This window comes from Brachypodium distachyon, chromosome 4 (genome assembly GCF_000005505.3).
Source record: "Brachypodium distachyon strain Bd21 chromosome 4, Brachypodium_distachyon_v3.0, whole genome shotgun sequence".
NCBI classification, from domain to species: domain Eukaryota; kingdom Viridiplantae; phylum Streptophyta; class Magnoliopsida; order Poales; family Poaceae; genus Brachypodium; species Brachypodium distachyon.
The window spans coordinates 26320499-26442867 of record NC_016134.3 but is presented as its reverse complement, the minus strand read 5'-3'; the positions used below and the strand labels follow the sequence as shown (position 1 = coordinate 26442867).

At 45.3% G+C, this 122369-nt stretch overlaps 12 protein-coding genes, 5 long non-coding RNA genes and 2 pseudogenes across 45 annotated transcripts; 10 read left to right on the top strand and 9 right to left on the bottom strand.

Moving 5' to 3' along the window:
- Positions 1-12124: 12124 nt before the first annotated feature.
- Positions 12125-16908, bottom strand: LOC100839447. Of its 7 annotated transcripts, none has more exons than XR_002960164.1 (8): positions 16755-16908; positions 16363-16446; positions 15207-15718; positions 14014-14574; positions 13821-13921; positions 13107-13214; positions 12807-12965; positions 12125-12548 (listed from the first exon to the last, which is right to left on the bottom strand). It is a non-coding gene; the product is annotated as an uncharacterized LOC100839447 (long non-coding RNA). The 7 variants fall into 7 exon arrangements; XR_002960160.1 differs by having other exon boundaries at positions 14014-15336; positions 15552-15718; XR_002960162.1 differs by having other exon boundaries at positions 14014-15336; positions 15590-15718.
- A 397-nt stretch (positions 16909-17305) lies between these two features.
- LOC104584600 lies at positions 17306-20800 on the top strand. 16 transcript variants are annotated; one of them, XR_002960158.1, is made up of 6 exons: positions 17306-17782; positions 18146-18218; positions 19061-19180; positions 19430-20352; positions 20469-20588; positions 20716-20800. It is a non-coding gene; the product is annotated as an uncharacterized LOC104584600 (long non-coding RNA). The 16 variants fall into 16 exon arrangements; XR_002960157.1 differs by having other exon boundaries at positions 19055-19180; XR_002960159.1 differs by having other exon boundaries at positions 18960-19180.
- Positions 20801-22453: 1653 nt separating this feature from the next.
- LOC100838522 (probable ubiquitin-like-specific protease 2B) lies at positions 22454-29033 on the bottom strand. Of its 5 annotated transcripts, XM_010239538.3 has the most exons (10): positions 28805-29032; positions 26282-26442; positions 25375-25456; positions 24068-24257; positions 23820-23987; positions 23602-23736; positions 23351-23432; positions 23151-23249; positions 22971-23038; positions 22478-22896 (listed from the first exon to the last, which is right to left on the bottom strand). In XM_010239538.3, exons 3-10 carry the CDS (start codon positions 25400-25402, stop codon positions 22869-22871), a joined length of 798 nt encoding a protein of 265 aa, XP_010237840.1. In that variant the 5' UTR covers positions 25403-25456; positions 26282-26442; positions 28805-29032; the 3' UTR covers positions 22478-22868. The 5 variants fall into 5 exon arrangements, 4 of the variants coding, with proteins under 4 accessions (XP_010237840.1, XP_010237842.1, XP_010237839.1 ...); XR_732400.3 differs by lacking the exons at positions 25375-25456; positions 26282-26442 and having other exon boundaries at positions 22454-22697; positions 22788-22896; XM_010239540.3 differs by lacking the exon at positions 25375-25456 and having other exon boundaries at positions 28805-29031.
- An 826-nt stretch (positions 29034-29859) lies between these two features.
- On the bottom strand, positions 29860-38343 carry LOC100838227 (probable ubiquitin-like-specific protease 2A). 3 transcript variants are annotated; one of them, XM_010239532.3, is made up of 8 exons: positions 38083-38343; positions 36079-36265; positions 35820-35987; positions 35606-35740; positions 30894-30975; positions 30689-30814; positions 30538-30605; positions 29860-30461 (listed from the first exon to the last, which is right to left on the bottom strand). In XM_010239532.3, the coding sequence occupies exons 1-8, from the start codon at positions 38138-38140 to the stop codon at positions 30434-30436; spliced, it is 852 nt and encodes a 283-aa protein (XP_010237834.1). In that variant the 5' UTR covers positions 38141-38343; the 3' UTR covers positions 29860-30433. The 3 variants fall into 3 exon arrangements, with proteins under 3 accessions (XP_010237834.1, XP_024310573.1, XP_010237837.1); XM_024454805.1 differs by lacking the exon at positions 35820-35987 and having other exon boundaries at positions 35606-35769; positions 36048-36265; positions 38083-38342; XM_010239535.3 differs by lacking the exon at positions 35820-35987 and having other exon boundaries at positions 38083-38340.
- Positions 38344-40163: 1820 nt separating this feature from the next.
- LOC100839141 (water stress-inducible protein Rab21) lies at positions 40164-41017 on the top strand. Its single transcript, XM_010239530.3, has 2 exons — positions 40164-40455; positions 40568-41017. Exons 1-2 carry the CDS (start codon positions 40270-40272, stop codon positions 40811-40813), a joined length of 432 nt encoding a protein of 143 aa, XP_010237832.1. The 5' UTR covers positions 40164-40269; the 3' UTR covers positions 40814-41017.
- Positions 41018-41923: 906 nt separating this feature from the next.
- Positions 41924-42699, top strand: LOC100828623 (water stress-inducible protein Rab21). Its single transcript, XM_003576121.4, has 2 exons — positions 41924-42140; positions 42252-42699. The coding sequence occupies exons 1-2, from the start codon at positions 42027-42029 to the stop codon at positions 42498-42500; spliced, it is 363 nt and encodes a 120-aa protein (XP_003576169.2). The 5' UTR covers positions 41924-42026; the 3' UTR covers positions 42501-42699.
- Positions 42700-47022: 4323 nt separating this feature from the next.
- Positions 47023-47943, top strand: LOC100838834 (dirigent protein 1). Its single transcript, XM_003577663.4, has one exon. It carries the CDS (start codon positions 47111-47113, stop codon positions 47687-47689), a length of 579 nt encoding a protein of 192 aa, XP_003577711.1. The 5' UTR covers positions 47023-47110; the 3' UTR covers positions 47690-47943.
- Positions 47944-51309: 3366 nt separating this feature from the next.
- On the top strand, positions 51310-56472 carry LOC100828319 (probable inactive tRNA-specific adenosine deaminase-like protein 3). Its single transcript, XM_014902058.2, is given in 12 exon segments — positions 51310-51631; positions 51931-52009; positions 52094-52145; positions 52809-52882; positions 53572-53646; positions 53649-53692; positions 54127-54197; positions 54575-54591; positions 54594-54655; positions 55037-55489; positions 55634-55743; positions 55827-56472. Coding segments are annotated over 11 exon segments (1224 nt in total). The 5' UTR covers positions 51310-51631; positions 51931-51957; the 3' UTR covers positions 56041-56472.
- A 1833-nt stretch (positions 56473-58305) lies between these two features.
- Positions 58306-59919, top strand: LOC100828017 (annotated as a pseudogene).
- A 104-nt stretch (positions 59920-60023) lies between these two features.
- On the bottom strand, positions 60024-65639 carry LOC100827706 (annotated as a pseudogene).
- A 12892-nt stretch (positions 65640-78531) lies between these two features.
- LOC112268667 lies at positions 78532-79737 on the bottom strand. The gene is made up of 2 exons (XM_024454590.1): positions 79480-79737; positions 78532-79380 (listed from the first exon to the last, which is right to left on the bottom strand). Exons 1-2 carry the CDS (start codon positions 79717-79719, stop codon positions 78532-78534), a joined length of 1089 nt encoding a protein of 362 aa, XP_024310358.1. The 5' UTR covers positions 79720-79737.
- Positions 79738-84989: 5252 nt separating this feature from the next.
- LOC100837616 (dirigent protein 21) lies at positions 84990-85859 on the top strand. The gene has a single exon (XM_003577659.4). The coding sequence runs from the start codon at positions 85081-85083 to the stop codon at positions 85630-85632; it is 552 nt and encodes a 183-aa protein (XP_003577707.2). The 5' UTR covers positions 84990-85080; the 3' UTR covers positions 85633-85859.
- A 936-nt stretch (positions 85860-86795) lies between these two features.
- LOC104584597 lies at positions 86796-92242 on the top strand. Of its 2 annotated transcripts, none has more exons than XR_002960292.1 (2): positions 86796-91026; positions 92035-92242. It is a non-coding gene; the product is annotated as an uncharacterized LOC104584597 (long non-coding RNA). The 2 variants fall into 2 exon arrangements; XR_002960291.1 differs by having other exon boundaries at positions 91773-92242.
- Positions 92243-93251: 1009 nt separating this feature from the next.
- On the top strand, positions 93252-94241 carry LOC100827406 (dirigent protein 21). Its single transcript, XM_003576118.4, has one exon. The coding sequence runs from the start codon at positions 93403-93405 to the stop codon at positions 93952-93954; it is 552 nt and encodes a 183-aa protein (XP_003576166.1). The 5' UTR covers positions 93252-93402; the 3' UTR covers positions 93955-94241.
- A 1016-nt stretch (positions 94242-95257) lies between these two features.
- Positions 95258-96552, bottom strand: LOC112268809. The gene is made up of 2 exons (XR_002960293.1): positions 95883-96552; positions 95258-95787 (listed from the first exon to the last, which is right to left on the bottom strand). It is a non-coding gene; the product is annotated as an uncharacterized LOC112268809 (long non-coding RNA).
- A 3650-nt stretch (positions 96553-100202) lies between these two features.
- LOC106866764 lies at positions 100203-101957 on the bottom strand. The gene is made up of 3 exons (XR_001407647.2): positions 101822-101957; positions 101538-101690; positions 100203-100829 (listed from the first exon to the last, which is right to left on the bottom strand). It is a non-coding gene; the product is annotated as an uncharacterized LOC106866764 (long non-coding RNA).
- A 1424-nt stretch (positions 101958-103381) lies between these two features.
- On the top strand, positions 103382-110073 carry LOC100836807 (pyruvate kinase 1, cytosolic). The gene is made up of 16 exons (XM_003577656.4): positions 103382-103617; positions 104053-104149; positions 104267-104364; positions 105818-105973; positions 106260-106337; positions 106415-106546; positions 107272-107352; positions 107944-108012; positions 108104-108193; positions 108508-108652; positions 108731-108819; positions 108899-108994; positions 109074-109141; positions 109232-109331; positions 109425-109481; positions 109607-110073. Exons 1-16 carry the CDS (start codon positions 103546-103548, stop codon positions 109766-109768), a joined length of 1590 nt encoding a protein of 529 aa, XP_003577704.1. The 5' UTR covers positions 103382-103545; the 3' UTR covers positions 109769-110073.
- Positions 109954-111155, bottom strand: LOC100837315 (NAD(P)H-quinone oxidoreductase subunit T, chloroplastic). The gene is made up of 2 exons (XM_003577658.4): positions 110673-111155; positions 109954-110570 (listed from the first exon to the last, which is right to left on the bottom strand). The coding sequence occupies exons 1-2, from the start codon at positions 110978-110980 to the stop codon at positions 110150-110152; spliced, it is 729 nt and encodes a 242-aa protein (XP_003577706.1). The 5' UTR covers positions 110981-111155; the 3' UTR covers positions 109954-110149.
- A 3923-nt stretch (positions 111156-115078) lies between these two features.
- LOC104585027 (NAC domain-containing protein 76) lies at positions 115079-115789 on the bottom strand. Its single transcript, XM_010240922.1, has 2 exons — positions 115688-115789; positions 115079-115516 (listed from the first exon to the last, which is right to left on the bottom strand). The coding sequence occupies exons 1-2, from the start codon at positions 115787-115789 to the stop codon at positions 115079-115081; spliced, it is 540 nt and encodes a 179-aa protein (XP_010239224.1).
- Positions 115790-122369: the final 6580 nt, after the last annotated feature.

Here is a 122369-nt window from a genome sequence, read left to right as displayed (position 1 = left end):
TACAGTAAACCATCATGTCTTTGCACAATGGCACCCATGTACCTGTTGAATAATTCAGTGCAATGCTAGTGTAGAAGTTGTTTTTCGTCAGACATAAGCAGGCTAGCTGCAGTAGTTTCAGTTAGCCATTTTGTTTCAGTCAAATTAGACTTGGTCTAAATTAGTTGCTTTGGATACTCGAGGGGATGGACTCGATCTGTTTAAGTCAGCTAACTTGTAGGGGTGATGGATCTGAGCGGTAGTGGGATGGCACTGCCCTGTAAGCTCGGGTGTTGATCCTATTTTCCAGCTTTTTCAGTTGTAAGCAGAGAGCATAAATAGAGAAGGAGAGAAAACAGAAAAAGTGGAAAGTTTTGCACGCAACGCAAACCACCTGTGTTCTTGTTCGATTTGCTCTGTCTAGATCCTTCCAGAACTTCAGTTGGTATCAGAGCCTTAGGGCAGACCAATGGCGAACACTCCACCCACTGTCCAGCACACCGGCAACACCCGACCGGCCTCGCGCGATTCAGTGACCCCTCCTCCGGCTGCACAGCGACGGCGCTCGCAGAGTCGGGGACGGAGCAGGGCACGGCGCGGAGGAGGAGAGGTTGTAGTGCAGCGGGAGGTGGTGCGCGAGATGAGCGGTGTTGGCGGCGGTGCAGGCCTCGTCTTCCCAATGCTGAAGCGGGGGGAATACACCACCCGGGCGCTGGTGATGGAAGTGAACATGCAGGCCGCCTCGCTCTGGGACGCGATTGAGAACGACGGCGTCTCCCGGCGCGAGGACAAGCAGGCGCTCGCAGCGCTGCTCCGCTCCATGCCGCCGGAGATGCACCCGATGCTGATCGGGAAGGGGAGCGCCAAGAAAGCATGGGAGGCCATCCGCGTCCAGCACCAGGGCACCAATCGAGTGCGCGACACTCGCGTGCGACGGCTCAGAACTGAGTTCGAGTCGATCATATTCAAGCCCGGTGAGCGGATCGATGACTTCGGCATGCGCATCTCCAATCTGGCGTCGATGCTACGCTCCCTCGGCGACGCCTGCGACAACGAGAAGGTAGTACGCAAGTTCTTGTCCGTTGTTCCAGGCCGTTTCGTCCAGATTGCGTTCTCGATGGAGACAATGATGGACCCGGCCTCCCTCACTGTTGAGGAGGTCGTGGGCCACCTACGCGCTGTCGAGGAACGACTTGACGGCGAGCCGGGCGGCACGAACGCCGCCGGCCACCTGCTGCTGACGGAGGAGCAGTGGGAGGTGCGCAAGAGGAGGCCTAGCGGCTATAATACCGCTGGCAACGGCGGTGGGCGTGACCGCAGTCAGGGCTCTGGAGCGCGGAAGACCGATCCACCTCCGAAGAAGAGCACGTCACCATCCGTCGGCAGCACAGATCCTGATCGCGACAAATGTCGCTACTGCGGCAAGAAGGGACACTGGGCGCGGGAATGCAGGAAGAAGCAGCGCGACAAGGCGGCGGTGGCGGCCCACCTCACGCAGCATGAGGACGACGAGGAGCCCGTCCTTCACATGGCCACTGTCGTGGAGATTGTCCATGCCACGGCAGCCGGGCCTGTCGTGCCTGGTCCAGTGGTGGCCGCCTCGATGCTGACGGGGGAGCGCATATTCCTCAACGAGGAGCACGCACGCACTGTGCTCCGACGAGCGCCCGACGACGTCGACTCCGCCTGGTACCTCGACACGGGGGCCTCGAACCACATGACTGGTGACGAGGCTATCTTCGCTGAGCTGGATCGCGCCGTGTCAGGCAAGGTGCGGTTCGGGGACGGCTCCGTCGTCAACATCTGCGGGCGCGGCACTGTCCTGTTTGTCTTCAACGGCGAGCGGCACCACGAGCTCGCCAACGTCTACTGGATACCGAAGCTGAAGTCCAACATCGTCAGCATCGACCAGCTGGCCGAGCTCGACTTCCCCACCCACGTCGAGCACGGTTTCATGACGGTGCGGGACCAGGACAAACTGCTGATCGCCAAGGTCCCACACACCAAGAACAGGCTGTACATAGCACACCTGAAAGTTGTGCAGCCTGTGTGCCTGGCGGCGCACACCGACGACGAGGCCTGGCGGTGGCACTCGCGCTTCGTACACTAGAGCTTCAACAGCCTCCGGAAGATGTCCAGGACTGGCATGGTGCGCGGGCTCCCTGTGGTTGACCATGTCGAGCAGCTATGCGAGGCCTGCATCGCTGGCAAGCACCGGCGTGCTCCGTTCCCGGCGGCGGCGAAGTTTCGAGCCACGACGCCCCTCGAGCTCATGCACGGAGACGTGTGCGGGCCAATCTCGCCACCGACGCATGGAGGGAAGAAGTACTTTCTCCTTCTCGTCGACGATTTCAGCCGCTTCATGTGGATGAATCTGCTCAAGTCCAAGGACGAGGCAGCAGCGGTAATCCGTCGTTTCCAGGCAGAAGCGGAAAAGGAGTCTCGGCAGCCGCTCCGAGTGCTTCGCACGGACCGCGGCGGCGAGTTCACTGCGCTGGACTTCGCTGAGTGGTGCGCCGAGCGCGGGGTCCAGCGGCACCTCACTGCCCCATATTCTCCTCAACAGAATGGGGTAGTGGAGAGGAGAAACCAGACAATCGTCGGCGCCACGAGGAGCATGCTCAAGGTCATGTCCGTGCCGGCCGAGTTCTGGGGAGAGGCTGCCATGACTGCAGTGTTCGTGCTGAACAGGTCCCTGACAAGAAGCCTTGATGGCATGACTCCATTCGAGGGCTGGTACGGCCGCAAGCCAAATGTACACTTCCTGCGTGTATTTGGTTGCAGGGCCTACGTGAAGGAGACGAAGCCAGGGCTCAAGAAACTCGACGACCGCTCACGCCCGATGGTGATGATCGGCTACGAGCACGGAAGCAAGGCTTATCGCCTGTATGATCCAGCAAAGAAGAAGCTCGTCGTCTCCAGGGACGTCATCTTCGACGAGGGCGCAAGCTGGGACTGGGGGGAGCACGGCGGTGGCGCGTCCACGTTCACAGTCGAGAACTGGACCATGCCGATGCCGACATCGAGTGTGCCTGCCGTGTCGTCGTCTCCAGCTCCAACTCCTCCGTCTCGGGCCACGTCCATCACCGATGGGCCTTCAAGCCCAGTCAAGCCCATGACTGCGAGCAAGGCCCAGCCCATCCGCTTCGTGTCTCCACCGGCCGAGCAAGACGAGGATAACCTCGACGCTGGTGTTGACCCAGCCGGCATCCACCGCTACCGCCGCGTGCTGGATCTCGTTGATTCTGATGCAGGGAATCCAGGACCGACGGAGTGCCTCTTCCTCACCCCCACCGGCGAGCCGTCGACGCTCGCTGAAGCTCAAGGCAATGAGGACTGGAGGCTGGCCATGGTTGATGAGTTGGCCTCGATTGAGGAAAACTCTACCTAGTCGCTGGCGGATCTCCCCACTGGTCACAAACCTATCGGGCTAAAGTGGATCTACAAGCTGAAGAAGGACGCTGATGGGAACATCCTCAAGCACAAGGCCAGGCTCGTCGCGAAGGGCTACGTCCAGCGGCCGGGGATTGACTTCGACGAGGTCTTTGCCCCTGTTGCGCGTCTGGACTCCGTCAGGCTTCTGCTCGCCGTCGCCGCTCAATTCCAGTGGCAGGTTCACCACATGGATGTGAAGACGGCATTCCTGAACGGCGAGCGGGGCGAGTCCTGAACGGCGAGCTGGGCGAGGAGGTGTACGTGAGCCAGCCACCGGGCTCCATCGACGGGAAGAACAACAGAAAGGTGCTGCGCTTGCATAAGGCGCTGTACGGACTCCGCCAGGCCCCACGCGCCTGGAACATCAAGCTCGACGCCGTTGTGGTGTCACTTGGCTTCGAACGGAGCGCATCCGAGCACGCGGTGTACACCCGCGGCAAGGACAAGTCGCGGCTGCTGCTAGGAGTCTACGTTGACGACCTCATCATCACCGGTGCGTGCACCACCGCCATCTCCGATTTCAAGAAGCAGATGTGCGATAGGTTCAAGATGAGTGACCTTGGCCTTCTCACTCTGTACTTGGGGATCGAGGTGTCGCAGAAGCCTGGCTACATCACTCTCAAGCAGAGTGCCTTCGCCGCCAAGCTCCTCGAGAAGGTAGGCATGGCAGAGTGCAATGAAGCTCACGTTCCAATGGAGCTGAGGCTAAAGCTGTCAAAACAAAGCCCCAATCCGCCGGTCGACATCACTCTCTACCGCAGCATCGTCGGCAGTCTCCGCTACCTGATGCACACCAGGCCTGACATCAGCTTCGCCGTTGGCATGGTCAGCCCATTCATGGAGGCGCCCACGACTGAGCACATGAGTGCCGTGAAGCACCTGCTCCGCTACGTCGCTGGGACAATCGACAACGGCTGCTCCTACACCTCGACCACTGGTGATGCTCACCTGGTCGGGTACAGCGACGCTGACATGGCAGGCGACGTCGATGACAGGAAGAGCACCTCTGGCACGCTGTTCTTCTACGGGAATTGCCCAATCTCGTGGCAGTGCCAGAAGCAGAAGGTCGTCTCGCTGTCCTCCTGCGAGTCAGAGTACATCGCCGCAGCCACCGCGGCATGCCAAGGAGTCTGGCTTGGGCGCCTGCTCGGCGACCTCCTGGGGAGTGATCCCCTCGTCGCCAAGCTGCTCGTGGACAACAAGTCGGCGATTCAACTATGCAAGAACCCTGTCTTCCACGACAAGAGCAAGCATATCGGGGTGCGTTACCACTTCATCAGAAGCTGCATCGACAAAGGTACTGTCTCTGTTGAGTACATCGGCACTATCGATCAGCTCGCAGACATCTTCACCAAGGCACTTGGACGCGTCAGGTTCCAACTGCTTCGTGAGAAGATCAAGGTCGTCAAGGTTCAGTAAGCGCACTGCATCTGTCTTAGGGGGAGATTGTTGAATAATTCAGTGCAGTGCTAGTGTAGAAGTTGTTTTTCGTCGGACATAAGCAGGCTAGCTGCAGTAGTTTCAGTTAGCCATTTTGTTTCAGTCAAATTAGACTTGGTCTAGATTAGTTGCCTTGGATACTCGAGGGGATGGACTCGATCTGTTTAAGTCAGCTAACTTGTAGGGGTGATGGATCTGAGCGGTAGTGGGATGGCACTGCCCTGTAAGCTCGGGTGTTGATCCTATTTTCCAGCTTTTTCAGTTGTAAGCAGAGAGCATAAATAGAGAAGGAGAGAAAACAGAAAACGTGAAAAGTTTTGCACGCAACGCAAACCACCTGTGTTCTTGTTCGATTTGCTCTGTCTAGATCCTTCCAGAACCTCAGTACCATCACTCGATCATCAAACCACATGAGATTAAGAATATATATTTGCAAAAAAAATTTGTTTCTGAGTTTAGGAATCGTCATCCTTGAAAAAAATGTTGCATTTATGGGGAAGGGATTGGGCAATAAAATAGATTTTAAAAGTATGAACATCACGGTTAACCTATTAGTCATTATCTTTGCAACAGTTACTTTAGAGCCAATATATATCACGCACCTACAATCTAGGTCAATAATTCGTTCATTGAGAGATAAGCCAAAATTGCGTTCATGAATGGTGAAGTAACTAAAGTACGATTGTTAAAAATGAAAAGACAATGCATATACATGCATGCTGGTTATAATTAATTAAGTTACACTCTTCTGGTAAAAAAATTAAGTTACACTCTATAAGCCAATCCAAAATATCGGGCAATGGGTGAAATACGAATGAACGTTTGATGCACGAATGAAATTCTTATGGGATGTGATAAATTATAGTGGTTGAAGAAATAAAAGAGAGACTTTAACTCAAAAGGATAATACAAACATTATAGTTTATCCATAAAGCTCTCCCATTCGCGCACAGAAAAAAACAAGAAATTAGTGAATTAACATTTTTTTCCTCCTAGTCAAGTTTTCCACAAGAAAGTTTTCAGTGTACTTAACTTCTATGTATACATGTGATGACATGTGCGAAACGACACCAAACCTCGCACACAAATGTTACCTTTGCGAGCACCAAATAGTAAATCAAGCCGTGTGAACATGTAATCGTTGTTGCTCTCAGAAATTAGCGACCATATCCAAAATTGACTGCCCCCATAATTAGAACAAGCGAATGGTGCGATGCATTGGAGATACATACCTACTCAAAAGAGAACATGCATATGTGGCCTGAATCGCTTTATTTATTTTTCTAATACTAATCCTAAAGGTCAAGCTATTTTCCAGATGCACAGTATGGCAATTGGTCCCTAATTAATATCATAAAATCACACGGAACAATCATCCTAGAAATTATGACCATTTCCATGAAGCAACCATGTAATTCCACCCAACAAGGAGCAGTTAATTTTTCTATTTCCAAAAAAGCTAGATCCTTTGTTGGGTGGAATTACATGTTTGCTTCATTGTTTTTGGCTGGAATCTCTAATACAGCCAAATAACCATTATTAGTTGACAAGGAGTAACTAATAATCTAAGCTTTCCCTCAAAAACTAATAATCTAAGCTGAAGAAAAACACGCAGTAAAAGCTCTAATAAGCAGCCAAATCAACTGAATTGCACCAGCACACCACTTAACCATGCGTATCAACAAAATGACCATTAGAATTCGAACAAAATTAACATAAAAAAATCATCTGAGATAACAATGAACACCGAACATGTTATCATTTTTTCTATTTCCGAAAAGCTAGATCCTTGTTGGGTGGAATTACATGTTTGCTTCATTGTTTTTGCCTGCAATCTCTAATAACCAGCCAAATAACCATTATTAGTTAGCAGGGAGTAACTAATAATCTAAGCTGAAGAAAAAACGCAGTAAAAGCTCAAATAACAAGCCAAATCAACTGCATTGCACCACCACACCACTTAACCATGCGTATCACCATCAGAATATCAGATCCGGCTATGTATGTTGAAGAAACCTCACGTGAGCACACGCCAACAACAAGCAGATCTGGTCAGAAGCTAAACAATCGTGAAGGGGAAGGGGGTAAGCTAGATCCAGTGCTCACTGTCGTTGTCATCATCGTCGCTGCTGACGAGATCGATGAATGCCACCTCGAGATCATGGCTGCGGCGGGGCTGCATGGTGGCGTCTGGATACTCCATCAGTGCTTGCTGGAGACTGGAATGGGGAGTTTTCTGGGTTTTTCTGATGGAATTCGAGGTAGGATTTCTATTTGGGCAATAGGATTGGAAGGGAGGACGCCACCGGCCTGATGCGTCTTTGTTCTTCTGGTGTTTTCTTTTTGGGGCAGGAATTAATTGGCTTTTGTTTCTATGTGGGGAAGCGTTTTATTTCGGGTTTGATTCTCCCGCTTGGTTTTGAACGGCCGTGGCAGGGTTGATTGTCTCCTTAAAAAAAGAACAATTTCAAATATTAAAGAACTTCGATTAAACATATAAATAATCTTTTGCAAAATTTGGAGGAAAATGATTACTTTTGCGCCCTATGCCAAACAAAGAAATTTACAGGGGAGTCAGCTATAAAAGACAATAAAAAATGAAGAATCAAATAGAAAATACGTTTTCAGAGTTTAAGCACATTTAATTAATACTACGGATGTGTATATTGGTAGAAGCAGACTCGCTTCACATCCTCATTTTCTCAAAAAGATATTTATTGCATTGCTAAGTTTTTGTGAACTTTATTTCGTCCTAGACCTTACCTATGACGGTCTGCGTTTGATTTGAGGATTGTTTTTTCAGCATTGGGGATGGGAAAAATGAATAAATAAACTACAAACTTCTCTTGCTCGTTGGGATTGGCCCTGCCTCGATCCCTGATTGAGCCAATGGCGATAACTTACCATCGTTGATGGGTCTTATATGCTAAGGGGCCATCAACAATGACCACCCATCAGTTTAGCGCCTCACGGAGGTGTCACAGATAGTCATCACTGACAGAGCAAATTTGTCTGCAAAAAATTGAAACCGGCATATATGCAAAACACCACACCCACATCTCCCTTCGGCATGATGGGAGATACCATATTCATTGACCCAGCGTGATGGCAGGGCCCACATATCATAAGTACTAATTACTAGACAGTGAAAAATCTGAAAAACATTAAGGATGGGAATGGAGAAGGAGCCGATCCTCAGACGTGCAGCACGACAAGATGTCACGCCTGCCAGCTCTCTCTTATATATAGTTGATATACCAGTGGAGGTTCTCCTAAGCAAACTGCCACCGGTACATCAGTTGCGGTTTGCACTTAACCGAGGCCATGAGAGCGGCGGAGCCTCACCCTCTAGTGGCTGCTCAGTTATGGAGAACCGTGCTCGTGGGTGCCACCAATAGAATGTACCCTCCAGTGGCGGTTACGGTTATAGAAACCGCCATTGAAGGGTGGTACGGGACAGGCCCAGGGCAGCTCGGCTACCCTCTAGTGGTGGCTTTCCTTTTGACCAGGGCTAACCTCCGCTGGTGGGTGGTGTCCAGTGGACCCTCCAGTGGCGGTTTTGATGGACCACCACTGAAGAGTGATCACATCAGGGGATTCTCATCTCTAGTAGCCCTGCCTAATGAAAGTGAAGTTAGAATGTTATTTTTTTTTACTTTGGGATCATGTTGGTCATTAGGTATGGCTCACAATTGCAATGCTTCCTCGAATCTATTCCCGATTGCGGTGCACCTTACTCAAGCTAGAGCATGATTGTTTCTCATGGAACGTCCATAGGAATGGCCAATCCATAGGAACATCACTAGGTTCCCATAGTCAATAGAACCTTCTGGAGTTTTAAAAAAGAACCCCCAAAAGTTAAAACTTTACTTTACGTGATGTGTTATTCTCACAAAGGGTAACCTGGTTAGGTGAAACTAGCAGAGGTATCAAAGAATGTTAATTGTTTCCGTCAACAAGATGAAACAATCATGTTTCTTTTCTACAATTGGCAAGTTGCTCGATCTTATTTGTGGTCTATGGTCGAGGTGTCTTCTAACTTGTCTCCTCTCCATAGTACTAGTATTCGCCATATGCTTGGGAATTAGCTAGCTGGGCATGGACGCGATGTTTAGAATGCTTATTATGGTTGGGGTGGCACCACTTTGTTGCTTGTTTTGTGTCAATAGATAGTCATACCATAGTACAACTATATTGGGCAAAGTGGGCCTGACCTAGCTGGTTACATATCCTGGGTTCCTGGAGGAAACCTTATAGATTACTTGGAAATGAGTCAACACGAATCCTACTCGTTCACGAACTGGAAACCCAACACGTCACGGAGTTCTACTCGAAGACAAGGGCATAACTATAAAGTGGCGATTCTACCGGCACCTCTATGTTGCGGTGCCGGCAGAAGTTGGCACATGGTGGTGGGCCGGCCCACCTTATTATTGTATTTTGTTATGGTCAATGGTATATGGTATTGGTAAGTGATATGTGAATATTTTCGTTGGTATATGGTATCTGTCAATGCTATATGGTATCGGTCAATGGTATCAGTCAATGGTATATGGTATCAGTCCACCTTGTTCTAGACTGATCCCTGGCTTGTGGATGGTAGCCACCATTCTTTTGCACCTATCTTATTTGGTGAAATTTCCCACCGGGCTGCTAGCATCACTGTGGCGGCTGCTCTTCATAATTAAGGATGGTTGAGGTTGACGGGCCCTGAAATTTCCTATGGGGCACTGGTCGAGCTCCTTGCTGTTTGCACTTTGCTTCATGGCATCGTTCTTAGTGAGGTGGAAGATGCCTTCAGATGGAAGTGGAGCAGCTCTGGTAAGTATACCGCTGCTTCGGCTTATGCTTCCTTCTTCGATGCCCAAGTGAGAAGACCCGGTGCTTCTCAGGTTTGGGATTCTCGGGCACTAAGCAAGTGCAAGTTTTTCATGTGGCTAACCATCCGAAATCAATGTTGGACATCAGACCGACTTGGCAGACGTGGCTTACCGCATCCCGACCGATGCCCTTTTTGGGACCAAGACCAACAAACTTTGGATCACCTACTCCTTGGATGTGTATTCGCCAGACAGGTTTGGGCATCTTGCTTGATGTTGTGGGGTAAACTTTGCTGGCTTCCTTCACCAAATGATTCGCTTGTGGAATGGTGGACGCGACTTGAGGTGGAAAACAAGAAGGAGCGGAAGAACCTCAACACTAGTGTTACGCTCGTTTGTTGGTGCCTTTGGAAGGATAGGAATTCGATGGTCTTCGACAATGTGTCTCCTAGCATAGTTCAAGTCCTTCAAACAATTAGACGGGAAGGACGTGCTTGGGCTAAGGTGGCGTTGTTTAAAGGACATAACTTTTGTATCGATAGTTTAGTGGGTCCGGAGTGGGTCGTAATTGAGTAGTTGCTTCTTTGTTGCCTACGGGCTTGTAACCGCGTCGCGGTAACTTCTTCTTCAATATAGAATACACCTACTTGGGTGTATTCTAGAAAGAAAAAAAAGTCCTACCGTTAACAAAATGAAATCTTTGCGGATGATGCCATCATCTTTATGAGGCCGGGTGGACAGTGAGCTACTCGCTTGTGTTGCTTTGCTGTAAGACTTTTGAGAGGCATCGGGCTTGCGCATTAATTTCCAAAAGACGTCGGCACATCTTATTCGATGTTCGGAGGACCATGCTCATTTGGTGAATCATATTTTTGCCTGCTAGGTGAAACCTTTTCCGTGCACTTATCTGGGCCTGCCTTTGGGCTTGCGCAAGCCGCCTGTGGCCCAACTTCAGTTCTTGGTGGACAAAGTTGCTTCTAAACTTCAATCTTGGTCTGCTCTGATGCTCTCCTCGGGTGGTCGATTGACGTTAGTGCGCTCTACCCTTTTTGCTATACCGGTTTACTCAATGATTTCGTTGGATCTTCCCATGAAACTATTCTTGGCATTGAGAAGATTTGTAGAGGTTTTCTATGGAAGGGGAGAAAGGATGTCCGAGGTGGGCACTCTTTGGTGGCCTGGCATGATGTTTGCGCTCCGTTGGAGGTTGGTGGGCTGGGTCTTCCAAATCTCAAGCTTTTAAATTTGGCACTTCAGGCCCGTTGGGGCTGGTTACAGAAGACTGACCACTCTCGCCCATGGGCCGAATTCGCCATCAACATTCCTGACACCTCGAGGGATATCTGTAAGGCGGCCATTGGTGTTCATATAGGAAATGGGAAGTCCACCTTGTTCTAGACTGATCCCTGGCTTGTGGATGGTGGCCACCATTCTTTTGCACCTATCTTATTTGGTGAAATTTCCCACCGGGCTGCTAGCGTCACTGTGGCGGTTGCTCTTCATAATTAAGGATGGTTGAGGTTGATGGGCCATGAAATTTCCTATGGGGCGCTGGCCGAGCTCCTTGCTTTTTGCACTTTGCTTCATGGCATCGTTCTTAGTGAGGTGGAAGATGCCTTCAGATGAAAGGGGAGCAGCTCTGGTGAGTATACTGCTGCTTTGGCTTACGCTTCCTTCTTCCATGCCCAAGTGAGAAGACCTGGTGCTTCTCAGGTTTGGGATTCTCGAGCACCGAGCAAGTGCAAGTTTTTCATGTGGCTAGCCTTCCGAAATCGATGTTGGACATCGGACCGACTTGGTAGACGTGGCTTACCACATCCCGACCGATGCCCTTTTTGCGATCAAGACCAGCAAACTTTGGATCACCTACTCCTTGGCTGTGTATTCGCCAGACAGGTTTGTGCGTCTTGCTTGATGTTCTGCGGTAAACTTTGCTGGCTTCCTTTGCCAAATGATTCGCTTGTGGAATGGTGGACTCGACTTGAGGTGGAAAACAAAGAGAGGAAGAACCTCAACACGTGTTACACTCATTTGTTGGTGCTTTTGGAAGCATAGGAATTCGGTGGTCTTCGACAATGTGTCTCTTAGCATAGTTCAAGTCCTGAAGGACGTGCTTAGGTTAAGGTGGTGTTGTTTAAAGGACATAACTTTTGAATCGATAGTTTAGTGGGTCCGGAGTGGGTCATAAGTGATTAGTTACTTGTTTGTTGCCTAGGCTTGTAACCGTGTCGCGGTAACTTATTCAATATATAATACACCTAGAAAAAAAATGAAAACCCCGGTTGACCTTGACCCTATTTTCAACATATTATTGTGCCTTTCTTCCAACTAGTGAGCATGTGCGCACGTCTCGACGTCTGGACAATACGTGACAACTTGAATTCTACTCTCTTTTTTATTGTACGCGTGCACAATAGAAACATAAGCTAAAATCTTAGAAAACATATGACTATCCAAAGCAAGATGAATTGCCTTCTTTTCTTCACAGGCTTCAGGAATATATATAGAGAGAGAAAGTATCTTATGAAAACCCACTTTAGATGAAAACATGCAAACCAACGTTTGATCAGAGATGTTCGGTCCAGATCTTTCTCTCCTCCACCATCTAGTAATGTTATGTTTACAAAAAGCACCCTGTTCTTCCTTTCTCTCCCGTTCTGCCAGACCCAACGCCAAATGTTCAGGCAGCTACTCCATCCTCCATGAGCTAGGGTTATTGTGGCGGCGTGCTGCGGAGCTCCGGCAAAGAAGAGGCACGGTCGTGAGATCTGGTCCAGAGGCTCGCCATGTCCCTAGGGAAGTTCTCCCTTTTGGCTCACATTAATGAGCAGAGCATAATCACAGACGCAAGTATACCTGCCGGCTCACATTATTCTGCTCAGAAAAAATTGCAGGCTCACCAAATAAACCAAAGAAAGTAACTATCCAATCAGGAGGTTTTGAAATTAGGGAGAACATAATGAACTACATGATCACGGAGGCACACAAGCATTTAAATTTCCAGGTAATCAAATGCCTAAATAATGACCTGAAGTACCAAATCTCCACTCACATGTGGAACTCAAGGTGATACTACACTACATAATAAAAACCAGACGGTAAACTATTTACTTATATTTACTTTGTTCTCACCTGCACCAAAGTTTGTCAAGCATTTATGTATGACATGATTCCCATGAAGGTCATTGACAAGATGCATGAAGCCTGGTTGTATTGCCGAAATAATAAGCACTATCCGCTTCCTAATCTTAAGTCTTAATAGTCTCTATCAATTTTTGTACTGCCCTTGTCCTGAAATAAATCACAACAAACAAATTATCACCAATCATTTGCAAGCAATTAATTAGCAAATTACTGAAAAAAATGGGTTGTATTGCAATGCAAGCAATTAAAGCTCGCCAATGCTAATAAGCAAATGCTAAATATGCTTACTGATTATGTTAAAATTCTTTGTAGTTGTCCACTGCATGCTGAAGCTACAGGTAGTACTTGTGTTGCAGCACATCCTGAATCCTCTTTTTCCAGGTTAAAGAAACCTAGCTGTATTTGTAGAGAAACAACTCAGATTCATCAAATCATCAATTCAAAGTTACTCTAAAGAACTCTTTTGTACATTAGGAAATCAATATACAATTAAGAATGCGAGGTAGTGGGCGAAAAGATTCAGTAAGTCAACACTATGGTCTGTCAGAATTCAAGTAGAAAATAATGGTCATGGACAGCTTAATCACATCAAGCAACCATGGGGCAAGGCAAATGATAGAGCAAAAGCAAGAACGGGAAAGGATAGTCAGTATTGATTCCAAACGTACCAAGATCTTGCCTTAGAACTGAAGCATGAAAACATGTATATACATAAAACAGAAATTAGTGCAGCCACAAGTACCCATGGAACTCTCATCTCAAGTAGATATTTTTGAATGCACAGAAAAATAAATGTTCACATGCAAACTAAAATAATTTGTTACCCTGACCATGGCTGCATCTCATCTCATGCTAACTGTTATGGGTGTGATACACGAACAACCTTTATGCAGTGCTGAGGCAAAAAGAACTTAAATAACATGAAAAACATACAAAAGATAAAAGTGCATAATGCAGACCAGGAGGCTAGGATGCTTCAAAATTGAAAATTCTAATATTTACCTTTATCCATATTTAGTTCCAGTTGGGCCCAATGTTTCACATTTTGTTAAACATCCACAATTCCAGGTACCTGCATACATCTCTCTTACTACAATAGATGGCTGCAAAATACAGAAAAGAAGAGAAAAGCAAAAGGATTAGTATTCTAAAGTGCAGATTGTGTTAAGCATATGAACGCAATTTTAGTTCTCACCAAATAGACTCGGATGTGGCAAAGGATGGTGAAGGTGCACAACTCTATGGCCTGCTGCAGTGCCACATCCGTCTCCTTGAGAATCGCACAAATCAGCACAACAAAATAAGCTGACAAGTGGGACTGTCCTTCAAATAAAATAAGTTGTTATCTACCACTTCTTGCTTTTTCATAAACCTGGAAGTGATATATTACCAAAGGAAAAAACACTGATTAGTTTCTAAAGCAGTGGTGAGAGGAGCATCATCAGAAAACAACTTGGAAGTTGCTCAAAGTAGTATGCAGCCAATGACCCACTGAAATGAAAGCCAACAATTGATTAGCCTACACACAGATTACAAAAATGGTGGCTTGTAGTTTGATGCTGTTTTGATTTGAAGTAGTGGCCGAGGACACGACATGATTTTCAGCAGTCTAAGAATGAAGAAAATGAAAGCAAATCAAGAAAAAGTGATGACAGGAGAGCAGCTTCAATTGATGTGGCAAAAAAACCAGACAAATGCACGCAAGATCTGGAGAACACCAATCCCTTTGACCCCGGACCCAGAGTCTTTGACCTCCCTGTTTCCATTCACATTCAGCATTACAAAGCAGATATCATGCATGTTCTCATCATACAAAAGCTATGACAGACTGATTACTTACAGTTAACCATAGTTAATTCAAATATTACTTGGCTCCCAGAAAGAATCAATCAGTGTATACACGAAATAATTTTACCAATCTGGATTTTCCCAAAGGAAGTACTAAAGTTGTCTTTTTAGAGTTAATTCCATTATACCCAAGCAGTATTTGCAATCCTAGTCCAACATGTACACATGTCTTAGGTTTGAAATGAGGACATCTGCTGCCATAATAAAGTTAAGAGTTAACACTGCCCAATTCCAAGGAACAATATATATTAGCATTGTGCGTTCCAAATCAGTAGACTGAGCAAGATTTATACAGTTAAAATTTTAAATAAAATACCTAGATCTCATACTGTACAAAATGGTAGATTGGTAGACACACCTACATAAACTTCTGCATTTTCTGTGTTGTTGGAGAATATATATATCTCTAATGCCAATTTCCAAATTAATTTCATTTTCACCAAAACTATCTGATGTTTGCATTACTGTTATAGCAAAGAAAATTCCAAAAGTAATTGAGCGATGAACCGAATTAGCCATAATAGCTGTCCAACGACATACGTTCTGGCAGAAGTTCTAGTGCAGTCAGAGTTGCACATATGTTCAGATTTCAGAGTGCGATGCTTTTGCCATATGTTGCTTATTCTTGTAGAGTTTATCTTTCTTTGGCATATCTATCCCAAATAAGTGCCTGAAAATGCATATGTTAGTCAAATAATCCATGGGCGGTAGCAAATAATATCATGGAGACATTGTATTCAAGAAAAAATAACTAAGCTACCTTTACTGGTTTGACCATTTATTTGTTGAAGTTTTGATTTTACATTATCATATATGTTTCTGGGAAGTGTAAATCCAAAGTTAAGTGGTATCATAGCATGAGTATTTCCTGTATCATATCATGACCTGTAAATGTAATGAACACTTCAAAGGTCTCTGAACACCTGAAAGCTCTCTGAATATTTTGACAACAGCCACTGATGGAACAAGGCAAAGGTAGGTTTGGTGCTGGTTGCTCCTCTCTGAAGAAACTACGGATGGATCAGCTTATGCGTGCTCATTTAATCAAAATCCTGCAAGAAAATAGAGAACTGATGACCAGGTGAAATTTGATCCAAATATTTAACCCCATGGGGGGAACGTCAGAGGAAAACAGAACAGCCAAGTGATTTAATGTAAGAACATATAATCTTTCATTCAAGGCCTCTATCCAAATATAACATCAACCTTCAAAGGCATTAGTAAACGCGAGACAAAACCAGATCATTTCCCCTGATTGTGTAGAAAGCAAAAATCACAACAAAAGAGACATACATTTCAGAAGAATTGATTGCGACCTATTGTCATCTACGGCATCTCTTTCAGAAATAAATTTAGTGATTGATTCTTTCATGTGGCTTCTACACACCACAAGTTGGAGAAAAAATTGATCATCGTTGGAAAAAATTACCAGGTACTTTTAGTGCCTTTGGCTATTAAAGTGGCACAGTAATTATATGCAGTATCAACAACAGTAAGCGTGTTTATTTTCGTTGGCCTCACGCCATCTAGCCAGAATATGATCTCTATTACGTGCATAATATTCTCTGTTCCTCTGCTTCTTTAATTCCTTAGCTTGGTCTTAGTCACATGCACCAATATTGCAGGTGAAAAATAGTAGCGTTCATTACACTAAATAATATGAGGCATTTAGTAGGTGCCGGTGGCTGTTACTTACCCAAGTCTTGGCCGTTGCTTATATCTTGGAATGGGGTGGGAGGCCCATTGCGTTTGCGAGATGACATGTTAATAGATTTGTTCTCTGTCATGTCACAGGCACATGGAAACTTTACTGTTAACATTAATACACGCATGGTCTCATTCAGAAAAAGATTAGTTGTAGGCATCCAACAAGTCTCGACTCAAGAACGCAAAACATGCAAGTAGATTAAGAATTAAGAATTATACATTATACACATGGTAAAGAAATCTAATTTTCCACCCTTGAGAAGCATTTTAACAAACACACGATGTGCTAACTGTTCAACGTCTGAAACTCAGCTACTGAATCTGAACCAGAATTTGCGAAAAGGGCAAAAAAAGAGAAAGAGGAGTGGCAGTGTCAATCACCTGATTCCACGCAAAAAATTCGGTCGGCCGATGAAGGTAGGACTGGGCGGCGGCGGCAGCCCGCGAGGCGCGGGGCGGGAGGAGACGTCGGCGGCGGCGCGAGGCGGCGAGGCGGCGCGAGGCGGCGAGGCGGCGCGAGGCGGCGAGGCGGCGTGAGGGCGGCGGCAGCAGCCCTCGAGGCGCGGGGCGGGAGGAGGCGCGGGGCGGGAGGAGGCGCGGGGCGGGAGGAGACGTCGGCGGCGGCGCGGGGCGGAAGGAAACGTGGGCGGTGGCGCCAGGCGGTGAGGCGGCGTGAAGGCGGCGGCGGCAGGCGGGCGGGCGGGCGACGTCAGGGCGTGCGGGCGGTGTGAGGTCTGCGGAGGTGGAAAAAAAGGAAAGACGGGGGAGGAAAGGCACAGATCGATGGACGAAGAGGTACGTGGGATCGGGAGTTCGGAAGGCAGAGCAGCCGGACGTTAATCTTTAATATCTTTGCTATTTCATAATTCTTGCTTACGTCAGTCCATCGTACGTCAAACTCGAGCAAATTACAATCGCTGCCACCGCGTCCTCGCCTCACTTCCCTGCCCCAGAAGAAAAAAAAACCTTGCCCCGATCCAAACCCCTCCTTCCCCGCGGCGCCCTCCCATCTCACCCGCAACCGCCGCCATCCCCATCTCCGTCCATCCCGACCGACGGCGGGCATCCTCCCCCATCAGCCCTTATCGCACCGCCCTCCCATCTTCCCCGCAACCGCCGCCGCCTGTATGGCTGTACCGCTCGTACCAGGAGCCTCGTCGCCGGCATCCTCGCCGGTCTTCTCCTCGTGCCGCCCTACTTCCCACCTTCCCGGATCCAGGAGCTCGTCGCCGGCATCCTCACCCTCCCCTCCGTCCACCTCCTCCTCCTCCCCGATCTCCCCCAGGTCCGCCTCCCCTAGATTTGCTGCCCCCTCCCTGCATCCCTCCGGTCACGGCAGGATCTGTAGACGAGGTCGCCACCCTGCTGTCTAGGAGAGCGCCGCCGATCCGATCAGAGCTCGAGCACTGGTTCTCTCTATTTTTGCCATTGTCTCCATGTGTTTTTGCCACTGTTTTGGTCATTTTTCTACTTCGTATGTAAAAATGAGATGATGAAGGATTCCAGTGTTTATTGTTTGCTTCCTAAAAATTATATGGTGAATTTTGCTCATGCTATCTATCTGCAAACAATGTGCATTTTTGTTTCCTTAAAGTGTACACAGTGTTTATATATGATTTTGTTGATCATATTACCAATCTGATATTTGGCTCTGTTATAGACCCATCATATGTAAGTTAACAAAGCATTTGGTCAAGTAAGTTGACTTCTCATATGTGATCTCATCTTCGGACTGTACAGCCTGAAATTCTAATACAACGGCATCCATGCAGCGAAGATGGATATGTGAAATCAGTGGCCGAGTTAATTGAGAAGGAGATATCAATTTTTACAAATTCTGAAGAGGTTTGTGCATTCCTTTCTCCCTCCTTTTGTTTCGCTTTTACTATTTTCTGTTTATCAAATGACTTTCTATTCGATTTTTGGTAAAGTAGAAGGTAACAGCTGTTACAGATGTAACATGATCTTAGTGTTAGGCATCTTGTGACATATCTCTTTTCAAAAAAATTGCAATGTGGCAACTTTGGGAAATCATTTATTCATTACGGTTTTATTGGATTTTGCAAGATCTGTGCTGCCTGTGTGTGTACATTCATCTGGCTTGAAGGTTCAGGTTATTAGGTTTCCTATCAGGCATCCAGCCACAAGACTTAGCATTGTCTTTCCATTTGAAATTTCTACATGACTTAAGAAACCTTGCATGATATACTACTTTCTGCGTGTGTTGTAGATGGGAGAATTGACTCTTTTTAAGAGAAATGGTTCCAGTTTTGCCTTGACTCAGTACATTAATCATGGCACAAGACTTATTTACATGGCAGACAATATGCATCTACTTCCATCTTGAATATGAAAAAGATAATGTTGTTCTGGTGATACCTCAATACCTCAAAAGAACACGCGCCATCAAGTGAAATTCTCTGGAGCTTGCTTCAAGGTTTCATGTGATATTCAACGATGCATATTTGCACCGGATGCATCAAGCTCTTGTGCCTTAGCTTATTTTACAGTCTATTTTCCTGAAAAGCAAATCTCTTGTGTTGATATACCAAGCCAGTAAATATTTTGTGCCTTTTCTGGCAGCAGATAGCGCTCATCCAACTCAAGTGAGAAGGATTGTCTATACTATATGCCTAGAGATAACACTGTATTTCCTCCAAGACTATGATGGTTTGTTCCAGCTGTAGGGTTGAAGTATTCTTGATCACTGACGTGGTCTGCTGAAGTATTATAGAGAAAAAGGAGACCTCTAATATGATTTGTTGAGCCATGAGTTTTATTGAACGCGACTAATAGAAGAATTGGAGGTTTGTTCAGCTGGCCAGAGCAGAAAAACATAATTAGTCTTCTAAAACAACAATGTGGATGAAGTACATGTGTATTAGCCTCCTGATCATTTCTTTTATTTGTTCATTGCATCAAGGATAGTTTTGTTTTCTGTAGTCATACAACTGTGTTTTCGTTGTATTTTTGTATGAATCATCCTTGCTCATTTTGTAGTATTATTTTTCATTAGAGAAGGTTTTGAGTTTTCTCTTCTATTTCATTTCCTGTAGCAATGCATGTAGTGCTGGCGGAAGGAGATGGGACTGAGTCAATATAAAAGGAAGAAAGGAAGATGTTATGAAGTAGAATGACAATGAAGTGAATCGATGTTGGAGAAAGAGAGGGAATAGAGTGCTATTGTGAACCAAACTGTAAGGATGTCGCGAGTCTTCTGGTGTATATTTTAGATGGAGCATTCACTCAAGTTCAGAAATTCAGGTTTGTGTAAACAATCTTGCACTTATGCTTCTCCAAAGAGAAAATCAAGCAAACCAATATCAAATGAGAGATAAATTTGTCAATCTCTTGATACATTTATATGGCTCGTCGCTTTACAGTTTTCATTTTGTACAAATTATACAGCTAAAGAAACCTGCAGATGATCTTGTCTTTCTTTCTCTCTGAAGCCTAAAGATGATCTTGTCTGTACAGTTTTCTTTCTCTCTGAATGTGTTTTTTTCAATATGAACTCGCCAATCAGTTATTCTTATTGTACTGTTTTATTGCAGATGATTATGATGTAAAAAAAGTGCCGTTGTTCTTGCAGGTTACATGCCTTAATGAGCTTATTGTAATTACCAATTAGTATTTAACCTTTTAGTTTATTGGATGAAAATCTAAAAAATTAAACAGAGAATCACTAATCTGCCTTTCAGAATCTTAAATAAACAGTTCTAGGAGCTAGGAAGAAATCTTCAGTCAGTTGTTATCTTTTCTTCTAGGTCTAGATTTGAACTATACATCCAATTCATCTTTTGTTCTTTTCTTGGATGCTGGCGTGCAAATCTCATTGTAATAATACATAAACCCCCGGCCCTCCTGATTAATCATGTTAATTAGTGTGTTGCTAATAATTTCTGCTGTATTCAGACATCCCTCAGGTCCAATCACCTTTTGCAAAACAAATTGGTTCAGCTCAAAATCAGCATAGAAGGTACTAGACTTATGTGCGAGCTTTTCATTTTCAGTAATTTTGTCATTAGCAAGCATATAGTTTTGCTCTTTTGGGTATGAAGCTGAACTCCTGTACCTTTGCTTTGTGCTTTGCAGATGCAAACCGATCTGACTGCTGTCACTTCTGTAGTTGATTGCTTAAAAAGACTATACGTGGAGAAACTGAAGCCTTTAGAGGTTGCATACCCGTTTACCAATTTTGCTTCCCCATCACTGGTAAATTCACACCTCAGTTTCCTTTTTACTTCCGTATGACAATGTTCTCAATTACATATTCTTTCATCCTGCTCGTGTTCTTGTGTCAGTACTTACATGGCATTCTGTTAATTCTGCCATTTTCCAGACAAACAGCAACTTCGGTGCAAAACCAATGGTTATGCTCTTTGGTCAATATTATACAGGGAAACAACTTTGATTAAGCACCTGTTGAAAACGAGCTACCCAGTTTTCGGCTTTATCTAATACAGAATACCTGAGTTTCAATGTTAGGCACACCATCCATTTCAATGGTAAGATATGCAAGGATGGCTTATTGTACTCACTAATGGGGTAGCATGCGGCCTTCATATACGGACCAATAACACTAGAGTGCTATGTCCAGCTTTATCAGATTTATAACATGAATTATTTTGTGAAGCTATCCTAATATGTGAGATTTTGATAATTGTTGTTACATTTTAGTAATAGTGTTCCATGCACCAAATGAAAAACTTTGAATTAGAAAGACTGATTGTGCGATGTTCAGAAAATGCACTCAAAATCCAGATGTTTCAAAGGTTAGCTATTATATGATCACAAATGTTTAGTATTCAGTTCATTTCTTCTGCTATCAAATTGTCTCAAAAGTCTGTAAGCATTTCATTAATGAGACCATCATGCACTCAAAATCCAGTGTTTTTTCGAAAAGGAGAGAATCCCTCGGCCTCCGCGTCATCATATTACTTAAGAATCCAACCATCGTAACATACACAAAAGATTGTAGTCCAAAATGAAAAAAAAAATGTCTTGTGATGACAATTTGTATTCTGTGGCGAGGGAGTGTCGTGGATTCGGACGTGTGGAGAAGCCGATGTGTGAGGAAAAAGAAAGGAGAAATGAAAAGGCAGGGCATATCATTTTATTTTCTTGTACCGTTGCTTGGGAAGAGGTAGTGGGGAACAAGTGGCTACACATAATGTGTTGGTTGCATAAAAGGAAGGCGAGGATCAGAATAGCTTATGCTCCTTCTTAACAACATGAAGTACGAAGTTGTTTTGTTGCGTGTTGAATTAAGTTGGGAATGCACAGGCATTTGGTACAAGTTGAAGCGATGTGAAGCTTTTTTTTTCTCCACTGAAAAGTAGGACCAATTTTTTCGCATTTAGAGCCTAGGTCTGATCGAACATACAATATATTTTAGGTGCCTGTTATAATTAGTTATAAGATAAACATGAAATGTATTGTGAGTGTTGGAAGATAAACATGACATGTCAACCGAATAGGATTGAAAGGGAGAAAAGAAAGAAGAAGAATAGGTCTTGCTTTTATGAGATTGATTTTATCTTTTGTATTCATATTTTATTTTTCGTAGCAACGCACGAGCTCTTAACTAGTTATTCGCTAAAGGCAAACAGGGAAAAAATCCGCAGGGTAAACGGTAGTTGTTAGAGCGGATAAGTAGACCTAATTATTTGTTAATTGTGAGGTGGGAAAGATCCGTGTGCATTTTATGGGGAGATCTAAAAATGAATGTGTTAGTGCCTTTAGCTAAAAACAATTGATTTTGTCTTGTCAAAGTAAAATACTCGGGGCAATCTACTCATACCAAGCGGACAGAGATATTGTAACTCGTCTATTTTTCTGCGGTCGTAACAGCAGAACCCACAAACAACCATGCTCTACGAGGAATAGTTGTTGCTCGTGTCACTGAGCTGAATCCGGAGCGTCAGATGGCCAAAGAAAGGTACGCACTGGCCGTTCATTGCGCTGAGTAGTGTCTCTTCTCTTTTTCTCCGTAAATCCCATCCCAGCCGTGTCCTGGTATTACTGTTGTCGATATTTATGTAAAATATGGATGTATCGAAACGTCTAGATACATCTAATTAGTTCAGAACCACGATAGGGTATATAGCTCAGGTTAACTGAATAATTGGGTACTGCCGTACTGGCATCTCACACAGCATGAAACATCTCACACAGCATACGGGTAATCTCAGGATTCGTACCATCTCAATTCTCAATGCACACATAGAATTTATGGTATTAATAATCTCAATACGTACTAGGTTCTGATCACTGTCCCAGAAGCTCTCCATTTGAACAATTACTCAATTAGCCATTTTCGTCCTGATTGTTAGCATAAAATTCATCGAAGTTAGCCACCAGTGAAAATGAACCTCGGGATTCACATGTACATAGGTAACGGTATGATGGTACCTAAGATCATATGAGAAGGTGAAATGATTTGGTAATAACTAATAAGCAGTATACTTGGTGCAATCTGGCAATCCAGCAGCCCTACTCTGCCATTTTTGCATTCCTACTCCTGTGCGAGCATAAAAAAAGACAATAAGACCACAGTTTGACATATACGAAATAAAGACAAAGGGGAGAACATACGCTTGGAACGAACGGATGTCCTTGTGGAATTTCTCTAGTTCCTCTGGATTGAACATGACATCCTTAGACTAAATCATGCAGACAAGAAAATTTGTAAAAAAAAAAACTTGTGAGGTACAAAGAGGAAAATATGTAACAGTATTTATGAAATGAGTATAGAGGAAGAAAAGTGAGGTGCACCAGCTGGCTGAAGTCTTCTCCCAACTTTTCATTTTGAAGAAAACAGTAGATAAAGAAAAGAACATATATGCCACATTCCTCCCCAGTTTGCTGTGGCACCTGTGAAGTTATTTAAGTGCCAATTTATCATGATGAGAAATTCAAATCAGAAGAATCAAAGTAGAGTGAAAAATAGACTTCAAACATGTCAAATATTATACCTCAGGAAACTCAAGATGGACTTTTTTTATGAACAGCTCATTGTCTTCCCGCTCTTCAGTTTTCAAAATATCAGCAATGAAACTAGCATAGCATCAAAAAATCAAATAAAACTAAGCTATGATAAGCATAATACAAGTCGCCAATTATGTGCTATCGGAAGTGCAGAAATATAAGACCAAAGTAATTTATCCGAACAGATCTTTTTGATGATTATTTATAGGCTTATAAAAGGACAAATAAAGGATCAGACCTTCTGATTGTTGACTGCAACTCTGTTCGATTTGTCGTTTTAAGTGAATCCAGCAGAAGCATTCGTGGTTTTTTCTTAGTATCCGAGTAGCTCGTCTCACCGAAATTGCATAAGACAAGGAGGTTCCAGTGTCCCCTATGGTCAAGAAAGTGCAAATTTGATACTATATTGGACAAGCAAATAAGATATTTCACAAGTTAATATGGAGAATAACCTACCAACAGACAATAGGGACAAAAACATATTGTCTTGCAAATATCTTCTTAGCCTTTATCCACTTAAGGACATTTGATTTCTTATCCCCCCTGTTGTACATGTTAAACCACAGTGAATCGAAGTATGCATATGCACTCTTCTTATCTTCATCTATTCGCTTCCACAGATCCCTGTGCACAAAGTTAGAGCAGCAAACAATAAGAAAACCAGTATTCAAAAAGAAGAAAAGAAAGACAAAGGCAGGACATACTCCATGTACAATTCAAAAATTTCAGTGTCCAACTTGTCTTGGTTGGTTTTGTCCCTCTTGCTAATTGCAATGCGCTTTGAACTTCTTTTTGGAGGGAGGTTACCATCAAACGAGGGTAATACATTTTGGGAGCTCCCCGATGTGTTCATGGTTGCTCTTCTGCTCGCTCGAGAGGGCTTGTTTTTGCACTCTACATATGGAAAGAAACAACATAAGAACTGAAGATACACACATAACTTTTAGACAAAATTCATGTCACAAAGTTCTTAGTAAATTGACAGTCTTTTTTAGAACTAGAACAATGGATTCCTAAAATCAAGTATCATACAAGGAAATGATTCATTCTAGAGCCAAAGATACCAGTTCTCAAACAAGCACAAGAAAAGATTGGAGCTTCTTCCAAACGACATATAAGCTACGGGATAAGCCTAGATCTTAGTTATGCATGCTAAAAGTGTGCCCAGAAAACTTCTTGCATTAACATTTGCTTTGCATGTCGCCAGTAAATCCACAATCAGCCAAGTTGCATTTAAAGTATTTTCCCTACTATTATTTTCTACTCAGCTTAGGACACCATCTTCAAAATCACATTAGGGGTGAGCTAAAATAAAATAAGATACAGAACTAAGCATGTAGCATAATTAGTAGTCAGTAGTCACATTAATTGAGCATAAGAATGAGCAGTAGAAATCTTTAAGTTTATATGGTCCAGGTTTGCTCTGTTCAAAGAATATGTCATAGTTCTGGTTCATGAATGGTGAACAAAAACTACTGATCCAGAGAGATAATAAAATCTACGTTGGATAAGCATACATGTAAGTTATGTTACACTCTACAAATTAACCAGAAAACAAAAAAGGGTAAGCTAATGAATAATAAAATGATCTGCTTCCCATCGCAAACTAACATTATAGTCCTCTTAGTCAAATTGCATAAGCAAGTTTGTTTGTCATAGCAACTAGTCTGTTTTTTCAATTTGGTCGCTTTTTTAGATATAATAAACTATGTAAGAAACATAGGCTGCACGTACATTGTGTGCAGAGGCTGGGGCTAATAAACTTTCATTTTCTAAAAACAATCTTCACAGTTACAACATCCTATGCCGCAGCGCACCACACCAGCCTACTCCCTCCGTCCCATATTAAGTGACTTTCTATTGCATGTATATCTAGACGCTTTTTAGGCATAGATACATCCATATTTGGATAAATTTGAGTCGCTTAATATGGGACGGAGGGAGTAGAATTTATCCCCAACACACTAGGCTATGATTCCTATAAACCAACACAAAAACAACATATCTTTACCTGCAGAAACAAGCATATCTTTTAGCATAATATATGTGCCAGTAAATTTATAATTTTAGCCCCATTGCCAGAATGTGTCAAACTGTCAAAAAAAAAGTGCAATTGTCATGAAGTATTAAACCCTTAAATTTGCAATGAGCCACGAGTTCTGATGGTCTACAATCCTCCAGCTCAAAGTCTAGGTCATAGTTCAGCCTAAAATTCTGAACATCGCAATCAAAAAGAAACTCATCAATTAGGGAACCAAAGGTCATTCTACTTCTCACATATAACTAGCAAACTTTTAGAAATTGCCAAGATATCATAGAGAAATAGGAATGGTGATTTTCTATATGGCGATAAGTAATAGATCATGCAACCACTTAGTGTTTAAATGGTACAAGACCTTGTTTGAACCTCTGTGTGTCATAAAATTACTACACAAGTAGACAGGTTAATGTATACATGATATATTTTAACTACCAGCGACATGTGCATTAAACAACACAGACTTTGCCCAGTACGCTGCTATCTGTGCAAATACGGGATAGAAAAAACGGCCCCTTAAACATGTAGTTGATCAATATTATTCATATAAAAACGAACCAACATTGTTTTTAGATAAAGGAGAAGATCTCCCCTGGACCCTACATCAATGAACAAATCGGCTTACAGTGGAAAACAAAATGACAAACAGATCATCGAAATGTGGCCCATAAGGCTATAAGTAATGAGAAAATTATAGCCAAAATACCTATGACCCTACCAAGGACCGAAGCAGGGTGCAACCAATGAAGACTAGGGTATTCACCTTGGAGAGGTTATTGCCATGTTCCAAGACAACCATCAAGAAGAAAATAACACTTCCCTCAAAAAAAGAAGAAAATGACACAGGAAACCAACGAAATGGTGTATTGAAACCACATACCTAATAAGAAGCCACTGCATACACATATGAAGCTTGAGTGGCCTTGATTTAGATCCAGATACTAATCCTAAATATCATTGATTTATAGCAATCACGTCGCACGTACGGTTATCAAGAGTTCTGAGACACCAATGATCCTAAAATCCCTGGCCATTACCAAGCTGACAAAGATGCAACCATGTAAGGGAGCTACACCAAAACGAGCATAAAATCTATTATAAGTAAAAGAACAATACAGAGTTTGGTTCCATTTGAGGCACCATGTTAATCCACATCACCTGAATTATTTTGATCGTTGGATCTGCATTTATGGCTCTCACATAAATACAGATATATCTTCTTATTACTTTTAGAAACGGTTGGATTTCTATAGGTCGTGCTTTTTTTGGCAATCCGACCAACATTAGAAGAAATGTCGGTTAATTGTGGTATTTTGAGTACGTATATGTCTGCTACTTGAATGGCTTCATGAGCTTCTGCCAGAGGATGGTGTCTTGCAATCGTTTTTGCAAAATAAGTTCCTCGGTCAGAAAGACGTTATCACTAGTTAAAAGTCAGCCCATGAATTATCGGTAGAAAAAATACATATTGTTTTGAAAATATTTTATTGTCTTTACGCTGAAGACCATCTGATTTATTCTTATCATTCCCGATGATGTAGATGTAAAACCACAACGAATCAAAGTACTCATAGTTGATCTTTTTGTCCAGATCTATTGACGTCCAAACATCCCTCGGTCAGAAGATGTTATCAGTAGCTAAAAGTCAACCCATGAATTCACATTTTTGGAAGGGTCTTATGTGGGTCAAGGAGATTTTACTCCAATTTGGGGAGTTTCAGATTAGTAAGGGCAAAACAGTTTGTTTTGGAGAGAACAAGTGGTGTGGGGATATGGCGTTATGTTATAAATTGCCACGGTTATTTTATATTGTGCAGAATAAACATGTAACAGTGGCCTCAGCTCTAGGTGCTACCCTCGGAAACACAGATGCTCCAAAAACTGCACGTATCGGGGGTTGGATACCTCCGGATACCCGAAAATATGTATCGGATACGTATCGGAACGATTTTCTATTTTAAAAAAAGAAAATTAATTCGGATACTTATGGGATACCTCCATGACACGGTAGGATACAGAAATATCTAATGACGTAATGCCTAATCCCACTTCGACCCTAGATCAATCCAATCTTTTCTCATCCTGACCTACCGACCTGGGTACCGGGCACCGCCGCATTCCCTGCTGCTGCACCACCGTCGGCCACCCTGCTGCCACCCTGGTCCCCTGCTGCTACGCTGTCGAATGCGGGCAGTGGTGCTGGAGCCTGGAGGAGCACATGGAGTCCGGATGTTGAATGCTACTGAGTTGTGATTTCTATTTGTCATGGCAACTAGTTGGAGAAGAGAGAGGGCTTTCGTGTAAAAAATCACTAATCTTTATATATTCTTAATTTTATTATATATATACAAACGTATGCCCGTATCAGGGTTTTTGAAAAATTGCCGTATAGCAGTGTCCGTATCACCGTATCCGTGCATCCTAGACGCAGCCCCATGTTGAATTTCCCCGAATTTTGCTTGGCCATCATCTTTAGGCTTGGAATGAAATTATTGATGATAGCAACGCTTCAACTGTTCCTGAGCTGTACTGTTTTCGATGGACCCTCCCTCTCTCGTTGAATTTTATGATTTACGCTTATGGATACCCGGATTTGATTTAGATAAAAAATGCTTTGGCCTTTAAAGCTTCCGCTCAAAATTAAGGTATTTCTTTGGTTTCTTTGTCGATAAGTCATCCTGACAAAAGACAATTTGGTCAATCGTAGATGGCAAGGTGACACTTGATGCACTTTCTGCTTTGAACAGGAGAGTATTCAAAATCTTTTTTAGAGTGTCCGATGGCAAGAGTCATGTGGACAGCAGTCCACTTAGCATTCATCTTTTTGGTGATAGGTTGCGGCCGGTGGACAAGACTCTGTGTTACCTCATTTTAGTAGGTGTTGCGGCTGTTTTTTGGTCTACTCCGTATTTGATTATGCCGCAATGGCATTGTTTTTGGTAATTCAGTAGTTACTATTTAACTCAATTATAGAGCACAAAAAATTTCAGCAGATTTCAGGAAACTTACTTTCTCGGTTAACATAATACTAAATATAGAACTATATATTGTACTACCTTAAAAAATGAGATCAGAAGCAGGCACCCCTGTACGGTCCACGGGTGACGGGCCACGGCTAATCAACTAAAAAAAGAAGTTTCGGGGCACCAATAAGCCCAGAAAGCTTCTCCATTTTTTTTTTACGAAATTGAACAAGGAGCAAAAATCTAACTCAAACTGAACAGTGAGTAGCCCCTCTCTAGCCTACCAACAACCGCAGCAGCACTAACTATCAGAACTACCGGGTACCAAGAAACCAACACAGAATCACCAGGGACACAATCCCGCCGCACAAGGAGATCAAGAATCATAAGAACGCGCGTAATCTCAGAGGAAGAGGAAAAGATTGGGGTCGCACGCTCACCGTCACCTTCGTCGCTGTCGAGGTCAACCAGCACCTGGCTGCGGCTGCGGCGGGCCATGGCGGCGAGCTCCCCGGGATGGCCAGCGCTTCAGAGGGATGGATCGAAGGGGTTGGGCGCGATACCTAAGCGACGGCAAGCTCACATTTGGGAAGTGGAGGAGTCGAGTGGAAAGGACGTACGGGTCTTTTGCTGCTTGGTTCCTGGCTTCTTTTTCTGGAGTGTGAAAACGCATTTGCTCTCGTGTGCTGTAATAAAAGACATTATTTTCTGATGCTACTACCGTATATGATAGATCTGAAGTTCCCTCCGGTTCATAATACAACTACAGGCATTTCACGTACTCCACTATGTTTCCCGTGTTTGGTCCTTCACAGTAGTTTATCGTAAATGACGTGAGCAGTTATTGGTCTGTGCGGAAGTCTAGCCAAGAAAACGATGAGGTATATTTGAAAATAAATAGAAAAAAAATTAATGAGTTATATAAGGAATTAGGAAAAATGCTTAAATCTCAATCGGCGTATCAGAAACCGTCGGACTAATATCTTTATCTATGCACCATACCCACTTTTCTCTCGTTCGTTGCAAATCTCAGAGTGATAACTGAATAATCGACATATCTCTGACTAAAAATCAGATATATGATATTTTGTTCATCCCTATTTGTCTAAAAAACCCTCAAATGAAATAAACGGGAGGACAAATGAGGTTTAACCTCGAAGATGCCATAATCTGTTTGCTTTGCTAGCCCAACGTGGAGTTTGTGGTAATTCGTGCACGTTCGTACGTTTACGCTGGGATGCTTGCCCACGCAGGAGAGCCAATTCGGTTTACGCTCCTTTTCTAGCTTTCGCTGGCTAGATTGCCTAGCAGAGCTCTACCAAATACTTATCCTTGCCCAGCAAGTTGATCTTGACGCATCCGGCCAGGTTCTTCCTATTTGGTGAGTACTTAAGCAGAGGTTTACCCGCATTGTATCAAGCGTCGTGTGAAGACTGACAATGGTGTGTTACAGACTGCTTGGCATGCAACAGCTGCAGAACATGATGCCAGCAACTTGGTTCCCTGATTACTCAACACACTAGAATATTGGGAGTTCGGATACAATACAAGTAGCAGCAACAATTGACATGATCAGCCAGGAGGTTTTAGCTCGCCAAGCCTAATAATTGAAGGCTAATTCAATTCCCGCAGAGTATTTGTGCTAGCCTAAAAAAAGGAGCATCAATACAAATTGTAAAACACCGGCCTGCTATCACGCTCGAGAAAAATAACACCTGCTAGCAAATGTCAGAATGATCCCAGGCAGCAGATCGAACCATTACATAACTACCTAACATTCAAATAGCTAGATGCAACAATGTCTTCACTCGGAACGAAACATCTACACATGGTATGCACGATTAGGTGCTAACTGTGTGCATAGCAAGATGCGGAGGACAGGAGGATGATTCTTCAGTTGTCTAAAAGAACTATCACTGAAGCTCCCTGGCTGAACAGAATAATCAACTTCCTCTCGGCCGCATAAACCAAATGCTTCTAAAACACATTCAAGCTTCCTCCGAATTCGCCACCACCGACTTGCTCCTGCTAATTAACTACATATATTCGGCGCAATGTTACAATTCACCCTACTCTTCAGTTTTGGTACTCCTATTCCTGCAGAAGAATAACAAAATTACAGTAAGACCACTAAATTAAAACACAGGAAAGAAGGGCAATAGGAGAAACATACGCTTGGAATAAATGCACATCATTGCGGAAGTTTTCTAGTTCTTCGGGATCAAACGAGCCATCATCAAACTATTCATAGAGATCAAACAAATTAGCAAAACCATTTGCCAAGGGAAGTGGTGCAAACAAGGAAATGCATGACACTGACACACCAGCTGGCTGAAATCTTCTTCCAATCCTTTGTTTTCAATAACTTCTGCCAATTTCCGGTTTTGAAGAAAACAGTAGATAAAGTAAAGAACATAAATACCACATTCCTCCCCATTTTGCTGTGGCACCTGCGAGTATCAGAAGTCAAGATTTTAGAAGCAATTATGAACTGGGTAAGAGTACGCTTAGAGGTATTAAACACCATACCTTAGGAAACTCAAGACGTATTCGGTCTATGAAGTCTTTGCTTTCTTCCCGCTCTTCAGTTTTATAAATATCAAGAATGAATCTGGTGCACCACCAAACAAAAGCTAAACGATTCACTATATTTTAGGCATAACAAAATAGCTATGTGATATCACAAGTATAGAAATGTATACTAAAATCAGTCCACACAACATATCTTGGTATAAAAGGAGTAGCTTACAATGGAAAAGCAGTAGCAATAGGTGGGATTAGACTATCACATCAATACTGCAGAATATGCTCATGTAAAGCAAGAGAAAAGCATCTTGTTTTTAATATTTGAACCACATGACTTGAGCAAACGAATGACCGTTCACATAAACATACTATAGCAAAACATGCATATGTATCATCATACTGTTGTGGGCATATGGAACAGGGAGAGGCCAAGTCTTCAAACACAAGAATCAGAGTAAAATTAGGAGATGGTAGGATTAGACTATCAGGAAGTAAATGAGTAAAGGAGTCTAATATATTGACAGTTGGTATTATATTAGGTAAGGCCAAAGGGTTATGCCTCCACTATATCTCTATATCTACTATACTATAAACACACAGTTCACCCATGGTTCACCGTCCACACGATGTGAGCCGTCCGATCAGTCTCTATCGACATCCCAGATTGTTCCTCCCCCGCGCACAACAGCGAACAAACAAAAAAACGATCCCGCACGCTCCTCTTCGTCCACGCTACTGCCTCCTCTCATCTCCCTCTCCCTTCCTCCTCCGCCGCCGGCGTCCGCCCGGCCGCCTCCTCCCCGCGCCGCTTCCTCCCACAGCCGCTGCTCCCCCGGATCCAACGCCCTTCCTCCTCCGCCGCTGGAGTCCTCCGTCAGCCCCCCGCGCCACCTCTTCCACAGCCGCTGCTCGGTAGGATCCCATGTTGGTGAATTCAGAGCCTCCGCCGCTGCACTTGTGGAGGGATGAAGCGGGAAGATGGAGGGGCGGTCACCACGCGCGCGTCTGTCCTCCAGCATGGCGGCGGCTTCCTCTCCTTCGGCACGGCGGCGGCTTCCTCTGCTTCGGCACGGCGGCGGCCATGCGATGGCGATTCAGGCGAGGCGCTGGTCCCGTGTGAGGGCGGTTCTGGCAACATGCGTCGAGCGTGGAACGGGCGGTTGCAAGTTCGTGCGTGTGCACGACCTTGGTCAGCTATGGTCAGACCCGTAGACTGGAACCGCCCCACTTTCCCCACTTCCGGTGTTTAAATTCCTTCCGCGGCTAAAAAAAGGCCAGATATGAGCTCTGCAGATCAGTCTCCTCTCCGCTGCTCTCCTCTTCCCTGCTCTCCTCTCTTCCGACATTGGTGGTACTGAAAATTTCTACAGTTTCTCCTCCGTCATCCTGCTAATGGCATTCTTCCTTCTCAGTTGTTCTGTCTTGTCGATTTGTAGAGCTCGGAAAACAAGTGAAGCGAGGAGACCAAACAAGTGAAGCAAGGAGACCTGGTGGAGTTCCGGTGAGCTACAGCACGTTCTCTTCCTCTCTTCTTCGGGCATTGATGTTTCTTTGCAATATTCTACACTTCAATTCAAAACTTTCTCTTCTGTAGCTCTCATCGTCATGCTGTTTTTTTGACTGAGTGGTTAATGTTTGGTTTCTACCGTTGATTACGGTTAGTTCTTGCTTTGTTTCTTGGTAGATGCTCACATGTAACTGAAATGGAGTTCGATCTGCTACTTGGTTTTGGATAACTACGATTCCTCTCACTTGGTTGACCATGCAATTTAATTTATCACGGCAAGCTGCAGTAGTGATAAATATATACCCACTTCTGAAGCTGTGCAATTAGAAAAACTGTGGAGGACAAGAATTTGATATGTCCATCGTGTTGTATTAGCATAGGGACAAATAAAGATGCTGATGTACATGTTGTAGGGGGAAGTCTCCTAGGTTCAGTGATGAATTATTGATCAATACTTTATTTCGAAAATTGATCTTTACATTATCTAAAAATAATCTTATTAGAATTTGCTACATTCTAGATTTGAAATTATAGACTGAGATATTTGACTTTTAGCTTTTAGTATTAGCATGTCTTCATAGTAGTTGCTATCAGGAGACAACTAGATCCAGTCCTGCTACAGATATAGGTGTAGCTGAAGGTATTGCTCAACTGTAGTCTTTGCTGGGTATTACATGACCCATGAAGTTGGTGTCCATATGCCAAAAAAAATCCCATTTAAATTCAGCTCCATATATTTGATTGATTCATTAATTTCTATCCTTGGTCCTTCAGGTGCTGCCACTAAATTAGCTTTGTGTGTCTCCTAGGTTCAGCTATAAGTTTCAGTTTTAGTTCGAAGTGTTAAATACTTGAAATTAACTAGGAGGGTTCAGGTTCAGTTTGAATTTAAGTTTCTCTTTTCTTATTTGATTTTTAGGATTAAGTTTCAGTTCGAATTTAAGTTTCAGTTTCGTTTTAAATTTTTCTAAGAAGGGTTGTACACTGTTGGATGCTCAGTTTGTTTATACAAGAGAGGGTGATATCAATAGTAGGGGGCTGATGCTTGTGCTTTCTTGTGTTAGCTTCGTTTTCAGCTCAATAGCTCAGGGAGTGTCTGGTTATCAACAAAACAAAAAACTGACTGAGACCCAAAAAATATTTCAGGTAGCTGAGAATTAGTCTCTCCCTTTAGCTTTCACTATTTCCTGGCTACCCAGCATGAATAGTACAAGTATCAGATACTGTACCAAGCTTTGCTCTGCCATGGGATCTAGATAGTTAGGGGAAATCATGTTTCATTTCAGATTATTAGAGCTGATGTTATTTTTTCCAAACAGTAGAAGGACGAAGAGGAGGAGGTGCTGGAGCTTGTCAGCCACCACTACATCCATCAAAACTTCCTTCAGTGGTATTTCTTTCTCTTTTTCTGAACTTTTCTGTGTCAAACCACAAAAAGGCTGAGAGTGTATTTCCATTTCTTGATGCCCTTAAAAACCTGTCAAAGGTACCACCCTGATCCATATTTTTCTATTATGGCTTTGTGTTCATTGTAGTTTAACACATGCTAAAATATCAGAAAATGATGAATACTGTGCACTCAATCAACCAAGGACCAGTCATGCCAATTGTTTCTTTAAATATTCCAGAGTGGCACTCCGTACAAGAATGTTGAATAAATGGAAAAATTATTCCACATGTTCTGAAAAGTAGAATATGAAGAAAAAATGGTGAATTTAAAAGTAAGTCGGATCTTAAAAGTAACATTGAGGTGGAAAGCACAATTATAAATGGTCACAATGGAAAATAAAGCCTGCATGCCTGCTAGTATAACGCATAGATACGGCAGCAGAGTACTCCACACTGGCAATGTTGAGGCTGGGTGGATAAAGCCTGCATGCCATGCACGTGCGGAGCATTGGAGATTACCACGAAACTGAGCTGTTACATGCATGCATGGAGATTGACTCAAACAGTTCTGGTTCTACGTACGTGTGCAGACAGGGAGGGAGAGTGGTACATGCGATATATAGAAGTTATCTTTCAAATTCGAAAAAATAGTACCAGAGCTGTTCTACATGCCTGAGATCGGAATAAGATGAGACATGTGTGGGATCCCACTACCGCTCTTTCTACAAAGCAGAAAATAGCTTCGGTTGGTTTGCATGGCATCTATGAGAAGAACAAGACTGATAGAACATCAAGCATAGAGGCACGGAAAGAATCCAACTGCCAACGGAAATTCAGAGAGATATGAATGGATATTCTAAATATTTGATGCCACTTGTAGTTAAATCCCAATTTTCCACATGATTCTAGGAGATAAGACAAGAGCTGTTCGGTTTATGTATCCATGAAACAAAGATACATAGGGCTAGACAGGTTGTACGTGAGGGAGTTAGGCAAGAGATCAAGCAGAACATGGAGACAGAATCAGAATATCACATCTCTTGCCCTCAAAAAACAATATCACATCTATGTGGGGACTATGGAGAATCTCAGACTTTGCCACCACCTTGCAGCTTGAGGACAAGCTGCTTGTCCAGCAGTGGACATATGGGACAAGCTAGGAAATAGTAGGGTAGCTAGAAGGTGAGTTGTCCATGTATGGTGTGCCTAGAATGTGTTGCTGGGAGTTGTTTTTGGCTTGTCGCTTCAAACTTGATTATGCAAAGTGAAGTTCACTTGGAGTTTGCTGTCTATGTAAACTGTCGGGTGAATGTGCTTAAATGGGCCAACTATCATGCTAGCAACCGCCATAAGAAATACTCCATCCGGTCCATAATAAGAGTCTCAGACTTAGTACAAATTTGTATTAACTTTGTACAAAATCTGAGACACTTATTATGGACCGGAGGGAGTAATATTTAAAATTTGTGTATGTTGCCTCTTCATTGTAGGCACTTCTTAGGTATTGGGTTTGGCAGCGAGTTGTAATGCTTAGAGGTTGCCTCTAAGCCTTGGATGCACTATAAAAGGGTGCTACGCATCCACTATACAAGGGTGCTATGTATTTCATAATTAATCAAGAAAGAAGAATCAAGCTTATTTCTCCCAAATATTCTCTTTGTCAAATTTTGCGTACAGTCTACCCAATCCCTCCGCAACCATACCTTCTCGTTATCTTCAGTAGAGTAATTATTGAACTTTGATTTAAGGTTCACAAGACATACAGATTGTTATTGTAATTATTTAGATGTTTAGAAAGAAAGGGATAATGAGACCACACCTTCTGATGGATGACTGCACCCTCGTCGGTCCTGCTGTATTAAGTGAATCCAGCACCAACATGCGTGGTCCTTTTTTAGTATCTGAGCAGTCTGTATTGTCAAAGTGGCACAATACAAGGAGGCTCCAGTGTCCCCTGTTGCCAGGAAAGTGGAAACGTGACATCTGTTTGGCGATCAAATAAGTTAACGCATAAGGTAGTAATGAGAACCTACCAACAAACAATAGGGACAAAAGCAATTCGTCTTGAAAATAATTTCTTAGCCTTTATCCATTTAAGGATATTTGATTTATTTACCCCTTGGATATAATTATTAAACCATAATGAATCAAAATATGTGTAAACACTCTTCTTGTCTTCATCTATGCGCGTCCAAAGATCCCTATGCACAAGGTTATAGCAGCAAATATGAATATTGAATTCTGCAAGGAGATCAACTAACCAAGGGAAATAAAGGTGAAGGAAGCACATACTCCATGTATAATTCAAAAATATGGGTATCCAACTTGTCTTTCTTCTTCTCCTCCCTGCTAGTCACAATATGTTTTGAGCTTCTATGCAGGGGGAGGTTGTCATAAAATGAAGGCAATGAATTATTGGAGCTCTCAGATATCTTCACTACAGGCCTTCTACTTGTTCGAGAACGCTTGCTCTTGCACCCTACATTGAAAATAGAAATAACATCAAATTCAAGATACCTACACATAATCTATTAAACATGAATCTCCAGATACAGAACTGTTTGTTAGTCGCACTAAAGGTGTAGCTATAATTCCTGTAACTTTCAGCATAGCTATGCCACAATAAGTAGATCCACCATGTGGAAACTGCTTGCATCTGAAGTTTTTCTCTCCAATTATTTTTATCACTCGGTTTAGGATACTTCTTGCAAAAATCCCATTTATTGTTGTGTTAAGTTCAAATAAGACACATGACAAGTAACCTAGCACGATTAATCTCTGTTACACCTATACAGCTCAGAAGAGCCATATCCCCAAGTATCCCTTTTTCTGGTTTAAAACTTAATGACATAAATTGTGGGGATACATGAGTATAATTTGAGATACTTTTGGGGATATAGACCATACAGAGGCCCATTAACATCTGTGCCCAAAGACGATCTTAACCCCAACTTGAAGAAATGGTTAAAAAAACCCTGGATGAAGAGAGGAAGCAGTCCATTTCAATCACGTTGCCACTCCCCACTGTGCCAGGGGAGAGAAGAGGCTGCCAGCTGCCTGCAAGATGACCTCTCCGTCTCTTCCCTCCACCCCCACCCCCCGTGCAGAGAACAGATTGGGAATAAATAAACAAGTACTAGAAATTAATCTACTTAGCAAGAGCTAGAGTAATTATGTAATAATCTACAAACAATAACAGAAGATGAACAGTTCATAAAATAATGTGTAGTGATAGGCTCTGCTTTCTCAAGACGAACAGTTTGCCAAGTTAGAACACATATTTCGAGTACAGCAAACTTCAAACCAATAATCTGATCCAACTTCTAATATATGAGCCAGGGAAACATCCTATAACTTGATAGTGCAATGCATTTGGATACAAATTCTATAGATGGGCACAATAGACACAAATCTAACCCATAACATGAAGAAATGATTGTCCCTGTTAGCAAAACATATGTGCTGATAAATTAACAATAAGCCACTGTACTAGAATGTGCAAACACATGTAAGCAGCCTCTCTAAGCTAACAACCTTTGTATTCAACATCATAATAAAAACCTTGGAAGTACCAAAGAGATAAGAAATTATGGCAACTCCCTTAAACTTCATGTTTACTACACGGTTTAAATGGAGTGTTCTAAATAGCGGCCACCTAGTCCACCTGAATGGCACCTGTGTGCTAGGAAATTGTGTGACGCCCTTCCATCAACCTAGACGGTAGTCATTAGGCGGTAGTCGGCAGCATGTCGAGCACCTCGGTGAACAATGTTAATTAGCACAAAGCCCTTCGCAAGATAAAACTAACACATTTATGCATACAAAATATAATCCTAACTTTGCAGTGGAGAACAACATAAGGCTGTATGCACTAAATTTTTCCCTGTGCAAGCAGTTCATGGAAGCAAACCGCCATATCAACATGACCACTAGTCCAGCACATACACCACTGGAGTAATTCAATGTTGTCCTGGACCTATTAACAGAACATATTCATACATATGCAATTGATAGGGCCTTGATTAGAGCCAAAATGTAGCCCTCTAAACAGCATATTAGGGCCTTGATTTAGAGGCAGATGCTAATAGTACAGACCTAGTCCTATAAACAAAGAAAATGTAGACATCACTGCAAGATGACAGGGAAAGACCTAGACTGGGAGAATTCGCGTATCAAGGTTTTTGAAAAATTAAGCATATCGCAGAAAATCACAGCAATCACAACAACGAGCCTAAAATCGAACGCGGAGAGAGAGTGTGGGAAGGGGAAAAAGGGAAAAAAATTGGGCGCGCTCACCATCATCCTCGCCTTCGAGATCGATGAGTTCATTGGTCTTTCTGCGGCGGGGCGGCATGGCGACGCCGTCGAGCTCTCTCCAGTGGCGAGCGATTCCTAGGGTTTATTTCCACGGATTCGGGCGGGGTCCGGCTCAAATTTGGGCCTCGATTTGGCAGGTGGTGGCGGAAGGCCATGTTTGGCTCATTGGCTGCTCCTCGCCTCCTCCCCTTTCACTTCCATTTCTTTTTTTTCACTTTTTGACAGGCGCTTCCATTTCTAGAGAGAGGGGGGGCGTCTGGCTCCGGCCCCCAGGCCTGCATATAAACGGGATGTCCAATGTCAGCCTATTAAGACGGAAGGCAGGCCCAACATAGCCCAGTACCTTGGCGGGGCTGACCTGGCCTATTTCGCCCGCCGTGAGGTTAATACAAAGAGAAATGTATAGAAAAAGTTTACAAAAAAAATGTATAGAAAAGAAAATTCGCTCAAAAAAAAGAAAAAAAATGCTAAATGGGTTGGGCTGTGCCAGGTCACGGCCCGTTTAGTCACGTGCCGGGCTAGGCCTGTGTCGGGCCGGGCCTTCATGCTCGCGGGATTTTAAATGCGGGCCCGCCTTGTGGCCACCTATAGGTGAGGCGCTCGTTTGTGTACTTTTTATTCAAAAAGATTTTTTTTTTCTTAGATTGGTCAAAGAGAAATTACCGGAGCTCCAGAAAGAAGGATTTTGGCACACGATTTCAACATCTCATTCGGGATTCTCGAAGACTTTTCTTTTCTGTTTTGTCATTTTTCTTGCATCCTTAGTTATTTTACTTTCCCATGTTTTGGCTTTCTGCAACTTTTAAATTTCTTAACTTTTGGTTTCCTCACCTTTAGGTTTTAGTTTTCTAATACTTTTTCAATTTACATTTTTCTCTACTTTTCTCAAACTTTCAATTTTCTCACCCTTCAAAAATGTTTTTTGTTTTAAATTCCTCCAATTTTGGAAGAACTCGAAGAAAAAAGGCATAGCTGGCAACATTGATGGAGAAGCGAGGCCGGTGGGAGCCACAACTTCGAGATCTGCGCATCAGGCGATTACAGGTATCCGAGATATCCAAACGGTGCCCATACATGCTAGTCTTGTTTATCACCTATTCCTCACCATGACAGTTCACTACATTTTTCCCTAAAAACAAAACCAATATTAAAAAAAGAATATAGAAGATTAGACAAATTATCAATAAATAGCACTATATTTATTATAAGGTTAGCAACGCACATCATCCCTAATTAATATACACAACACATTTTGCTACTCTTTCCACCCTTTTATTGTGGACGTCCACATATTTTAAAATCTATAATTTGACTACTAACTAATAAATCAATAATAATCAAGGGCGGAGGCAGAAAAAAATATAGGAAGGGTCAGAATAAAAGGGATGATTTATTAGGGGGCTAAAGCATAAAAATATGAAGCTTATATCATGAAATGCAAAGATTATGTAGGGACTTAAGTAGAAATTTCCAAATCATGGGGACAGGGGGTGAGGCAGGGCCAGGGCTGGCCTGGTCCCTGCCTTCGCAACTGATAATAATACACCACAACAACTACTATCTCCGAGACTCCGATCCATACAGAATGTCAACCGTTTGGTACAAAATTTGTACTAATTTAGTACAAAGTGGGCGACATTTTTTATGAATCGAAGGAGTGTATATCCATTCATATGCTGGAAAAAATACAATATGTTTTGTTTAGCCGGCAGAATATGTAACAGAGGGTTAAAGTAAAAAATTTAGAATACGCATGTATGTACACGTCCACTTTGTAAAGGCAGCAGTTCTATCTTAAAGAACCAGCATCGCCTTTAGTTAATCGAGTCATGCCCTTCTAGAGAGCCCGAAGCCCGTACTTGGCGTGACCGACGCGGCCTTAGCATGCACACGTCTCATTCCGGCCCGGGCTTACCGCCGGCGTGGCACCAACTCCATTATTAACGACCCATCCTTGCATGTACACGTACACCCCACACTTGCAAGTATGCATCTCGAATTCGAACACCACACACTAGCATTGCATCGATCCATCGAGCAGTATAAATAGCCGTCCAGCCCGCGCTTCTCTGCATCGCAGTTAACTCGTTGCAAAACCACCTCGATCAGCAGTGTCATAAGCCAGAATTCAGAAATCTCGACTTTCGTAAGTACTCTAGGTAAGAAATGGAGCACCAGGGGCAGCTACACGGCGCAACCAACAAGGTCGACGAGCACAGCGCAGGCGGCGTCGCCGGCGCCGGCATGGGAACGCACGGAGGCGTGGGCACCGGCGGGCAGTTCCAGCCAATGAAGGACGACCACAAGACCGACGGCGTGCTCCGTCGCTCCGGCAGCTCCAGCTCCAGCTCGGTACGTATATATAAGCGTCGCGGCACAGAATATGACAGAATGTCTCAGTTAGCTCTGTATATACTAAATAAGTGAACTGAACTGGTGTTTCTTTTGGGGAATTGTGGGATAGTCTGAGGACGACGGCGTGGGCGGGAGGAGGAAGAAGGGGATGAAGGAGAAGATCAAGGAGAAGCTCCCCGGGGGCAACAAGCAGGCTGATGAGCAGCAGACGGCAGGCGTCGGGCAGCAAGCAGGGCACACTACTGGAGTCACCGGCGGCACTGGCACTGCTGGAACGCACGGGGCGGAGGCCACCACCGGCGAGAAGAAGGGCGTGATGGAGAAGATCAAGGAGAAGCTTCCCGGGCAGCACTGAGCTATGTATGTATATCCTGAAAGCTCATATGTATAATGGGCTAGCTAAATAAGCCGTCGCACGTAGCGCGACTAAGTGGGTGCGTGTTCTCTGCTGTTCGTGTGTGGATATGTGCGAGGGTTCTGCTTTTTCCTTGAGCAATACCTTTGCGGTGTGGTGTGTATGTATGTTTTGTGAATCTAAATATATGTGTGTGTTTGTCAAGTGATGAGCTAGCGGGATTACTTTATTTTACTATGCAGAGTATCGAATGCGAGCTTACATTTTCTTTTTCTTTTTCTTTTTTTGAGCGAAGAGCTTTCATTTCATATCTTGCCCATCATCTTTTTATACGATACGAACTTACTCCATAAATTGTTGCATGCGCATAGCAGAGATTAATGGATCGACTACTTATCTCAAAGGAAAATTGACTAGTACTTTTACTTCTGAACTTCATGGTGTCATGTAGGGTAATTCTTGCCCTAGTCCTTCTCGCAAATCTTCTAAGACGACGAGACGAACGAAAGCTCTGAATATCTCACACCAGCAACTAATTATGCAACTAATATACTGCTAAAATTGAACAACAACAACATAAATACTTCCACAAGTTGTGCAATATGACAGAACATGAGGCAATCATTAACGATATATGAAAATTTAGCTCAAGAAAGTGATGCTTTAATTTGCCTGTTACATCTGCAGGTCGGTTCCAGAGCAAAAAAAAAGTGAGAGCCAAACCATTAATAGGAAGTTCTTTTTTTTAGCTAAAATCTTAGTGCCCCGCGCGGAGCGAAGACGGCCCCAAGGAATTAGAGGTGGACAGAAGAGTGGGCCGGCCTGTTATTTTACCAAGACAAGACGAGGCCCTCCACGTTAATGGACCGAGTCTGTAGAAACTGAGCTATATATGCTGCTGCGTGCACAGGACCAGTAGTACCAAAAATGGGCTGTCTGAATCTGAATCGTCCGCCAACTTCTGCGTTGCCGGTGCTGTCAGGGGCCGGGAGATCTACACAGCCCTACAAACAAGATTGTGTGGCAGCCTATAAAGTACTTTTGTACTTATAGTAGTAAATAAATACATGCTGCTAATAAAGTAAGAACAATATGACTCCTCAAATGAAATTACTTTTCCTAAATAATCGTCACAAGAATCTTATTTACATCTTAGCCACTGCCAAAAGAACAAAACCTGTACCGTGTCCAGAAATATGTTTTCCGGAAAATAATGAAAAAGCAACCGAATAATATTATAACATCATTGAGAATGCCATCAAAGATTAAGGACGACCACAAGACCGACGGCGTGCTTCGTCGCTCCGGCGGCTCCAGCTCCAGTTCGGTAATATATAAGCGTGGCGGCACAAAATATGACAGAATGTCTCAGTTAGCTCTGTATATACACTAAATAAGTAAACTGAACTGGTGTTTCTTTTGGGGAATTGTGGGATAGTCTGAGGACGACGGCGTGGGCGGGAGGAGGAAGAAGGGGATGAAGGAGAAGATCAAGGAGAAGCTCCCCGGTGGCAACAAGCAGGCCGATGAGCAGCAGATGGCAGGCGTCGGGCAGCAAGCAGGGCACACTACTGGAGCCACCGGCACTGGCACTGGCACTGCTGGAACGGACGGGGCGGAGGCCACCACCGGCGAGAAGAAGGGCGTGATGGAGAAGATCAAGGAGAAGCTTCCCGGGCAGCACTGAGCTATGTATGTATATCCTGAAAGCTCAGATGTATAATGGGCTAGCTAAATAAGCCGTCGCACGTAGCGCGACGAAGTGGGTGCGTGTTTGTGGTGTTCGCGTGCGGATATGTGTCACATTCTGATATGCCAATTGAACATCCTGAAATGATCAGTCACATGGATAAACACTTGAGACATTATTCCAAACTTTAAATCATTGGAGATGATTCACAGTCAGGGACAGTTATTCACGAGACAAAAAAGAGAAAGAGACCTTCAAAGGGAGCAATGATTGAAGCTTCATGATCACAAGTAGTGAGTTACTCAAAACACTCAGGTTGGTTTTCCTTTTTATTCGTTCTATACTGCTGCTGCTGGTGCTGCTGCTACTGATCTACACTACTTTACACTACCTACACTATTGTGTTGATTATGGCATTCAAATCATTGCACCTGCTGCATTAAACAAATGATGGCATAATCTAACCTGCACTACTTACACTTTACAGGAACAACTAAGAAGAGTGGAATAGGTTTGACTGAGCAAAAGGAGCTACATGAAGGGAGAACCTGCAAGCAATGGAGTACTCGGGAGCTTCAGTTGTTTAATGCTTTAGTTGGCTGTATCTGTAATTGGTGTCCTTACATGTGAACTGAATGTGGGATTCGTACTTATACATTATTGAATGCAATGAATTAAGTGGATCAAATTTGCACTTTGAATGTTGTTTTTGAACTAAATGTGGCATACATTAAGATGCATTTATACTGTTGTTGTCTTTATTCAAAAGTGCCTTAAAATTCAAATTGAGGCGTTATTGAGAATTGCCTATATTATCATAGTGAGGCTATATTCAAAGGTGATAAGGGGTGGCCCGATCTTCTCGTTGAGCTCGTAGTAGATAGATGATAACTCGCGAGACGCTAACGAATCTCTGGCTGGTCCCTTACTGCCAATGCAATAATTCTCAACCCTAGTTGATATTCGCAACACCACACGCTTGCGCACGTAGCCGCCGACCACGAAGCGGTTCTGTAATCTACCAATTCCCAGTGGAACAATAGATAGCACTTGAATCTTCAGTAGCAAAACACCAGATCGCAACAAAGTGGTGAAGGTAAAATTCCTGATCGAATCAAAGAGAAATATAATTTCAGATGAATGCTTGTAGCAGTTCAACGAATGGTTCTGAATAATTTAAACATGGTCTAACCCTAATCGTGGGCGCCCCTCAACTTATATAGGAGGGTGGACGTCCAGCAACCTAATTGGACTCAGACTCGAACTTGGTTCAACCCAAACTTGATACAAACTGACCCAAAATGTTGGGTTCAGCCCAAACTATGAGCACGCAGGCCCAACTCACACTTAGACAAATAAACCATGTCGTAGGCAGCCCTATGTGTGTCACATGCTCCTCACGTGCGCTGATGGCTTAGACATGTTTGACGTGTCGTGGGACTTGTACTAGCATCAGCCACGACAACTTTTATTGTTGGTTGATTTCCTCTTCTTTATGTAGTGCTCTCGCCTCCCTCTCCTCCCTCGCGCTCTTCTTGGTATTGGAAATCAACGGCAATGGATCTTGCTGCAACTCTCCTCCTCCACGTACAAGGCTTGAATTATCTTCAAATCTGATCATACATAAATGCATAGACTTAGGTAGTATAAAGCTCTCATCAATTAAAACATCAGATTCAATTAAGAGTGAGTTCACCTGTTGTTCAAGTAGCTTTGCACGTGTTCTTGTTATTGGCCCAAATCTAACTTCATTGGGCTTGTCTTGTGCAGCACCATCATCAATTGAAGTTGATGATAAAAGACTAGAGATGTCCTCATCATCCTCCTCCCTTGAAAAGGCGTCGACCCCGACGCAGCAAGGTCTTCTCCAGCATACGACGTCAAATCAGCAACATTGAATGTATTACTAATGCCAAACTCATCGGTTGGAAGATCAATCTTGTATGCATTGTCATTAATCTTGGCAAGAACTTTATATGGTACAGCACCACGTGGTTGCAACTTGGACTTATGACGCTCCGGAAATCTGTCCTTGCGAAAGTGTACCCAAACCATGTCGCCGGGCTGAAACAACACCTTTTTGCGCTTCTTGTTCACATGGTCAACGGTGTACTTGCCTTTCTTCTCAATTGCTTCTTTTGTCTTCTCATAGATCTTCATGACAAAACATGCCTTCTTGGATGCCTCCATGTTGACGCGCTCTTGCATGGGTAGAGGCATAGAGGCAGCAAATCAATGGGTGTAATGGGTTTAAAACCATAGACCACCTCAAATGGACAGAGCTACGTTGTTGTGTGGCAGCCTATAAAGTACTTTTGTACTTATAGTAGTACATAAATACATGCTGCTAATAAAGTAAGAACAATATGACTCCTCTTATGAAATTACTTTTCCTAAATAATCATCACAAAAATCTTATTTACATCTTAGCCACTACCAAAAGAACAAAACCGGTACCGTGTCCAGAAATATGTTTTCCAGAAAATAAGGAAAAAGCAACCGAATAATATTATAACGTCATTGAGAATGCCATCAAAGATGCAAATTGACAGGTAAGCATTACTTCTGTCCATGGTCACTATGTTACTTTTGTGACCATTACAATGCTTTTATACTTCTATGTGATGAATTGATAATCATGCAAATATTTTGTATTCATTTCTCCTTCAGCTTTAGTAATGTGAGCCATGGGATTTAATACGGTATCGGATAGAAGATGTCTAGCTTAAAGACCCGGCCGATGCTACAAAAATATTTATGGTCTACATCGATCTCACATCTAAGGCATAAAAATACCAAAAGTTATTTGTTCTTACCAACAAGAATTCATAAATGATTACTCAAAGTATTTCATAGCCCAAGATCTCGATAGGTAGCTCTACGTCTTTGTGGGGAAAAAAAAGCACCTTAACGGCGTGTAGTGGTAGAGATTTCAACATTTCTCGCCTTCTTGTTCCTTACTCGGAGATAGAGAAACTTTGCTCTCTTTTGTAGGATTGACTAACCAACCGTTTTTTTTTTCTAAATCTATCGCTTCTTTTCCTTTGAATCCTTTTTTTAGAAAACAGGATGAGGACTTGAAAGAAAGGAAACATGGACGATGCATGCTGGAAACATTATGTTGCCTAGAGCAACTAATTGCAACCTCTTTAGGAATAACTACCAAGAGATATTTTTTACAAAAACTTTGTCAAGAGGGAAGAGAGCTCCTATTATGAAAACTAGATCGAAACCCATACATACCACGGTTAATTGATCAAAGGACGACCGAAGAAAACCCTAAAACCGCACAAACCTGCATGAAGAGAATATGATGCTTATAGCAGTCAACAAGGCTATCAGTCAATCACTTAGTGTAGGGACGAGCGAGTGAATGGGGATGACGCCCAAATACTAACCTGACGGTTTTGACACATCAACTGAAGATTTAGTTTTTCTTTTTGTTAAAGATCAGTCGCCAACACGGCCAGGGGCGGGCCTATGGCCCGTGCTAGGCGGGCTATAGCACGGGTCCAGCCCAGAAGAGGTGCCTAGGATATGTGCTGCTTTTTGAGCCTAGACGACTGAATCTAGCGAACTTAGCCCCTCCTGGCCCAGCTTTGCCCCCCAAGCCCAACCTCCAAACCCAGTGCCTGATGCCAAAGTTGGCACCGCAGCCCAGCGTCCCTCAAGCCCATGCCCAACACGTTGATTGCTGGACTCCTGTCCCGTGATCGCTCCGCCACCAATTCGTCACGATAGTACGATAAGTCTACCTCCCGCCGACTCGCCAAGCACCGACAGCAGCTCGATCGGCGCCGATTCCGGCGGATGCCGTACACGCGTACAACACGGCTTTTGGTTTGCTTTTTCGATGATTTTTCTTCCATTTAAATTTTGAATTATGCGTAATTCATCCGTAATTGTTGTTGAGCCCTAGTTAGATTTTAGTTCAATTGCTTGCAATTTGTTGGATTCTTTTTGTTAAATTTAACATAGATGAAAAGATTATATCCATAATTAGATGGCTCTGGTAGTGATAGCAACGCAGAGCATAAAAGAGCAGCATGTCTTGAGCTTAATATGGATGATACTGAAGGTGATGTTGGACTTTAAAAACCAATACTCCCTCCATCAACAAAAGATGTCTCAAGTTTGTCAAAATTTAGATGTATTTAGACATTTCTTAGTGTATGGATGCATTTAAATTTAGTCAAAATTGAAACATCCTTTGTTGGACGGAGGGAGTAGAAGCTTTTGATACTAATATTATAGATGAATCTAGAAGAGCATATTTATCTAAGGGTCCATGTCGACCAACGGGACATAATTTCGAACAGAAAATGCATTCTTTATGTTCTTAGAGTATTTTTGATTTCTTTAGAGACGGTTTGTGTTTTTGGGTCGCTGAATACAAACTTTTAGTACCGTACAATTTTATAGTCGTCAGCCAAAATTTTAGATGTGTTACAAGTTTTCCTGGGTCCGCCGCTGCACACGGCCACACCTACTATTTATACCTCCCCTGGGCTCAAGTGTGAGCAACTTAATTAGCAGCCTTGCACAAAACGGACACAGGCTAACTGAGACATAGCATCGACACATCGACCTCGCTCGATACATAAACCATGGCTTCTCTCCCGTCACTCCTCCTAGCCTCCGCCGTCCTCCTCGCCGGCGCCACCTTCCTCACCCACCACTCCAACACCACCACCAAACTCAACCCCCAACCCATAACCACAACACACCTCCACTTCTACATGCATGACGACTACACCGGCCCACACCCCACCGCCATGCGCGTCGTCTCCGGCCGCTCCCTCCTCCCCAACTCCACCAAATCCCCAATAACAGGACGCCACTTCGGGGACATCGTGGCGCTCAACAACGCGCTGACGGAGGGACCCGACAACAGCGGCGGAAAGAGGGTGGGCACGGCGCAGGGGTTCGCGGTGCGGGTGGCGGAAGGCGGCGTGGTGTCGGACCTGAGCATGCACCTGGCGATGGAGGCCGGGGAGTTCAAGGGAAGCTCCGTGGCCGTGAAAGGAAGGATCGACATGGATTTGGAGGTACGGGAGTCGGTGGTTGTGGGGGGTACCGGGAAGTTCAGGCTCGCCCGTGGGTACATGCTCAGCAGGGACTATGATTACACGCTCGCCGACGGGGGTGTCATCGAGATCGACCTCTACCTGCAGCACCACGACTAATAGCGCTAGCTAGGCGCTGCGACACGTTCATGTGTGCGTGAGTGTACATGTTTGCTTGTTGCTGCTTAATTAATTAATTTGCTCTGGCTGTGTTATTCGTACGTATTCGAAGGCAATACTCCGTAGTACTGTTGCGCGTACTACTGCATCTGCATGTGGTGTTTTCGCGGGTCTGTTAACGTACTTTGATCTCGTCGCTTTTATGGTGGTTTTCAGTTTTTTTTAAAGGAAAAGGTCACCTGCAACTTTGTCGACATCCATGATCCATGGCCCATTGCAGGTACAATACTTGTAACATAAAACCAAAAAGATAATACAACAAAAATGCTCTTATGACGAAGATTGCAATAGAACTTCTGAAAACAAATTTCCATCATATCGACCACGAAGTACTTTCAAGGTTTCGGAAAAATAAACATGAGTACCCTCGATGCTAAAATAAAATTTGAGTATCGTTTAATGGTTGCAGTAAGCCACTTGAGTCTTTCATCCAACTAGCTAAATGTCTGTGCTTTGCTACGAGATTAAGAATCCGAGTTTTCTACGAGATTAAGAATCTGTGGTTGTGGCTCATTTTTTTAATTTCTGATAAATAAGAATTATCTCAAAATATTATTTTTTGATTTTTTTATCTTGAAAGTCATCAAAACCAATCAAGAATAGTCAAAAGAGCATGATACGTATAAAATGAGTGGCAATTAAATGAGTCCGTAGCCACTAAAAGGTACTATTGTTGAAGTGAACTCGCGACCACCAAACTCAGATCTATAAGTGGAAAGAAAAGACAAAGGTTAGGAATGATCCACCAAAGGTAAAGTCTGTTCAATCATAAGATCTTCATCTGAATAGTAGAGAAGGCCTCTAAAGACACAAAAATGAGGGCAATAAAAGCAACAAGCATGACACGATCCATATGGACGGTTTTGCGAGGACACAAGATCAAAATTCACAACATCGGACACGGCGAACCTGGGGACAGAAAATACTCTTTGACTCCATGCATGGCACCATCCAGTGAGGCAATATAGAAGATGTAGAACCGGCCTATATTTATTTTGAACGATGCCACACCTTTCATCATAGCGTTGTCGATGAGGAGCAACACAACCCATACTCTCTCGGTTCCAAAGTGTAAGGCACGTTTCATTTCATTCGGCCAACAATTAGTCCATTAATACATCATGCATTTTTGTGACATAAATCAATATCATTGTATTCGTATTTAAAAAAAATATTTACATGTAGTTTAAGGTTGTATCACATAAGTCACGTGTTTATGTTTATGTAGTAATTTTAGTCAAAAAACCTTGGTAAGAAAGTAAAATACTGAATGGAGGTAGTGTCATTAAAAAAAATCGATATGTCAAGATGGACGAGATTCTCCCCAATATACAGCACCAAGATAGTGTCAGAGGCTAAGAGCATTTCTAACGGTTCCCGTAGAAAGCCAGCCCGAAAACGCCATATATAAGGTATACCTAAGAACTGATATTGTTTTACGGTACTGTGCGGGTTAGCACTGATTTGACTGGATTCGGGGTGGCGCACAAGCATGGCGGAGGTGGAGAAAATGAGAGTTGGACTTTTAAACGGTTCTTGGAGCTATAAATTTATCGTGCGGACGGAAAACTTTATGACAACCCATAAAACTTTTTACAGCTGGGATGTTTAATTTAAGGACCTGTTGGGAGCTTTTTTTTTTTATATCAAGACTATAGTTTTTTTTTGGCGAATTCTGCGAGAGATGCTCCATGAGAACCGATTCCCGACCGCGGTAATGGCAACTACGGTGTCACGGCCCACTGCACAAACCCTGGCTGTTTTTGGCATGTTTTTCGGGAACTCGATCGTGGATCTGGGCAGTGATCGCTCTGGAGGCTTCCTCTGGTGTGGCCCATGCACGTACCCTCTTGTGTGGCTGATTGCTCGGTCCGGCCATGACACGTTTTAGCATCAGCGCCCGCGCCACACCAATCACCTTATCCTATCTCCCGACTCTTCGTTCCTTTGATTTGGGTTATTTTATTTGGCTATGAAAAAATGGTTGGAATGTGCGGTAGTATGGGTAGGAACCTGTGTATTGTCCGTGTATTTTTCTTACTCTTTGGATGCTGATTTTGGAGGAAAGTGGTCTCTTTTTTTTTCTTTTTTCTTTTTGAGGTTGAAAGCGGAGTAGCTTGTAGTTCATGAGTAAGTTGAAATCCCGTTCTAGAATGCGAAATCTCATTTTTGTTCGAGGCTTAAGCCTTAGCTGGCATTTCCCTGTGCTGAGAAATCACATCTTTGCAAAATTTGCACACACCTTGGCTAACCACTTTGGAGGCGGCAGAAGAAGATAGGGAGTCAGGGACACACCATTATGGCGGACAAGAGAAAGAGGAGGATAAAGAGCAAACGTTAGTGTTCACTCGAACCCTGGAATCTTCGTGCTGTTTTCAGTAAAGGGCTGAAGGCCATCTCCTTTGTTTTCTAAACGAGGACGACTCACACTTTTAGAGCTCTCTCATGAAAGATAGTGAATCTGATTACTCACCTCTGCGTTAAAATCATGGGGATATAACTAATATTATGCAAATATATCAACAATTGAGAGTCCAATTAAGAGAAGGGAACATAATCTTTCATAAAGTTGTTCTTTCAGCACCGAAATAAAGTTATCAGACAAGCTGCTCTGAAAAAAAAAGGTTTATTAGACAAGCTTTAGGATGGGCCATGCATGGTCCACTACACCAGTGTCATTTGAGCCTGTCTATTATCTAACCGGGCCTATTCCGTTGGGTCATCTATGCCCCACCACACCCAAAAACAAATACCGTCCTACTCAGATTTAGGGTGCATTTGGTTGGTGTGTTTTTCTATTTCTGCTTTCGAAAAGCAGAAAAAGCTAACCAAATGGTTATTTTCCACAGCAAAAAGCAAAAACTGCTTTTCGTAATACAATTCTCAAAGTAGGTCTATAGATACTTTTGGTTGCTTTTTCTTGTCAATTTGGAGTTATTTACCCACCTTTACCACTCATAAGTGAAAAACGATTCATTTTTTAACATGTCAGAGTCTCCCATCGAGCTCTTTCTCTGACCGGCCGGGAGGAACCCTAGCTTCGGCGGCTTCTCCACCAGCGGCGGTCTCTTCTAGCGGCGTCACGCACCGCCCGACCCCGGCCCGTCCGTCCTCGGCCGCCCCGGCCTCCCGTCCCCGGCTGCCCCGGCCCACCCGTTCCCGACTTGCAGACGCCACCACCGTCCCTCCGATCCTCATGTACGTCTCATCCCGTTTGATCCCTCTCTGTGTCCCTTCTTTCTTTCTAATTTCTAGCAAAAGCAGTTGTCCTAACCAAACAACTTCCTGTTTGTCCACAGCAGGAAAAGCAAAGCAGCTTTTCCACAGCAAAAAAAGCAAAGCAGTTTTCTTCCAAAGCAAAGCAGAACCAAACACACCCTTAGAGTCGACGCGATCGACACATTATACTGGCTAGTATAAATCTGGGTACAGTAGACTCTGGTTGTATACCCAGATTTATTTATAAGTACTAGCTAGTTAATCTCTAGCTGGGATTTACCATTTTCGAGTTAAATCTGAAAGCAGTAAGAGAGAGAGAAATAAATCAATTGGGCCACGAAAAAGCTGTTTTTCTTTGGGGAACGAAAAAACTATCGGGCTTTTAGGGCCCAGAAAGAGACGACACTGTCCCGGCTCCGCCGCCGACTGCCGCTGTTGAGGCTGACACTCCGGGCGGGGAGGTACACGCCGGCCGTGTGCTCTCCTTCCCCTCCTTCCACGCCATCGCCGTCCACCTCACGCTTGTAGGGCGTCCGAGGTCGCCCGCCCGCCGCCAGATCCTGCAGCCTCCCTGCGCCCCGACCGGCAGAGCCGCCCCTTCCTCCGGCTCCCACATCCAAGTCGCCGGCCACCCTACATCGACACAGCTGCATCTTCTGCAAGGTTAGGAGGCTCCACGCTTGTGCTTGGGTCTAGCGAGATACACACCCACCTGTGTTGACTCTTTGGCTCCGACCTCCACGCCCTCAATGCTATTGCCCGCCTCTTTTACTTATCGGATTTATCAACGCATTTCTAGCTTTTCACGTTTACTGCTTGTTAGCTCGTTTGATCCATTGCTGCAAGCTGCAAATTAAGTTTTTTTTTTGAAACAGTAACTAATTTGCAGCAGGCTGCAAATTAAGTTAAATCAGTTCCTAGCCTTAAGAATCTGTTCATGACTTCTTTGTTGTTGACTTCAGCTTCAAGTGAAAATTGGCTGCCACGGCATGGGAGCTTATCGAGGTTGCCGGCAACCTAACTCCCTCCAACATTCTACAGGTATCTCCTTTAATTACTATAGTCTGTGTTTCAATTCTAGTTTCATTTCGTACTTCTTCTTTTATCGTTTCCTCTCATTGCCAGTTGATGTGGTGGCTGCAAAGATTGAATCCAAGGTAGCCAATGCTCTCATAAGGTAGATGCCTTTTGCTCTAGCTTATTGTTTATTCAGCTGGTACCTTTTTAGTTACTGTTTACGAGCCTTGAACGGCAATTAACAAGGTTTTGAGGCGGACAATATAGCTGATGATTCCTTCGTTTTTCATAAACAAAGCGACGTAAAGAACTTGTGGAGATTCGAGGGTTGGTTTCATTTGAATGGTGCACAAGGAATTTAAACAGTGTTTTTTTAATCCCAAGTTACCAACTCTGCTGAACAGGAAATAATTCTTGTGTTTGGTCCATTATTGTATATATCTGGAGTTCAATTGCAATCATATTTTGTTAACACATCTGATACCGTTTTGGAAACCGTTTTCAAAACGCAACCAAGTTTAACGAATAATTTTATTGGGTAGGTGGCAAAAAAAATATTCATAAGTGGAACTGCAGACTACACCTGAGAACTGTAAACTGTATTTAGCCATATTCATTCACATGAAGCTGGCATGAAATTTAAATTCCATGTTTCTGTCTTATCTCTTTTGGTTATTCCATGCGAAATTTCTTTTATCTTAATGATGGTCTACTCATTGACAAATAGGATTTGTGTGCTGTTACCGTTGTTTCTTTTTTGGTTGGTAGAGAAATATTTTGTAATATTACAGGCAGTAACTCTCTAGTGCGTCTGTCATTTCAGGCAATTGAATCAAGTATGCCCACTGGAGAATCTGCGGCATGTTAAGCGGGTGCGTCGGTGTATTGATAGTGGTGGTATATGTGTTTTTGTCTTGGTTCTCAATTGTTTCTGTTTGCTTTTTGAGTGCACCACTTCATACTTTCATAAAAGAGAACACAATCACACATGATCATTGAAGCCATGGCATAGCTCTCTCTCTCTCTATATACTGCTAAAGTTATCATAGGAGATACAATTTAATGTTTCTAATGCAACATAGCCTTGTGATAGATCCAATGTTACTTTTGTAGAATAACCAACACTCAACAGGCTTTCTTTTAGGATCATCAGGATGTATGATCCTGCTCTGATCCTGTAAAATTTTCATGCTTACTGCATGCCAAAGTTTTGGAATAATTCTTCATGCAGTGGTACCCACGTATACTGATATTGTCATTTTAGATGGCGAGCCGTCATTTAAAGAACCTTAATTTTTAGCTAACAAAGCAGATGAGCCAGCTCTTCAACTGGGAACCAAAATCGAGCAGCTCAGTGTTTTAGTTGGATATGCCACCGAACCACTAATCATGTCAGAGCCCTTAATATTCAGTTAATGCTCGAAGATCCATCCATAGATTGTGGACATAAAACTGAGTAGCTCACAATATTTAAAGCTGGGTTATACCATGTGTCCATGTGACCAGTAATTATTTCAAAACAGTTTTGGTTCCCCCTCTTACCTGGCTAACTTTGTCTTGATGTTTCTTCCCATTTACTTTGACAGAAAAATCCGAGTTACCAATCATCTTATGCCTTTCAACTGGACCTGAAAATTGTAGAAATGGATTTGCCGAAGATGTACAAAGGTAGTGGACACATACCAGCTGAGTCCTTTCATTGCGAAAGTAAGTCCTGTTACCCTTGGGGAACTTAACTCTGATCTACAGCTTTTGTTAGGCATCGGAACAAATTTTGACTTCTTGGACAATGATCTGAAAGCAACACATTCCATCTTTCAAAATGCACTGATCCTTGGCACATTGGTTAGATAAATTTCATTTTCTTCTGTCTAAAAACTATGGATTACAATGATAATAGATAAAGCTGTTATTAAATACTCCCTCCGATCCTAAATTCTTGTCTCAAATTTGCCCAAATATGGATGTATCTATTCTTAAAAGACGTCTAGATTTATGTAATATTTCAACAACAATTTAGGATTGGAGGGAGTACTTATCACTTTGATGTATCAAAATAGAGCCAACTGTAGCTGGCTAGCTATTTACAGCTGAAGCATGTCATAAATGTTGGTATTTACTATTGGCAAAGTCTTTCACAGGTTGCCAGGTATCCTGCTATGTCTAAAGAGGAGTGTAAACTTTGGCCAACATCTTATCACCCCCCACATGAGTATGTTCCTACTTCCCACCATGGGTCATGTAATGTGTTTCTTGTGTCCGACAAAATTTAATGTTGTTGGTTAGTCCTATCCTGTGCACTTGATTGCTTTGATCAAATGGGCAAGCTTTGTAGGCCAAATCACTTGTGTAGCATGAAATACACCAGCCTTAATTATAGCATGTAAGCCAAAAAAAATCTCGCTATTCATGGTGAACCAAATAGGCTCAAAAACTGTAGTTGAGGATTTCCTCTCCTTGTTAGGTTACGCACGTAGTTTATTGTCTTTGGATGTAATTATAATCGCAACTTATAATTATAGTAAATGATGTATATTAAGTATTAACTCAAAGAAGCTTTTACGATAAACTTCGCTGTTCATGTTGCAGAACTGATGGTCTATCTGGATTAAGGAAGAGGAATTACCATCAATATTTGATTGCATGAGGACTGCTATCCAGTTAGCCGAGGTGACTCCTAGTTTTGCTTATTGCTACATCATTCTAATTCCCATTGTTTTCTAAATATTCTTCTGTGCGCTCTGATTCCGTTGGATCCTAGTCAGTCTTGTTGCTTCATTAACTATTTAGTGTGGGTCAAAACGTTAAGTATGGATACCAACTAAACATAAAACTGTGAGATAATATTTGTATGACGACGGACAACAAGTGACCGTGAGATACGAAATTCCTCTTTCTTAAGCGCCAAGTCCAAATTTAAGCTGCTGTAGTGTTAACTTTGAGAAAGATACCATGTCTATGTTTTTTCTTTTGATGCGATCTTAGCTTGCTGGTTGTTTGGTGTAGATCACCATTTTCGGTTAAACTTCTGCATGGCTGTGTTTTTAGCAGGTCAGCAATGCTGCTGTTATTGTTGATCCCTCGAGTATGCAAATAATTTCGAAGGCTACAGACCTAACACACCAGCATGATCCTTCTCTAAAAAGGAACACATGTACCAGAGTCGAAGCAGATAATGATTGCTGTTCGGCTGAAGCAACTGAGGCTAATGATGGCAAGTTGTTGCTGTCAAGCTCCCATGTTAGCAATGGCTTAACCATGGAGGTCTCTTGTATGAACTCGTGGGGATGGATGAAAAGAAATTCAACTGAGCAGAAGACATTGCCCTCTGAAGGTGGTTTTTTGTGGCACCCTCTGGGACATGCTGCCGTAGTTGCCATTGACAATGTCGCTGAGAGGGATAGAATACTGTTCAATACTTCAACAACCGAAACAAAACTAAATGGCGATATGGAGAATTGTTCTGATAATGAACCATCAAAGCGGCTAAAGATGGTTGCAAAAGTGAGCCTTGTTACTTATATCTGCCCATCAATGGTTGCCACTTGTCTTTGACAAAATTGCTGTTACAACTGTAGACTGAAAACGATGCGCATCTGTTCTCTTTTTCTTTTCTGACAACCTAACAAGTTCAAATTTGAACATCAGGATAAAGAACAATCTGAGCATGAAGAATGCTGCAGTGACTTGTCTGGAAGAAACAGACCATATCTTTGCACAGGATTTGACATGTACCTCGTTTGGGAACCATGCACAATGTAGGTTCGCTGTTATCAGAGCATGACGTCATTTTCTGGTTGTCGCCTACTTTTTAGTTTGCTGACAGTTTCTTTATTTGAAGGTGTGCTATGGCACTTGTACACCAAAGATTCAAGCGCGTCTTCTATGCTATCCCTAATCCAAATAATGGAGCACTGGGCACAGTCTACAGATTGCATGGGGAGAAAAGTCTAAATCACCATTACTCTGTGTTTAGGATAAAAGTCCCTGGCCAGTATTTGAATGGTTCAAGTGATTGTTCTGAAAAAGCATCTTCAGATTGCGTATCATCGTAATTTTGAGAAACCCATGACCTCCAAGCTTGTTGCTTCTGGTTTTACGCTTTTTTGGGAGGAGGCGGCACCGGTTGGTTCTCTTTCTGGTTCATTGTCTTCGAATCTACGAGGGCGGTGACTCCGGTCTTCGGCTCACCTGTGATATGAGCCTTGGACGACCTGCGAGGCCTTCTCTCTTCCAGGTGTTGTGGTGCTTGGCTTCTGTTGTGTGTACCTTCTTCATCTGGGTGCTTGGCAACATCAGGGGTCGAGTCTGATGGATGGTGATGTAAGGTTCCTGTGGACTGGAATGTCATTTTCTTTTGTTGGATTTTTCTGGATTTTGCAGGGGTTTATACTTGTATGGACTGGGGACATGTTCCCATGTATCACGGTTCCTTTGCAACCCAAAAGAAGAAAAATGGCATGAGCTTTTGTTGTGCCACTGATTCAGTTTTCCTTTTCTTTTGGCAACTTCGTATGTGTATCATTTGCTTAGATCTTGAACTGGCTGTTGAGCCTGAATTTTGCTGCATAAAATTCGTGATGGTTCTCTGCACCTTGTTAAGATCCTCAGGCCATGGCTCCATGCCATGAGCTAAAAAGAATAAAACGGTTCATTGCTCCGTTGCTGGTTCGTACAAGTGCAGTAGTATGAACTTCTAATGTTGCCTATGAACAAGTAAATCGTAATAGACATTTATCGAAAGAACCTTTTTCTTTTGTTGCTTCCCCCAATCAGGCAAAGGCATTGGGGGCATGTTTCGAATTCCTTCTAATGTTGCTTCTAATGTACTCCTAAACAAGTAATTGGTTCCGCGCTCCCTAAAACATCTCATTCATTGTTTACATCAAAGCAAAACATTTCGGAACACTTGCAGTTTACACAAAGGTTAAAACTCCATTACCAAGCATAGATAGAAGCTACGTTGCTCAGTTAAAGCAGCGATCCGCCAAAGTCCAAACTAACTGAACCCCAATCTGGAAATGATAAGCAGGTAGAGAATCCATGGAAGGAGCTAGGGCTTAGCGGCTTCCTCTTGAGCGCGTAGCTAGTGGTCGACAACAGCCCAGGTTTCGAGAGATGGGCCGAAATTGCAAAAGGACACGAGGCCCAACAGGCCCACTCTATTATTTATTTTACGAGAACATATGTATTCCTCTTCAGATTCTCAAAACAAAAATGTACTCCTCTTCCCCGTGACCGGAAGCAGTCCTCCGCTGCTGTCCCCATCTCCTTTCGCCGGCCAGGCGACCACCCCCTCAATTTGTAAGCTGCAATCCCTGGCTCCTTCTCTCCTCTACCTGCAGCTTGCCCTCTAGGGTTTCATCTGGTTTGGGCCAATTGGCCCGTTACCTAATCTAAATCGTTTCTCTTGGTAGATCTGTATCTGACTATCTATCTGATTTAGAAACAACTCCTACAAACTTGTAGCAATCTGCATGCATGTTTGTTACCCCCTTTTTTTTTGCGGTTGCTGCAGACAGATTGGTACTTGCCTGAGGTATAATAACCGATCTAAAATCGTTTATTTGGGTTGATCAAATCTTGGTAATATAATGGAGTTATTAATCGATCTCATAAACTGCAAGCATTTCGTAATACTGGTCATGTAAAATATTGGCATATCTGATCTAAAACTGGGTAATGGAGTTTTAAGGTGATCTGAGAACTACGATCTTAATTCGGTGATATGTATTGAACAAAATGAGACTTCTTCTTTGATGTATTTTATTTACGGTTTTGCTATTTCTTAGTCGACTGAGAAATAACTATTTCTTACTCGATGATAACAACCTTTTGATTCAATCATTGAGATTCGTGTAAGATTAATGTAGCTCCGATGGATAAGAGAATCTTCATTGGATGGCTACGATTGTCGACTGAGAAATAACTATTTCTTAGGCGATTGAAAATAGACATTCCCACTTATTTAACAGAACACTCTCTGCCCTTTTCATTTAAATCTAGTTTTGGACTGTGTGCGGTGGGTAGCTTATTAAAGATTGGCCTTTCCTTGTCAGTTTGTGATGCTGTTGTTGGGGTAGTTATAGAGAAAGGATCATCTTGTTTAGTCAGCCACCTTCAGTTAAAAAACAAGCGAACTCAGTTCAAGTACAAACTGATTCTGTAAAATATGATACTTAGGGCCTGTTTTCGATGCTGTTACAAACTGCAAGAAGTATATGTATGCCATTAATTAATGTGAAGTGAAAGGCTAAGGCTAATTTCATATTTCTGGTCTCCAAGTGCACGCCAACTTTTGCTAGTTTATTTCTGGTCAAATGGCCGGATTGCTGGCTTCCATAGTATCTTCATATTTTTATTATTCTCAAACTTCTAATGCTTTGTGATGGACTTTGGTCTTATATAGTACAAAACGCACACTCATTGCAGTTTTCTTACTTTGCTAAACTTTGAAATCTATGACTTCTTGCAGACTTGGGGGATGGAGGGTGCAAGATCTCGACCTTGGTCAGATCTTCAGCCAGAACTCCTGGGCCTTGTCATCAAGGGACTTCCTTCCCTGGCTGATTGTGTTCGCCTGAGAGCAGTATGTCACCCATGGCGCTCTAATAGTATATTGCAGCCCCCTCCTCTTCCATTTCCGTGGATCACCCTACCAGATGGAACCTTCCTTAGCATCCCAGCCGGTGAAATTCACTGCTTGCCGGTCCCAGCCGACGCTTGTTGCCAAAGCTCCATTGACAATTGGCTATTCCTCGTGCACAGTGATGGTGTGTGTTCATTGATGAACATTTTCTCCAAGGCCACGTTGGAGCTTCCTGAGCTAGCCAAAGTATGGAAGCGTGAGATAGGAAGACAATTTTTAAACCGCTTTCCTGAACCAGTTTCCTATAGATTGGCGGTGCCCCCGGCCCTGGATTCATCACCTAATCCCCTTGTTGTGACGGTGATCATTGACAGTTTTAATTGTGGTACACTTTGTATTAGCCATCCGCCGACTGTCACTTACTCGTTCCGAGGTGGCAAGGAATCATTACCGCACCTATCGGGCGTTGCATTCCTTGATGGAAAATTGTACACGCTGTCTGATTGTTGGAAGCTTTTAGCCCTTGAGTTCTGCAAGGGCTTTGGTAGTTACCCAAACATCAAATGTGTTATCGATACTGATGGTTTTTGTCAAGAACAGGAACCTCCTCGTTGCTTGCTCGGAGGGAGGAGTATTCACTTTGTAAATATCTAGTTGAATGTGGTGGTAAACTGTTGATGGTGGAACGATTTATCGACCCAGTGGCCTCCCGCACCAATGGTCGGGAAGTCTTTGATGAACGTGCCAAGACTGTTGCATTTGGTGTCCTTGAGGCAGACTTGCATAGCAAACCTGCTCGTTGGAGAGTGGCCAGTGATTTGGGGGGCCATGCGCTGTTTCTTGGCAAACATAGCTCGAAGTCCTTGCCTGCCCAAGAATGCAGTGGATCCCAAGAGGATTGCATCTACTTCATGTGTGACTATCCTCCTCCGGAGTCTTCTGCGAACCCTCTTCGTGATGCTGGCATATACAACATAAGAAATAGTACGATCACACCATTGCATCCAAGGACGACAGTAGTACCGCCGTGCCATGCTGGCCAATGGCGTCCAACCTGGTTTTTCCCTCCTGGAGCAGTATGATCAACCCAAGAGAGTTGTTGGGCTTAATTTGTGATGAATTAAAGATGCATGGGTGCTGCTTATCTTTATCTTAGTGAACTGTTGGTGTATGATCCTATTTAGCAAGTACAATGGTTGGTGTCCACTTTTATGTCCTGTATGGGTGAACTTATTGGGATCATGTAATCGCATGCCTACGACTTTGATTGTGAACACCTGATGATTTATCTGTGCTGCTAGACATGTACTTGAATAAAACCTGGGAGTCTCTCTGGCACTTGATCACCATTCACGTACCAACCTAGGGTCTCCAGAGGCTGGTGTACTACTTATGCTAGCAACGGTGATCCATTATTCTGTTTTGACATATAAACACGCACGCCATGCTCTACACCAGCACGCAGACGTTGAGCTCGACGACGCCGCCATTGGCGAGATCGTATTCGACGTTGCTGGAAACCATGTACCCGCGCGCGAACCTGAAGCGGCCAGTGCCGCCGACGACCACGGACTCGCGCGTCGCCGAGCCCACGTCGATGCGCCCCTCCACCACGACGGAGCTTCCCCGGTGCTCGCCGGCCTCCAGCACCAGGTGCAGGCTTAGGGCCGACACGACGCCGCCCTCCGAATACCCGCACCGCGAACCCCTGCGCCGTGCCCACACGGGCGGTGCCCGTGCCGGGCCCTTCCCTCAGCGGGTGTTAGCAAATAAGTAGTTGTTATAGCTTTTCTTATTCCTGCACTTGTCGTCAGTTAAAGTTTGTTAGGATCTGTTGTGTGATCCGGGTCTTTAGTTGGGCACGAGCCAGCTATTCTTGTGCTGCGCCGTGCGAGTAGGGGGGCCTGACTTGTTCCCGATGGTGGGATGGCACGATCGATTAGGGGAGCAACTCACGGAGCAAGTAATTCCCGTTGTGAATAAAAGATAGAACAGAAAAGCAGCAAGTCAGTTCGCTGCACAAAAAAACCCTCCAGAGCCTCACTGTGTGTTCGGTCGATTTCTGAATCCACGGGAGAGAATTTGAGAGAAGTGAGAGCCACCATCGTCTACATTTGGTATCAGAGCTTGAGTTCGTCCGGCGGATGACCAAGCACGGTGACGCGCAGAAGGGCAAAGCCACTGGTGAGGACGACACGCCGCTGAAGTCAGCGACGGCGGCCGGGAGAGAACTCTCGTTTCCGCGGCCGGCCCGAGATTTCGCCATGTCGAACACCAATTTCCCCATGCTCACCAAGACCAACTACGGCGAGTGGTTGATCCTGATGAAGGTCATCCTCCAGGCTCGCGAGATCTGGGACGCCATCGAGATCGGCACCGACGTCGCCGACGAGCGCTCCGCCATGGAGGCAATCCTCCGGTCTGTGCCACTGGAGCTGGTTCCCATCCTCGGCACCAAGAAGAACGCGAAGGAGGCCTGGGAAGCGATCCGGGTGATGCGGCAGGGCTCGACCGCAGTGAAGGAGGCGCGAGTCCAAGCATTGCAGACCGAGTTCGAGAACTTCCATCACAAGCCGGGTGAGTCCATGGAAGAATTCGCTCTGTGTCTCGCTTCAATTGTCGCCAGGCTTGCAGAACTTGGCGAGGTGACCACCGAGGGCAAGGTGGTGCGCCGGCTCCTCCGCGTGGTGCCGCGGAAGTACTCCCTCGTCGCCATGAACATCGAGACGAGCGGGAGTCTCAACTCCATCTCCCTGGAGGAGGTGACCGGGCGCCTCAAGGCGGCCGAGGACCGGCTCGCGCAGGACGGCGAGGCCGATGATGGCGGCAACAAGCTACTGCTTACGGAGGAGCAGTGGCGCGCCCGCATAAAATGGCGCGACAGCGATGGCGCGGGCAGCAGTGGCGGCTTAGCAATAAGAACCGCCGCCGCGGCAAGACCCGTGGAAAAGACAAGCAGCAGGCCACGCCCAATGCTGCGCCCAACGCCGGCAAGGACGACCCTGCGTGCGACCAGTTCCGGTATTGCGAGAAGTTCGGCCACTGGGCTAGGGACTGCCGCAAGAAGAAAAAGGATGAGGCTCACCTCATCCAGGACGCCGGTGAGGACGGCGACAACGACAATGACCCGACCCTCCGCATGGCCGTCGTGTCGGAGGAGACTGCTGCCGCGGAGCTCCCGGACGGACAGGTCTACCTCAACGAGCGCCAGGTGGAGGCTCATCTCTGCAAGGGTATCGAGGCCTGCGATGGCCGGTGGTTCCTGGACTCCGGCGCGTCGAACCACATGACGGGCGACATCACTGCCTTCACCGATCTCGACCGCAACATCTCCGGCAAGGTCAAGTTTGGCGACGGCTCCCTCGTCGAAATATGCAGGCGCGGATCGGTGTTGTTCTCAATCCGATCCGGCGACCACCGCGCGCTCACGGAGGTGTACTACATCCCGCACCTGAAGACGTCGATTATCAGCCTTGGGCAACTCGACGAGAACAACTGCGACACGCGCATCCACCATGGCCAGATGACGCTCTTCGACCGCAACAGCAAGATGCTCGCCTAGGTGCCGCGCAATGCCAGCAGGTTGTATGTGGTGCGCCTGGAGATCGCGAGGCCGGTGTCGCTGGCGGCCCAACATGAGGACGCGGCCTGGCGCTGGCACGCGCGCCTGGGCCACCAGAACTTTCAGGCGCTCCAGAAGATGGGGCGTGATCAACTCGTCGTCGGCCTTCCTCTGCTGGACCACGTCGAGCAGCTCTGCGATGCCTGCCTCGTCGGAAAACAACGTCGCGCCTTGTTCCCGCAGAAGGCGCAGTACCGCGCCACCGAGCAGCTCGAGCTTGTACACGCGGATCTATGCGGTCCCATCACACCAGAAACCCCAGGTGGTAAAAAGTACTTCATGTTAATCGTCGATGACATGAGCAGGTACATGTGGGCCGTGCTCCTCACGGCGAAGAACGGTGCATCCACGGCGATCAAGCACTTCAAGGCGCGCGCCGAGGTCGAGTCACGTCGGACGTTGCGCACGTTCCGGACTGACCGCGGCGGGGAGTTCACCTCCCATGAGCTGGCGGACTACTTCGCCGATCATGGCGTGCAGCGGCATCTGACCGCGCCGTACTCGCCCCAACAAAACAGCATGGTCGAACGCCGGAACCAGACCGTCGTGGGCATGGCGAGGAGCATGCTGAAAGCGAAGGGCGTGCCCAGCATGTTCTAGGGGGAGGCTGTGGCCACCGCTGTGTACCTGCTGAATCGGTCCTTCAGGCGGAGCGTCGACGGCCGCACGCCCTATGAAGCCTGGCACAGGACGAAGCCGGACATCTCCCACCTCAAGGTGTTCGGCTGCGTCGCCCACGTCAAGGAGATGCGTCCAGGCCTCAAGAAGCTCGATGACAGGAGCTGCCCCATGGTCTTCATCGGCTACGAACCCGGGTCCAAGGCGTACCGGGTCTACAATCCAGCAATGCGGCGTGTCCACATCACGTGCGACGCCGTCTTCGACGAGGGCGCAAGCTGGAACTGGGGCGACGAGGCAGACGAGGTAACGGGCATGTCGTTTACTGTGCCGATCTCAGGTTTCGGGGGAGCATCATGGCGGCAGGAAATCCCTGCCGCGGCAGAAACGACGGCAGACGCGAGCAGCAGCCGTCCCGGATCTGCTACAGTGGCGTCCAACAAGGGCTCTGCCGCGGCTGCCGCGGCAGAAACGGCGGCAGAAAGGGGAACTCCGCCTCAACCAGAAACACCGCGCGCGTCTCCTGTGGCGCGCACGCTGGACTTCGCGACGCCGCCCACCTACAACCCCGAGCAGTACGACGATGCTGATGCCGGCGATCAATGCTATCGGCGCGTGGCGGACCTGCTCGGCCCCCGATGCCACTCCACCCGGCAGGGCTGAGCGTCTGCTACTGCCCTGACGAGGAACCTACCACTTTCACCGCTGCTCAGCCACACGAGTGCTGGCGGCAGGCCATGCTCGATGAGCTCCATGCCATTGAGGAGAACGGCATGTGGACGCTCACGGAGCTGCCGGCGGGGCACCGCCCTATTGGCCTGAAATGGGTCTACAAGGTGAAGAAGGACGCGGCCCGTGCTGTGATCAAGCACAAGGCACGGTTCGTCGCCAAAGGCTACGTCCATCGCGAGGGAGTCGACTTCGACGAAGTGTTCGCACCGGTTGCTCGCCTGGACTCGGTGCGTCTACTGGCTGCGATCACTGCACGGCTGCAGTGGAAGCTGCACCACCTCGACGTCAAGTCGGCGTTCCTCAACAGGGAGCTCGAGGAGGAGGTCTACGTCGCACAGCCTCCTGGCTTCGAGCAAGAAGGGTGCGCAGGCCAGGTATTTCGCCTGCACAAGGCGTTGTACGGTCTTCGACAGGCGCCGAGGGCATGGAATGCCAAGCTCGACGCCACTCTGGTGCAGCTGGGCTTCAAGCGGAGCGCGTCTGAGCATGCCGTCTACACGCGGGGCACCGGGGACACTCGTCTGCTACTCGGTGTTTATGTGGACGACCTCATTGTCACCGGCGGCAGCGACGGTGAGATTGCTCGCTTCAAGAAGGAGATGAAGCTGCAGTTCGACATGAGTGACCTCGGGTTGCTCAATTTCTACCTGGGCATCGAGGTGACACAAAGCGCTGATGGCATCACCCTCTGCCAGTCGGCGTACGCCGGCAAGCTCCTGGAGCGCGCCGGCATGAAGGATTGTAATCCGGCGCTCGTGCCCATGGAGCAGCGCCTGAAGCTGAGCAAGAATGCAGAAGGAACTCCTGTGGATGCCACATTCTACAGGAGTGTTGTAAGGAGTTTGCGCTATCTAGTGCACACCCGGCCTGACATATGCTACGCCGACGGCTATGTCAGTAGATTCATGGAGAAGCCCACCTCGGAGCACCTCACTGCTGTGAAGCACCTGCTCCGATATATTGCTGGCACCAAGGATTTTGGGTGCGGCTACCCGAGTAGAGGAGATGGTGGACTCGTCGGGTACAATGACGCCGACATGGCTGGAGATGTCGACGATCGCAAGAGCACAACTGGGGTGATCTTCATGCTAGGTGACAGCCCAATCACTTGGCAATCGCAGAAGCAAAAGGTGGTGGCACTCTCAAAACCTGCGAAGCTGAGTACATGGCTGCCACAATGGCGGCGTGTCAGGGTGTGTGGCTTGGCCGCATGCTCGGTGATCTGTTCGACAAGGAGCCAGAGGTGGCAGAGATCCGTGTCGACAATAAATCCACAATCCAACTGTGCAAGAATCCAGTCTTCCATGATCGGAGCAAGCACATAGAGACGCGGTATCACTTCATCAGGGAGTGTGTTGAAGATGGCAAGGTGTCCGTCGAGTACATCCGCACAGAGGACCAGCTCGCCGACGTGCTCACCAAGGCGCTCGGCCGTGTCAAGTTCCAGGAGGTGCGCCCAAAGCTCGGCATGATCCAGGTGATCGACAACTAGCTTAGGGGGAGTTTGTTAGCAAATAAGTAGTTGTTATAGCTTTTCTTATTCCTGCACTTGTCGTCAGTTAAATTTTGTTAGGATCTGTTGTGTGATCCGGGTCTTTAGTTGGGCACGAGCCAGCTATTCTTGTGCTGCGCCGTGCGAGTAGGGGCGCCTGACTTGTTCCCGATCGTGGGATGGCATTAGAGGAGCAACTCACGGAGCAAGTAATTCCCGTTGTGAATAAAAGGAAGAACACAAAAGCAGCAAGTCAGTTCGCTGAAAAAAAAAACCCTCAAGAGCCTCACTGTATGTTCGGTCGATTTCTGAATCCACGGGAGAGAATTTGAGAGAAGTGAGAGCCACCATCGTCTACAGCGGGTCGTTCAGCGCCACGATGTCTCCGAACTGGCGCGGCGAGGCGACACGACGGGGTGCTGCCGTTGAGGGACCGCCCCGACACCACGCGCAGGGCTGTCGGCTGTGGGCCGGTGTAGAAGTCGTTCATGTAGAAGCGGAGGTGGGTTTCAGCTCCGTAGGCTGTGCTTCTGATCAGGAGGAAGGCGGAGCAGAGGACTAGGAAGGCCACGGACTTGGTCCATGCGATGGGTGTATACATGCTTATTGGTTACAGGCAGCTCAGTTGTATGTCCTGCGCTAGCTCAAGCCGCTGCCGCCTATAGCTAGATCAGCACCTGGATACCCTGATTTATACAAGTAGTTGCTGGTTAATCTCTTGTTGGAATTACCATTTTCCCTTCGAATTAAACATGCAAGGATAATGGCAATTGGCAAAGCAGAGAGACAGTCAGACAGAGATAATCCTCGATCGCGTCGAGTCCAAATCTGAGTACGGTAGGGCGCGCGTTGAGTTGTTCCTATCTCATGTGTTTCGTGTCTTATCACATCGTGTGACTCAGTTAGGAACTTTCACATCAATTATGAGAAAACACTGGATTGAATATTACAAATAAATCCTGCTAATTTAAAATTAATTCATCTAATCATTTGGAAAATTCTCTCGTCAGTAATTCTTTATGCATTGATTTAAGATTAATCCAATCGGATCATTTAAAATTACTATTAGAGGAGAATGAGAAACATCATCTTGCAAGGTTTGTGTGTTTGACACGATGAGACTGGACGACTACGTATTAGACCTCTGAAGCCACGGTCCTTGAGAACCTGTACCAGGTGAAGGCCAATAAGGTTTTTAGGAAGCATCCTCACGCAATTGCTCGCACCGATCGACTGCTTTCTCGCATAATTTTTACCCCACAATGGTGACGACGACTCCACCATCGCATCCTCCCAATGCACATATCACTTGTCCTTCTGCTAGGATAGAATTCTGATTATGTAATTTCTTTTTTTCTAAAATACACCAAAAAGGGTGCACCATCATTTATAGAAAGAAGTTGTTGCGGCGAGGGCCAAGACAGAAAATGACATCATCTTGTGTCTCCACTCCGAAACAACTTCGGGTATCTGAGCCAACACAGAACTGCCGAGGAGCTTAGCTTTGAGACCAGGAAGCCCCCTCTCAATCAATAGCCTGTAGAATGGAAACAAAGTTATGGATTTCACCCTCGAAGACTACCTTGTTCCGATGTCTCCAAATGAAGGGCTACCGCAAAAACAGTGGCCAGATCCTTTCGGGCTTCACCGGTTGCATGTTTCTCAAGCCTAGTTTTCTTATTATGGCCTATTACTATTGTTAAGTACGTTTTCTATAACATTTCTTTGATTAACTCTATAAAAATGCCTATATTTTCAAATTACCGTAGAATTCCATCTCAAGAGAATATGAGACACGTTGTTGTTGTATCAACAGACGTATGATAATTAAAATGGTCCGGTGTGATTAATAAACCACCATTTTGAATGTTAAAGTGAAATGGACTACAGTGTTCTTGTTTGAATGTCTTGGGACATACGTAAATGCACGTACCTTATGTTCCACCTTGATCGAGAGTTGTCTTACGTGAGGACATCTGTGAGGGCAACTCTCAGATTCTCATTTCTCCAATATTTTTCCATTTGTTATCCATGGACAAAAAAGAAACAATTCAATGAAAACTTCATTTGTCCAAAATTTGTAAATTTTGTTCATTTGGGATTCATGAAAAAACAAAAGACGATCTGATGAAAACTCCATTTGTTCAAAATTTGTCAATTTTTTTCATTCAGGATTCATGAAAAAAATACAATTCAACTAAAACCCCGTTTGTCCAAAACTTGTCCATCTTTTCAAAAGCTGTCCGCCTATCCACTGGCTCACCCGTCATTCATAGCAAAATCTCCCCCGTCCTCTCTCTCTCTCTCTCTCCGATTCCGATTTCCCTTGAGGCTTGAGCTCCGTACGTCGCCTCCGGCCGTGCGCCGCGTCCGCGCGCTCCCTGCGACCCTGCCGCAACGTGGCGCTCGGTCACCACTCACCACGGCCGCCGCTGCCGAGGCTGACGATGCCGTCGTCGGCGCCCCGACCAGTCTTTGCCGACGCCCGACGACAACACTTCGTTGGAAGTCCGTCGGCGTATCAGACTGTATCGGCATCGACCTCGCGAGGCCCTCGCTCGTCCAGGTACGTACTGCTTGCTCCAGTCTACTGCTGCACACTACATGCTCGACGGATTGCCAGAATCTACGTGTTCCTCGTCTTTCATTTGCCCATTGCATGTGTGATGGTTAAACACTTACGGTTAGATGTTTCTCTGAACCTTTTGATGTTGTTGGTTGATGATTTGTTTCCATCATGGTCTCTGGAAATGTTTACATGGTCCTTCTAGTTCCATCCCTAATCAATGCTCAGTTGCAGACTCTGAAATCTAACATCATAATATTCGTGAGCTATGGATATTGGATAGCACATGGTTTTCATACTAACATAAAAATGTGGCAGAGGAACCAACAATATGCAGGCAGTGAAATTAGGCACTTCATTACCATGTTTTTTCTCAGAGGTCAATTGAGTCTGCACCTTAGTAATCAAACAGGAACTTGAATTTGCCTGCACTGGTTTAGCAAGCTCAGAAATTGGGCGCATTTCAAGAATCTGTATAACTATCTCGGTTATCTTCTGATAGACTTAATAATTTGCATTTCTGATCCATCAAAATGGTTCCGAAGCAAAGACATTTCTCAGGAACTGCAGGAAAATATTGATCTTAGTGCGTGACAAGGAATAGTGTACCCAAGAAGAAGAGATATTATGAGCAAGAAAAATCTATTACCATGAAAGTAACAACCTAATGTCACAACTCACCATACCTGTTAGCCAAGTGACTTCGTCAGCCGAGAGATTCTAGAGTAAGATGGTCTTCCTTACCGGCCATCAACACAAAATGATGTCAGGACATAGACTTGGTGTTGAGATATGTGTCGAATATGTGTACGAGTAGAGATACAATTGGACTTGGATCAACACAAAATAGGGCGAGGTGTTGGAGTCGAACACGTGTAATTCGGGCCTAATATATAAAGGCACCGCGGGTAGCCCAAAAAGAACATGGCAACATAATAGCAATAGGCTCGCAGGGGGAGCGGGCGGCTTGTGCCGGTGCCCAAGGTGGCCGGTGTTGCGGTATTATGGGGGGAGGAGCGTCCGTAGTCATGGCCCGGGGATGTAAGCTTCGGCCGAATCTAGTTAACAAATATCGTGTCTCGGTGTCATCCTTGATCGTGCATCTGCCGAATTTTATAACACTTGATTTTAGGAATAGTGCATGAGTGATTCTCCATTTTCACCATTGATGATAGATACTAATGATTAGAAAACTTAACCCAATCCACTTATTCTGTCAGTGCCTCTATCATCCCATTAATAATTTTAAAGATCTAATCCATTAATTATCTACAGACTCGAAATTGAAATGAAAAACGTTTTGCTAAGCAGGGAGGATTCAGATGGCATGTGTCACATATTCATTTTTCTTTCCTCCAGAAAATTGTTTCAGTTAAAATTTTGGCCTCTCAAAATGGAACTTGCTGAATTGACAACGCGCACTACATGGACAGCTCACTTAAGGGGCTTTGCAAGAAATTTACATAGTTAACGTTGAGAGTATGAGTTGGTCGATTCAATTTAGTAAAGCAGGGCTGATTAAAGAAATGAGGAGATCGGAGAGCTAAACTAATTATTGGGCTTAAGAAAAATGGAAATGCTGAAGCCATAACCTATGGATATCCCTAGATCAACTGTTATGGTGCAAAAATCCTCAAAAGAATTTAAAATAGTGTCAATTCCGAAAGAGGGCACCTACATTGATAAACTTAGGACAATAGTACATCATTTAATAGGAAATCAGAGGACAATCCAGATAATTAGGATAATCACCATACACATAGATATGAACTTAGGACAACCATAGCACAGAGATATAAACTTATTGTATTTGAAACCTTGTAACAATTGAGGGTACAAAAATAGAAGGAATAGAATTATATCCATGGCAACTAAAATAACACGGGATACAGTATGAATTGGATATTAAAATGAAGAATTGTTAGCTGCCACAAAATTCAGAAGTGTAACCATAAATATAGGTATACCTTGCTGGGGCTCAAGAATCATACTTGACAGTCGACACATGTGCCTATTGAATCAAACTCAAGAACCAGATGACATTTGAATCAGACTCGATAGTCAACGCATTCCAAATCAGCATGTTTTTCGTTGTTTCTCAAGATTGAATTGTAGATCACCAACGAAGGAGCAATGCTTGATCTTGTCGCCCAATTAAGTGGTGTATGGCCAGAGCCTCTATTACCTGTTCAACAAAAATGCTAAAGATCGTGTGAGATTAGAGTTTTAGGTTCCTTTGATTTGATCATCAAGTGACACAGTCAAGATAGGGACAGTGCCCATGGTTCTGGACTTGATATTAAGAAATCACAGATGTCACCTAATGAAAGATATTAAGAGATCACAGATGTCAGCCAATCAATTAATGAAACACCTACCAGGCCATAGAGCAACTTACAAATATTTTGTTTTACAAATGGGTTAGTCAGACTACTCATATACACTAATACAGAAAGGCTTATCAGTAACGGTCGAAAAACAACATCAGTAACGGTCGGGGCCGCCATTACTAACTTCGTGTTACTGATGTACCTATCATCAGTAACGGTCGCTCCAACCGTTACTGATGTACGAACTATCATCAGTGGCGGTCGACCTGACCCGACCGTTACTGATGAATACCATCATCAGTGAAAGTCACGTTTCCGCGCCCATCACTGATGATATGTACATCAGTAACGGTCGCTTTGCCACATCAGTGTCAGGCGAGCGACCGACACTGATACATTTTCGGTAATTAAAAAAATAATTAAAACCACAGAAAATACACAGAAAAATATATATTTGAATACACAGCAGAGAAAAATACACAACTTCATCATTTAAAGCATACAAATGTATATAAAGCTGCATCATTTAAAGCATATAAAGAATACAAATGCATCTCACTTCACGACATCAAAATTTCATAGAAGCATATAAAGAATACAAATGTATCTCATTTTCAAGTTTGAAGCTATTGTTGTGGGTGAACCCTAGTCACCACTTGTTCCACGCGTTCGTAGAAGTCCCCACTAGGCTTGATAAACTCATTGTTGATGAGATGGGCGAACTCCCTTTGAATGTTATACACGACCCATTTAGGTCGGTGTCCCATTGTCATTCTAGGCCGCCAGTACTCTTCCGTCTCCGCGACTGACCACTTCCACTCAGGCTTGAACATGCAGACATTCTCCATAAGGATGTGACAGCAGTAGTAGCCACAGAACACACTGCCGGGCGGCTGTTGCTGGCAAGGGAACCTGTGGTTGTGGTGAGGCTCGTCTTTATAGCCTTTATCAGCTAGTTTTTCCTTGGTCGCCACTTTCCAGGCAGTGTTAATGAGTGATTTGATGGGTTTCCAGTACCGATCTTGAACACCCTTCTTCGAAAGTAGTGAATCGAAGTAGTACACCGCGGACCAAGACAAACAAATGAGCAGTGTCACCCAATGGTCTCTGTTTTCAAATGAAACAAATTTTAGTATCTAACGGTGTATAAGAAAGACTGAATTAGAAAAAACAACCGGTTCCATATATAAAATTCAACTTACTCCAAATTAAGGAAGAAGAGGATAAAGTCGTGATCCGCGTATTTCTCCAGACATGCCACCAAGTATTTAGATGCCAGGGTTCTTGAGGGATCCTTTTCTGGCTCAAGTCCGATGTCACCGTAGTTGAACACCCCGGGGTCTAGAATGGTTACTTTTTTGACCTCCATTCACCGCATTTCCCTTATTTGGTAGGCAGACCACAGCCTTAAGAGGTTGATATCAAGCTTTTGGCGGTTGAAGAGGTGGAACAATTCGTTGAACTGCACACCAAAGGTGATAGGACGTTCCTGAATGTTCCGAGTTTCTTGGTCAAAGAAGCCATAGTCTCGTAGGATTCGAACATTGATTTGTTGAGCATGCTGTTGAGAACCAGCTGATGCTTGCATGTAGAACTGATGAAGCTCTTGCATCTCTCTGGACACGGCACGCAAGGAATCTTTGGTGACCATCGGTCTTCGAGGATAGTAAATAAGCACCAGGTCAAACTGCCTAGCCACGAAATAGGATCCGTCTTCGAATCTCTGGCATTGACAGGGGTTCTTCATTACAATGTCAGGCCTATTGTCTTTCCAAACTCCAGTTATGTCAGGCACATAGTGCATCCCATCTTGATTGACATTGGAGGAGTCCTTGATGCATGGTCTTGCCGCGGCGCCCCCTCTTTTTGTGCCTCCTCTTATTGTCCCATGCCTTTTGCTCCTCTGCCTTGTACTTGTCATCGATCTTGCGGCCACCCAGGGACTCAGCGGCACCCAAGAGAGAGAAGGTAGGAGGGACGTTTCCAGCCTGTGCCGACCCTATGGTCTGGCTATTTTTGAGCTGTGGAGGCATCGACATTGCCCGCTCTTCATCTCTGCCGGCATCAACAGGACGAAGTATCCTAGGGGAAAGGCCGAGCGGCGATTGAGAAGTACCTTTGTGGGCGGAGGGAGATGGAGTCATAGAGGGCCAGTGCTGGTTGTAGAGAGATACCAAGCTCCTAGGCTACATAATGCGGTAGTTTGGACAACCGCCTAGGATATCCACGCCTTCCTCCGGAGGTAGCGGGATAGCATAATCACGATGGTCGTCGACGACGGAGTCCATCATCACACTCACTTGTGTGTCGTTCATAAGAATGCCGTGCACCAGTGGTGGTGATTGTCTGGGCATCAGGCGGCCAATGGCGCCTACAGGCTTCCCAGGCTTGTCTGCGTGGATACGACATTTCATCGGTGCCTGCGGGTAACAAGAACAAGGCATAGGTGTGTAAGATCTTTATTCATGAAGGTAAGGAGTGAAAAAGAGTTTGAAAAGAATGCTTACAAGGATGTTGTCGCTCGGACCCGGATCGTTATCCCGGATGCCCTCGCTTGGGTCCAGTTGGCTAGCGGGGGGGGGGGGTTGTCGATGCTAGGAGCCGGGCTGTAACCTGGGGTGTATGTGTCATCGTCTTCCATACGTGTGTCGGAGGTGGCGCTACTCTTCAGCGGGGTGCTCTTTCGCGGGGGAAGAGGAGGAAGAGGAGGAAGGAGGTTCCTCAAACCTTCCACTCCTCCCCCAAGTATGGCGTCAAGGGCGGGGTGGTCATTGGCCAATGCCGACACCAAATGATGGACGGCTTACACTGCATATTCTCTTGACACCTATTGACACACCATAGATGCCGGCTCTCGCGCCTCCGCGTTAGCTTGTTCTATTATTTCAGCAGAAGCGGGGAGCTTTTTTTGGACCCTGCTTCGCTTCGAGCAGGCGGGAAATAATCATCCCAGCAGCCCCCTTCACCTTCCCCTAGAACACGACATGTGTGCTCCGTATTTTGCAAGCCGGCGGTCACAGCCGACTCCCACCTCTTGCTCTGCACAGAGTCGGCGGATGTTTCTGACCTCTTGCTCTACTCCCTTGTGGGCATTTTCCTGTTATCATATAAGACAGTACGTGAGTCTATATGGATCATGAGTGTCATAATTAACGCCGAAAACAAATTAATGCACGTGAACCCTTACCATAAAATTTTTAAGAGGCGGCTGCATTGGCTCACTGCCCGCCCACTCCTCTGGTGTCATGTGATGACGTGCATATTCTCTAGCACGTTGGTCCTCCAGCATGTTACGCACTGGAGGCACCCTACGTGCCGCCTCGAGAATTCGGTCTTGCTTGCGCCAGACCTTTTTCTTCCCCTCTTTCCCTGCACTCCCTAGCCTGTGGTTCAAGGGCTTCCTCCTCGCAACGCCCTCATACGTTCACTCTTCGCAATGAAGGCATGTCAGACGATTCCTTCTTGAATTTTTTCCCATCCGGCCTCATCAGTTATCAACGGCCATTTCTTCTTGATGATCTCATAGGGTTTGTCCATCCACTTTCTAGCGGTGGTTTTCCAATTAGCAAGACCATTCCGCATTGCTATGTTGACGGACGCTAGGAATCGCTCGCGCCACTCGTCAGTGACTTGGAACCTCCTTGCAACGTTCGCGATGCACGTGTTTCTAACGACTTCAGAGATGTCACTCCACTCGTCTGTGATCTTGCAATATTTACGTGCAATGGCTCCACAGGTCGTTGCGAAGGCGTTCTGTGCCCTCTCAAGCGACTTAGGATGGCCTCTGTCAGAGTGCTGGGTGACTACGTAACAAAGCTCCTTCAAGTTGTGGCTCCCCCTTGGCGTCTTCTTCCTTGGCTTCTTAGCCGTAGAAGCAGTTGGCTACGGGTTACTCTCTTCCACCCGTCCCTCATTGTCGCGCTCTTCTGAACGAGAGCTACCTTCGCTAGAGCTAGGTTCACCGCCAGAGCTGGCAATTTGCAACTAGGAGCTCGAAACTTGCATAAAAACCCCACCCGCATATGTACCCCCTCGGCACGATGGCCGGCCCCTTCTCCAATGACCCGACACGATGGTCGGGCCCACAATTCACATAAATTATGTAGAGCGACATATATAGCTAAAATCATAAACATGTATAAATCATGCTCTTTATAAAATTATGTAGAGCTAAATTTATGAACTGCATCACGCAAACATGTATATTGCAGCATATAAATTATGTAGAGCTACATATATAGCTAAAATCATAAACATGTATAAATCATGCTCTTTCTAAAATTATGTAGAGCTAAATTTATGAACTGCATCACGCAAACATGTATATTGCAGCATATAAATTATGTAGAGCTACATATATAGCTAAAATCATAAACATGTATAAATCATGCTCTTTCTGAAATTATGTAGAGCTAAATTTATGAACTGCATCACGCAAACATGTATATTGCAGCATATAAATTATGTAGAGCTACATATATAGCTAAAATCATAAACATGTATAAATCATGCTCTTTCTGAAATTATGTAGAGCTAAATTTATGAACTGCATCACGCAAACATGTATATTGCAGCATATAAATTATGTAGAGCTACATATATAGCTAAAATCATAAACATGTATAAATCATGCTCTTTCTAAAATTATGTAGAGCTAAATTTATGAACTGCATCACGCAAACATGTATATTGCAGCATATAAATTATGTAGAGCTACATATATAGCTAAAATCATAAACATGTATAAATCATGCTCTTTCTGAAATTATGTAGAGCTAAATTTATGAACTGCATCACGCAAACATGTATATTGCAGCATATAAATTATGTAGAGCTACATATATAGCTAAAATCATAAACATGTATAAATCATGCTCTTTCTGAAATTATGTAGAGCTAAATTTATGAACTGCATCACGCAAACATGTATATTGCAGCATATAAATTATGTAGAGCTACATATATAGCTAAAATCATAAACATGTATAAATCATGCTCTTTCTAAAATTATGTAGAGCTAAATTTATGAACTGCATCACGCAAACATGTATATTGCAGCAGTAAACAGCATGTTAAGGTGACAGGAGCACAGGAGCACATCAGTAACTAGAGATGGGGAAATCAACAAGCTAATTCAAATCAGCAAGGAGCACAGGAGCACATCATACAAGGATTAGGCCACAGGAGCACATCAGTGACAAGAGATGGGGAAATCAGCAAGCTAATTTGATGGGGAAATCAAATCTAATGGCTAGGGTTCGTCGGTGGCGGGCTAGAGAGACACAGAGAGAGGGAGAGAGAGAGAGAGAGAGAGAGAGAGAGAGAGAGATGCAAACCTAGGGTTCGTCGACGGCGAAGGAGGAAGACGACGCGGAGGCGTCGGACTCGGCGGCGCGTGGTCGAGGCGGGGGCGCTGGGCTCGACGGCGGCGGGCTCCGGGCGCGGTGGCGGCGCTCGGGGCAGAGGAGGAAGACGACGCGGGGCGTCGGGCTCGGGGGCGTCGTGGCTCTGCGGCATCGGGCTCGGGGCAGCGGAGGAGGTCGACGGCGCAGAGGAGAAGGACGGCGGCGGCGCGGAGATTCGGCAGGGCTTCGCCCGGGGGAGGAGAGTGCCCACTGCTGGTCTGCTAGGAAAGCGACGCGCAGGCGAGAAGAATAACGGGTTAGGGTTTTGGCCGTTCCTTTTATATGCCTTACCACGCGCAGGCGAAGCACATCAGTGGCGGTCGCCTTACCACGCGACCGTTACTGATGAGCATCTATACATCAGTAACGGGCGAGCGACTCAGCAACCCTTATTGATGTGCTCACATCAGTAACGGGCGACAGAGCAACCGACCGTTACTGATGAGCACCTATACATCAGTAACGGTCATAGAGTAGTTGACCATTACTGATGTGCTCATATGCTTGTTGGGGCAGTTGTACCAATTTAAATTTAGAAAACCTGTCCCTTTGAAATTATGTTTGAGGAATAAATTCATGCATTTTTCTAGTATTTGTGCTACATTAAATTCAAAAAATTCATCACATGCATACAAATTTCACACATAATTTCACTTCGCACAAAGTTTGCATTCAAATTCAGTACGAGTACATTACAATGTGACTACTAGTGCTTCTCCTTCCTTCGGTAAGTCATAACTTGACTCCTCGCACTAGTGTTTCTGAGGTAGGGTTTTTATGGTATTTTCTCGCTCTCGCTCCCATCACTTCTTCTTTTCCCTCTCCTTATCCTCGTTAATATCGTGCGTTCCGCTTCTTCGTCATCTGCGGCGGTCGTCGGATCATGGAAACCTTCGTAGTCTTCTTGTGAAGTAACTCCGTCCACTCCAACAATGCTTTTTTTCCCCTCTTCTTACTACGACGCGGTCTTTATTTGCCGAGTCGTCTATGTAGAATATCTGCTTGCATTGTTTAGCAAAGACCTATGGTTCCTCTCTTTCACACGGTACTGCCTGTCAGGATTGAATGCAGCCTGCGCCGGATCATGATAGACGAGATAACTCACGTCCTTAACGTTCTACATCCAACGCTCAACTCGGCCACCTGCCATAAGATACCAGACAGTCTTTGTCGGCCTGCCCTTCATCACTTCTTCCCCATCGTCTTCGCCACCTCTGGCGTTTTTCTTGTTGTATCTCGATGCACCGCATATGTGGCAGCTTTCATGGTTCTCGTACTCTCCAATGTATACCATGCAGTCGTTTGGACATGAATGATGTTTCATGCAATCTAATCCAAGCGGGAATGTAATCTTCTTCGCCTCGTATGTGCTCGTGGGCAACTTGTTTGGCTGTGGAAAAACCGAACAAGGTAACTCAACAAGTCTGTGAAGCCCTTGTCTGACCAGCATGATGCTGCCTTCAGCCTCAAAAGTTCGAGCGTCACTTCGAGCACGTTGTTTTCTTCGCCAGCTCCATCATACAAGGATGTGTTTGCATCCTCCAACAATTTTTTGAACTGAGCAGACTCTGCCTCATCTTCGGGTCCCTCCAGTTGGTCTCGTAGGTACGGGTCATCTAACATTTCGGCAATCCTGCCACGTGGAGCTCCTTCACCTTCCACATTAGCCTCCTCATCGACCCTTGTTTCTTCCTTGGAATCATTTGCGAGATCATACTGCAGGACATCATCATCTTCGCTACCGCTACCGACATCAACCGCATCCTCCCCGTGACAAGTCCAGCGAGAATAACCTTCCACACACCCGATGCTAGCACGTGCATCTGAACATCTTCAGGCTTCATCATGCATGTGTTTGCACATTTGCGACGTGGACAACGCATCATCACAAGTACTTTTCGTTCCATATCACCTTTCGTGTCTCCTAAAAAGACCGTCCATCGGGTTATCCGAGCATTGATTCTTTCCTTGGTGTACATCCACGAACGGTCCTTCGATCTACAACACAATACACAAGAAAACACAAAGCAAAATAATTAGCATAATCATTGACAAGGTGATTAAGGTGTTAATTAACCGGGGCTAACTAAAAATTTGAAATTAGAGACATTCGGAGAGAAATTGGAGGCCGGCGAAAAAGATCGGGAGGGAGAGAGAGCTCGCAAGGGAGAGGGAAGCTCTGGGCGACGACGAGGAGGCCCCATTTTGGCCGGTGGACGGAGCTAAAAAAATTTGAAATTGAGGAACTTCGGATAGAAATTGGAGGCCGGCGAGATAGATCGGGAGGGAGAGAGAGCTTGCAAGGGAGAGGGACGCTTCGGGCTCGAAGATCGGAGCTCGTCGGCCGCTGGAGCTCCAAAATTGGAGCTCGCCGGCCATGGCCGGCCGCGCGTCGGCCATGGGGATGGGGGCCGCTGGCACGCACGGGGGGGAGAGAGGAGGAAGGGAGAGGGAGGAGGGGTACCTGTGGGGCTCGCCGGCGGCTGAATCGGGCATGGCTTTCCCGTCGCCGGGGAAGAAGGGCCGCAACTGGTCCGTTACGACGCGCAGCGCGACCAACTGCGGCTATGGTCTGCGTATTTAAACCGCGACTCTCATCAATGGCAGTCGGGACACGGGCGACCGCTGCTGATAATAGGGGATACATTAGTAACGGTCGCTTTAACACGGCCCTTTACTGATTTACCGCACATCAGTAACGGTCGCGCCGAGAGCAACCGTTACTGATCTGTACCACACATCAGTGGTGGTCGCGTTAGGGCGACCGTTAATGATGCGTGGTTCATCAGTAACGGTCGATTCTTAACCGACCGTCACTAATGTCTCTCGCGAGGTATGATGGTACATCAATGGCGGTCGCCTCGCGCGACGGCCACTGATGTATGGCTGTGTGGGGACGGGCAGACCCTGCTCTGTTCATCAGTAACAGTCACGCCGGACCCGTTACTGATGTGCCGTGACATATAGACCGTTTTGTAGCAGTGATATATAATTTAACTTTGAAACAAGAAGAGTACATTGAATAACTAAGGCACTGTACAAAATAAAGAAAATAAAACTGCACATGATAGTTCTGTTATATTTCACACGGAGGCTTCAACACTGATATCTCTTTGGGAGCGGAAGCACGTCAAACTGAAATAAGTACATGGCTCCCTTGTAGAGAAGGATAGGAAAACCAGTGCTTTACTTTCAGGATATTTTGTCCATTTTTAGTATAAGTAGTGTACATTTTTTTGGTTTCAGGATGCCAAAACTCTTTACTAGCTTCAGTAGATATAAGTAGTGTACATTTTTTTGGTGGATGTTAATGTGGCAGTTGTATCGCATGAGAAGAGACGGGTTGTAAGGGACAACCCATCTATTGTCCAAATATGTGCCTCTGATCCGAACTCTCTGCCCATCGTCCCTCCTTCTGTAGATGGGATATGAGTCCTTCCCTTGCTGTGTGGCGGGGCAAAACTGTCGAGGGCAGTGAAAATGGCACTGTCCATCAATCATGCATGCACAACTTTTCCTCAACTCACCGCAAGGCCCGTGCAACATGCGTCTGATCACCAGATCATGAAGAACAGGATACTTCTCTTTGTCTGGTATCTCTGCCGATATGACCTTATCGTAGTCATCTGGCGTCTTTAACTTGCTCCATGCTTTCATGATCAGAAGTGTGTGCTCGTGCGGGAGACCTCTTTTCTGAAACTCCGTGACATGAACGTAGGCCGCAACTTCTCCAAAATGTTTTTGCTTGGTCAATAAGTCCATCAAATGTCGTTGCTTAGCCCTATAAACTCTGGCCACCAGGTCAGGACGGTCTTGTGGCAGTTGACCGGGTAATAGTTCGGTTGTTATCTCCTCCCAGTATGGGTTGCAAGTCATCGTGATAAAATAGTCCGGTTTGCCCCACCGCTGAACTATGGCCATTGCATCAAGGAACCTCCGTTGCATGTCTCGGTCACCACCAGGAAAGCTGCGTGGAAGCACGATTCTCTTCCCAATGCGATCACCGCGTGCCTCGCCAGCTGCGATGGTGTCAACCAGACCCTATAGAATGAACGCATATATCCAATCAGTAAAGATTCAATATATGACGTAATGGCGAAATAAAAAATAATAATATTGATTTGGTCATATGACGATTACCTGGTAAAGGTCAGCTCGTATAATCTTTTGGTTGCTAGGCTTAGAGTACCAGTCTAGCCTCATAGTCTCAATCTTTATGTACATGTCCACAGCCCATTGTTGGAAAAGGCGCCCCCCGAACAAAATGATATTAAAAAGCTTCTTACGAACTTGCAGCTTGTAGCAGTAGTACTCCCTTGCACTAACAAATTTCTTGGACTCCTCTGCATCGCAGGGATCCTTATCTTCGTCGCCGTCCATGTCCTCTATATAACAAATTGTTAAAAAATATACCAGTTTGGATGGTAGACTGATTTTTTTATTAGAATTAGCAATGATGATCATGCCTGTTGGTAAAACAGTGTCAGCAGTATGGTCTTCATGAGGTAAATCAGTGGCCTGGTCATTCTGTCGTGCAGAATCAGTAGCATGATCTTCATGTCGCTGGAGTAAATTAGTGGCTTGGTCTTCATGTGGTACAGATGTACCAAATGGATCTGAAATAATGTTGATAATATAAAATGCAATAACCATAGCTGAAAAAATAAAAATTTGTCATGACAAACGAACAGAAATTAAATCTGACGCTTTGTAAATACCTGTCGGTAAATCAGAATTGTCCACCAAGTGTTCCAGAGTGTGATCAGTTTCTTCAAAATATGGCATCTTACGATTCCAACCGGTCTCCCCACCCGGGAAAAACAATGGGTATGCCAAGGGATCATAGCACCCATAGTATGCTCTAATATATAGAGGACGTCCTCCTCCTTTTGCATGCACGACAACACTCCTATCAAAGACTTTCGTCGAGTCGTTCCCTTCAACCCAAATCGCGGCCACTTCAGAAGTCGTGGGTGCATTGTACCGACGCTGATCCAAGGTTATATTTGTGTTCAGCTCAATCTTGTACTCATCTAGATTTGAGAACGACCCAACGGTCTTGAAAGTATGCACATAAGGGTTGTGCTCAAGTATACTCAGAATTTTCCGAATGAGGTCTACATTAAGATCAGGTGACCTCTGGATCCTGTGAGACAACGTTTGATCACCATCATAAATGTAAAGCTGCAAATGCCATGGTCCATTTCCGCTAGGCACCAAATCGTCCACTTTGTGGTACAGCATGCCATGTGCACGGAATGTAAATATGCCGGTCCCTGCCGCAGTGCTGACTTGGCGGTCAAGTGTAACTTCAAGACTTGTGAATGAGAAGTGGGAGTTGAAATACCGGATATTCTCTCGAAAATACTTAGCATCGTCGTCGTCCTGACTGGTCCATAACCGCTCCAACTCTTCAGGGACATCTGGAATGAATACACGGATTTTTCCTTTTCTACAACAAAATGCAGGCCCCTCGTACTGAAACCTTGTTGCTTCACAATGGCCGCAGTCGCTGACTTTTCTGAGGACATGGTGTTCTCTGGGTAGATCTCGGTAGACACTATCATAACTATCATGCTCCAGTATTCCACCAGTAGCCTGACGTTCGTCTCGGACTGATTCATACTCAACATCTACAAGTGTAAGTAAAATGGACAATTAAGGAGCACTATCCTAGTTGTATATGATAGTGCTATAAAAAACTGAGATGTTAATGTACATACGTTCCCTGAATAATGTTTCTTCATCCTTAATGTCATCATCGTCTGAATCATTGCCCTCATTAGGTTCTGTGTCAGCATTCATAAATGAAATTCAAACTATATTAATACGAGCTTATGTACCTTCTGAGTCTGATGGTTGTTCAGCAGGCTCAAATGATTATTCAAACTATATTAATTATGTACCTTATGAGTCTGATGGGTGTCCAGCATGCTCAAATATTCCATATACATCGTCTGTTTCATCATTTCTTTCATAATTGTCTGGTTGCCCCGAATCTGGGGACTCTTCCATTCCTCGCCTCTTGTTGCTTTCTTGGTTCAGCTGAGGTGTTTGAACCTCTATCAATTGTGTTAAAAGCCCTGCAAAGTGTTGAAATCACAAGAATATTAATATAGTGTTGTTGTTATTGACCTCGTACCAAGGCGTTAAGGTATTACCTTGTGTACTATCTCGTATTATGGTGCACTTGTTTTGCTGGTTTTGTCTAGAAGGCATAAGAACAGCCCTCCTTCGTCCCGAAATCTCTTGCATCTGGTATGCGTCATTCCTGTGCAACCAACTGGCCTCCTCGTGGCAATTTATATTCTCCTTGTCGTGCATGATTGTATCATGTGGTTGAGATGAGTTTGGTACCTTTGACATGCCTGAAACAAATTTGAAACCACGACACCAGGACATATTAGAATTATTTGCAAGCGAACAATGCGTAATGAGCAATTGATGGTACTGCACAACCTTCAGCACGAATTTGTTGCAGTTGGGTGAGCACTGATTGTCCTATAGCTGGTGTATGTGTCACAATGTTTTCGGAATGGTTGAGCGCAGCCGGGCTCTCTTTGTTCTCATGCGCTTGATGACGTCGATTTAATATTTCATATCTATTTAGTGCATACCTCTCCCTGTCCCTCTGTCTTCTCCTCTCTTTAGGATCTGCATATAGTAGTAGTATATATATAGATGAAATTTGCATATTTTTGTCTACTGAAGAATAAGGCTGTATGCCGCTGTAGCACTAAAGCTATCCAGATGTATTCAATGATGGAAACAAAAACATTCCAGATGGAAAAAGCTTGAAATAAGGCAATATTGAAAGCACGAAGTTTGAATTAAGTATTCCCATATATATGTTCCTAGAAAAAGGATGAATGCCGTTGTTACCATGGTATGGGACCTGAGTTGTTCTTGTGTCAGATTGTTGGACATTCATATCACTGTAGGCTAGCCGCTTTTTCTTTAAGATGTCGTCTCTATTTTCTGAATATCGCTGCCTCTCCCTCTGCCTCTTTAATTCATTTGGGTCTACATAAATAATACAATTAGTATCTCAGCAAGTCCAGTGAGCTGAATGTCAGCTACCTGAGTTGTGGTTGGTGCCGATGTCTTGAACTGGGGTGTGCTCTCCATGAGACTCACCTGTAGGAACAGGTCTGCACTGTAATGCTCAAGCAGAGCACAAAAACAAGGGCAAACATAATTCAAATAATAAGAATGCAGGTGACATAATAATTACCTTGGGCCTTGGACATGGGTGTATGTGGTGACATTTCCGTGTCCTTGAGCATAGAAGCTGAAGCTTGTTTCTTCTCAAGGGCTTCACGCCGCCTCCTCAGTATAGCATCTCTATTTCGGGCATAATATTCTTTGTTCTTCTGGCTCTTTAATTCTTTAGGGTCTGCACAGTGTTTATAAATGCCACAATTTTAGACCTGAACAACATTAGCATCCACTGGCGAAAACAAAAAACTTTGAAACTACGAACTGGCTGCTAATAGTAGTTACCTAAGGATGGAGTACTACCCTCGGGGTTGGTGTTGCTTATATCATGGAATGGTCTCCGTGTGGTTCCGTTGTTTTTGGGAGATGAAATACTCAAAGTATCTTTACCTGTGACATTGGTGTTGCTTATATCATGAAAAGGCATCCTCGTCGTTGCAGTGTAACAATGTTTTTAAATCGACAGTCTAGCACATATGCGCAATCAAAAGAGCATGAAAATTCGTTGAAATTATAGACTGACACGTAATGGGAACTCACGGTGTCACGGAATTGAGGATCCGGAAGACTCTGAGCGACGGCTGGCGAGCGGGCGTGGTGGGCAGAGGAGGGGCGCGGGGGGTGGGAGGAGGCGGCGGGGCAGAGGAGGGGCGCGGGGGTGGGAGGCGGCCGTGCAGGAGATCGCGGCGGCAGTGGGGAACTGCTAACCTTGAAGGCGGGCAGCTGCGTGAAGGGCAGCAGTGGGGCGGGTCTGTGACGGCGACGACTCTATGCAGGGCCGGGATGGCGGCGACTCTATGCAGGGCCGGGATGGCGGCTGGGCGGCCATGGCGGGGTGCGCAGGACGGGTCTGCGAAGGACAGGGCGCGTGATGGAGGCAAGGGGTAGCGGCGCGGGAAGGGCAGCGGCCGCGGGGGTCAGAGGCGAAGGGGCCGACTGCCGACAGAGACGGCGGGTCGCGCGGGAGGGCCTGTGCTGCGGCGGGTGGTGACGGAGACGGCGGGTCGCGCTGGAGGGCCTGTGCGGCGGCGGCGGGTGGCGACGGAGATGGCCGGGGCGGGGGCGACGGCAGCGGGAGTTGAGAGGGAGGGCAGAGCGCGCGCGGGGCAAGGCGGGCTGAGGGCAGAGCGCGCGCAGGCGAGGCGGGGGCGGCAGCAGCGGTAGTTGAGACGGTGGGGCGGGCGCTGCGGCGAGCGCGCGAGGGCGAGGCGGGCTGAGGCCGACTGGAGAAGGTTGCTGCGGCGGGGCAGTTAGGCGGCGGTGGGAGGAGGCGGCTGGTCTACGAGCCTGCGCAGGCGGCGATGCCCGCAGGGGAAGGGAAGGAGGAGGAGGCGGCTTCTACGGCTAGAGAGACGCAGGGCTGACGGGGTGAGGACAAAAATAGAAGAAAAAAACGATTCGGGAACCAAGCGGCTGGCCGAAAGATTCTTCTGCCGGTGGAATTTCAGTCCCAACATGTAATCACTAAACGCACACGGTTAGCTACTAATCTGTGTTTAGTCAGTCTGATTGTGGAGTTATTAGTACTCTGCGTGCATTTGGTGTGGTGGATGTTGGAATGAACATGTTGATGTCTTTATAAGTAGTAGAGATAAGTAGTGTACATTTTTTTTGTTTCAGGATGCCAAAACTCTTTGCTAGCTTCAGTAGATAGAGGCTAAAGTCAGATTAAAATGATGATGAAATGGGCAGAGTAGTTAAAAAAAATGAAAAAAGAGGTGAAATGGATAATTGGGAAGACAAATATGGGGTTTTCAATGGGTATCAAGTTATTTTGTCCATTCACAATTGTCCGGACAGGTCAAAATTGACAAATGAGCATCCACCCCTAGAGATTCCCAGAAAAAAGATTGAATATGACCTATCCTTTTCTTGTGTAGACTTTGATGGGATCCTGATCTAGATCCATCACGATCAAGTTTTATCGTCCAGTAGGTCCATTTTGAGGGTCTCTTTCATTCTGAGATTTGCAACAGGAAATAGGAATAAGTACGTGTCTGATGGCAGTTTTTGTTTTGGATGTAAACTTTGATGAACGGCTGATGAAGTGATGATGCTAACATGATGTCATGCATGGGTGTTCCAACCGCACATCGGTCTCGATCCATCCATCAGAGACCTTCGACATCGAACGTATACCCTTACCAAACTCTCGATTTGGACCTGGCACACACATGTTCAGTTGCTCAATCGTATCACCCAGCACAGCCACACATACTATGCGAACACTCTCTAGATCGATCCGTAGGACGGTAGGAGTGTAGGACACTGGTAAGCACTCATGGTTACGTTGCATTGACGCTACATCATTCCTGCCCACTCATCTCATGCTTTGCATCGACAGCAAAGCGGGACCGTGCATCGATCCATGTCCCGTCAGGCTGTCACGACAAAAAAAAAGCACTTTTCTCCTCCCCCCAACTAACCGATGCAGAACCTCTTGATCGACCCTTTCTCACCTTAAATCGACTGCAGTGTGATCATACAACCCCCTCTTCTCGACCAGACCACACATCTCTCCATATGCAGAACCGTGCCATGGCCAACAAGCTGATGATTTTGCTGGTCTCTCTCGCGCTCGTATTGGCCGCCGCGGCCGCCACGACGACGCACCTTCGGTTCTACATGCACGACATCGTGACGGCCTCGCCGCCATCGTACCCGGCAGCGACGGCGCTGCGGGCAGTCAAGGGCATGACGCCACTGCCCAACGACCCCACCAACCGCTTCGGGGACACATACGTCATCGACGACTCGCTGACGGAGGGTCCTGAAGGGGACTCTCGCCTCGTCGGAAGGGCGCAGGGGTATTATATGTTCGCGTCAATGACGGAAGCGTCGCTGCTACTCAGCGCCAACATGGTGTTCACAGCGGCCGCTGGGAAGAACTACAACGGCAGCGCCGTGGCCGTGCTCGCTAGGGACTCCATCCTCGACACCGTCAGGGAGCTGCCGGTCGTCGGTGGCACCGGCGCGTTCCGTGGGGCGACGGGTTATGGGCTCCTGCGGACGCACTCCTTCAACGCCTCCTCCAACAATGCTGTGCTCCAGATCGACATGTACGTGCAGGTGTAAAGCGCTATGCACCGCACGTACGTTAATTTGTGCTGTATGTGTGCGCATTTGCATGAGGGCGTTGCGTGCAAGATTAGTATGCAGGCCTCTTATGATCATTTTAATATGTATCGATGCCTCCTCTAGAAGGCTTGGGCTGATTTGTTGGACCTGAGGTTATGTCAACCAGTGAGTTTGTTCTGATGAATTTAGAAAAATAAATGCAGCATCACAGTACTGAGCTTACATCATTTGTTATTACAGGGATGAGATAAATAGGACTATCAAGCCAAGTATATACCAACTCGGTCTTGTGTCACCTAGATGATGCTGGAAAAATAATTTAGATGAACTCGGGTGACGCAGCCGCCGGAGCAGCTAGAGCGGCACCGTTGGACTCCAAATACTCCGCAGCTGGAGCAGAGGACCCGGGTGGAACTAAGTTGACTGGACCATGTGATTTCGGTTTTGTGATCTACTAAATTATCGAATTAACCGCATAGTTTATGGCAATGTGTCTTGCTAAGAGTGAAATACACCATTAGTTCATAAACTTCGCAGCAAATAAACACTTTAGAGAACTCATAAAAACACACTTGACTCTTTTAACACATCGTAGTGCTACACTCTAGTCCAAATACGGTGTGAGAGGACTAAAAAGGGACACGTGTCCGTCAGGTAGACCGTCGATTGAACAGGGGAAACTACAAATGTTTTTGCAAAATTAGTCCAGCATTGTGTTATTCGTTGTCAGCATCATGTCCCATCTGTAGCTTGATGTGGTGCCGGCGACATTGCGTCGTCGGCATGGAGTCTGATGCCCGCTAGGGCAAAGAGCAAGAGCCGCCATGCCGGTGCTGATGCTGGCACTTGTGGTACATGTACAATGGTTGGTAAGATGTTTTCTTTTATGTGTTGCACGTCGTTTAAAAAGACAACAAACTATTGTACAATATGTCATTTCTCAGAGCCATATCCTAAAATTATTGCTTAGATTAATAACATTAATCTATTATATACTAAAAGTATATGACGGAGCTACCAGAAAATAGATAGAGCCTCTAGAAAATCCCACAAAAAAGCAAAATTTCTGACCGTCGATTTGCTACGTGAGAAAATCATGGCCGCTGGATCTTACTAATAGCCCCTTTCATTAAAGTTACGCACCATGCCATTATGTAAAACCTAGGCTGGGTCCTCTCCTCTACTCTCCGGTAGCACCTCTTCCATGGCTCCATCCTCTCCAAACCTCCGCACGCCTGCAGCATTGCAGTGCCCGCCGCCGCCGAGAAACCCTGTCCAACGCCATCTCCGCCTCCCCGCCTCCTCACGCCGCCATCAAAATCTCGCCCAGGGGCACTCTAGCCCCAATCGTCGCCACCTCTGCTCCGGCCACAAGTACACCCGGTCTTTCTTTTTCCCCCTCCCTCCTTCTCTCAGCAAGTCAGCACGCTCCAGTTCCTGACGGTAATGTGTGGACGTGTGGTATTGGTCCCAAAACGGTTTGATTGATAAAGCTTTGAACATACAGTGGTCAGAGACTTCAAATTAGATAATTTTACAGTCGATTGGTCTAGCCAGGGAGGGCAGGATCCTTGATTGGAAGAAACAGGAGTAACATGGAGATGCTTATTTTTTTGTATTGAAATTTTCAGGCATTACTCAGGTAGCCGGGCATAATACTGTATAAATCTTTATTTTGTTCCAAGCTGCAAGTGAATATTAAATACCATATATCCTGCCCTATGTTTCTGAATACTGCATTTTGCTTACATTTTTGCAATTAAGAATCAGTCATATAGAAGCCAATTACATTCGACCAATCCCAAAAGATAGTACAGGAGCAATAGAAGTTTGCTTCAATACAGTTGTGGGCTGTGGCTGTTACATATGACCAAGGAGCAATAGCAAGTTTTTTCTTATATCAACCCAAAAGATAGAACTGAGTGCAGGAAAATCATCATTGTGGCGTCAGTTAGGAATTTTCATTGGTTCTTCAGTGAAGGAATTGTAGTTCTTTCTTCTTCTTCATATTTATCTATGGAGATATATAGAGCTTGGCTAACGATCGCTCAACTAAGTTCTTTCTTCTTCAGATTTAGCTATGGGAATTGTAGTTCCATATCTATGGGCTCGATCTGTCATCATATCGATTTCACGTGGAGCGGAATCTGTACTCCCATGTCTGTTGGTGGTGTAGGATGATCATATATTTTGACCCTGCAATTAATCAGTGTAAGTGTTCTTTGTTTTAACATTTCGCTCAACCAAGTGGATTTGTTCTGGTTTCAGCTCCCACGCCTATGTGGAAGTATGATATTTGTGAGTTTCAGTTAAGAGAAGTTGAGGATTCAATTTCTTTGATTAATCATAGAATGATATTGGTGAGTTTCAGTTAAGAGCAGTCAACCATTCAATTCTTTGATAATCATAGTATGATATTGGTGTGTTTCAGTTAAGTGCAGTCAAGAATTCAATTTCTTTGCTAATCAAATATATACGTTTATAGGTAACCATTCATATAATATTCTCTTCTTTTATTAACAGAATCTGGAGGGAGTTTTGCGAAGTAGCCTTTTTACATAATGTTCACATAGATAAATATTTACCCTTGTAACTGTTAAAGTTGCTCTATACGTGTGCTTCGGTCTGATGATTGTATTTCTTTTTGTGTCTACCACCGAGTAATTGTTTTGGAGACGAAAATATTTCAGTACAACATCTCGAGACCTAAACTATTATATTGCATATAATGCGGTTGTATGAGCTCCATCACTGTTTGTGCAATTATGAGAGAAATTACCTCGGATTTAGCATACTAGAGATATGCTGAGATCAACCTCTTGATCTATGTACACAATGTAGTGCTTCATATGGACCACCAAATCCTGCCTATTTGCAGTGCACAAGATGTCATGGATATGGATAAAATAGAAGTTAATAAAGTACAAAATCATTTTGGGTGCTATGAAATTCGTCCAAACCATACCACTCTATATGTTTGTTTTATTTTTTTATCCATGATTAATTTAGTTGAAAATTGAATTTATTTTATTAACCTGTTGTGTCTTGCATAATAAATTTATTTCTTTGGTAAGTTTTTGTCTGACAGATCTTAATTACTGGCCTTCAGGTTAGCATGTCCATCATGTTCTTGTGTTTTGAAGCTGCCATGGATTCAGTTTATGCTACAAATTCCTACAGTACACTTAACAATAATTAATGTATGCCCCCATTTTCTTGCCTGACATCTAGAGTTCAATTTGAGTTTGAATAAATAATTTAATCACAGATAGAAAAGGAAGTGAGAGAACTGCATGTCATGGTGTAGGGAGCCCAATCAGTTCAATACATGATTCATGTGAGCAAAATCAGTTTTTTTGTTATGTTGCCTCGATGTATGTCTGATGGCTTCAAGCCTGCTTGTCATATTTGCAGTGTAAGCATCTGTGTACATCTGAAAATGCATATTTAAAGAGGAGGTTGCTGACAACAAATGTTGGGTGGCAACTCTATGTTTCTTGGCACTTCTCTTCATGTTTGCTGCAATCAGAGAAGGGAAAGACAAGCAGTCAAGGAGGGTACAAGATGAATGCATATGAAGAAAAAGAACATGCTATAAAGCTTCTAAAAGCAATGCTGACCCAGAGATTCTTAATGGGGTTTTAAGGTGCGATGGATATAGGTAAAAATTAACTACTCCCTCCGTCCAACAAAAGATGTCTCAAGTTTGTCAAAATTTGGATGTATCTAGACATGACTTAGTGTATAGATGCATTCAAATTTAGACAAAGTTGACGCATCCTTTGTTGGACAGAGGAAGTATAAGCATTCAAATGTTCAATACCATAGTTTGGTTCCAGTCTGCAGCATCAGGTAGGTATGTCATCAGGTATGCCATCGCTGTTAATATTTGAATCTGTATAACTTATTCTATAAAATGTTTATATTGGGATGTACATATTTGAAATCATTCAGAGTCGCCTTCGAGGTCGACTCATGAATGAGAATGAGATGAGATGGAATTTTCAAATGTTTTGTCAACATTTTGTTTCAATGGCTAGGGAAAAGTTAGAAAATGTTTGTCAACATACTATAACTATACCCATTACCCAGTAATCAGGTAGATATTTACATAATTAAGGAAAAGTCGGTTCAGAAGAACTGCAAGAACATGACAAACTCTTAGACTATGAATTTTACAAGTTAAATATGAAGCACAAAAAGAGTTCTTTTGTGCTTTTGTCGGATCTCAGACAACCAGCGCCGTTGTGACTCTCTCTATCTCTCTCTCTCTCTACGTGCGCCGTCGCTGTGACTCTCTCTCTGTCGATCTCTAAGTGCGCCCTGGATGCGCGCATCTGCCGGCGGTCGGCGCCTCAACTCAGCCGCAAACCCTATATGTCTTTTTATCTGCCGTTCCGTCCCACCGTCTCAGAGACTCAGACCCGCCGAATACGCGCGCTTCATGTGCAGGTACCGGCGGCCTTCGCTGTCTCCTCCTAACCCCTCGGGGTCATGCAGCAACATGTACATGCACTTGGGAAAGGCCCAGCCGGATTGGTTTGTGGCATTAATCTGCATATGTTGTGGCTGCTCAACTACACACTTTCAAATGCCATCTCAAGGTCGCCAGCGGCCGCTACTATACTGTCAATCGGTCCGTATCCATGATCCAGGTATCTTCTTACTTTCTTGTGATTTTTGAGTTATTGGTCTTATATATCTATTAGTGGTTATTCTGGACAAAGTGGGCTGTCTAGCAGATTGAAAACAAATTTCATTCTCATTATATTCTGACCTGAGATTCTTATGGAGTACTAAGGACATACATATAGAATGCCCTTCTGATTAATTAATATAACAACCTTAAAAGGTTGATATAACACTCTTTCATCCCAACTATTCTTACGCCAATGGCAGATAATTCGATTACCCTTTTTCCATGTCCTGTCCGACATGGCTCAGGCATTCTCCTCTCCTCGCTGCTGCCTTCGAGAACCTTGAGATGCTCACCCTCATCAACCTCCCATATAGTCTCGGCCAGGTACTAATATATGTATAGTATGTATGGGCTCTAGAATATGAGGCAACTCGTAGAGTCATCGCTTTCTGATACGATTGCCTTCAGAGCTTAAGAATTTATCAATATTGTGTTGTCACGCTTCCTCTTGATTATTGACTATTGTGCTCTGCTACGGCATTATACAACGCAAGAAAGGAGTTTTTGAGGTAAGCGTTCGCTCTAATGAGGCATCCCACATTATTCCTCATGTTATGTGCATGTATGTAAGACTCGGTAAAATATTAATTTCATGATTTAAGTTTGGCACATAATATATCAATTGACATTTCAGGCGTTCAATATCGTACTTAATGACTTGAGCAAAGGATTCTGAAGCTCCCATTAGACCAGTAAGTCCCCAACCTGCATAAGAGATCTGGACATCATGTGCAAAATATTATTTGAATCTTGTCGAAATAATAGAACTAAACATGAGTTAGGGAGAAAAAACAAGATGAGTCTAATAGATCACTCTTTGTTTTGTGTGCAAAATTACACAAATATACCTATAGATATGTACAATCCTTGAAGATTACGTTATTATTTTTTATATTTAATTAGCTTTGCTGATATAGTAAATTTTGAACACGGTGGTATCTACTCCAAAATTCCATCAGTCTTAGTGTTAGTTCTGCAGATTTTTTAAATGCTTGCTTTGGAAGATTAGACAACACATGACACAGCTAATAAGTTTTTATGAAGTTGACACAAATTTATAGTGATGCCATCGATAGTGCCATGTATCGCTTCAGTTTGTAGGTCTTGGACATTGTGTTTGAATGCTTGATTTGTGTAATTGTCCATGAAAAGGACATGTTCAATTGCATGCTAGCAATAGTGAAGACTTTGATATTACAACAAGTTCCTATTGCTTGAAGAAAAACTAACAGACACAAGCTTTCTACGGTAAATATCAGGAGCAAACTCTCAGATATAATATTTCCATAATGTACCAAAGGAATTTTTCACCTTTCATAAAGAATATTGCAGCATTTGCTCTGTTTAATGTGATGTATCCCTCCTCTAATTTTTCGATGAATTATTTGTCATTTTGTTTCTGGCATGATACAATACGTATTGTTTTTGAATAATCCAGGTCGTATAAAAATGCTAAATAGAGTTTCTCCGCAACATGATGCAACTGGATATCCTATAACATCTGCAGTTGAAAGCACTTCACGTGTAGAGATACAATATTTTTCTTTGTACAAATTTTACATTTCTTAATAGCATATATTCAGTATACAGGCTTTAACTTTTTTTTTGGAAAAGACACATTTGATCATATTTTGGAACCAACTTTGCAATTTGACATATACTATCACCATGAACATAATATTCACAATTTTCTTGAGCAGGTGTAGAGGAGAGACAATAAATGTTACTATGGCACCATGTGTGTAAATCTATGTTTCTTTTGCATCGAACAACAAAATGATTTTATTCTGTCGTGAAGTATTTATTATGCCATTTAGAAGTCACTGCATTTTTGTTTTGCTCTTGCACTCATTTGTTGCGGAAATGTACCTTTCAGAGTCAAATTGTTATAGCATCTTCTTGTATGTATATCAATGAATTAGTGTGATGTGATAAATTTATCTATTCTAGCTAATATGGTCTCTCTTGGTGTAAACAAATTGCCTTCTTTGTGTGTCTTCGTCATAATGTGCATACACTGAATTGTTTTGAATTCTTATTTTCAGTGCCATATTTCCGGATGTGCAATCTTTCAGAAATGTGTGTTTGTTTTTCATAGCAAAGATCAAAAGTCAACTCCTTGTGAGTCATGCAAATTTACCTAATTCAATATAGAAAACACTTCACTTGCTCTTTGTTAGCTTCAAAATAGTTTTGATTGGGGGAATAGGATACTGATAAAAAATGTTGAAAAATACTGCCCGCGCACATGCGCGGGCCACTCCCCTAGTTAAATAAATGTTAAGAAAATATGAAATCTAGTAAAATGATAAATTTGTTTGTTTTTTTGCCTTATCCCTCTTAGAAAAAGATCATCGAAAAAAACGAAGAGAAGGTTCGTGTTTTTGTTTTCATTCCTCACTTTTCCACCTGCTAAGAAAAGGCCGACCTCCTGTGGTTGCCAGCATCTCTCCGACGAATATCCGCAGGCAAACTACTTCGCGTACGACGGACGAAGTGTCCGACGACTGTACGACGTGATATCCAACCAGTACTAGGCATTACGCTTATGCCTTGCCGTTGACCAGTACTAGGCTGCTAGGCAACACCTTGTCGCTTACAACACGTTTGGTATGATGGCAACAATGGTGAGGCTGGTGCTGGTGCTGGCGCTCGTGAGATTTTTTTATTTTTTTTAAGAATCCGCTAGCTCGTCGTCGCAAAACTTATTTCCGTGGTTGCCATCCTGACGCACATGCACAAGCATTACCCCTATGCGTTGACCAGTACTAGGTGACATCTTGTTGCTGACAACACGTTTTTTTTATTTGACAACGATGGTGACAAACTGTCCTGTCAAGGTCAGGTCGTCACGATGACACGATAGGAAAGGGCACTTTTTCTCTCTCTCCTGCCCCCACCAACTGCTGCAAAAACCTCTTGATCGATCCATTCGATCTCTCCTTAAATCCACCGTGATCATACAGTAGCGCTCACTCGAAAATCTCTGCAAACCTCCTCTTCTCAACCAGACCACACACATCGATCCCCATAGGCAGGCAGAGTTCAGCTTACCTTACGTGCAAGCCATGGCCAACAAGCTGATCCTGATCCTATCAGCCGCATCATTGTTATTGGTGTCTCTTGAGCTCGCCGGCGTGGCCGCGACGACGACGCACCTCCGGTTCTACATGCATGACATCGTGACAGCCTTGCCGCCGTTATACCCGGTAGCGACGGCGGTGCCGACGGTCAAGGGCGTGACCTTGCTGCCCAACGACCCGATCAACCGCTTCGGAGACACCTATGTCATCGACGACTCGCTGACGGAGGGCCCCGAAGCGGATTCCCGCCTCGTCGGGAGGGCGCAGGGGTACTACATGTTCGCATCCCAAACGGACCCATCGCTGCTGCTCAGTGCCAACATGGTGTTCACGGCAGCCGCCGGGAAGCAGTACAACGGCAGCTCTGTGGCCGTGCTCGCCAGGGATGCCATCCTTGATGCCGTGAGGGAGCTGCCTGTCGTCGGCGGCACCGGCGTGTTCCGGGGCGCGAGGGGTTACGGGCTTCTACGGACGCACTCCTTCAACCTCTCCTCCAACAACGCCGTGCTACAAATCGACGTGTACGTGCAGGTGTAGGCGCACGATTAATATGGCTTCTTGTATGGTCAACGATATGTGTGTCGATTTCTCCTCTAGAACTTGACTAAAATGTGGGTGGTCTGCTTATTGGTGAAAGGCTGAGTGTGCGCGCGTGTTGTGATCGTCTGCGTTTGTACCGTGTTTTTCAAAAAAGAAAAAAAAAGCTTGACTGGAATGTGGGCGGTGTGCTTGTTGGTCTGTGATCTGAGTATATATATGTCACTCATCAGCGAGTTTGTCCCGAATCTAGAAAAATAAATGCATCATCGAGTAGTGAACTTTCATCATTCGTTATTACAGGGGAGTTAAATAGGAGGATCATCGATCGACCAAGCCAAACCCCAACTCCGTCTTGTCTCACCGGTAATTTCTAGTAGCTCACGATAAATAGGAGGATCATCGATTTTCGTTCCATGCAGATGATGCTAGAAAAATAATTTAAGATGAACTCTGCTGACACAGCGGCCGAAGCAGCTAGAGCAGGCGCCGTTGGGCTCGCGAGTTAGCCGGTTAGGGTTTGTCGCCTCCTCCTCTGTTTTCTCCGACCCCGACGAGCGCCAGCGGCTCGCGTTCTCTTCGTGAGAATCTCCCTCTGTTTGCATGAGTGCCTATGTCGAAGGAGAAGTTCGGTTACTTGGCAAGGCCAGAGGCCTAGAGGACCCGGAGGGAATTAAAATGACTAAAGTCCATTTAAGTCCTGAGCTTATAACAAACTCCAATATGAGTACCTGCTCTAGTTAATCCCCTTTGAAAGGGATGGGATCGTTGACGTGGTGTATAAAACTCAAGATTTAGTTGGTACTTCTACATCTGCTATTGTAACACAATGAGTTTTATTTTTTCACAAAACCTGTTTGGTTTTGTCCGTACAAGACCAAATAATGAGCATCACAAAAAATAGATAATGAAGAATGGTGACACTACTACAGAAAGGTTTATCAGTAACAGTTAAAAACAACATTAGTAACGGTCGGGGCCGCCGTTACTAACTTCGTGTTACTGATGATGAGTATCATCAGTAACGGTCGGAGTGTACATATCATCAATGACAAGCGGCCCGACCCGACCGTTACTGATGTACCATCATCAAAAACGGTCGCTTTGCCACATCAGTGTCGGGCGAGCGACCGACACTGATACATTTTCAGTAATTAAAAAAATAATTAAAATCACAGAAAATACACAGAAAAATATATATTTGAATACACAGCACAGCACATTACAGCACAGCACTGAAAAATACAAAGCCACATCATTTAAAGCATACAAATGTATATAAAGCCACATCATTTAAAGCATCTAAAGAATACAAATGTATCTCACTTCACGACATTGATTACAAAATGTCAAAATTTCATAGAACCATATAAAGAATACAAATGTATCTCATTTCAAATTTGAAGCTATTGTTGTGGGTGAACCCTAATCACTTGTTCCATGCGTTCGTAGAAGTACCCACTAGGCTTGATGACCTCATTGTTGATGACATGGGCGAACTCCCTTTGAATGTTATACACGACCCATTTAGATTGGTGTGCCATTGTCATTCGGGGCCGCCATTACTCTTCCACAGCCACGATTGACCCCTTCCACTCAGGTTTAAACATGATGGCATTCTCCATAAGGATGTGACAGCAGTAGTAGCCACAGCACACACTGCCGGCCGGCTGTTGCTGGCAAGGGAACCTGTGGTTGTGGTGAAGCTCGTCTTTATAGCCTTTACCAGCTAGTTTTCCCTTGGTCGTCACTTTCCAGGCAGTGTTAATGAGTGAATCGAAGTAGTACACCACGGACCAAGACAAACAAATGAGCAGTGTCATCCAATGGTCTCTGTTTTCAAAAAAAACAAACTTTAGTATCTAAGGGTGTATAAGAAAGACTGAATTAGAAAAAACAAACGATTCCATATATAAAATTCAACTTACTCCAAATTAAGGAAGAAGAGGATAAAGTTGTGGTCCGCGTATTTCTCCAGACATGCCACCAAGTATTTAGATGCCAGAGTTTTTGAGGGATCCTTTCTGGTTCAAGTCCGATGTCACCGTAGTTGAACACCGCGGGGTCTAGAATGGCTACTTTTTTGACCTCCATTCGCCGCATTTTCCTTATTTGGTAGGCAGACCACAGCCTTAAGAGGTTGATATCAAGCTTTTGGCGGTTGAAGAGGTGGAACAGTTCGTTGAACTCCACACCAAAGGTGATAGGACGTTCCTGAATGTTCCCAATTTCCTGAACTCCACAGCATCTCTTTGGACACGGCACGCAGGGAATTTTTGGTGACCATCGGTCTTCCAGGATAGTAAATAAGCACCCGATCAAACTGCCTAGCCACGAAATAGGATCCGTCTTCGAATCTCTGGCCTTGACGGGGGTTCTTCATGAGAATGTCAGGCCTATTGTCTTTCCAGAATCCAGTTATGTCAGGCACATAGTGCATCTCATCTTGATTGACATTGGAGGAGTCCTTGAAGGTCTTGCCGCCGCGCCCCCTCTTTTTATGCCCCTCTTATTGTTCCATGCCTTTTGCTCCTCTGCCTTATACTTGTCATCGATCTTGCGGCCACCCATGGACTCAGCGGCACCCAAGAGCGAGAAGGTAGGAGGGACGCTTCCAGCCTGTGCCGTCCGTGTGGTCTGGCTATCTTTGAGCTGTGGAGGCATCGACATTGGCCGCTCTTCATCTCCGCCGGCATCGACAGGAGGAAGTATCCTAGGGGAAAGGCCGAGCGGCGATTGAGAAGTACCTTTGTGGGCGGAGGGAGATGGAGTCATAGAGGGCCAGCGCTGGTTGTAGAGAGATACCAAGCTCCTAGGCCACATAATGCGGTAGTTTGGACAACCGCCTAGGATATCCACGCCTTCCTCCGGAGGTAGCGGGATAACATAATCATGATGGTCGTCGATGATGGAGTCCACCATCACACTCACTTGTGTGTCATTCATAAGAATGCCGTGCACCAGTGGCAGTGATTGTCTGGGCATCAGGCGGCCAATGGCGCCTACAGGCTTTCAAGGCTTGTCTACGTGGATACGACACTTCACCGGTGCCTGCGCGTAACAAGAAGAAGGCATACTTGTGTAAGATCTTTATTCATGAAGGTAAGGAGTGAAAAAGAGTTTGAAAAGTATGCTTACAAGGATGTTGTCGCTCGGACCCGGATCGTTATCCCGGATGCCCTCGCTTGGGTCCGGTTGGCTAGCGGGGGGGTTGTCCATGCTAGCAGCTGGGCTGTAACCGGGGGTGTATGTGTCATCGTCTTCCATACGTGTGTCGGAGGCGGCGCTGCTCTTCAGCAGGGTGCTCTTTCGCGGGGGAAGAGGAGGAAGAGGAGGAAGGAGATTCCTCAAACCTTCCACTCCTCCCCCGAGTATGGCGTCAAGGGTGGGGTCGTCTTTGGCCAATGCCGACACCAAATGATGGACGGCTTGCACTGCATATTCTCTTAACACCTATTGACACACCATAGATGCCTGCTCTCGTGTATCCGCCTTAGCTTGTTCTATTATTTCAGCAGAAGCATGGAGCTTTTTCTGGACCCTGCTTCGCTTCGGAGCAGGTGGGAAATAATCATCCCAGCAGTCCCCTTCGTCTTCCCCTAGAACACAGCCCGTGTGCTCCGCCTTTTGCAAGCCGGCGGTCACAGCCGACTCCCACCTCTTGCTCTGCACGGAGTCGGCGTATGTTTCTGACCTGTTGCTCTCCTCACATTTGTGTGCATTTTCCTGTTATCATATAAGACAGGACGTGAGTCTATATGGATCATGAGTGTCATAGTTAACGCCGAAAACAAATTAATGCACGTGAACCCTTACCGTAAAAATTTTAACAGGCGGCTGCATTGGCTCAATGCCCGCCCATTCCTCTGGTGTCATGTGCTGACGTGCATATTCTCTAGCACGTTGGTCCTCCAGCATGTTATGCACTGGAAGCACCCTGCCTGCCGCCTCGAGAATTCGGTTCTACTTGCGCCAGACCTTCTTCTTCCCCTCTTTCCCTGCACTCCCTAGCTAAATTTATGAACTGCATCACGCAAACATGTATATTGCAGCATATAAATTATGTAGAGCTACATATATAGCTAAAATCATAAACATATATAAATCATGCTCTTTCTAAAATTATGTAGAGCTAAATTTATTAACTGCATCACGCAAACATGTATATTGCAGCAGTAAACAGCATGTTAAGGTGACAGGAGCACAGGAGCACATCAGTAACTAGAGATGGGGAAATCGGCAAGCTAGAGATGGGGATCAGCAAGCTAATTGAAATAAGCAAGGAGCATAGGAGCACATCATACAAGGATTAGGTCACAGGAGCACATCAATGACTAGAGATGGGGGAATCAGCAAGCTAATTTTGTACAGAGCAAGCTAATTTGATGGGGAAATCAAATCTAATGGCTAGGGTTCGTCGTCGGCGGGCTAGAGAGACACAGAGATAGGGAGAGAGCGAGCGAGCGAGAGAGAGAGAGAGAGAGAGAGAGAGAGATGCAAACCTAGGGTTCATCGACGGCGAAGGAGGAAGACGGCGCGGAGGCGTCGGGCTCGGTGGCACGGGGTCGAGGCGGGGGCGTCGGGCTCGGCGGTGGCGGGCTCCGGGCGCATTGGCGGCGCTCGGGGCGAGGACGACGAGGCGCGGGCTTGGGGCAGAGGAGGAAGACAACGCGGGGGCGTCAGGCTTGGCGGCGGCCGGAGGGCGTCGGGCTCGGGGGCGTCGCGGCGCGGCGGCATCGGGCTCAGGGCAGCGGAGGAGGTTGACGGCGCGGAGGAGAAGGACGGCAGCGGCGACGCGGAGATCCGGCAGGGCTTCGCCCGAGGGAGGAGAGTGCCCACTGCTGGTCTGATAGGAAAGCGACGGGCAGGCGAGAAGAATAACGGGCTAGGGTTTCGGCCCTTCCTTTTATATGCCGAAGCACATCAGTAGCGGTTGCCTTACCACGCGACCGTTATTGATGAGCATCTATACATCAGTAACGGGCGACAGAGCGACTGACCGTTACTGATGAGCACCTATACATCAGTAACGGTCACGGAGTAGTTGACCCGTCAGGATCGAATGCTGCCTGCGCCGGATCGTGATAGACGAGATAGCTCGCGTCCTTAACGTTCTGCATCCAACGCTCAACTCGGCCACCTGCCGTAAGATAACAGACAGTCTTTACTGGCCTGCTCTTCATCACTTCTTCCCCATCGTCTTCGCCACCTCCGGCGTTTTTCTTGTATCTCGATGCACCGCATATGTGGCAGCTCTCATGGTTCTCGTAATCTCCAATGTATACCATGCAGTCGTTTGGACATGAATGATGTTTCACGCAATCTAATCCAAGCGGGAATGTAATCTTCTTCGCCTCATATGTGCTCTTGGGCAACTTGTTTGGCTGTGGAAAAACCGAAGCAAGGTAACTCAACAAGTCCGTGAAGCCCTTGTCTGACCAACATGATGCTGCCTTCAGCCTCAAAAGTCCGAGCGTTACTTCGAACACGTTGTTTTCTTCACCAGCTCCATCATACAAGGGTGTGTTTGTGTCCTGCAACAATTTTTTGAACTGAGCAGACTCTGCCTCATCTTTGGGGTCCTCCAGCTGGTCCCGTAGGTATGGGTCATCTAGCATTTCGGAATTCTGCCACGTGGATCTCCTTCACCTTCCACATTAGCCTCCTAATCGACCCTTGTTTCTTCATCGAAATCATTCGCCAGATCATACGGCAGGACATCATCATCTTCGCTACTGCTACCAACATCAACCGCATCCTCCCCGTGCCAAGTACAGCGAGAATAACCTTCCATAAAACCCGATGCCAGCACATGCATCTGAACATCTTAAGGCTTCATCATGTATGTGCTACACATTTGCGACATGGACAACGCATCATCACAAGTCCTTTTCGTTCCATATCACCTTTCGCGACTCCAAAAAAGACCGTCCATTCGGTTATCCATCGAGCATTGATTCTTTCCTTGGCGTACATGTAACACCCTGGATATCGACCCTATCCACTCTGACCCAAATGAAACTAACTATAGGTAAAACCGTAAATTTTGGCAATGTCTCCTTTGTTTATGTGAACATCCAAGACAAGCAATTAAGAATAATACTCGAACAAAGTCCAGCACCATAGGTATAACTCGGGTATCCAAAAGCTCACACTAAATAATTACGAAGAAGTTCTCTATACAGGTTATGACACTTACTAAGCGTTATGATATTGCGAGAACTACTTTTTTGGGGTGTAATGTGTGGTGTCATAAGAAGTCGTGCTACTCCCTCCCATACATGCCTTTATTCATTGTACTTGAAAAACCAAATAAAACAACAAGAATGCAAGAATGAGTATGAAACTCAGCAAGTACAATATGGAACCCGAAAAGAGCATTGAATATTAATCATCATCACATCTTCATTGGAAAGGAACAACTTCAGCGAAATGGAATTGAAGATGAATGCAATGAATAATCTGAATGAACAATCTGGACTTAACCACATGTGACGGGGACTAATCATCATGTGACAACAGGGATGGCGTGGACTGACCACCCTGCAACAGTGGCGGGGACTAACCATCTGCAATCCTTCTTCTGAAATGAATGAATTGAATCGCATGGATAATGAACAAACTCTGAAAACCGAGGAATGAAAAAACAACCAAGCAATCTGAAAACACATACAAGCACGCATAAGGAAGGAATCATCATGGAACACAAACAACCCCACATCGGAAAAAGGATCTTCATACAATTGCCTCATATCAAATATATTAGCAGAAACTTGACACACAATGGGCAACCATATAAAAAGGGGTCATCATGTACTTGCCTTAGATATCATGAACAATCCACACAGTTGCCTTTAATCTCAAACATCCAAGACCTGTATAATTATCTCTTAGGACTAGTGCAAGGATAATCAAGAGGTAGACATACAAGTAATACTATAGCCCCCAACGAGAAAACGAAATCCTAACATCCCCTGTTCACTATACCCTCTCAAACATGTTCTGGGCAGATCTGTGTTTAGGTTATAACTCTTGACTCCCTTCACCAAATCATGCAAGAAAGCACACTACGATGGTCAGCAGGGATTTATGTACAATTTTCATGTGGAGACCAAAATTTAGTTCTGCCTCAAACCATACGTATTTATGGGAAAAAGGAAATCTGCAACAGCTAATGACCCTACTACAGTAGCACTGTTTTGCTTATAACTTCCTCTTTACTTACTGGAATTGAGCAAACAATATAGCGTTGGAAAGCTATTAAGAAACTCTACAACTTTTATTTCAGTGGCATCTCCAAATTCCCGGCCGTTTCAACCCAGTTTTAAATCAGAGTTGCTGCTGCATCTGAGTTCTACAGATTGAAACCCTGAACCATGACAGTAGTAGCCCACGACAGATCAAAAGAATTATTCGCTGATTCTTTCCTTTGTACAGAGAAACTACCTTGTGTTTGGATCAGATTCATCCACAACGTTGAAAGAAACTACCAGCTACACTAGCGCAACCAACAACTTTGCCTAATGTAACTAGGATTTACGAGAACAACAAGAAATCGAAAGAAACAACAGCCCAGGACGCACCTGCGTCGTGTGCGCGCCTGACGAACAGAACAGCGGGAAGGTGAGGGAGGAAGGCGGGTCTCCCGCGGGAAGCGTGCAGGTAGCAGGGACAGCAGCGACGGCGTGCGGCTGGCAGAAGCCCTAGGCGGCGGCACCAGGAACCCTAGGCGGCTGCTGCGATTTGGGGAAAGAACAGAGGGCTCGGGTAAGGGAGGGAACAAGGAAAAATGGAGCTCGCCGGCCATGGAGATGGCGGCCGCCTGCGCGGGGAGAGAGAGGAGGAAGGGAGAGGGAGGAGGCGCTACCTGGTGGGCTCGCCGGCGGCCATGACGCCTTCCGACAACGCTTCGCCGTCGCTGGGGAAGAATGGTCTGTTACGACGCGCAACGCGACCCCGCGTACTTAAAACGTGACAATCTGGCGGTCGGGACTTGGGCCACCGTTACCGATAATAGGGGGTGCATCAGTATCGGTCGTGTTAGCGCGACCGTTACTGATGCGTGGTTCATCAGTGACGATCGTCTCTTAATCGACCGCCACTGATGTTTCTCGCGAGGTATGATGGTTCATCAGTGACGGTCGTCTCGCGCGACCGCCATTGATGTATGACTGGGCGAGGACGGGCAGACCCTGCTCTGTTCATCAGTAACGGTCGCGGCCGCGACCGACACTGATGTTGTTCATCAGTAACGGTCGTGCCAAACCCGTTATTGATGTGCCGTTACATATAGACCGTTTTGTATTAGTGTTAGAGTCGAGGTCCGAAGGAGATCGATTGATCAACGATGAACTCATGGCCTTTTATTGGTCTGTTGTCTATATATATATGAATACTTCCAAAAGTAATGCATGTGTCCAACCAGAAGGTTAATTTTGTAGTGGAACAAACATTTTAATAGCTAGGTACTCCCTCCGTCGCATAATTCTTGTCGTTGTTTTAGATCAAATTTATACTGAAACAACGACAAGAATTATGGGACGGAAGAAGTATGTTTTAATTAACGTTTCTTTTATTTATGGACATACAAAGCCAATTTGTGATACTCCCTCTGCCCAGAAATAAATGACTTGGATTTGTCTCGATTTTTAAAGCCCCATACACTGCACGATCTCACACTCATCTTCTACATGTCCTGTGTGTGCACACCGCTATTCCTCTACAACGCACTACCTGCTACCCGTGTGACATAAAGCAGTGGGTTGGAACTTCTTAGTTAACAAATTCTGAGTTTTATGCACTGCATCAGCAACTCCGTTTCCACCAAACATGCTTTGATTCGTAGATCACACGTGATTCTCAAATTTAGGGTCCTGATTTCAGGGATTGGAACATCAGAGTACATTTTAAATTTTCCCAACAAATTTATTATTTTGGTTTTAAATCGAATTAAACGTCGCTGCCACCTCTATCCTCTCCGATGAATGCCGGTGGCTGGCGCTCTCTATGTGCCTTTTTCTTTTGTGAGGATGTGCGTGCGTGAGTGCCTGCCTATATAAAAGGAGAAGTTTGGCTACTTGGCTGGACTAGAGGCTCAAAGGATCCGGATGGAATTAAATTGGACCGGAGCAGATGATTTAAGTTTTAAATCGAATTAAACATATAGCTTCTTAACAACAGCCAAAAAATTGCCCGTAAAAAGAACCGCAGCCAAAACCCCCCAAAAAAATTGAATTTAATTTTGGTTTGTTTTTGGGTTCAGGTTCGGTTACCCTGACACATTATCCACTTCGACGACTTCGTCTGCCCGGTCCCCCACGTCATCGACGCAGGACTTCGTCGCTTCAAACTGCAAACGAGAAATTTAAACAAACCGAAAGGGAAATGCCACGTGTGCTTCCACGCCTTGCTCGCTCTTTTTTCTTCTTTCTTTCTCCTCACGCCTTGCTCGCTCTTCTCTCCCCCCGTCTCGTCTTCCTCCCTTCGCTTTGCCCGCTCGGAACTCGACTCGATCGCATCGCGAGACCGAGAGGGGCAAAACCCTAGACAGATCCCTCCCTAGCCTTCCAGAAGCTTCCGGCCGCGGAGCAGATGCAGGGCGGCAACCACATGCTCCTCGAGGAGCCCGTCCGCCTCGCCTCCGTCCTCGCCCCCGCCAAGCCCGTAAGCACCTCCGGCTCCCCCCATCCATTTCTCTCCCCCTGTTCATCTATCACGAACTCTGTGTATCTGTGTCTGTGGGGGTGCTTGTCGTGGATTCGGATTTCTTCACCTGGATGTTTGGTTGGTTCGATCCGATTTGATGTGCGGCATGTGCGGAGATGCCGGGGCGAGCGAGGGTCGCGGAAACAGGGGCGATCCATTTAGTCAGAATGCCAGTGATCTGTGCCTCCAACGGGACGGGCCGCGCGGGATCGAGGATTTGGAGTTTACCTGATGCGCGCAGCGCAACCAAATGTGGCGCCATGATTATGCAGATGTCGTGCGACTTCCTAATTGCAAATCGAATCCTGCTATTTGCAAATGGGGAGGAGTTTTGGTGCTTAGGTTACGATGCTGGTTGTGATCCTCATACTTTGCGTGTGTCCTGTTCTGCAGAAAGTATTCCCATCCCTCACCAAGATTGTCGGGACGCTTGGGCCCAACTCGCGCTCGGTCGAAGTTATTGAAGAATGCCTCACTGCTGGGATGTCAGGTTTGACCACAGTTTCCATTTCAGTAACTACTGGATTTGTGCAATGGGCCTAGTCACGATATTGCTGTTTTTTGTAATGACAATGATGATCATCTGTGTATGCTTTCCTTTTTTCAGTCGCGCGGTTTGATTTCTCTTGGAAGGATGCTACTTATCACCAGGAGACCCTTGACAATCTGAGGAAAGCAGCACGGAATCTCAAGAAGTTGTGCCCTGTAAGTTGGCAACTTGGCAACCTTGGTTAATAACTTATCTGGAAATGTTTATATGTATTCCTTAATGTACAGCATAGCCATGCTTAGGAGATTGGCTACTGAGATATAAAATATGACAGACCTTCAGTTTATTGCTTCCATGTATGGAAAGAAAGAAAATGTTCCTTTGTGAGCACTAGTGTGACTGAGCAATAACTTGAAAGTAGGTCTGCTAGGCTGTACATTAGTTCGTAATATCTATACTAGGTACCCTTGTCGGTCACTAGTAGCTAACAGGTGTGCACAAGGGAGAGAGGCAGTGCAGCAGTGACTTTACATGGACTGGATTTAGAAAGTTTCTTGTAATGTTGTTGCTCACGGTTCTGCAGATGTTTCATTCTGAAGTTTAAACCTTATTGCTTATTCACTTTTGGGTTGTTTCTCATAATCTCATGAAGTCCTATTCTGAAAACGCTGTAGGTTCAATGGTCACTGATATGGTGTTAACGTTCCTTATATCTAGCCTGTATACATGAAGTCAGAACTTGGAATCATTACATATTTATTTTGATGCTATATCCTATGTGAATATACATATATAAGTCCAGAATTGTAACTGAAAAACTGGATACAAGGCTGAGTACTGTATAATTACTAGAAGGTCGAGTGCCGGTTACCTAGTCAATATCCCGTGCATGAGTCATGCTATATAGTTTACACACTTATTTATAGGGTGGGAGCTATTGTGCTTTGCTTGTTTTGATTCACACTGAAACTGATATGTTTTAAATTGTTTCTGTTTTAAGCCGCAAGCATTGAACATTTGTGGAATGTCGTTAGTAATCAGCATACAGGCATATGCAGTTTCTTAGATATACATACCCATCACATTTTCTATAGCTACACACTTACACATGTACAACATATTTGTTTTCTTTGGCATTTTTCTCCTCCAGTTAGTACTTTAATTTTGTCAGGCTTAGTACTTCCTTACATATGTTCTTTTAGAATCTACTTCCATCGATTTTTTTTTGTTCCATGGCATATATGCTTGTTTACATACTTACACTTATAAAAGAAAATGGTTTTGTCAGTTCTATCAAGTACTGTTAACTGTGATTTGAGATATGTACTGTATTAGGAGATGCCTTCTCATATTTACTTTGTGCATATGTCCATTCCACTTTGCTTGTTTGTCTTCATAAACAAAACAAGTGATTTGAGGCAGTGACTATCTGCTCCCATATTGCCATCATTCAATAATTTTATTAGAGTTAAATTTAGAAATCCGGTTGTGTTCACATCCTCTCTTTTTTTTTTTGAGAAAAGTGTATACACCTTGTCAGCATCTTATTTTGGCTGTCTTTTGTGCATTCTCTTAATAACTTGTTGCAGTATGTGATGCCTTTAAGATATGTGCTAAGAGGGCACATCCGTCAACATCTAACCTGTTATTAATAAATTATTTTTATAGATAATGCTGGATACAGTGGGTCCAGAAATTCAGGTTCATAATTCAACTGGTGCACCAATTGAGTTGAAAGCTGGAAATCATGTCACTGTAACACCAGATCTTTCTGAAGCTCCCTCAGCTGAGATCCTACCGATTAAATTTGGTGATCTTGCAAAGGTAGGTGGATAATGAGATGAGATATGCTGCAGTATTAATGTATTATTGATACTTGATATGTGTCTATATTTATGCATTTATGTTGATAGGTTCCTTTTGCTCTGTGGAACTGCATCTTACATGCTGGCGTTGAATTAAAATTCTTAGATTTTTATACAATAAACAAAAGCCATTTGACATTTCTGTTGTGCCAGTGAAAGTACTAGTTATAACTTTTCTACTTTTTCTCAAATTCAAATTCTTAAAATATTGCATATTTGACCTCGTTACTTTTCCTTCTATTTAGGTTGTGACTAAGGGTGACACTCTTTTCATTGGTCAATATCTCTTCACAGGAAGTGAAACAACATCTCTGTGGCTTGAGGTACGTGAATTTGTAGATTCTCGTCATATACATGCCATTTTCAGATATTGAATTTCCTTAGATGCTGTACTCTATAGGTTATAGAGACTTCTGGTGAAGAAGTGATTTGTCTTGTGAAGAACACAGCTACACTGGCAGGACCCATTTTCACTCTACATGTTTCACAAGTGCATATCAGTATGCCTACTTTGAGTGAATATGATAAACAGGTAATGTTCACTACTTCTAAGCTTCCTTACATTACTCAGGCATATAATGCAATAATCTGTGTCTCTTCTGTACATATGATGTTTTAATAGCAACTTTTTGTAAAATAGCAATGGCAGTTCTGTTTAAGGTCTCAAATTATGTATTTTCCTTCAATATTTCTGGTGACATTTTTGGCCTACTGACATCCAACAAGATAAAACTATTTGACTTGTCTTGAAAGAGAACACAAATGCATATATTAAAACTTTGCGTATACCAAACAATTTATTCTGCTGGCAAGTGGAATGTAAATAGAACTGCCATTCTGCATGTGAACACCATTTCCCTTGTTTCTTTCTGATGTTGACTATACTGTTGATTGTGGTTGTGCACCTGTTAAATCATGTTCTTCAAACGTTGAACACTTGCTTCCTCCTTTCTGATGTTTCTTAAAACTTTGGACACCAATGTAAACAGAAAATTTAGATTTGTCACATGGAAATGATGTTATTAGTTTTTTTATTGAAACTACTTCATATCGTCATATATTTAATCAATATTTTGCTAACATATAATTAGAAGTGTTAAAGGTATGTATTAGTCTGTCGTAGACTATGTCCAAGTCCATAACAAGAGAGAACAGAGGGAATAATTTCTTTCGACACACTTGATGCATAATTGCATATGAATGCTATTATTAATTTCCATCTCCAAAATCTTTCTAAGTACATTTGTCTTGCAATAGGTCATTTCAACATGGGGGTTGCAGAACAGTGTTGACATTATTTCGCTTTCCCATACTCGCTCTTCTGAGGATGTTAGGGAGGTGAGTTTTCTTTTCTGAATCTGCTACTCTTGCACCTGAAGTCAGTTCATGCACCTGCTTCTCGGTTTCTGTTGTATGGTTCATGTAAATATGTAATGCTTGGTTATAGAGGCTGTGCACTCACGAAAATCAGATTCCTAGAAGCATATTGATGCGAATTGTTAGCCAATTGAATCGATGATATTTAAATGAATGAGCACTTGTCAGTTAATTATATGGGGCATATATCATCAAGCAGTAGTGGTTATACCGGTAATGATAAAAGTTGATGAACAAATTGTACGTCAAGAAGAATTATGTTATTGTTGACTTGTTCACTGTTTAATACTCTCTCCATCCCATTATTCTTGTCTCAAATTTGCCCAAAAAGGGATGTATCTATTCCTTAAAAGCGTCTAGATACATGTAATATTTCGACAAGAATTATGGGACGGAGGGAGTATTATTTACACATATTTTTTCATTGAAACGGTCTGATTGTTTCTTATGGTATTAGAGGCAGCGCATCCCTGCATAATGATAAGCTGGTTGCACTTTTCTTGGTAGTTGGGCATGGAATACTGCTTATCCTTGGATATGTTTTGTGTGCAGCTTAGAGCCTTTTTACAATCTCATGATCTTCAAGACACACAGATATATGCAAAGGTTGAAAATGCGGAGGTAACTATCATGCTTTTACTATGACACCATTCTGTTTGTTTCACTGCTCTATATGATTAATTTCATCATGCATTACTGTGTTTCTTTCCAGGGTTTGGAACATTTTGATGAAATTCTCCAAGAGGCTGATGGTATCATTATATCTCGAGGAGACTTGGGAATTGACCTCCCACCAGAAAGGGTAAATTTTGTACTTGTCAAAATACCCAGTTCCACACTGCTGCATGCTAAAGCCTATGTGCTATCAGATATGTGTGTATTCATTTCTATTCATGATGGCCAGTTCCCTTGAAATGATAATAGTTAATTAGTCCAGTGATGTCGTTACAAGAATATCTTTGTTGTTATGGTGCAAAACTTTGTCATTTATATGTTTATCAGTTTAGAGATGTAACTCATTCAGCTCTGGTAGGCAAGTAAATATTTCTGAAAATATCAGTGTCATCACTGCAGGTTATTCTTGCATTTCATAACTTATCACTTCTGACTCTTCAGGTGTTCATGTCCCAAAAGACTGGTATCCATAAATGCAACCTGGCTGGCAAACCTGTGATCATCACTAGAGTTGTGGACAGCATGATTGACAATCTACGTCCTACTCGTGCAGAAGCGACCGATGTTGCAAATGCTGTCCTAGATGGTCTCTAAACCTTTAGTGTGTTTAAAACTACTTATTTATATTATTAGGTACTTATGTCTTATGCTGCTCGTATTGCAGGAACTGATGCCATTTTGCTTGGTGCGGAGACACTTCGAGGGCAGTATCCTGTTGATGCCGTGAGTACGGTGGGCAGAATATGTGCAGAAGTATGTTCCTACCTCATTTAAGATTAACTTGTAAAATCTTCTCTATGAATATCTGATAAATGGTATATCATTCTTCTAGGCTGAGACTGTGTATAACCAGTCACTTCATTTCAAGAAAGTAGTGAGGCATGTAGGTGAACCAATGGCCCATGAAGAATCTGTGGCATCATCAGCGGTAAATATTTTTGAATCATTATTTCAGACACATGCCTTTTCATCTACAACACTAGTGACAACGTATTTTTCACATGTAGGTTCGTTCTGCAATGAAAGTAAAAGCTGCTGCAATTGTTGTGTTCACTTTCTCGGGGAGAGCTGCTAGGTGCTTTATACTACACAAGATCAGCACCTGACTAAATATGTTTCTGTCATACAAATGCAGTTAGTTTACTTTGTGTATCCTCTTGTGTAGGTTAATTGCCAAGTACAGGCCCCCAATGCCAGTTTTAGCAGTCGTGTTCCCACGTGAGGGCTCTGATCCATCAAAGTGGCGTTCTTATGGCACGACACAGGTAAGTAACAGGCATCTATCTATCTGGTTGTAGTTCTCTTGTTTCTCGTCAAGCAGGACTTGTAAACTTATATTTGCTGACTTTTACTTGCAGGCGAGGCAATGTTTTTCCGTGAGAGGTGTCTACCCCTTGATGGGTAGTACTGACGAGGTATGTATCCGGTTCTTACTTGGTAATATCGGCGGCACCTTGAAGTTCTGCTATTTTTGAATGTTCAACTTATGTGGTAGCTCAGGGTGCTTTCTGTCAAGCTGATTCTTAAAATTTTTGGACAGGCTGAAACTGGCGGGCTCACCAAGGAGGAGTATGGGATAAAACTTGCGCTGAATTATGGCCGGTCAGTGGGCATAGTAAAGCCATTCGACAGGGTCATAATTTTCGAAAAGATTGGTGATTCGTCTGTTGTCAAGATCATTGAGTGTGAGAATTCTCAATAATGAGATATCATATCACAAGAAACAATTTCGACAAGACATTTGCCTCCTGTTTTTCTTTCACTTTGACCTGAGATAACAAGAGAAGTACAGCATGACACGGTTGTCCTATCTAGCGCTTTGGCATTTTAGATTCATACGTGTTGTAATAAATTGAAGAGAACTTCTCAGACACCACAACAGCCAAGTTTTGGAGAAAACTATAGATTGTTGAGACAATATATCAGTGATTCCTAGCTTGTATTTTACATTACATCATAGGATATAAAATCTTTCTATTTTTGAGGTATGTATAACATCTGAAGATATATTATGATCAGCTATTTTACCTATTTACTTTGCACTATATAGCATTGGCTGGCTGTTCTTTACGTACTGTTGTCGTCAGTACTGCTCCTTGAAGAAGACGGCGTAGATGATGCAGCAGATGCTGAAGAAGATGACGACGATATCGAACCCAAGAGCGGTCATGGCCTGGTCACTGAGCTCCATGTTCTTCCCACCGAGGCGGTCGACCATGTCCGGCACGGGCTCGTAGCTCTGGATGTCCTGCTCATAGGGGTCCTCGAGACGGGACCGGAGCTGCTGCAGCCTGCGGCTCTCGGCCTCCTGCGCCAGCGTCCAGTCGTAGAACCGCCGGGTCTCCTCCTCGCTCAGCACGTTGTACACCTCCCGGAGCCAGATGAACTTCTCGGAAGCCGACTTGAGAGGCAGCCTCGTGGTGTCCGGGTGGAACTCCTTGGACAGCCGCCGGTACGCCGCCTTGATCTCTTCTATGTCCGCCTCAGGTGCTATTCCCAGGAACCTGCAGGTTTGCCAGAAAGGATTTGGTGGTCGATCAGCTTCAGGAAGATGGATGACAGGATAAGGGATGTATGGTGAAATTGGTTAAGGAGCTGAACTCAACTGGTAGTGTGACTCGGCGGGGTCGTTGATGAGGTCGGCGAACCTCCTTCCCAAGGGCTCGTTCTTGCTGCCGCTTTCGCCTTCCTTGATGTCTTTGCCTCCTATCCAACCTTCGTCCGGGTTAGACCAGTGTATCCTGGTGTCCACCGTCTTCTTCTTTCCTGGGGCAGCTGCCGCCTCCGGAGACGGCGCCTCGGCGTCTGGAGTGCTCGCTGCGACGACGACGAGCCTCGTGCGGCACCTGCCGCGCCCTTGGTGCCTGTGGAGGAAGGGCGTGAAGGGGCGGGAAGCCGTGGACGATGCCGCCATGTTAAGCACTGCACTATGGAGGGAGCTATTTTGAGGTGTGGATATGTGGATGTGCCATATGCCAGTGGTGGGCTTGTGGTGCAGGGAAGCCGATGATGAGGTTGTTGGCTGGCAGGACCTACTGTACCTCTTGGGCTTGAGTTATCATGAATGATAAGATCGTGACCAGCAGTGCTTAATATTTGTTGGGGCAAATGTTGCGATCGATCACATGAACCAGCGGGCATAAAAGAACCTTTGCCAGAAAGCAAAGCTGCCTTTGCCGGAGAAAATAAATTCATGCTTCAGATGGGATTACGAGAACCGTAAATATTTTCGTGTGTAGCTATCCTCTGGTGAAAAAACCTTCTTTTCTGTGTGCCTCAAAAATCACGCAACTATGCTAACTGCTCCGCCACATATTTCGTTTCGTGTTTTTTGCTTTGTTTCGGAATTTTGGTTGCGTTGGCCCGTTGTGAGAGAATACTAACGGACCTCTATACATGCTGTTCAGCGTTAAAAGACAAATATGAAGACCAATATGGAGTATAAGAATTTGTCACACTGAGATAGCTAGAAGAAACTTCGCTATGTATACAAATTTAATACAAAGTTAAGCGGAGAGATTAAATGGAAGAGATTTATTTTCTTGTCCTCGTAATTCTCGTTTTGTAATCTTGCATTCCAATATGGCAGAAATTCATTTTTCTTATTCTGTAATTTTTTTAACATGCAGGCAAGGAAAAAAAATTATGGAGATCGATGTGAACTCTAGCTCGCATGACCAGCACTTAGCTCGCATGATCGCTCTCTACCAATTCAGCTACATCTCATTGGTATTCATATGGTAATAAAAGTGTTCCTATCAGTTCCGAGAATTAGTTTTTTTGATACAAACATGTAGCTAGACACACAAAAAACAAAACAATATGAAAACGAGAAAAATCAAACCACGTGCCTTTCGAATAATCAGTACACATGCTCTATCAATTGAGCTACAACCCCTTCGTTGTAAATATGGAAGAAATTATATTTTTGTTAGCTATGCAATTTATTTTTCAAATAAAAATATTTCAATAGGGAAAAAATAACGGAGATACGAGGAAACAAACCTAAACTGTGTAGCATGCATAATCAGGGCCCTACCAGATGAGCTACGCCCCCTTACTCGTTAGAATAACTTATCCCTACCAGATGAGCTACGCCACACTGGGACTGATACACGACCAAGACTTCTATGCTAGGCAGCTGTGGGGAATTCAATCTCTCGCCAAAAACTTGCACATGCTACATGTAAAGAGAAAAACAAGATAAAAACAAACAGAGGGAGTAATATAAACATGTAAAAATACAAATATAACAATATTGCCAAAAACTTGCACATGCTACATGTAAAGAGAAAAACAAACGGAGGGAGTAATATAAACATGTAAAAATACAAATATAACAATATTCAATAAGTATGCGCTGGTCACCCGTTACATTTTTATATATAAACATGTGCAGAAGAGAAAAAATAAATACATCTATGAAGATGCGAGACTCAAACCCCGTACCTCTGTCGTGCGTATTAGCGGCGCTCTACCAAATGAGCTACATCCCCTTGCATATTGACAAGGTAAATTTCTATTTTATTTGTTAACGACGCCCTGTAATTTTTTAATATAATAAGCACATGTAGAAAAGAGAAACAAAATGAGATGCGAGGTATTGAACACCGTACCTCTCTAGTATGGCCACAGCGTGTAATCTTTTTATTACAATAAACACATGTACAAAACTACATACAAGGAGATGCGAGGACGTATGCATAAACAGTGCTGTATCAAATAAGCTTCAGCCCCATGCTTATTAAAAAGGTAAAAAAATGTTTTATTCACCGGCGTTATTTTTAAAATAAATATATGTAGAAAAAGTAAAAATAAATATGCAGATAGGAGGAATCTAAAGTCGTACCACTGGTATGTATAGCTCTCCGATACCTCTTCCATGCTTGTTTGCGCACGGTGGACTATATGTTCTCCACGTGTTGTGTCTGCTCCCCTGCCTCTTTTGTTACGGTCCAAGGTCCCTCCTCCTCCTCCTGTACACGCCCCTCTCTCCCCACCTACTCCTTATCCTGCACTTGCCCCCACCCCCTCCCTCTCTCTCCCTACCTAATCCTCCTCCTACCCAGCTCTAGGGCATCCCACTTTCTTCATCTCGCACGCTGCCCGCCTTCTTCGTTAGGCCCGCTGTCCTCCCTCACGCCCATCGCCATCTCCCTCCTCACGCCCGCCGCGCGCTGTCCCCTCCATGTTCATGTGCCGCCGTCACCTCCCCCTCTCCCGAGCTGTCACGCCGGGGTCCGCTGCATCCCATTGTTGTTGGAAGGTCGTTGTCGTCATCGGAATCCGACATGTCCAAGAGATGTGTCTGAGATCTGCCGCCATCGAGATCTCACCGCTGGGGAAGACGCGGCCCGAACGGGAGGTCGCCTGGAGGCGGATCCGGCACCCTCGGCACCACCACGTCTCGTTCCGGTCACGAGGAGGAGGGCGGCGCAGATCGCATCACCGCCGGGAGCTCGCTGCATCCTGTTGCTGCGGGAAGGTCGTTGTCGTCGTTGGAATCCAGGGAATATGAGCGAGGCGATCGATATCTACCGCCGTTGGGATCTTAGAACTGAGGAAGACACAGGCCGAATGGGAGGTCACCAGGAGGCCGGATCTGATGGCCCCGACGCCACCGCGGCTCGTCCCGGTTGCCGGCCGGAGCCTGCCGCCGTCGTGCCACCGCCGGTCAATTTTTTTTTCCTTTTTTACTTATTGCATACTAGGAATTAAAAGGCTTGTGGTTGTCTTGCCACGGCCCGTGTCATGGCCCTCAAGAAAACGCTCGTCGTCTTCGCCGCAACGGGGGCGCGCGCACCAAGTGGGCCATGCACGAGTACCATCTCCACCCTACCGTGCTAGCCAAGTGGGTCAAGCTCTAGAGGACTGGATGGTCTTACGCTTCTTCAAGAAGAAGGCCACACGCCGTCTCCACGCCGGGCAGAAACCTGCCAGACATGCGCATGGCGCCGTAGTGTCTCCCGCGTTGTCCTGGGTGACCGAGAAAGGAGATTATGACGACAAAGAAGGAGATCGCTAGTTCTAACTAGCCACGAGAGGATTTTCGAATTCATGTTTCTTTCTTAGATCGTTCGCTCGCCGGCAATGCAGATCTAGTAGTTCTAGCTAGGAAGATCCCCGGTGCATGGATGGGAACCCACCAAGAGATCCATTGACCTTTGTAGAACAAAATAGGACACAATCAATTTGGCGATCTCTCCTGATACCATTCGTGCCTATTGCTCCCCGAATGTGTGATTGTGTCCTTGTTTCTCAATTGCTTTTTCTTTCTTTTTTTGAGAAGCACGGTACAAACACACGGAAGCAGAAAACATGTGCATACACTCACCCTTATAAATTATGTAACACATGGAAGAAAAGAAGGTCGGCGTCCATATGCCACCGAAGAAGAAGAATAAGGAGAAGAAAGGAAAGGTGGGGCAGAAAGGTTAGTGCTTGCGTGCGTACGTGCAATGGGGCGTGGTGATGAACTGATGATGCTCCACACGATTGTTGGCAAGAGGAACAGGAATTGTCTGCCCGGCCGGTTGAATGATTTTTGGCCATTGCATTGCACATTTGGAATTGCATTCGGTCCCCCTCTCTCCCGAAGCATAATTAGATTACTCTCATCACAGTTGCGTTTTGGTTTCGTATATATCGGAGTGCAGATAGCAAAAGGTACTTAATTACTTGCTGCCTGAGGACGGGAAAGATATGGGGCATCTCCTGATCATCTTCAGGACGTTAATTAAGACTTTTCTCTTTCTTACTGTGGGGATTAATAATTCACACTGTCGTTGTATTGAAAAGCAAGCACACAATCATGCATTCAGTGGGCAACATGCAATAATGGTATGAAGACAGATTGTCAAATTGTTGTTTCCTATTTTGTTTTACAAATGTCGATCAATCTCTTGCTGGTTTCCCATGCACTGGGGATCTTATTCCTACCTAGAACTACCAGAACCGATTGGCGGCCGAGCGAACGATCTAAGAAAAGGAAGACGGATTTTAAAATCCTTGGCTAGTTATTAGAACTAGCCATTTCTTCTTCGTCATCTCCTAATTCCTCGGTCACGCACGACAAGTGCGGGGACGACGGTCCGCCCATGTCCTCCGGGTTTCCGCCGCGGCGTGTGGCCTTCTTGAAGAAGCGGCACACCACCGAGTCCTCCACATCCTTGCCGACCTTGGCTACAACGGCGAGCAGGGCAGGGTGGAGGCGGTACTCGTGCATGATCCACTGGGTGCGCCTGGTGGCACCGCTGCCGACGTTGACGGTGAAGAAGACTAGTGTCTGCTGATGGCCATGGGCATCACGCGCCGCGGTGAGATGACCACAAGCTCCTCCTTCCCTGTCGCCTTCCACATGTCGGCGCGCCGGGTAGCATCCTGCGGGCCCTGCGCCCGCACCTTGGCACCGACCGGCTGAAGAAAAATTTGACCCCGTGTGTCTCGTCCCCTGCACGCATGTGCACATAGATGATGCCATCGATCTATAACTAATTCGTCAGCGTTGCGAGTGTGGACTGAATTGGATCATCTTATCGTACGCGGGGGGTATGCTGGGTGGATGCGGCCGGGCAAGGTCAGCGATGGGGATTATTTCGGAGGGGGCCGGGAAGGAGAGTGCCTTCTTGCGGAGGTAGCTCGCCGTCAGCTCCTCGTCAGTCGGCATGAACCTGAACCCAGTCGGCAGCCCCAACCCTCCGCCACGGGCCTCTGGCATCGCCATGCCCGCAAACAACACAGCACAACCTAAAACTAGGAGAACACACGCCGTCTCAAACATCCAAATTGCAGCCGGATTGCCGGCCAGAAATTGTTCGTTGGCTGCTGGATTGCTATCTCACTCAGATTTCAGACAAGTCCATGGAGAGAGGTAAGGGGAGGAAGAGAGTGAGAGAGAGAGAGAGAGTCCAATGACGTGGCGTGTAGCAATTGGCAGTATATGCATGAGTACGTACCGCCTTCCACCCCCGCCGTGCTCGTCGCTGCAGCCAACATCGGCAAAGCTGTGGAAGGCTGGGTGTCTCTTGAAGATTCAGCAGACCACCCAGTCCTTCACAACCTTGCCGGTGTTGGCTGTGGCGGCGAGCATTGCGGAGTTGAGGCGGTACTCGTTCATGGCCCACCGGGTGCGTGCAGCAGCGAAGAAGACTAGCGTCTATTTGAGGGCCATATAGCACGCGCCGTGGTGAGACGACCACAAGCTCCTCCTTCCTGGATGGCTTCTTCCACATGCCAGCAGCCATCCCGAGGGCCCTGCGACAGCACCTCGGCACTAGCCAGCTAAAGAAGAACTTGCATGTCTCCGTGCGTCTAGTCGCCTGCATGCACACACATGTAGATGATGCCATCGATCTATAACTAATTTGTTGGTGTTGCAAGTGTAGACTGAATTGGATCATCATATCGTAAGGTATCGTATCTTGGAGGTCTACTGGGTGGATGCGGGCAAGGTCGGCGACAGGGATGACGTTGGTGGGGAGTGAGAATGAATAGATATTTCTTTCTTGCACAGGTAGTGCCCCGTGTGTGATCATCATAAATCGGATTCAGGAGGAAGAGATCTCAGTTCCAGGTATTGGTTTCTTGCATAATATAAGGCAATGAAGCAAACTGTACAGATAGAGGTGCAGTGCCAGACGAAACTAAGACTGATAATCAAGTCCTGTCAAATATCTTATTTTAACACTCACATAAACTAGTTGATGCTCCGCGCGTCGGTGCGGAACATGAGTGCATAAATAGATGCTTAACATTAACGGAAAAAAGTGTAGAGTGCATTTGTCTTATATTTAAAAACAATAAAACTTAAAATATGTGTGACAAAATGTGGTGCCCGTGACCCTCGGGGTGCCACTTGGCACGGGTGCGTGAGCGGTGGCACAAGTCCCGGGCCATGAAATGGACTGAGCAGTCATGGCACCGGCTGCCCCGAGGCCGGGAAGGGACCAAACTACGGTGCCAGGCCGTGGCTACATAAATCGTTCCCCGGCTCCATCAAGCAGCACAGGCAAGAAGCGAGGGGCTTCTCAGAGGCATGGTGACAGCAGCACCAGCAAATAAGGTTGGTGGTGTGCTATCGCCACCATGTCCCCGGCAATCCCCTCCATGGTTGGAAGCTAGTGCACCACTTAAGAGAACTACGGCGGACCACTGAGTTCCCTGCCGCGATGCGTCGAAAGGGAACCAACGGCCTAAGCCATCCGAAGCTCCCCCATTTGCCGTCACCGTGGCGGGGAATCCGGAGCTCCCCCGAGCGCAAGGCTAGGCCCCGGGGGGAAGATAGCACAAGAGGAAAGTTGTAAAGATAACCTGGTGACTCCCCAGGCCTAAAGCTGCGGTGTTGCGGAAGGGACGCTGCTTAAGCACGCGTGGCCCCGGCCACCCCTTACGCGGCCCCCGTAGCTTCCGATCCGAGAGTCCACCCAAAGCCCGCCAAGTAACCAATCCCTGACGGGGTCAGAGGAGAATTCAGGGTCCGGCCCCCGCGAGTCTAATGCGCCCACCCAGGGGCTTGCCCCCCGGAACATGCGACATGTGGCGCTCCGAGCAACAGCTTTGCAGAAGGAGAGATTCCATGACAAGTGCATGAAGACATGATTCTCTCCTGTTCACCGACAGGACGAGACCCGTGCTGACCGGTCGAGGCTAACTGGGCGGCGCGTCCAGTCCCATCAGTGCAGGGGCAGAGGTGGCACGTGGAGGGAAGGCTCCGACGGACTGCACCACCCACCGGTGCGCGCGACACATGTTGGGAAAAGCGTGCCCTAATTGTGCATCCCCTTGTAGTTTAAAAGGAGGACCGATGGCAGTATAGAGGGGTGAGATGGATGCTAGTTTGCAGTCTCAGTCCCAGAGAAAGGGGTAGACCTTTGTAGTAGGAGCCCGCGGGAGCTGGCAGAGAGCCTCAGGGACAGTGTAGCCACTTCATCTTCATCAAGAATCGAGACAAATAGGACGTAGGGTATTACGCTCCGGCGGCCCGAACCTGGGTAAATCGTGTGTGCATTTGTGCTTCCACCGCCGATGCAGCTCCCTCGCCCTGCACGGACAAAAAGGGTGTGTGTTGAACCCTTGGTGTCGGAGTTCAGACACCGACACAAAATGATGTATAGAAAGAGAATTGTTTGAAATGCGGAAAGCCTAGACTACCCTGCCTAATACTACTCCATTAGATGAAAAGGAGTATTCGGTACCGTAAAATATGCTATGCAGGAATAGAGGTTTGCCAATCAGTTTGTGTGTACCGCGCCTTGACAAGATTACATGTTCCTACAATGGGAGAGTGAATAAAACACCTGGCTAGGGCTATGGCGGACTAGACTCGTCGGCCGGCCAACCACCTGTTGATTGCCATGGATCTCTCCACCATGGAAAGGCGACCACCTTCCCCCCATCATCCACCGCTCCCCCGGAGCCACTCTCCACCGAGGACTCATCTTGACCTCTCAACCATGGAGCGACGACCGGCGCACATGGAAGCACTGAAGAAGGCGACCCTCCCCACTCCAACTCAACGGATTATGCCTCCATCGAAGGGATTGAGCAAAGGTATGGACATCTTCATTGACCGTCGTCCCGGTGAGCAGCTTTGCCAATCCCTGTAGCGACGATGGAACCTGCCTATCACTGTTCCAGCTGACATGGTTATGACCACCCGGGTCCTCATCTTTGGCATACTTACTACGGCCCAGCATGAAGTCCACTTGGAAGCCTACTACAACTTCAGGAGTCTTGATGCCTAATCTTGCGACTCAAGATAAGAAAACTTAAACATAGTATATCTCCATGATGTAACCGATTTGGACTCTACCCGATACCAGGCCTTCTGCATATATAAAGGACCAGGAGGAGGAGCCAAGGAGGACAACCCACAATCCTCTCCCCCGAGACAGATCTCGTCTTTCATATACGCCAGATCCGATCTTCGCACCATAGCCTCTACGGCAACATTGTAATCTCTTCATCAATACCAGATCAGACAAACAGGACGTAGGGGTATTACCTTCCGAGGGTTCCAAACCTGCGTAAAACTGTGTCCTTGTTAGCCGATGGGATCGCCAACACGCATGTCGTTCTCTCTAAACACAAAACCCCTCAACATGGGCATTGTCGAAGTCACAACTTCGTCATTGACGTCGTGTCCTGTTGGACCGACGGTTCCGACTGTCTCATCACCGTCAGTCGCCAGTTCATCGACTCTGAAGGAACCGAACTGCTTCGGCTCCCTCTGCTTCACCCGCATCCGCACGGAAGATACAGTGACCACACCGACGATCTGCGTCAAGCTATCAATCTACGACGAGTTCAAGTTCGACACCATCCACGTCTTCAGCAGGCTGCATCGACTCATGCGGCTCCGATCGGCCGCCGCCACGGAATCCTAATTAAAAAAGAAAGACTATCCTCGTGTGATACGTCACGGTTATGCTTTCCTTTCTTTACAATATTTTCCTAATCTGTTGGTGTGCAGGCTCGCACGGAAAGAAACCAAAAGTTGTACGTATGCACGTACGCGCAAAAAACTGGAATCAGCTCAATCTCGAATCCATGCGGGCCACGTCCCTTCTTCAGAACCGCTTCAACGTGCAACTAATCGATTTTTGGTCCCTCGAATCACGCGGACGATTCGATCTACGCGCGTGGCAACGCTCTGACACGGCTTCAGCAAGCCTACACGCCCGCGCGACCAGAACATCAAGCTGCAAAATTCCTCACGAGGAGCACTAATCAAAGTGTGCAGCCAAGAGTTAATGGAGATGACTTTTTTATTTTGTCTATGTGCAGATCAGATTGACAAGTCTCAACTGCACTCCCCCACGTGAAGGCACCGACGTACGCCGCGATTGACCCAACTGCCACGAAACTCGTCGCAACAATGCGACCGTCTACGACCACGGCCCTGCATAGGAGAGCGCAGACAAGACACAGCATGACGTCGTCGATTCCGTCGGCCACGCCTGATACTCGGGGCTGCGTCGCATGGGCCACGTCGTCTTGGCCGCACTGGATACTCAGGGGCTGCGAACGAATCGGCGAGACGGCGACATCTGCTCCGCTGCCAACCGGCGAATCCACAAAAATCTTTATAACGTTTGGTCTACATCGACCTTCCGAGAGCATCTGACGCAACACACACGTTCGCCAGCCAGATCGATACGACTACGGGACAGACGCCTCCGTCCACTGCTACTCCACGGGAACCCAGCTTCCGTGCACCATGCATCAAGACCATGCACATCTGCTGACATACCCGGGCATGCGTGTGCGCACGAACAACCGGATCAAAGTAGTCGGGCTGACCCAGCCACTTGCTCCTATGCACGAGCCGTGCAGCCCTCGCTTCCACCATGTGCGGAAAGAATCAGGCACAAGGGCCAGCCGGCCTGCATCACTCCATACCCGCCGCAGCAACACGGCCAATCGGCAACTATCACGGTTTTATTTTACCTATTTTTCAAGATCATACCAACGGCTTTTATGGTTTTGTTTTCTTCTGTATTTGACAGATTAAGCCAAGCGGCTCACGGCCTCCGTCGCATCTAGCCAGAGCCCCGCGCTCAAACAGACCAAGCGTTTGGCTGATTCGCCTCTACATGGACTCCGCCGTCCGCTGTGCGACGCCCGACTCCGCCCGCCGCGTCCACTCCATCTGATAAACGGACTCCGTCTACGCACGTTGAGTCCGTCCATGTCATTGCGTCGACTACGTCTGTGCATCGTCAACTCCGTCCGTGTTGCGGGGACCTCATCCGCCGTGGCGGCTCCGCGCGTGTCGCGTCGACTCCGTCCACCGTGGCCCTTTTGGCTTCGTCTGTCGTCTCATCGACTCAATCAGCCACGCCCGACACTCGGGGGCTGCGCCGTGTAGGCCGCATCGCCTCGGCCGCGCCGACACTCGGAGGCTGCGCCGGACAGGCCACCTCGCATCGGTGGCGCCCGACACTCGGGGGCTGCGCCGGACAGGCAGCATCGCCTCGGTCGCGCTCTACACTCATGGGCTGCGCCGCGGAAGGCTACACTGCTACAACTACTCCCTGCTATAGCTGCATCCAATAGATAAGTACTGTTATTTATTTGCTAATTTCGAACTTGACACATTCTGGTCAAATAGTTTAAACTCCATCGACCACGAATAGTCGAAACACCTTCGACACCACATGCTAACAAACATGCCGCCTGACTAGCTGACTCAGCCTACGAAGTCAAAACCCATGAACTCCAACCCAGTTGCAGCCCAACTGACAGGTTGGCATGGGACTAAGACGACGGGCGTTAGGCTAACGAAAAGGCCTACATACAACATAGCACATCGAGTTCAGTGAAATAGCAAAACCACTGCTAAAAATAAGCCGATGTCATATTCTACAAGCACTGTATACTTTAAATTGTTTTGCAATGACTGCAGCTTACATCAAGTCAGGCACGAACATCACGAAGATTTGAGCTTACGCTCGACTGCCAGCAGTCAGACATAGCCTCGGGGGCTACTCCCACCGGGAGTACTCATCGCCGACTCGTCGATGTCATCTGCGCCGTGTCGACTCCGTCCGACGTGACTCCGCCATCACACCGACTACACCATGGCTCGCAATTTTGAGTCTCTACCCGAGTCTACGACTCGACTAGACACTCGGGGGCTACTCCCACCGGGAGCGCTGGCCGCGCACCCGGTACTTCGCCTGCATCGCCTTTCGAGTCCGTCAACCCGGCTACCCTTCGGGTCCATGATTATCTGCGCTTCACCATCCTTCAGGTCCTCAACAGAGTCGACCGTGATTATTTGCATCAACTTGTGCCTGGCTCAAGTCGAGTCCGCTCCTTGGTCGGCCACACCAGCCAACAACACGGCTAAAACTGTACTCGACTACAGACAATCAAATATTTCCGGGTCGCATCTACTGCGGAAATATACCCGAAACCACATCCATGACGTGAAGGTCGACTGATGACAGTCGAATTCCGGGTCGCATCTACTGCGGAAATATACCCGAAGCCACGTCCATGACGTGAAGGTCGACTGATGACAGTCGAATTCCGGGTTGCATCTACTGCGGAAATATACCCGAAGCGACGTCCATGACGTGAAGGTCAACTGATGACAGTCGAATTCCGGGTCGCATCTAGTGCGAAAATATATCCGAAGCGGCAAGGATGGAAATAACTGCCTTCTTCATGGCAGCGGGGAACAATGAGATCATCATTATGCCTTATTTACTGCGCGAAGTGTGATCGTTTCCCCACTGACGCACGCCAGCAGTGCGTCTAGCTGTCAGGCTAGACTGTGCACCCAGTCACATCGGCTG

Coding starts and splice junctions, on each gene's coding strand:
- LOC104585027 (XM_010240922.1), bottom strand. CDS start 115,789: ATGGCGATGCCAGAGGCCCGTGGCGGAGGGTTGGGGCTGCCGACTGGG. Junction 115,517..115,687: donor CGAGCTACCTCCGCAAGAAG/GCACTCTCCTTC, acceptor ACATGCGTGCAG/GGGACGAGACACACGGGGTC.
- LOC100838522 (XM_003577662.4), bottom strand. CDS start 28,862: ATGGCCCGCCGCAGCCGCAGCCAGGTGCTGGTTGACCTCGACAGCGAC. Junction 23,988..24,067: donor ATTTTTGAATTGTACATGGA/GTATGTCCTGCC, acceptor CTTTGTGCACAG/GGATCTGTGGAAGCGAATAG. Junction 23,250..23,350: donor TCCATCTTGAGTTTCCTGAG/GTATAATATTTG, acceptor ATAACTTCACAG/GTGCCACAGCAAACTGGGGA.
- LOC100836807 (XM_003577656.4), top strand. CDS start 103,546: ATGCAGGGCGGCAACCACATGCTCCTCGAGGAGCCCGTCCGCCTCGCC. Junction 109,142..109,231: donor TTCTCGGGGAGAGCTGCTAG/GTGCTTTATACT, acceptor CCTCTTGTGTAG/GTTAATTGCCAAGTACAGGC. Junction 109,332..109,424: donor GTTCTTATGGCACGACACAG/GTAAGTAACAGG, acceptor TTTTACTTGCAG/GCGAGGCAATGTTTTTCCGT.
- LOC100827406 (XM_003576118.4), top strand. CDS start 93,403: ATGGCCAACAAGCTGATCCTGATCCTATCAGCCGCATCATTGTTATTG.
- LOC112268667 (XM_024454590.1), bottom strand. CDS start 79,719: ATGGACGGCGACGAAGATAAGGATCCCTGCGATGCAGAGGAGTCCAAG. Junction 79,381..79,479: donor TACGAGCTGACCTTTACCAG/GTAATCGTCATA, acceptor TTCATTCTATAG/GGTCTGGTTGACACCATCGC.
- LOC100838227 (XM_010239532.3), bottom strand. CDS start 38,140: ATGCCGCCCCGCCGCAGAAAGACCAATGAACTCATCGATCTCGAAGGC. Junction 36,266..38,082: donor TCTCGAAGGCGAGGATGATG/GTGAGCGCGCCC, acceptor TTTTCAATGTAG/GGTGCAAGAGCAAGCGTTCT. Junction 30,462..30,537: donor GATGTGCATTTATTCCAAGC/GTATGTTTCTCC, acceptor ATTCTTCTGCAG/GAATAGGAGTACCAAAACTG.
- LOC100837616 (XM_003577659.4), top strand. CDS start 85,081: ATGCAGAACCGTGCCATGGCCAACAAGCTGATGATTTTGCTGGTCTCT.
- LOC100839141 (XM_010239530.3), top strand. CDS start 40,270: ATGGAGCACCAGGGGCAGCTACACGGCGCAACCAACAAGGTCGACGAG. Junction 40,456..40,567: donor GCAGCTCCAGCTCCAGCTCG/GTACGTATATAT, acceptor ATTGTGGGATAG/TCTGAGGACGACGGCGTGGG.
- LOC100828623 (XM_003576121.4), top strand. CDS start 42,027: ATGAAAAAGCAACCGAATAATATTATAACATCATTGAGAATGCCATCA. Junction 42,141..42,251: donor GCGGCTCCAGCTCCAGTTCG/GTAATATATAAG, acceptor ATTGTGGGATAG/TCTGAGGACGACGGCGTGGG.
- LOC100838834 (XM_003577663.4), top strand. CDS start 47,111: ATGGCTTCTCTCCCGTCACTCCTCCTAGCCTCCGCCGTCCTCCTCGCC.
- LOC100837315 (XM_003577658.4), bottom strand. CDS start 110,980: ATGGCGGCATCGTCCACGGCTTCCCGCCCCTTCACGCCCTTCCTCCAC. Junction 110,571..110,672: donor CCCGCCGAGTCACACTACCA/GTTGAGTTCAGC, acceptor GCAAACCTGCAG/GTTCCTGGGAATAGCACCTG.